Source organism: Elephas maximus, chromosome 19 (assembly GCF_024166365.1).
Source record: "Elephas maximus indicus isolate mEleMax1 chromosome 19, mEleMax1 primary haplotype, whole genome shotgun sequence".
In the NCBI taxonomy this organism is placed as follows: domain Eukaryota; kingdom Metazoa; phylum Chordata; class Mammalia; order Proboscidea; family Elephantidae; genus Elephas; species Elephas maximus.
The window spans coordinates 66,477,696-66,606,667 of NC_064837.1; the positions used below are offsets into that span (position 1 = coordinate 66,477,696).

General features: G+C 47.3%; 3 protein-coding genes across 4 annotated transcripts; 1 reads left to right on the forward strand and 2 right to left on the reverse strand.

Moving 5' to 3' along the window:
* Positions 1 to 936: 936 nt before the first annotated feature.
* UBALD2 (UBA like domain containing 2) lies at positions 937 to 7,293 on the forward strand. Its single transcript, XM_049860945.1, has 3 exons — positions 937 to 1,316; positions 1,852 to 1,914; positions 6,933 to 7,293. Exons 1-3 carry the CDS (start codon positions 1,197 to 1,199, stop codon positions 7,248 to 7,250), a joined length of 501 nt encoding a protein of 166 aa, XP_049716902.1. The 5' UTR covers positions 937 to 1,196; the 3' UTR covers positions 7,251 to 7,293.
* Positions 7,294 to 11,015: 3,722 nt separating this feature from the next.
* Positions 11,016 to 49,725, reverse strand: QRICH2 (glutamine rich 2). The gene is made up of 24 exons (XM_049861376.1): positions 48,536 to 49,725; positions 48,263 to 48,355; positions 47,312 to 47,474; positions 46,993 to 47,117; positions 46,132 to 46,242; positions 30,453 to 32,184; positions 30,018 to 30,221; positions 29,705 to 29,831; positions 28,401 to 29,224; positions 27,651 to 27,736; positions 26,730 to 26,827; positions 26,108 to 26,222; positions 22,136 to 22,390; positions 21,227 to 21,349; positions 21,044 to 21,118; positions 18,716 to 18,880; positions 18,453 to 18,574; positions 17,777 to 17,842; positions 17,355 to 17,456; positions 16,146 to 16,346; positions 15,172 to 15,319; positions 14,687 to 14,774; positions 13,459 to 13,587; positions 11,016 to 11,260 (listed from the first exon to the last, which is right to left on the reverse strand). Exons 1-24 carry the CDS (start codon positions 49,280 to 49,282, stop codon positions 11,061 to 11,063), a joined length of 6,099 nt encoding a protein of 2,032 aa, XP_049717333.1. The 5' UTR covers positions 49,283 to 49,725; the 3' UTR covers positions 11,016 to 11,060.
* Positions 49,726 to 52,022: 2,297 nt separating this feature from the next.
* PRPSAP1 (phosphoribosyl pyrophosphate synthetase associated protein 1) lies at positions 52,023 to 93,548 on the reverse strand. 2 transcript variants are annotated; one of them, XM_049859838.1, is made up of 10 exons: positions 93,466 to 93,548; positions 88,570 to 88,622; positions 82,397 to 82,463; positions 65,015 to 65,187; positions 63,554 to 63,669; positions 63,040 to 63,095; positions 62,091 to 62,236; positions 54,463 to 54,533; positions 53,531 to 53,677; positions 52,023 to 52,764 (listed from the first exon to the last, which is right to left on the reverse strand). In XM_049859838.1, exons 4-10 carry the CDS (start codon positions 65,166 to 65,168, stop codon positions 52,606 to 52,608), a joined length of 849 nt encoding a protein of 282 aa, XP_049715795.1. In that variant the 5' UTR covers positions 65,169 to 65,187; positions 82,397 to 82,463; positions 88,570 to 88,622; positions 93,466 to 93,548; the 3' UTR covers positions 52,023 to 52,605. The 2 variants fall into 2 exon arrangements, with proteins under 2 accessions (XP_049715795.1, XP_049715794.1); XM_049859837.1 differs by lacking the exon at positions 93,466 to 93,548 and adding an exon at positions 91,331 to 91,989.
* Between the last annotated feature and the right edge of the window lie 35,424 nt (positions 93,549 to 128,972).

Sequence of the window (128,972 nt, forward strand, 5' to 3'; positions counted from 1 at the left end):
AGCCAGAGGTGCAAGTTTAGTGTATATAAAACAAACTTCCTGTTCAACCGCCTGCTATGTAGAAACGCTCATTAGTTTTAAAGGATGGTAGAAATTAAAGCTTCATCAGTCTAAGAAAAAAATTCTTGGCTCGAGATATTCGTCACTGAGGAAGTCTCACTTTTCCCCCTTGCAGTTATAGTTGTTGCACATAACATTGGCTTACATCTTTAGAGAGCAAAGTTTCTGGTCTAAAAACACAGGAAAAGGTGGCTTGACCCTCAGGGTGGGTGGGTGGCCGAGAGGGGGCAGGAAGGATGTTTCTGGAGTGTGGCTCATGTTCTGTTTATTGATCCTGGTGCTGATTACACGGCAGTGTTCACTTTGTGAAGTCTGAGAGCTGTATCTGTGACACGTGCACTTTCCTTTATGTACGTTGTATTTCAATAAAAGGTTTTTTTAAAAAGTAGGGCCGCTTGAAAGTTTTTTTAAAAATTAAATACTTTTGAGATTGGCGCAGCTGCACAGGCTACGTCTGTTTTCTATTTTGATCGCTCTGTTTCTCGAGATGACCACATCTTTCAGCGGAAATGAGTCAAAGCCACTCTGTCTCGCTTTTCCAGCTGAGCATGTTCAGTTTCAATGAAGTAATGAATGAACTTGGCCGCACCACCCCCAAGCCTACAACAGCAAACAGAGGGCCGTCGGCCAATCAGCGGGCACTCAAGGTATTCAAGTTGAGTTCAAACAGGACCACGAGAGGCCAATCAGCGCTTGCGGTCCCGCCCCCAGAGCCCTGCTCTGGCCAACCACAAGCCCAGAAAAGCCAAAACACGGCGGCAGGCCAATGCCGGGCAGCCGCACGGCGCGGCCCTTCTCCAATGGGCTCGGCCCGGGGAAAAGAGAAACAGTGCCGCCCCGCAGGCCGCAGGATTCGAATCGAACGTCCCCCACAGCGGCGGGGGCGTGACCAAGCAGAGCACCGGCCTATCCGCGGCGGCGGCTTGCGGCCCCCGAACGTTGGGACAGCCCGGCCCCGCCCCGCGCTGTTGTTTGTGGTGTCCGCGGGGGAGGCGGCGGAACCACAACATTCGCCGGGCGGCGCGGCGGAGCGGCTGGGCGGCAGCAGGCCGGGGGCCGCGGGCGGCGAGGGCGAGCTCAGGGCGGCCGCGAGCCCCGATCGGCGCCCGGCCGAGCACCGGGCCTCGAGTCTCGCCATGTCGGTGAACATGGAGGAGCTGCGGCACCAGGTCATGATTAACCAGTTCGTGCTGGCCGCGGGCTGCGCGGCGGACCAGGCGAAGCAGCTGCTGCAGGCGGCCCACTGGCAGTTCGAGGTGAGCGCGGCCGCGCCCGCCGGGCCCCGCTGTAAGCCGCCCCTCCCCCACCGGCCGGCCCCGGCGGCGGCGGGGTGTCAGGGATCGGGGTCGCGGGTGGCCGGGCTCTGGAGGGTCCTCAGGGCCGGGATCGCAGGCCAGGGTCGGGGGAGATCCCCCGGGGACGCGGAGCCGCGAGCTGGGCAGGCGGGGGCGGGGAGGGGGACTCTATTTATATCGGCCGGGTAAGACGATCCGCGGCCGCCGGGGCTTGCGTGGGGCGCGGGGAAGGGGCCTGCAGGGGCTCAGGGCCCGGGGGACGCTCAGGGGGTCCTCGCACGTGGGCCCATCTCTAGCGTCGCCGGGCCAGGGAAGAGCCGTCGGTCCCGCCGTCGGTGGGGGGAGGGGGAGGCAGGCCGAGGGGCTAGGGGCTCGCGGTGTTCGGATGTCGGGGTCCCGGGCCTGAGCGCGGCGCCGCGGAGACGGCGAAGTCTGGCGGGGTTGGTGGTCCGGCGGGCCGGGTCCGTTAACCGCCGCTCTGCATGTGTGTCCACAGACCGCCCTGAGCACGTTTTTCCAAGAAACCAACATTCCCAACAGTCACCACCACCACCAGATGGTAAGTGCCGTCGGGGAGGGGGCGGATGGGACCCCAGACCCCCTTGCCCTGCTTAGCAGCCTCGGGCCCGGGAGGGCGAGCTGATGAGTAGGCGGGGGGCGGGGGGTGCGTGGGCCTGTCCCGGCCCGACGGGTGGGTGTCCTAGCCCCCAGCCCACCCCGGTCCGCCGAGGGGCGCGGGCAGGGCCGCTGTCAGCCGCAGGCGGTGACAGCCATGTTGCCGGGGAGCGCCGCGCCGCGAATGTAAACAAAGAGCCAAAATGTCTTCCAGGAAAGAGCAGCTCCCACGGCCGGCACCCGCTTGACCAACTTTGGGATCTGGCCTCCTGGGCTGCTGCATATTGACCTAAGGCCTCGAGCCCTCCGCTGTGCTCCGGGAGGGAAGGGGCTCCAGAGTTGGGGGGCAGGAGGAGGAGGGAAAGGTAGCCCGAGGAGAAGGCAGGAGCCAGGAGCCGGAAGCCACTAGTAGCTTGGTGGCAGGGAATGGGGAGGGAGACTGGGAAGGGAGACTGGGAGACGCCTAGACCTCTGGGGAACTCGGAAGCCCAAATGAAGAGCCCTGAGAAATGCATGGGAGTTGGGGGTGTTTGTGTTTATGGGGAACCCCCATTCCCACCTACACACACCCAGCTTTAAAAGGAACAGGAAAGGAATCACAGACCTGGGCTCAGGGAGCTGGAGTCTGTACCCACAGTATATGTTTACCTTCTAAAGACCAAAGGGCTAGGAAGGTCTTGCCTCATAGTGGAGAATGGACGCACCCTAGGCATGGCGTTCGCAGACTTTTGACCTAAGACAAGGCTGAGAATTTGCATTTAATCTCAGTATGTTACATACATAAAGTACTTGAAGTGGTAGTGCCTCAGGCCTCCTCCAACCTGGCCCCTAGCTCCAACCCTGGCCCCTGGCTGGAGCCTTTGCACTCCTGGCCCCCCTCCACCTTGCTTTCTACCCTTTCGCTTTAGAAGTCCGAATGCCTTCTCCATAGCTGCCTCCCTCCTCCCCCCACTAGTTACCCATTAGCCCTGGTGGAGGAGGGACGCCGGTCATCAGCGGTGGGGCTTGTAAAACATTATTCCAGAGATATCTGTTGTGTGTGGCTTCTGGAGAGATTTTCTGGCATTTTTAAACCTGTATGTCCTTGGCCATGGCTCCCTCCTCCAGCCTTGCCCAGGGGGTTACACATTCCTCGGCTGGGTCAGGGCTCCCTGTTTGTGTCCATCTTGACCGTTTTAACTAACTCTTCCCTTGGAATGGCTCATGCTGTATCTAAAACAAAAACAAAACTGCGGTTGGAGTGTGATGGGAGAATGTGCCAGCTGCAGGGTGATGGCAGCTGAGGCCTGGCATTTTGTTAACCCAAGGGGGGTTTGTCTCCCGGAGACCCTCCCCTGCACCTGAGCGTGGGATATCTCTGGCTCCCACCTCGTGCCTGAGCCTGCGGGCTCCCTGCCTCCAGCTCACTGGCTTTTCCTTCCGCTCAAAAGAGCCCTGAGGTTTGCTCCTGCCGCTGAGGCTCCCAGCCTGGCCAGTCCACGTGCGGTGCAGTAAATACGGAGCTCATGTTTAAGTCCTGTTACTCCTCTGCAAATCTCAGGATTGTCCTTTTTTGAAGCTTCCCTCAAGGGAGGCCCCAGGCCTTGTAACAGACATTACCGATTGAGGTATCCATCAGTGCACAAGTATTGAGTACTTCATGCTTCCTTGAGGAGTTTGCAGTTTATTTGGGGAAATAAATCAAAGGGAAAAGTTAAATAAAAGCACTAGAGACCAGTTGTGGCATCATAGTAATACCAAAAGTGGCCCAAATCATGAATAACTGGCAAGTGATTGGCCCTTAGCTTCCTGCAGGTTCTGGAGGAAACTCCCCAGATGGTTAAGGAGAGCTTCTGAGTTGGATTTGGAAGGGCTCAGAAGAGGAGAAGGGAGCCTTGGTGGCACCACAGTTAAGCTCTTGGCTGCTAACCAAAGATTGTCAGTTTAGACCCACTCAGCAGCTCTGCGGGAGAAAGACCTGGTGATCTGCTCCTGTAAAAATTACAGCCAAGAAAACCCTATGGGGCAGTTCTACTCTGTTACATGGTCGCTAAGAGTCGGAGCCGACTGGATGGCACACAACAAAGGAGGAGAAAGATCGCAGACCGGAAGCAGTGGGGCTGAGGAGATTAGAGGGGGCCACAGACACCAGGCTCCCCCAGTAGTTGCTAGAAACACATAGAGCATCTGCCCAAGCCTTTGATTTTAAAGAAAGAAGCTCCAGGGAGGTTTAATAACTTGCCCAAGGTCACCCAGGCAGGCAGACACAGGCCACAGAGGGGCCCTGTTACCCATCTGGGCCAGTCTGCTGACGAGGTGGCCGTTTGGCGACAGGAGACTGCCCTGGCTTGGGGAACTGGGGAAGTTGGTCACGATGCTGTGATGCAATTGGCCTCTGCCCCCACCCCCCATTCATTATTTCCTGCTGCCGAGAAGTCAGCCCTGGGGGGGTGGTGTGAAGGGAGGAGGGAAGCATTCTGGGTGGGGCCAGGCCTCTGCACGGAGTCCTTCACTGGTCCTGAGGACCACAAGGGTCCCCTGGGTGCTCTCTGAGTCCTCAGGTGCTGCTGGCCCTAGTTAGCAGGGTGGGGTGTCATCCCCCTCCCTCATGCCCCCTCTGCTGCTTAGTTTTGGCCTGGGTTTAGCTGTAGAGCTGTGAAAGCTCCCCTCCTTTCAAGGTGAAGAGCTGGAGAGAGTCTTGCTTTCCCCACCCTGGAGCCTAGGGAGGGGCTGCTGTTGCTAAAATTAGGAGAAATTCAAAGAAGGACTCCCTTGGCTTCATGGGAAAGGGAGAAGCCACAATGAGGCCAGACCGGATCTGGGTGGTCTTAGGTCTCCTGCCTGCCTCTTCCCCACGTCCCTAGTGAGACCCAGCACTGGATGAGCCCCACCCCTGCTACAGGATCTCTGAGCCACTAACCTTGAACAGCAGGGTTCTGGGAGAGCACGAAGCCCCTGGGGTTTGTATCAGGCGTGCCAGTGGGTCTGGACCCGGCCCATCTGGAGGCTGCCCCTGAGTTACAGGACACTGTGGACTCTAAGCCCCTGCCCTTCCTAGCTGGGGCTGCTGTGCTGCAGGAAGGAAGGGAGGGGGAGAGCAAGGAATTTGGGGAACCCCTCTCCCAGTGTAGGAGCAGAAGACTACAGATGTGGGAATGTTTGTAACTACCCCCAGGAAGAGGGCTGAACAGACATACTTGCAGACCCTGGCCAAGCCCAGGCAGGAAGCATGGGGAAGAGCCGGGGAACAGGAAACCCCTGTTTTCTGACCTTGGGGGTCCAGGCACAGCCTTGCACTTGACTCAGACAATGCAGACTATGGGGGGCAGGATGGGGGTTAAGCTTGGGCCTGTAAACCTGGGAGACTGGCATTGCACCTCCACAGCTTACTATGGGTGTTTGGGTCAAGTGACTTGAGCTGTGGGCCTCAGTTTGCCCATCTGTAACAGAGAATAATCATAACGCTCCCCTAGGCATCTTTGTGAGAAGTAAGATAGTAGATGCCCAGGCTCCAAGACCTGGCTGTCACTACTGTCAGTGTGAACTAAAAACACCAAGCAAGTGTAGCTTCTCTGTGGCTGGCACAGGAGGGAGACCCTCCACCTGGCCACTCTCCCTTGCCCGCTGAGCTGGGAACATCTGAGGGTGGATTATCCAGGGAGCCAGCTGGTCTCCTTACCCAGGGTGAGATGCTGAGCAGCGGTGTCCTGGGCTGCTCCCTTGTCCTCTCCCTTTTAATCTGACACCTGAGCTTCTGGTCTGAATTAACCATTTACTTCTGATACTCTTGGAGTCCCTGGGTGGTACAAACGGTGAATGCACTCTGCTGCTAACCCAATGGTTGGCAGTTCGAGTCCACCCAGAGGCACCTTGGAAGGATGGCCTGGCAATCCAATTCCCAAGTCACCATTGAAAACTCCATGGAGCACAGTTCTCTGACGCACATGGAATTGCCATGAGTTGGAATCAACTCTATGGTAACAGGTTTTTCTGATGATATCTCAGGACATCATTTCCAAAGCATCACTGAATAAATTCAATAAACCAAAACTCACTGCTGTCGAGTCAGTTCCGACTCACCGTGGCCCTACAGGACAGAATAGAACTGCCCCACAGAGTTTCCAAGGCTGTAGTCTTTACAGAAGCAGACTGCCACATCTTTCTCCCATGGAGCAGCTGGTGGGTTCGAACCACCAGCCTTTTAGTTAGCAGCCAAGTGCTCAACTATGGCACCACCAGGGCTCCTTCAAATAAGCTCAGTAAATGAAACCCGTTGCTGATGAGTCAATTCCAACTCATAGCGACCCTATAGGACAGAGAACAGCCCTATAGGGTTTGCAAGGCTGTAATGTTTACAGAAGCAGACTGCCACATCTTTCTTCTGCAGAACAGCTGGTGGGTCGGAGCCAATCTTTTGGTTAGCAGCCGAGCACTTTACCACTGTGCCACCAGGGCTCCTAAGTGCAATACCAAACCAAAACCCACTGCTGTTGAGTCGATTCCGACTCATAGTGACTCTACAGGACAGGGTAGAACTGCCCATAGAGTTTCCAAAGAGCGCCTGCTAGATTCAAACTGCCGACCTCTTGGTTAGCGGCCGTAGCGCTTAACCACTACGCCCAGCCAATACTGACAAAATAAACCCCTTACTGAGCTTAGTGGAAACCTGGTGGCGTGCTGGTTAAGCGCTACGGCTGCTAACCAAAAGGTCAGCAGTTCAAATCCACCAGGCGCTCCTTGGAAACTCTATGGGCAGTTCTACTCTGTCCTATAGGATCGCTATGAGTCGGACCCGACACGACGGCAACGGGTTTGTTTTTTTTGGTTTATTGGCTTGGCGGGGGTACAGGAGGGCATCTGTCCTGTTGAAGCTGCCTGTGGGCAAAGAAATGGAAGTGACGGCAGGACTGGCAGCTGAGCCCAACAGGTAGGCTCTAGGACCGAGGAGCGGGCAGCCCTCCCGACACTGTTCTCTCCCCACAGATGTGCACTCCCAGCAACACACCTGCCACGCCCCCCAACTTCCCTGATGCCCTGGCCATGTTCTCCAAGCTTCGCACCTCCGAGAGCCTGCAGAGCGGCAACAACCCCATGACGGCCGTGGCCTGCTCCCCCCCTGCAAACTTCAGCCCCTTCTGGGCCTCATCCCCTCCCAGCCACCAGGCGGCCTGGATCCCACCCTCCTCCCCGACGGCCCACAGCTTTCACCACCTCCACCACCCACAGCCCACGTGGCCCCCCGGAGCACAGCAGGGGGGTGCCCCGCAGAAAGCCATGGCGGCAATGGATGGCCAGAGATGAGACTGGATGCCGCCGGGCGGGCGCTGGGGGGTGCTCAGGGCTGGGGGGCACTGGGGGAAGCCGGGGAGGGGGGAGCCAGGGAGGGCGGGGGTTTCCTGAAGATCGCACTGGAAGATTTTATAAAAGGATTTTTGTGGGGGTGGGGGGCAGTAAACTTCCTGAGCCTCTTGGGTCCTTGAGGAGTGTCTCTTCAGGCAAGTTGTTTTTTTTTTTTCTCTTTTTAATACATATAATATATATAAATATATGACTATAATTAATGTACGTGAGTATGGGGCTGGCAGACCTGGGGTGTTGAGGTCAGAGAGAAAGAGCTGGGAGAATGCTTCCCTTGGGCCAGCACCCCTACCTGTACCCAGTCCCAGTGGCTGCTTCTAAGCCACATGACATGATCTTGCAGCCTTGGTGTCTTGGCTGCCTCTTTTAAAAAGTCACACCTGGAATTGGGAGAAGGGGGACCGCCACCCCTCCAGACCAGGGGCAGCCAAGTAGCAGTTGCAGGAGGGGCTCCCAGAAGTGCCTGGTGGCCGGAAGTGTGGAGGCCCCCTGTGCCACCCCGAGGCTCCCCGCACCTCCAGCCTGGGAGCCCCCAGACCCAGGAGCCCTAGGTGGCTCTGCGGCTCATCCCACCTCTCCTTGGGTATGGAGGCGGATACGGGACTGAGGAGCTGGCTTGAGACAAAAGCCCAGGCTCTGCTGTCCCATCCCACGGTTGTCCCATGGACATCCTACCTCTCCTGCCACGTGTCCAGGGTCTGAGGAGATGGGCCTGGCGGAGAGTGCGCCTTTGGGTTTCGTTCTCAAATCAGAATCTCATCTCACCATGGTGAAATTTTAATTTAAAAACTTAAAAACACTTTTCTAACTTCCCTGGTTTGCAGTGCTTTCATTTACCGTTCTGGGAGACGTGGCTTTCTTGGCGAGTGGAGGCATTCGGCTGCATCGCACTGGGGAGGGATCAATGTTTTCCGCCATTTTGCTGGCTTGGGCGTTTTCTCCTGAGGGGACGTCTGGTTCAGGGGGTTGATGGTATAGGCAGGACTGAGGTCCAGTGTAGGGAAGAGAGAAAGGCAAGTCCTGACTTGTTTAACCTCTTTCCTCCTTGGCCCATGGATGACATGAGGCCCTCCAGGGAAGACGGAGGACCTCCCCAGCAGAGCCTCAGTGCTCTCCTCAGAAGCCAGTTTCTTCACCTGAGGCCTGGCTCACCTGGTGGCCTCCTGAGGGCAGCCTCACCCCTTCTCCCTGGCCCCCCCCTTCCAGGCATCTCCCTACTGGGCCAGCTCTACTGTCCTGCCCTCAGCTTCCTTTGAGGTGGTGTGTCCCTGTGTACGTGTTGTATGGCCATGACCCAAAGGACAGCCAAGGTTGACGGGAGCCATCACGATAGGGCCATTCCCCAAAGAGATTTGCTTCCATTCCCTGCTCCCCACCTTCCCTGTGACCCCCCAGGTGTTAGAACGTAGGTGATGTTGACAACTGGCCCAGCAACCCCTCCCAGCTTCTCCAGGCAGGTGGTCAGGGGGATGGGGAAGAATCTGGTCTCCACCTGTGGTGGGAGTGGGTGACTGGCACGAGGGTGGGATTCTTCCTTGAGCCCTTCCGTAAAATACACACACACACACACACGTAACATACCTACACACACGTAATACACCTACACACCCACGTAACATACCTATACACATGCACACACACACACACCCTTTGGGGTCTCCACTGCTGGGGTTGGAGGCATGCTCTTTCCTATTCTGCCCTCCTGCCATCACCCTCTCCCTAGGCCTAAGAGAGACGCAGTTGGGGGTGGGGGCCCAGCAGGTTCTGGCCCAAAGTGAAGTGAAACTTGAGAAAGGCCCAGCCAAGCCAGTCTCCCAACTCTGCTTCTGGGTCTTCTCAGATCTTTTCAAGCTTGTTTCTGGGGCAACCCCTCCTCTAGCAGAGCAGAACGTTCGGCCCAGCTGCCCATGCCTGCCTTCTGCATGGGACCCATCTGTGTCTTCTGAAGCTGGGTTTGGCCTTTCAGTTTTGTTTCCTGAGGTGGGGCCCTGCTGGGAACCCTCAGAGTCCTCCCACCACAGCCATCACCCTGCCTACCTGTGGTTTCCCCTGTGAGGAGGGGGAGCCCCCAGCAACTCCCGGTGGGGAGGCCTGGAGGCCAGGCCCTTGGGTGGTCATGCTAGGCCCTGGGTGAGAATGCGGTGGTGTGCTTGGGCGCGGGAATTGGGGTTGGTCTGGGCTGCTGGGGATGTCAGTCCTTGGCCTTTTGTGGGTGTGAGGAGGGCTGGTTGGTCTCCTTGCCAAGCAAGTGAATTTGGACTTGAGAACAGGGAAACTGAGCTGGCTGACCTTCTGACATTTCATGGGCAGGGGTGGTGCCTGAGTGACAGAAATGGAGCTGGGGCAGGCGTGGAGGAGGGGTGGCCCTGTCTTGCAGGGAAAAGGGCACAGAAGTGGGGGTGTTCAAGCTGCACCACCCTTCCCACCCCACCAGAAGCCTAAAGATCACCTGGATCTGGTAGATCAGGGCAAAGGAGGGGCAGCCCCTCCTGTCAGACACATCCACTGTGCCCCCATAATACACCCAGCCAACCCACCCCCCTTGCCACTCTCTCCTTCCTGTGTGATTCCGCCGCCCCCTCTCCTCACACCCTAAAGCAAGCCTCAGGCCCCCAGCTTCATTTTCCCACGTCACAGGTGAGATGGGGGTGGGGGGAGCCCCGCCTTTGATTCCGACTACTACTTTCCCTCTGAGCCATGGGAACAGAGCTGAGGGCAAAAACCCTCATTGATGATGTTAGGATTTTATAGGCCTTGGGGTGAAGGGCACCCCTCATTTGTCGGGGGCACCCCAAAGTCTAGCTGAAGGGGGCTGGAGAACCCTCCACACCCAGGGCTCCTCTGTTGGGGTTAGGCAGTGCGGGGTGGAGGGGCTGTCCTTGCAGATGCTGCACCAGCCTAGCGCAGCCCCACCAGGGCCCCTCTGTCTCCTCCCACCTCCACGACCTTTAGCACAAAGGACGGATGAAGTGAGTCCTCTAGTCCACAGGTTTTGGGGGGCTGGTTCTGGGCGCAGCCAGTGTGGAGAGCACATTGAGCTGGACTGAGCCCACCCCTTCCCCCCACCCTTGCACACCTCGTCTCTGTCCTCCTTGGGGAGAGAAGGGGAAATGGCCGTGGCAGCTCCTGGGTGGCCTTCAGGCCGGGCTGTCTATGGGGCCGCCTGTTGCAGAGTAAGGGCAGCAAACACCCTTCCCAGGTAGCTGAAGGCGTCTACTTCTGGTTGGTGGCACTGCTCCCATAGGCCCCATGCCAGGCGCTGGGACCTGCCCTGAGCTAACAGTGGGAGGGCAGCAGGCAGCTGCCACCCTCACCTTCATGCCAAGGTACAGCTTGCGCACGGCACCGCAGGTCCCACCCTACCCGGCATGCCCCCGTGAGCAGGCCATCCTCAGGCCGGCACCCCGGACCAGAGTGCAGGGCTGGAGCCAGGGAAGGCAGCAGCACCCCAGACTAGCTGAGGTCACGAGGGAGCTGGTTGGTGGGAGGACAGGTCCCACTCAGGCCAAACCCGTCCCCAGTCCCAGAGTCCAGCACCCTCAGAGAATGGCTCCATCTGCCCGGGCGGGACTCTTGTTCTCAGGCTGTTCCAGACCCACCTTTCGAGAGGAGATCTGCCCCCTGGGCCTGGGGCAACACTGGAGGTGCTCCAGGGTCTCCTGGCCAGCAGTGGGCACCTCCCTCCCTCCCTCTGCATCGCCTTCAGAGCCTCCCGACCCCAGTGTCTTCCTAAACATTTATTGACAACTCTGCTCAGTGTGCAGCAGTGGACCGAGGTCCCCGGGTGGGCTCCTCAAGCCCCTCCTGAGGAGGCATGTCCGTGTGCATCTCTAGCCCCACGGGGCTGCCTGATCGAAGGTTTGCTAAGTCAGGGCTGGGTGGGTGCACCACGTTCGATTGGGAGAGGCGCCCCTCGGAGGAGACGGGTCTGTCTTTCCGTTGACGTGAAGGGGCTGAAAGAGAGGAAGCACTGAGGTGGTTTCTGCCTTACTCCCCACGCCCCCTGTAGGCCACATGCTGCCCACCCCAGCTTGACCAAGGCCCAGGGAAGCTGAGAGCAGCCTCACTAGCCAGGCGGAGCTGGGACCTGAGGATGGAGAGAGTTAACGGCCCCGGGACCTCAGTGTAAGCCCGGGGTTCTGGCCTCTGAGTAAACAGTGAAGGCTCCTTTATCATCTTTGTGAATTAAACAACGAAATAAGCAAGGCCCCTGCTGGGGCAGAAGTCTGCCTTGCTGGTGACGTTTCCTCCATTCTCCATCAATACAGAAACGATTAAGGCAACATTCAAACAGATAAAAACAAAAAGCCGTTGCCGTTGAGTCGACTCTAACTCGTGGAGACCCCATGTGTGTTAGAGCAGAACTGTGCTCCCCAGCAATTTCAATGGCTGATTTTTCAGAAGTAGATCCCCAGGCCTTTCTTCCGAGGTGCCTGTCAGTGGGCTTGAACTTCCAACCCCTTGGTTAGAAGCTGAGTTAACCGTTTGTACCACCCAGGGACTCCATTACACAGGCAGATGGCAGTTTTTGCTAAGACTACCCTCCCCTGCTCTCCTGTTTCCGTAACATTTTAAGTGTTGCACCTAAGAGCTCAGCTGCTAGCAAAAAGCTTGGCAGTTCGAATCCATTAGCTGTTCCTTGACCTGATGGCGATGGGTTGGGTTTTTTTTTTTTTTAGTAGACAGTGAAGTGCTGGGGAGAAGGGAGCTAAGTACCCCAAGAAGATAAGAGTCCTGGGAGCCAGGGGCACTGGGCCCACTGTCTGCCACCTGTCCCCTCCACCCAAACTGCCCGTGGGGCCCAGCCATGCCTCACTTACCAGTGCTGGCTCTAGGGCCGGATAGCCTGGCTTCCAATCCCACCTCTGCCACTTCCTCCCTGTGTGACCTTGGGCAAGTGCCTTGATCTCTCTGTGCCTTGGTTTTCTCAACTATAAATGAGGCTAACAATGATCCCTACCTCTTCACTGGTGTGAGGATTAAAAATTGGCTCATATGTGTAAAACTCCTAAACAGTGACTAGCTGGTGAGGAGCGCTCAATAAAGGCGAGGAGCTGGGACCACCACTAGCATTTATTTCTTTCCTGCATCCTCCACCCCTCAGCCCACCAAAAACCCACTGCCGTTGAGTCAGCCAGAGACACCAAATGCTGGAGCTGGGAGGCAGGTTAGACAGCATCTAGGGCTGGGGCTCTGAACCTGGGAGGGTTGTGTGTGGACTTCAGGGGACCCTTGAGCCCCCTGAAAGTATTTGCAAAGTGTTGTGGGTACATGAAGGAGCCTTGGTGTGCGGTGGTTAAATAGCTTGACTGCTAACGAAAAGGTCAGTGGTTTGAACCCACCGGTGGTCTGTGGGAGAAAGATATGGCAGTTTGCTCCTGTAAAGATTTACAGCCTTGGAAATTGACTCGACAGCAATGGGTTTGGTTTTGGTTTTGGTTGGTGGGTACATGAAGGTGGACGGCTTTCATTACATTCTCACTGGAGGCCTAACTCTAAGAAGCACTGATCTAGTGACCCCTTGTGGACAGATGAGAAAGCTAAGCCTGGAGAGGGGAGATGCTCAGAGTCACTCTCTTCTATAAGACAACCAGCCTGCTGGCTCAGGGCGTGGGCCCCTCTTGGCCCCCATGTCCTACAATGTCCCCAGGCCCTTAGGCTCCCAGGCTTCCAGGCATGATTTAGTTCCTGGTGAGAATAAGGACTCTGGGGTTCTTCCAGGCCTGGGGGCGGAGAGGATAGGGTCAGGCTAAAGAGTTCTTGGGGGCTGTGCCATGACCCCATGCACACCAGCTGCTACACAGAGCCCGTGAGCGCTAAACCTGAGAAAGTCAGTGCATCGGAGCAGGGGAAGGACTCTGGCCTGGAGCCAGAGCCTTGGGTTGCAACCTTGTCCCTATTTTCTCTTCTGTAAAATGGAGACAGCAACAATATCTACCCAACAGCCTGGCACACAACAGGCACTTGGTAACTATGAGTTTTCTCCCTTTTCTCCCCACCCCATCCCTCAGCTCCCCGGCCCCTCCTCTTTCCAGGAAATAAAGGTATAAACCAGCAGTAAGCAGGAAAGGGGGCTGGCAAAGCAAGGAGGAGAGGCCCAGGCATATTGCTAAGGCTGCCCAGAAGGACACTCCACCCACAGGGAAGCTACCTGAGTTGTTGCCAGCCAACATCTGAGCACTCTGAGGCCGTAAGGGCAGCTGGCCACTGTTGCCCATGGGCTGCTGCCGTTGAATGTGGAGCCGGGACTGCTGGGACTTGTGCTTTATAACCCCTGGAGCTGACGACGACAGTGGGAGGAAAGGGTCAGTGCTGTGAGGCACCAAAGGAGAGCTCTGTGGGTACCCATGGGGATGGCAAGAGGGCTGCAGGGCTACTGGTTACAGCCAGCCTCAGTTGGGTCCCTTCTTGATCTGAATTCATGGATACGACCCTTATGAGCACTTCATTTGTTCACTTGTCCATCCACCCATCCAGTCATCCATCCACTTGTCTGTCCATCCATCAACCGTCTGTGTACATCCATCCAGTCATCTATCCATTCATCCATCCATCTGTCCATTCATCCATCCACCCACCCACCCACCCACCCATCCATCCATCATTTCATCCCATCATTCATTCATCTGTCCACATATCCATCCAGTCATCCATCCATCATTTCATCCAAACATCAGTCTGTCCATCCGTCCACCCCCCCCACCCATCCATCCATCCATCCATCCATCCAACCAACCATCCACCTGCCCATCCATCATTTCATCCAATCATCCATCCATCTGCCCGTCCGTCCGTCCGCCCGCCCCCCCATCTGTCCGTCCATCCATCCATCCATCCAATTACTCAGATATTCTCTGAGGATATACACACATCAGCCCTGTGCCGGGTGCTGGGTGAATTTTCACCCCAGGTTTATAGCTCTAGAGGGGAGACAACTAGAAAGGTGCATCATAGCTATAATACAAGATGGGAAGTGAGAAGTAGCACTCTTCAGCTATGGATAACTAGCAGTGGGCCTTCAGGGAAATGCATAATCACTAAGGGATGGGGGCTCAGGAGAGGGCATCTTGCTGAGTTTTGAAGAAGGCGTAGGGCTTGGCTATGGTGATGCTGTGAACAAGGCTGAGACAGGGCAGCATGACAGTTGCAGCATGAAGATGAAAGATCAACAAGAAAAGATGGGGCCACAACATCCCAGCTAATTGGCCGAGGCTGGATAGCTGTCCTCCACCTGCAAGCATTTACCTGGTGGCTTTTGGAGACTTGAATGTTGGGAGTCAGGGAACTAGAGAAGGAAGGAGCCCAGAGTCCCCAGTGACCCAAAGAAGTGCCTGGTCTGCTAAGAGATGGATGGTCCCTGTGGGACCCCGGATACTCACCATCTTTGGTCAGGATGCCCGGCAGCCTTGTATCCATCCGTCCCTTGTAAATATGTCCATCCAGACCCAAGATGTCCACCTCGTCATGCTGTGGAGATGGACACACATTCATTACTGTTGCAGCTCCCAGAGCTTTCCTCTGCAGGGCCAGGGTTTCGAGCACTGTCCTCCCCTGACTCTTGGCAACAAACAGTACTCCCAACTTCCTGGGGATTCGGGGTGGTACCAGGGCAGAGCAGTAAGGTGAAAAGAAGTGGAGGCAGTCTCATTCTGAGGACCTGTGGTGGGAGGCAGTTGTGCTGTGTGGGCAGGGGCCTGTTTGGCCTCTTCTCTTGACAGAGGATAACACCCTGAGACTTTAGCTGGGTCAGCTTAAGAAACTGCCTCCAGGCAGACGGCTGTTGAGGTGAGTTCTGGTGGTTTTTCCCGAATGACTTGAGAATCTCTGGGGACAAGGGCCCTCCCTCCCCAAGGTAGCCCCCGACCTTCATGGCAATCTGGATCTCCTCGGTGGGGTATGCGCCCTGTGGCAGGTGCTGCAGGCGGCTGCGACGGTAGGGGTAAGTGAGGGTGTGGCTGCCTCCGCAGCGCCGCGGCACAGGTGCGTAGCTATAGTCGGCCATGTCCGGCACCCTGTGAGGAAGAGAGCCATGGAGTCACTTGGTGCAGGCCACCAGAGACACACCTATGGGGAGAATGGCCAGAGGTAAATGGGGCAGCTCTCTTCAGGGGTCTCTGGGAACCAGAGCAGGAGCAGGCAGGCAAGGGAGCAGAGAAACCTCAGGCCAGGTCATTCTGAGGAACACACACTCACACATACACACCCATACACACACTCACATGCACGCCCATAGTCTCTTGCACATATGCCCCCACCCTCACACACATACATGGACACACACACACACACACACTCTCACTCTCCTGCTCCTCAAATGCTCCTCTATACCCCCAGCATGGTTCCAGACCCCTCTACTAGACTCCCAGGCTAGACGCACATCCAACACACACAGAGAGTAAACTGAAGCCCCAAGGAAACAGGCCTCATTCCATCCGCCCCTTTTTGCCTTGCCAGGCTGTGGGAGGTAACCTAGACACACACACATACTCACACTGCCACACATTCACAAGCACTCACTCAACTCTCTCACACTCACACTCTCAGCTCTCTCACACTCACACACACTCTCAGCTCTCACACACACACTGACACTCTCTTACACTCACACTCTCACACTCACCCTCAGCTCTCTCACACTCTCACACTCATACTCAACTCTCTCACTGTCACACCCACTTGCCCTCACACACATTCTCACTCACTCATACACGTGTACTCACTTTCTCTCTCTCAGGGCTCTGCCCTGCAGTGGGGTGGGCATCATGCTGCCGGGTGTGGGCAGGAGCCCAGGACCACACCCAGGGCTCCCCACCCCACCATGGACTCTCGCCCTCTTACCGCTTGTAGCAGGGCGAGCTGAGGCACTGGGCCTGCAGCAGCTCACGGATCATCTGGCTGCTGGCCTTGACAGAGCCACCGAAGTGGATCTGCACCTTCTCGATGTCCATCAGCATCTTGGAGTGCATAGTACGTAGGCGCCCCACGCTCCGCTCCATCTGCCCCAGGTCACCCCGGGGGAAGGTGCCACCCAGCTTTAGGCTGTAAGTAAGGGCAGGGAAGAACAGTGGGAAAGGCCAGGCCTCAGGAGCCAGCTCCACCCAGACCTTAGCCAGGGCTGCACCTTCTGGAGCCCACTGTAGACATGGACCCTCCTGCCAGCTCCAGGCCCCCTAAGGTAGGACTCTGTGGGGCCACACCAGCCCCACATACTGAGGGACCCTTAGCCAGACTTGCTAGGGAGGCTTTTCCTCAGGTGGTAAAGTGTGGACCAGTCAAAGGGGAGAAAGCTCTAGCTGAAGCCAGGGTGGAAGAGTTGGAAGTCGGCCACTTGCTCCTCCCTGTCACCTTCACTGCACACCAAGCCCCCCATACCCAGAGCTCCTGGGGCACCAAAATGCACTCTGCAAACCACCATTGTGGCTGAATCCCATCCTGAAGAGGTGGAAAGGGAGTGGATAGTGGGGGGACAGGGGGTGCCCCACTGCCAGACCCTCCCTTCACTGAGCCCTGCCTCCAGCTGGGTGTAGCAGGACCCTCCACCTCCTCCAGTCCCAGGTTTGCTGAGGCAGCTGAAGGAGGTAGAAGGAAGCGCTCTCCAGGGCAGTCTGCCCTGCAACAGCTCTCATCACGACTCCCCAAAACTGTCGCTGTAGAGTCAATTCTGACTCACGGCAACCCTGTAAGACAGAGAACTGCTCCATAGGGTTTCCAAGGCTGCAGTTTTTACAGGACCAGACTGCCACATCTTTTCTTCCACAGAGTGGCTGGTGGGTTAGAACCGCTGACCTTTCAGTTAGCAGCTAAGTGCTTAACCACTGCACCCCCCAGCCTCCTCCCATAACTCCCAAAGAGGGGCAAAAAGGAAGGTTATTCTGAGCTCTTCCTTCTCCTTCCTGGTACTCAAGTCCTGGGAAGTGCTGGGGAGTCCTGGGTGACCTCACGGGAGGAGGAGGTCTCCACACTTCTCCCCAAAACTGCAGGCCCTCAGAGTGGCCTCTCCCTGCCTTCCCTGTCCAAAGCTGCTGGGACTCCCTCCGTGGCCCATACTTGCGGCTCTGCTGCCGGACCTGCTCCAGTTCAAAGATGGTATAGGGCCGGATGGACCGGTGCCAGGGCAGGCCTGGGCCTACAGGTGTCACGGGGATGATTCTGGGCAGGGACAGAGAGAGGTGGTGGGTCCCAGTGAGAAACCTGATGAGCGTCCAAACACACCGCCCATTCCCCACACCCCACCTGCCTAAGGACCTTTCCCGCTGCCTGGGATGGAGCCGCCCAGGAGGGGCCTGCTGGGGAAGGCAGAGCAATGGAAAGCAGGCTAGGCACACAGGAGCCGACCCACAGAGGAAGGGAAATGAGAGAAAAGTTTGGGCAAGCCGGAATGGAGGAGATGGAGCCTGCTGTCCTCCGCATCACAGCCACCAGCTGGGCCCCACAGAGGAGCCAGGACTCGGCCAGGTGTGGGCACTCACTGTCCTGTCACAGGTGTCTCCAAGGGACGGTCGCACGAGAGGCAGTGGAAATGTGCCAAGAGCTGCCTGTTGGGAATGGGGTGCACACCAGGTAAGCGCCTGTTGGGAGGGCCTGGGGTGGGGGTAGAAGACTTGGAGAACTGGGAAGGTGTGGCCCCGTGCAGCCAGACAGGCTGGGAGCTCGGCTCCTTGGTGCTGGGCCCCAGGCAACAGAGGCGGGTACGGGCCTGGTCTCAGAAGCTCACCTGCTTGTCCACCTCCACCTCCCCATACCCACTTCTAGGAACATCCTGCTGACCCAAAGCCAGCAGGTTCCCAGGGGATTCCCAAGGGTGCCTTGTGATTCTCCAGGGCCCTCTGGTGGCCAAGGCAGGAAGGCCTGGATGCAAGCCTGCCACAGGCCAGGGCTCCCCAGGGGCTAGCTCAGCTTGTGATGGTCTTGGGCCCCCTCCACCGGAAGGCCCAGCATAGCACAGGCCTGCCCAGAGAGCCTGATGCCTCCCAACCCGCCCCAGCAGGAATCTAGCCTCCTTTATCCTGTGATATGAAGTGGTCTGGGCTAGAAGACCTTTCCGAGCTCTGAAATTCTGTCCCTCCAACCCTGGAGCTGTTCATTTGGGGGACCCCACCCCAGCCCACTACCTGTCCTCAGCCTCCCTGCCATCTCTGGCCTCACCTCCTCATGGCAGCTGCCTCGTCGGCCTGGTAGAGCGGAGAACGTTCTTTGAGCTGCTGCCGCAGCGATTTCCAGCGATCCTCCAGCATTTGTTTCACTGGGTCCAGCTCCAGGCGGTCCAGCTGCAGGGGTGGGGGCGGGGAGGACCAGGTGAGTGCTGACTAAGAAAGCAGGTGGTGGGACCTGGCCCAGGAGAAGGTGGTACAGTCCCTGGGCAGGTGTACAGTGAGAGCCCTGCCCGCTTGGAGCCCCCTTGCCCTCGCCTTGTTATCCATTTCCAGTAGGAGCTTGTCCAGCATCTTCTGCCAGTCCTGCTCCTGCCCGCTCATCTTGGCCACAAGCTCCCGCATCATGTGGTTTAGCTGCTCTGTGGTGGCGTCAAACTGGATGCGGCTCACTTTGCCTGCCAGGGCGCTCTTGTCAGCTTTCTGCCCAGGAGAGAGGAGAAGGCCCTCATGGGAGCAGGGCCAGGAAGTGCCCAGCCCTGGAGGGGTCGACCCCTGACACTGACACTCAGCAGGTCTCCTCGAGCCCACATTCCCTGACGCCTGCCTTCCAAAGAATAACCAGTGACATTTCACACCTACTCTGGTGGCTGTTATTAGGAAAACAGAAAACAAGTGTTGGTAGGAAGCGGACAAATTAGAACCCTTGTGCATTGCTGGTGGGAATGTAAAATGGTGTAGCCACTGTTGAAAACAGTTTGGTGGTTCCTTAAAAAAATATATAAAATTACCAAGTTGTTGTTAGGAGCCATTGAGTCGATTTTTGATTCATAGTAACCCCATGTGACAGAGCAGAACTGCCCGATAGGGTTTCCAAGGCTGTAAATCTTTATGGAAGCAGATTGCCACATCTTTCTCAAGTGGCAAGGCTGGTGGATTCCAACTGCTGACCTTTCGGTTGGCAGATGAGCACTTAACACTGCACCACCAGGGCTCCTTATAGACAGATCTTAAAAGAGCACAATGCTCAAGGCAAACATTCTTTACTACCTAAGCTAAACTACTGTTTGATTTTAAGTAGGCTTCAGGGGATATTTTTGGTTTAAGGTTTCAAGATTATCTCAGGGAAACAGATTCAAGGATTCATCCAGCCTCCATGGCTCCAGAAAGTCTGAAGTCCATGAGAATTTGAAGTTCTGTTCTACATTTTCCCCCTTTTAGGCCATAATCTTTATGGAGCAGATTGTCAAGTCTTTCTCCTGCAGAGCTATCCCACCGACCTTTCAGTTAGCACTGTTTTGCCACCAAGGCTCCTTAAAAACTACCATATGACCCAGCAATTCCACTCCTAGGTATATACCCAATAGACCTGAAAGCACAGATTCAAACAAATACAGGTATTCCCTGGACTATGAATGAGTTCCTTTCCTAAGTCTGTCTTTAAATTGAATCTGTACATAAGCCAGAACAGTTAGGTATGGTTCATATCCAACACGAATCAAATGTTTGTCTTAGTATATAGTGTACCTTTCTATGCATAAAAAACACTAAACACTTCCAGATACACTAAAACACCTTTGACGTAATAATACAGTGATAATAATAATAATGTTTTTATGCACATTGCACAGTAGCACCCGTTTGTTATCGTGAACCATTGCATGTACCTCGAATTTTTAATATAACAGGCTTTATGGGGGTTGGTTCTTAACTATGCATTGTACATAGGTTGGATGTTCGTAACCTGGGGACTGCTGGTATCTGCACACCAATGTTCATTGTAATGTTCATCCTTCAGTGGCCAAAAGGTGGAAACAACCCAAAAGTCCACCAACAGATGAATGGATAAAGAAAATGTGGTATATCCATGCAATGGAATATTACACGGCCATAAAAAGGAATGAAGTTGTGTTATATGCTACCGGATGGATGAATCTTGAAAATGTTGTTTGTTGTTGTTAGGTGCTGTCGAGTTGGTTTCAACTCATAGCGACCCTATGTATAACAGAACGAAACACTGCCTGGTCCCACACCATCCTCACAATCGTTGTTATTGAAAACATTAGGCTTAGTGAAATAAGTCAAACTCAAAAGGACAAATACGGTATGGCCCCACTTGTATGAGCTACCTAGAATAGGAAGTACATACAGACACAAGTTCATCAGTGGTGACCAAGAGCTGAGGGGAGAGGGGAGTGAGGGGTTACTGCTTGAGGGGTACTGGGTTTCTGTTTGGGGTGATGAAATTTTTTTTGGAAATGGATAGTGGTGGTGGATGCTCAGCATGGTCAATGTCATTAATGTCGCCAAATTGTACACTTAAGACTGGTTGAAAGAGCAACTGTTTTTGTGATATGTAGTTTGCCACAATAATAATAATAATAAAAAAACCCAAACCAAAGCCGTTGCCATTGAGTCGATTCCGACTGATAGCAACCCTATAGGACAGAGTAGAACTGCCTCATCGTTTCCCAAGGAGCAGCTGGTGGATTCGAACTGCCAACCTTTTTGGCTAGCAGTTGCACGCTTAGCCGCTGTACCACTTGGGCTCTGCCACAACCCCATTTTAACCCCCACCACAAAAAAAAAAGAGCACCAAGTGAGATGGTCCTGGGACACAGGTGGCCCTCAGGGGCCTGAGCTTACCACATCAATCTCCATCTCCAGGTGCTCCCTGTTGGCCTTCTCCTTCTCCAGCTTCTCTATACCCTGGTACAACACCTGGGAGGCGGGGTGAGCAGAGAATAAAGAGGGAGGAAGATAGGGCAGGGGGCCAGAAGGGGTGGGTGGAACCTGGCCTTGCCCCACCCCCTCTCCGTTGGCCCTCACGTCAATGTCCTTCTGCTTCTGTCGGTGGTCCTCGATGAGGTTGCTGGTGGTGATGTTGAGCTTCTCACAGTCGCCCTGCACCTGCAGAATGGCGCTCTGCACATGGCCCAGAAGCTCCTCGTCCTGAGCAGGAGGGACAGAGGACACCTATCTGAGGTTATTGGGGCACCCCATCCCCGTCCCCCCTATATGATGACTCAGCCCTTACAACACCACCCACAGACGAGCTCACTTCCCACCCCCTTCTGGCTTTTGTCAGTGGCCTTAGCAATTTCCCGCTGATGGTGGAGAAAGCTGTGCTACTCCTTCCCTGTGTCCGCCCAGGACCCTGAACCCTGGTGTGGGGTGCTGCCTGGCTTAGTTCTACTTCCCTGCCCCTCAGATCCCGGGATCCTGAGTGATTAGTACAGGTGATTCAAGATGTCCTGCAACCAGCTCCCGAGACTTGGGGTGTGGGTTACAGCCTGCTCCCCTCACCTGGGCTGACTCTGAATTCTTGAGTTCAAGAGGCAGGACTCAAGAACTCGCGGCCCTCCCATCCCCACCACCCTCCTCCCTCTCACCAGCCTACCCTTTGAAGGAAGTTGGCAAGGTTCCAGAAGAGTGGTGTGTAAGGGTGCCAATGTCCCCTACCATGGACAAGTGTCCCAAGGGCATGCGAATGGTGTGTCTCCGTGCCTAGCCAGCCTGTTTCAGCTCTCCCCCACAGTCTCCTGTCCCCAGACCTAGCCCTGACTGCCCTCAATGTGACTCTGCGAATGGACCAGGGGCTCCAACATGGAAAACTGACCCTCAGGCTTAAACACGCCCTGGCTGGGGCACTTTATCAGCCACTTCTTCTGTGGGCCTTGGAACAGCTCTTCCCCGGGGGCCATGTCTGTTCCTCCAGGAGGGAAGGTGGAGTATCACCTGGCTCTGGAGCTTGGCTTTCTTGGAAGGTCGGGAGGCGGCCAGGTTGCTGACCATGTCCTGGAGCTGCTCGTAGCGCTGTACCAGCGTGCTGACCTGGTGACTCACGTCTAGGCTGCAGGCAGGGCAGGTGGCCTCAGGGTCAATCTGGCCAGGTGCCAAGGTCATCCGGGCCTTGGAAGGGGTCATGCTCATGGACAGCAGTGTGGAAGAGGAGGTCAGCATGCTCTCGATGATCGTCCTGAGCTTGTCCAGCTGGGTGCAGCAGGGAAGTCGGGGGCAGGGAAGTGAGGTGAGACATGGCCGTGTTCTGCCCAGGCCCCACCACTAGCATGGTGCGCTGCCTGCCCTGCTGTGATACAGGCAGTTGCCACTTCCTCAGGGGTCACCGAGTGGCACATAGTAGGTGCTCAGTGTGTGTCCACTGGGTAGTGAACAGAGTCCTCAGGGAGTGTAGCATTAATGCTGAATAAAGCTCTTGCAGGAGGGAGATTTCCGGAAGCTTCTCCAGCCAGCCCGCCCATTGGTCTGGCGTGAGAACGGATCTCCTTTAGCTGAATCCTAAAGTGGTGATGGTCTGTCAGTCAGTCTGTACCACGTAGAGCACCCTGACAACATGAGAGCACTGCTCCAGGCTCTGAGGACACTGGGTGGGAGGGGTGGGGTGGGGGTGAGTGGACTCACATACGTTCTGTCCCAGTCTAGCATGTAAATTATTAACAATAAACGAATGTGGAAAGTTCTCAGGCTATTACAGCGGTCTCTCACGGTCTCTGCGGGTATAAACCCTTCCACATACACTGCCTGCTCTCTTCTGTGTGCCCTGGTCCTAGTTTGTCACCACAAATGATGGGTCCACAGGTGGATACCAGATTCAAAGGCAACCAATCCCTGTGACTTGTTAAAAAAACTTAAAAAGAGGAGCTGAGGCAACCCGTGCCCCTCTCTCTTGGACGTAGAGAGAACCCTAAGCTGGTAGGGGGTAATGAAGCAGAAAAGATGTTGCAGGGGCTGGGGCAGCCATCTTGGACCATGTTTGAGGGGTAAGAAAGTTGATTGCAAGCAGAATGGAAGAGTGATGTAGTCAGAGTGAGAGAGATGAACAAGGACAGGGAGACAGAGGCACAGACAGATGCAAAAACAGACAGAAAGGGACAGCAGGGAGTGGCCCGTGCCCAGAGCTGCTCCTGTGGCCTGGAAGTTCCATTCTCCCAATGCTCTACACGTGTACACACTCACAACACCTCTCTCTTTCTTCTGAGTTCACTGGGGCTTTGTTCCTTGCAACCAGAAGAGCCTAAACAGTGGCCAGCATGTCACAGGGCCTCCAGATACAAAGGAGTGAATGAATTCTTTCTAGAAGAGAGGAAGAGACTTCCTAGAAAACTAGACATTTGAGTGGACTCTTAAAGAAGCAGCAGCAGCACAGGAATAAGGGTTGAAAGGACGTTCCAGGAAGAGGAACAGCATGATGAAGCAGGAGTGTGCTCAGAGAAATGTAGGACACTTCCTGGAGGCTGCTAAGAGCAGATAAGCACTTTGGAGCAACAGGTGGCTCTTGCACACACTATCTGCTGCCCTTCAAGTCCAGCACTGGGCAATCAGGGCCTGCGGTCATGACACGCTACATGTCGCTGCTCCAGCAAACTTGGGAGGGGACCCAGAATGTGGCTTTTAGCACAAAATGTTTCCTGACATGAACCCCAGTGGCTTTTCCTATCTGGTCCTTCTAAGACTGCTCAGAGGGCTGTTCCTGGTTCAGACACTCCTTCTGGGGTTACCAAGAATAGCATCATTCAAGATTCAATGGCAGATACCATCAAGAAAGTGAAAAGACAACATGCAGAATAGGAGAAAATATTTGCAAATCACGTATCAGATAAGGGTCTAGTGTTCAGCATATATAAAGAACTCGTACGACTCAACAATATAAAGACAAATACCCCAACTTAAAAATGAGCAAGGATTTGAGTAGACATTTCTCCAGAAATGGATAGGAATCAAATCCAGGTCTCCCACACAGAAGGCAAGAATTCTATCACTGAACCACCGATGCCCCATTCCCGTTGCCCCATTGCCATTGAGTTGATTCCGACTAGTAGTAACCATATAGGACAGAGCAGAACTGCTCCGTAGGGTTTCCAAGGAGTAGCTGCTGGATTCCTACTGCTGACCCTTTGGTTAGCAGCTGTCATGGATTGAATTGTGTCCCCCAAAAATATCTGTCAACTTGGCTAGGCCATGAGCTCCAGTATTGTATGATTATCCACCACTTTGTGGATTGTGTTTTAAGTCAATCTCTTTTGAGATATAAAAGAGAGACGCAAGCAGAGAGATGGGGGACCTCATACCACCAAGAAACAAGAGCCAGGAGAATAGCGAGCCCTTTGGCCCCCGGGTTCCCTGCACTGAGAAGCTCCTTGACTGGGAAGATCGATGACAAGGACCTTCCTTCACAGCTGACAGAGAAAGAAAGCCTTCCCCTGGAGCTGATGCCCTGAATTTGGACTTCCAGCCTCCTAAGACAGCAGCTAAGCTCTTAACCACCACGCCACCAGGGCTCCTAAGGCCCCATTCCAAAAACCAAAAACCCCAGTGCCGTCAAGTCGATTCCGACTCGTAGCAACCCTATAGGACAGAGTAGAACTGCCCCATAGAGTTTCCAAGGAGTGCCTGGAGGATTCGAACTGCTGACCCTTTGGTTAGCAGCCGTAGCACTTAACCACTACGCCACCAGGGTTTCCTAGGCTGCATTAGGGCAGCGCAAATAAAAACCACAATGAGATACCACTTCACTCCCAGTAAGCAGGTTATAATTATGAGGACAGATAATAACATGTGTTGGTGAGGATTGGAGAAATTGGAACCCTCAAACACTGCTGGTAGGAGTGCAAGATGATACAACCCTTTGGGAACACAGTCTGGCAGCTTGTCAAATGGTTAAACAGAGTTATTACCACATGACCCAGCAATTCCATTCGCAGGTATTTAAACGAGAGAAATGAAAACACAGGTTCATGTGTAACTTGTCCACAAATGTTCACAGCCCCGTTAATTCATAATCACCAGGAAGGGAAACAACCCAAATGTCCATCAACAGATGAATGGACACACAAAATGTGGTATGGCCACACAAGGGAATATCATGCAGCCACAAACCTGAAAGAAGTACTGGTATACGCCTACATGTGGATGACCCTCAAAAACCTGCTACGGAAGGGGACAGAGGCTGGCTGAACGGACATGGAAATAGAGGGTGGAGAGAAGGAGTGTGCTGTCTCATCAGCGGGACAACAACTAGGAGTATATAGCAAGGTGTATATAAATTTTTACAGGTGAGACTGACTTGATTTGTAAACTTTCACTTGAAGCACAATAAAAATTTAAAAAAACCCCAAAACCTGATGCATGAAGCCAAGTGCTAAAGACTATACTGCATATTGTATGATTCCATTTATAGGAAATGTCTAGAGTAGGCAAATCCATAGAGAGAAAGCAGATTAATGGCTGCCAGGGGCTGTGAGTGGGGGATGAGGAGTGACTTCTAACGGGTACAGGGTTGCTTTTTGGGGTGATGAAAGTGTTCTGGAATTAGATAGTGGTGATGGCTGCATAACTTTATGAATCTACTAAAAGCCACCTTGTTCGTTTTAAAGGGCTGAATTTAGTTAGTGAATTATATCTCAATTAAAATATATATATATATATAAGATTTAATGACAGGTGAGTGGCAGGTCTTGAAGGAGTCCTGTCCCTTGCCAGAGGGGACACACTTGCCCATGTACTTGTGGTCTTGGAGCTGACTTTGGATCAGGAGTGGACCGGATTCTAGACATGGTCACTCCCTCCCCCCAGATGGAAGTGAGGGGTCTGGTCACTGATGAGTGGTGGGAGGCAGGGTTGTCCCCACTGTCCACTGCCAGCCCTGAGAATGGCCCTGGTCCCTGAGGCTGAAGAATGGGCAGTCCTCACCTGATCCTGCAGGTAAAGAGAGGCCTCAGAGACCGAGTGCTCCATGCTGACCTTGCCCCGCTCTTGGCTCTCCCTCAACTCGGCCAGCTCCTTCTCAATGTCAGCCACAGTGACTCTGTGGAACACAAGAGAGTGCCTGGCCTCGCCACCGGCCCAGGGACACAAGCCACCAGTGCTGGCTCTGCCCATCAGGGATGGAGGAGGATGCAGATGACGGCTCTCCCATCACCCTTGGCAATCTGCATCTAGGGAGTCCAAGGCTCTGGCTCTGCCCTGTAGTTAGGTGCCCAGCAAGGTAGCCTGGGAAGGCTCTAGGGGGTGGGACTGGGTTCTGAAGGGCTCTAGAAAGTGTTCTCCTCCAACTGAGACAGAGGCTAAGGAGCTTCTCCTCTTCCTAGGAAGCCCTGGTGCTAGGCTAGGAAGCCCTGATGTTAGGTTTTAGGAACCTGGGAAACCTCCATAAGCTTCTTGGGCTAGATATGGGCAACCTGAAGAGCAGACACCATTCAGGTCAAAGGAAGTGGTCAGTTCAGGGACTTGAGTGAACCAAAGGCCACTATCACTTCCACGGCTGAGAAAATGTGATGGCAAGATTCAACTGCACTTGGCAGGGGCATGTTACCTGAGAACGCCCAGCTGCAAGCTCAGTTGGCCAGCTTTCACTTCCTTCCCTGGTTCTTGCATCCCTTCACCCTCCAGGATCCTTTGCAGCCTGTCCAGCTACAAACCCAATGGAAAGGAGGATCAGACAAGCCTGAGTTCTCCACTTTCTGAATGTGCCCCTGCAGCCCAAGTAAGTCCCTCACCTATTCCCTAACTGTAATCCAATTTTCTGTGACAAAAGCCAAGTTCTCTTCCTGACATCTATCCACCCACCCCCACCTATTATTCATCTACCCATTTATCCACCCCTCCACCTGTCTTTTCATCCATCCACCCATTCACTCTTCCTTCCTCCTCCTTTCCTCCCTCTCTCCATCCCTCCCTCCCTCCCTTTCTCCTTCCTTCCCTCCCTTCCATTCATCCACACTTCTATCCATCCATCCACCTCATAAGTACCCATGGATGTAGACAGTTGGCATTAAAACAATGGCTGAAGATCTAGCAGCCTCTAGCCATGACGTCTGACCCCAGAAAAACAAGGTCCCACAAGCTCGGTTCCAAGGCTGCTCCAAAGATAGTGAGTTTTTATTGGAAATGGCCCCACGTAATAAAAGGAGCCAAAACCCAAAAAACCTGGTGGATTCGAACTGCTGACCTCTTGGTTACAGACAAGCTCTTAATCACCGAGCCACCAGGGCCCTGAAAGGAGCCAAGTCCTCATTATCTGGCTCAACTGACTCATAACAGCGGTGAGCATCAGATTTTAGATCTAGGAAATGCGCGTGATAATTCCCAAGGTGCGTTTTCTACCTGACGGGACTGTAAAGATCCAGTGAGATAATGATGTGTGGGAAAGGGCTGTGTAGTCCTTCAAAACACAAATGAAACATGGTACTAGTAAGCACGAAAGGGCAAAGCAGGCTGATCCTCCCTTACTTACTTTTGCTTTTTCCTGCCGAACTTCTTTGGCCACAGACTTTAAGCCCTTCATCTGTTCCTGCAGGTCAGGGGGTATGCTCTTTTTGACTATGGAAAATGGAAGCCTTATAGTCAGTGTGGTTCAATTGCCAGTGGCCTCCCAGTCCCCATTTCCAGCCCAATAACAATGAAGGTAACCCAGAGAGCAACAGGACATGTAACTTATTCTGCTTGTCCTGGTGACTAGGGGGGAGGGGACAAGAAGAAGGGAGAAAAGACTGTCTTTAAAAAAAAAAAAAAAGCTCATAAAAATTTCACCTAACACTTTGTCCTAAAGGGCTTTGGGATCTCTGGCCTACCATTTCCACATACTTCTAAAATCTTTATTATTTTCTGGGCCAAGAATTGTGAATAGGCCACGGTTAGGATTCATCCTTCAATATTCTCTTTCCCCCTGCCCCAGTGCTATTGTTTTCCCTTTCCCAGCACTTTCCCCAGCTACTCCCTGAGGGTCCAACAAGGACAGAAGAACCTGCTTCATTCCTTTCCTGAGGCTGCTTCGATCCCACTTGTTTCACTGCCTTTTTTGCCCATCTATGCATTTGGACCCTGAAAACCATAGGACCCCCTAGAATGACTAAGAATGGACACGCTGTCTTCAGGGACTCAGGAAGAAGGCCAGCAGCCAGGAGTGGAGGCCAGAGGGAGGAAAGGATGCAATCAGCTTAGGACTAAGGCGGTGGTCTCCCCTCCATGGGCAAGCAGTACCCACCCATCTGTGCAATCAGGTACTGTATCTTCTCCAGATCTGTTTGGCCAGTTTGCTCCTCTTCCAGGTCATTTATATGTTCCTTTAGTGCCACGTAGAGGCCAATGAGCTCTCCCATCAGACGAAGTGTCTCCACTGCCATGGGGAAGCTTGGAGCCAATTTATCCAGCGAATCGCGTCGCTCACTAGAGTCTTCAACATTTTCTGATGAGCTTTTGTAGAGAACGCCAGAAGACTCTGTCCTTCCGACGGAGGTGGTATCCTGGCCTGGGCCAGTCTGGTCAGGAATCCCAGGTTGGTATGAGGCACCTATTCGATTTGGAAGCAAACCCATCTGCCCATGCTGATCTACACGCAGGTACCCTGGACCAGGATAGTCAGGATACATCGGGCCAGGGTACTCATGACCACTCTGATCTGGGCCAGGTAATACCAAATGCTGTTGATCTGGGTGTAGTACCAAACCTTCTTGGTCTATCACTGGTGGTGTCAAACCTGGATGGGCTACGAGTGGCGATACCTGGCCATATTGATCTCTTCCAGGAAGTACAATGCCTTGCTGATAGGGGCGTGATGATACCAAAAGTGGAGAATCTACTTGTAATGGTGGAAAGTCACTAAGCTCTGTGCCTGGTGGTAGTAAGCCTTGCTGATAAAGTCCATGGGGTGCCAAACCACGATGAAATGCTCCAGGCTCCAACAAACCATGTGGATATGTACCAGGTTGCACCAATCCACGTGGATAGGCACCAGCTTGGACCAAACCAGGTGGATAGGCACTAGGTTGCACCAGTCCACGTGGATAGGCACCAGGTTGCACCAAGCCAGGTAGATAGGCACCAGGTTGCACCGAACCAGGCAGATAGGCACCAGGTTGAACAGAGCCAGGCGGATAGGCACTAGCTTGCACTGGACTAAACGGATAGGCACCAGGCTGTACCAAATCATGTGGATATACACCAGGCTGGACAAAACCACGCTGCTCTGCACCAGGCTGGACCAAGCCAGGCTGTTCTCCACCAGGCTGCACCGAGCCAGGCTGGTCTCCACCAGGCTGCACCGAGCCGGGCTGGTCTCCACCAGGCTGCACCGAGCCGGGCTGGTCTCCACCAGGCTGCACCGAGCCGGGCTGGTCTCCACCAGGCTGCACCGAGCCGGGCTGGTCTGCACCAGGCTGCACCGAGCCGGGCTGGTCTGCACCAGGCTGCACCGAGCCGGGCTGGTCTGCACCAGGCTGCACTGAGCCGGGCTGGTCTGCACCAGGCTGCCCCGAGCCACGCTGCTCTTCAGCAGGCTGCACCAAGCCATGCTGGTCTGCACCAGGCTGGGCCAAGCCATGCTGATACATTCCAGGTTGCACCAAACCAAGCTGACCTACACCAGGTTGTGCCAAACCACGCTGATCTGCACCAGGCTGGACCAAACCATGCTGATCTGTACCAGGTGGTACCAAGTTAGGTAGATATGCACCATGCTGTGCAAAACTAGGTGGATATGCACCAGGTTGCCCCAAAATAGGTAGATATGCACCAGGTTGCCTCAAAGTAGGTGGATAGGCACCAGGACGCACCAAACCATGATGATCTGCACCAGGTTGCCCCAAACTAGGTGGATACGCACCAGGTTGAACCACACCATGCTGATCTACACCAGGCTGCACCAAACCACGCTGGTCTGCACCAGGCTGCAGCAAACCATGTTGATCTGCACCAGGTTGCCCCAGACTAGGTGGATATGCACCAGGTTGAACCAAACCATGCTGATCTACACCAGGCTGCACCAAACCACGCTGGTCTGCACCAGGCTGCAGCAAACCATGCTGATCTGCACCAGGTTGCCCCAAACTAGGTGGATACGCACCAGGTTGTACCAAACCATGCTGCTCTGCATCACCTTGTACCAAGCCATGCTGCTCTGCACCAGGTTGCACCAAACCAGGCTGATCTACATCAAGTGGGACCAAACCATGTGGATATGCACCAGGCTGCACTAAACCAGGCAGATAGGCACCAGGGTGCACCAAACCAGGTGGATATGTACCAGGTTGCAGCCAACCATGTGGATATGCACCAGGCTGCACCAAACCATGCTGGTCTGCGCCAGGCTGCACCAAACCTGGTTGGACTGAGCCACGCTGATCTGTGCCAGGCTGCAGCAAGCCACTTTTGTCTGCCCCAGGTTGAACCAAGCCATGCTGGTCTGCACCAGGCTGAACCAAGCCATGCTGGTCTGCCCCAGGTTGGGTCAAGCCATGCTGGACTGCCCCAGGCTGGACCAAGCCACGCTGGTCTGCCCCAGGTTGGATCAATCCACGCTGGACTGCCCCAGGCTGGACAAAGCCACGCTGGTCTGCCCCAGGTTGGACCATGCCACGCTGGACTGCCCCAGGTTGGACCATGCTACGCTGTACTGCCCCAGGCTGCATCAAGCCACGCTGGTTTGCCCCAGGTTGGACCAAGCCACGCTGGACTGCCCCAGGTTGGACCATGCCACGCTGGTCTGCCCCAGGTTGGACCAAGCCACGCTGGACTGCCCCAGGTTGGACCATGCCACGCTGGACTGCCCCAGGCTGCATCAAGCCACGCTGGTCTGCCCCAGGTTGGACCAAGCCACGCTGCTCTGCCCCAGGTTGGACCATGCCATGCTGGACTGCCCCAGGCTGGACCATGCCACACTGGACTGCCCCAGGCTGCATCAAGCCACGCTGGTCTGCCCCAGGTTGGACCAAGCCACGCTGCTCTGCCCCAGGCTGCACCAAACCACGCTGGTCTGCCCCAGGCTGCACCAAACCATGCTGATCTGCCCCAGGCTGTATCAAACTACGTTGGTCTGTGCCAGGTTGGACCAAGCTACGCTGGTCTGAGCCAGGCTGGACCAAATCATGCTGTTCTGTGCCAGGTTGTATGAAACCAGGTGCTTCCAAATGGGGCTGCACAAAAGCTCGCTGATCTGTACCAGCTTGTGTCAAACCAGGTGGAACCAAACCACTCTGATCTATAAAAGGTATAACCGACTCATACTGATCCATGCCAAGTGGTACAAATCCATGCGCATCCATGCCAATCTGCTCCACACCATGGTGGTCTATGCCAGGAGGTACCATACCACGCTGGTCTGTGCTAGGTGGCAATCCTTGCTGATCTCTGCCAGGTACCAATGGTGGTATGAAACCCTGCTGATCCATGCCGGCTGGTGCCACACCCTGCTGACCCGTGCTGGGTGGTACCACACCATGTGGATAAATGCTAGGATATACCAATCTAGGTTGGTCCATGCCAGGTGGCCCTAAGCCATACTGAGATTGCCCTAGATAGACTTGATCTGGGCTTAAGTAGATCCTGCTTAGTTGATCTGGGTACCCCAAACCAAGCTGATCTCTAGACAAGGTTGAATCCTGTTGGACTAGGCCAGGGTGTGCGTCTGGCTCATCCCTTCCTGGGTGTAACGAACTGTGCTGCTCTCGACTCCTGTGACGGTCTGTATCTATTCTGAACTGAGATACAGAGGGGTGATGGGATCTTGGCATGCCGGCTTGATCACGGGTCCTTGAGTGCTGTTCTCTCATAGGAAACCCAATCATGGAGGGAATTCTGCTACGATCCCTGCTAGAAGTCCTGTCAGAAGGGTGTCCTGTGCCACTGGATCCTGATAAGGTCTTAGACAGGACAAAACCACCAGTAGAATCGGTGCTCGGGTGCTTGGTGGAGACTCCACTTTGACTCGTATCAGCTGAAGTCAAGGGACCCTGCCCTTTGTGCTTAGGAGCAACTGTCGATGTCTCCGAGGTCTAGTTGAAGAGGAAGAAAGAAAGAACAGCACACAGTAACTAGAAAAGTGGAGGGAAGGAAGTTTGGGGTATCTGACTAGGGTGATTTAGGGCTTTTGGCAGAAAAAAACCTCTGGTCCCCAAAGCTAAGCAGGACATAAAGAGACCTCGAAATTCTTGAGGGGTAGGCCACCAGATGGTTGAGAATCTGCACATTTACAAACGGCAGCAGAACACGTCACTGCCTTCTTAAAAGACGTGTGCCTGTGGGACGGGGGGACTGCAAAATACAAGTGAGCCCCTCTAACTCTGAGCCTATGAATACAGGACATAAATCATTTACGAAGTTTCCAATATAAAGTCGCCCCCATCGTAGGCCTATTGCTGATGATAAACCTGTACACTGAAGGGCAGGTAACCCATATGTTAAAAATGTAAATGCATAAACCCTGGGACCCAGAGATCCCACAGCTAGGAATTTTCTCCGTGGAGTCTCACCAAAGGATGCTGAGATACAGGTACAAAAATGGACTGTGCTGCATTGTTTTACAAAAATAGATTCTCAATAGGGGATGGATTGGTTTATGGTAGATCCCTAAGGTAGAATGTTATGCAGCCAGAAGAAATGATAGACTGCAGCCACTGTGCTAACAGTCTAGAGGTTCCTCAAAAAGTTGAACATAGAACTACCGTATGACCCAGCAATCCCAGTCCTAGGTATATACCCAGAAGAAGTGAGACGAGGAACGCAAACAAAAGCCTGCACACCAATGTTCACTGCAGCACTATTCACAATGGCCCAAAGTAGACACAACTGAAATGTCCATCAACAGACAAATGGATAAACAAAACATGGCATATAAATACAATGTGGTATTATTCAGCCATACGAAGGAATGAAGTCCTGACGCCCACCACTGCACGGATGAACCTTGGAAACATCATGCTAAGTGAAATAAGTCAGTCGCAAAAGTACAAACGCTGCCTGATCTCACTTATATGAAATAAGCAAATATACAGAAACCAAAAATTATTGGTTACCAGGCGTGGGAAGGAAGGGGAAAGGGGAGATTTGCTTAGGGGGTATCGAGTTTATGTTAATGGTGGTAGAGTAATTTGGAAAAAGAGAACGAGAATAGCTGCACAACTTGAAGTACAGAATCTATGTTGCTGAATTATACATGTAGAAAATGTTGAGTGGGTGTATGCTTTGGGTATACTTTCAACACACAAAATAAAATAAAAGATGAAATTGCACAACTGCATTATGGTGAAGTTGCATCATCCATCTGGCTCATAATTTAAGGCTTAGCAGCTGTGACTAATTGAGGTGTCAGTCTGATGGCCAAAGGCAGAAAGTCTGATTACAAATTGGCATTTGCTGGGAGGCCTGGTGGTGCACTGGTAAATGCTACGGCTGCTAACCAAAAGGTCGGCAGTTCAAATCTACCAGCCACTTCTTGGAAACTCTGTGGGGCAGTTCCACTCTGTCCTATAGGGTCACTATGGGTTGGAATCGACTCGACGACAATGGGTTTGGTTTTTGGTTTTGGTCTGGGCCCAAAAGGGTCAAGAAAGGAAAAGATACGGCTACCCACAGTTCCTTTCCTCTCAGTCCTTCCTTCCTCGTTACTAAGTTGAAGGTAGACAGTGTTGGTAGAATGTGTGTGTATCAAGAAATGAAATAAAAACAGCTGAGTTGGGGGGCACTGAGCATCTGCTAAGGGTGATGGAAAAATCTGGAAACAGATAAGGGTGATGACTGTAACGAGATGAATGTAACTAATGTCACTGATTGTACATGCACATGAATTTTGAAATGACAAAGGTTATACATATATTTACCACAATTTGAAAAAAACAGTTGATTTAAATTTGAAAAAAACAGTTGATTTAAAAATAAAAAAAGATGAACTGTTTCTACTTCCAGGCAAAATGGAATAACAGGGGCTGGATTAACCCTCCTGTCTGTACCAACCAACCAACATGGAACAATGGTTTTCTAGACACCGGACATCAGGCATTGAAGGACAACGGTCCCTGAGAGATGGGGAGTCCAACAACGGGGGCCTTCTTATGCTCAGCTGCCTGCCTGGAGAGTTTCCAGGTTGCAAGGCAGAGGGGACCTCAGGTGGAGCCCAGGGAACTCCTGCGTTCCGGAGACAGGGCTGAGCATTTGGGGAAATTAAGGCAGCTAGAGATCACAGCACAGTACCGTAAAGAAGAGGCCGCTCCAGAGATCTGCCTAGCATTAGCCCAGAGATGACCAGCACATGCTTGCAAGGAAACCACTCAAGGTTGAAGGAACAGCCATCACAGTTAAGTTTACTCAGGGTCCAATTTTAAAAGTCACCCGCCATTTGGTCCACATCCACCTCGCAGCACCTGTAGTCCTGCAAATGTCCTGGCTCTTTTTAAGGAGATTTTCTGGCCAGGGTGAAGGCGGCACCCCTAGTTGTAGTGCACACTCTCTGGACACTGGGAGACCTTAATACCCTAGCAAAGGGGGTTCCCAAATATTCAGAACGAACCTACAAATGTCCAGGGAGAACTAGAGATTTACAACACATTATTACCTTACTTAATGGACTGACGCAGTGGGCTCAAACATGAGGATGGAGCAGGACAGGCAGAGTTTCATTCTGTTGTACGCAGGTTCACTATGAGTCAGAACCGACTCGACAGCACCTAACGAAAATAACCTTCCACAGTCAGAACCTTACTGACTTGGGGGTGAGAAACTGCCTTGTAATCCTAGCCCTAGCACTCTCTTTGGTGATGCCCAAAACAACGTCACAAGAGCAACAGCACAGTGTCCTGTATTTGCTTTCTCCTGTTCCATAACAAATTGCCACACACACAGCAGCTTTTTCGTACTCATTTAGTACTGCTGTAACAGAAATACCACAAGTGGGTGTCTTAGTTACCTAGTGCTGCTATAACAGAAATACCACAAGTGGGTGTCTTAGTTCCCTAGTGCTGCTATAACAGGAATACTACCGTGGATGGCTTTGACAAGCTGAAATTTATTCTCTCACAGTCTAGGAGGCTAGAAGTCCAAATTTAGCACCCCAGCTTTAGGGGAAGGCTTTCTCTTCCTGTCAGTTCTGGGGGAAGGTCCTTGTCATCAATCTTCCACAGTCTAGGGGCTTCTCAGCATAGGACCCTGGGTCCAAAAGACACATGCCACTCCTGGCTTTTCCTTCTTGGTGATGTGCGATCCCCCTCCTGTTTGCTTGCTTCTCTCTCTTATACCTCAAAAGAGGTTGATTCAAGATACAATTTAATCCTGTAGATTGAGTCCTGCCTCATTAGCATAATTGCCTTTAATCCTGCCTCATTAACATCACAGAGGTTAGGATTTACAACACATAGGACAATCATATCCGTTCACAAAAGGTGGTAAACCACACAGTACTGGGAATCATGGCCTAGCCAAGGTGATACACGTTTTGGGGGGGACACAATTCAATCCATAACAAGCTTAAAGCACCACAAGTGTATGATTGCACACTTCCCAGCAGCCATGAGTCCAGGTGGGGGCAGCTGGGTTCTCTGCTCAAGGTCTTACCAGGCTGCAACCCAGGTGCCGACCAGTGCAGCACTCTCATCTGGAGCCCGGGGTCGTCTTCCCAGCTCAGTCAGGCTGTTGGCGGAATTCAGTTCCTCGTTGTGTAGGATGAGGTCTTCATTTTCTTGCTGACTGTTGGCTGGGGATCACTCTCAGCTCCTAGAGGTGCCCTCAGATCCTAGCCATGTGGCCCCCTCCCTGGGTACTTTGCTCCTTCAAGGCCAGGAGAAGGGTGTCTTTCTGATGTTTCAACTTCTGTGAAAGGACTTGCCTGGTTAGGTCAGACTCACTCAGCAGAAGCTCCCTTCCAACTAACTCAGAGTCAGCTGATTAGTAACTGAATCATGGGAGTGATGTCTCATCATATTCACAAGTTCTGCCCATACCCAAGGGGAGGAGATTATACAATTCCTGTATACAAGGGGGCAGGCATTTCGGGGGCCGACTTAGAGTTCTGTCTACCACCTGTGGCCTAGAAAGTCTTACCGGACTTAATATCTTTCACTGCAAACAAAACAAAGAAGAAAAGGAAACTGACCACATGGAAAGACTTTTATTTTTTTTAAAGCAAATCTTTAAAAGATCCTCAAAGTGAGTGGTGCCTAGGGTCTTAAACGCTAGCAAGCAGCCACCTAAGATGCATCAATTGGTCTCAACCCACCTGGAGCAAAGGAGAATGAAGACCACCAAAGACACAAGGTAATTATGAGCCCAACAGACAGAAAAGGCCACATAAACCAGAGCCTACATCAGCCTGAGACCAGAAGAACTAGATGGTGCCCAGCTACAACCAACAACTGCCCTGACAGAGAACACAACAGAGAACCCCTGAGGGAGCAGGAGACCAGTGGGACACAGACCTCAAATTCTCGTAAAAAGACCAGACTTAATGGTCTGACTGAGACTAGAAGGACCCCAGAGGTCATGGTCCCCAGACCTTCTGTTAGCCCAAGACAGGAACCATTTCCAAAGCCAACTCTTCAGACAGGGATTGGACTGGACTATAGGACAGAAAATGATACTGATGAGGAGTGTGCTTCTTGGATCTAGTAGACACATGAGACTATGTGGTCAGCTCCTGTCTGGAGGGGAGATGAGAGGGCCGAGGGGGTCAGAAGCTGGCTGAATGGACACAAAAATAGAGGGTGGAGGGAAGGAGTGTGCTGTCTCATTAGGGGGAGAGCAACTAGGAGTATGTAGCAAGGTGTCTATAAATTTTTGTATAAGAGACCGACTTGATTTGTTAAACTTTCACTTAAAACACAATAAAAATTAACCCCCCCCCCAAAAAAAAGATCCTCAAAGCATTACCAAAGTCAGAACATCATTCCAGGGGCGATTATTTCAGGCAGCTTGCCCCAATTGTTGCCCACTGTTCAGAAACAAAAATATCAGAAAATGGCAGGAAAAATCCTGCTAAGCTTTACAAGCCTAGGCAATCATTCATGAACCAAAAGGAAAAGGGGGAGTGTATTAATTTCCTACAGCTGCTGTAAAAAAATTACCACAAGCTCAGTGGCTTAAAACAACACAAATTTGTTATCACGCAGTTCTGGGGGTCAGAAGTCCGAAATCAGTCTGACTTTTGGAAGCTCTGAGAGGAGAATCCCTTTCCTTGTCTTTTCCTGATTCTGGTGGTTGCTGGCATTCCTTGGCTTGTGGTCGCATCACTCCAATGTCTGCCTTTGTGATCAACTGCCTCCTCCTCTTCTGCAGCAGCGCGTGCTTCTGCCTTCCTTTTTTTTTTTTTAAATAATATTTTTTGTGTTTTTGGTGAAGGTTACACAGCAGTTTAAGTTCCCATTCAACAATTTTTACACAAGTCTTTCAGTGACATAGGTTACATTCTTCACAATGCAGGCGCATTTTCACTATTTCCCTTCTGGTTGTTCCATTTCCATTAATCTATTTTCCCTGCTCCCTTACATTCTCACCTTTGTTTTAAAGTAATTATTGACCTTTTGGTCTCATGTAGGTGGTTTCTTTTTAAGAGGAGCACAGTACTTATGGGTGGCATTCATTATTTTTTAAGCCAATTTGTTAGCTAGAAGGTGACCTCAGGGGTTAGTTTCAGTGCAAGGTTTGAAGAGTATCTCAGGGCAATAGTCTTGGGGAGTCCTCCAGTCTCAACTAGTTCACTAGGTCTGTTTTTTGTTGTTGTTTGCTTTTAGGATTTTGAGGTTCTATTCCACATTTTTCTCCCATCCGATCAGAGTCCATTTATTGTGGCCTTAAACAATCGGTAGTGGTAGCTGGGCACCATCTAGTTCTTCTAGTCTCAGGGTAGATGAGGCCGTGGTTCATATAGACTATGTGTCCTATAGACTAGTTTCTTCTCTGAGTCTTTGAGGCCTTTTTTCTCTTTTGCTCCAAACGAATAGAGATCAATAGTTGCCCTGCCTCCCTCTTATAAGGCCTGTTGTGATTACCTTCAGGGCCCACCTGAATAATCCAGGATCATCTCCCCGATTTGAAGATCCTTAACTTAATCACATCTGCAAAGTCCCTTTTCCCAGGTAATATTCACAGGTTCCAGGGATTAGGACGTGGATAATTTGGGGGACAATTATTCAGCTTACCACAATGATTAAAATCAAACTCATGGCTTTACAGAACAAACACTGCAATTTTAAGAAAACAAATACAACAGGTAAGGGGAAAAGTGGGGCCCTAGAAAAGCTGGTACAGTTTTCATAAATTGTGTTGGTTGGCTGAGGCCTGTGTCCTTACTGAGGATGACAGGAATTGAAAATAAAAGTACCCACATTGACCTCCTAACAGAGTCCATGTGTTAGATTCATCTTCTAAACATCTAAATAATCACCTTCCTGGGAGGAAAGCTTGGAGACCAGAAACACCCCTCCATTGCTTTGGCCCTTACATTCTGCATCTGAAGTCAAGTGTCTTGGGGTCATAGATGTCAGTCACTCTACGTTAAGACAATTTCTCAACATCTGTCATGGATTTAATTGTGTCTCCCCTCAAAATACGTGTCAACTTGGTTAGGCCATGATTCCCAGTATTGTGTGGTTGTCCTCCATTTTGTGATTGTAATTTTATGTTGAGAAGATTTTCTGGGATTGTAACACCACCCTTACTCAGGTCACCTTCCTGATCCAAGGTAAAGCGAGTTTCCCTGGGGTGTGACCTGGACCACCTTTTATCTCTCAAGAGATAAAAGGAAAGGGAAGCAAGCAGAGAGTTGGGGACTTCATACCACCAAGAAAACAGCACTAGGAGCAAAGCACATCCTGTGGGCTCTGGGGTCGGTCCCTGCGCCTAAGAAGCTCCTTGACTGTGGTTAGATTGAGGACAAGGACCTTCCTCCAGAGCCGACAGAGAGAGAAAGACTTCCCCTGGAGCCAACACCCTGAATTTGGACTTGTAACCTACTAGTCTGTGAGAAAATTAATTTCTCCTTGTTAAAGCCATCCACTTGTGGTATTTCTGTTACGGCAGCACTAGATGACCAAGACAACACCCCATACCTTCTAAGATCATTGCACTCATAGAACTTTCTACGTCTGTCACATGCAATCTCTCACCATATTTCAGCAAGTCTAAGAGGGTTTAAGAGGGTATTGTCTTAAGATGCACCATTATTTTATGAACCAGTAGGAAAGAAAAAAACAGCACTAATTAATTATAAAACACCATCAACTCTAAGACACATGCTGATTTTGAAGATGTTAAAATGTAGGGGGGAAAAAGTTCCTCTTAGAATCAATGAATAAGATATTTTGAGGCAAGAGATATTTATTTTATCTTATTTTTTGTTGTTGTTGTGGAGAATCTATACAACAGCACATACACCAATTCAACAATTTCTGCATGTACAACTCAGTGACACTGATTACATTCTTCGAGTTGTGCAATCATTCTCCTCCTCCTTTTCCAAGCTGTTCCTCCTCTTTCATCATAAACTCACTACCCCCTAAGGTTCCTATCTAATCTTCTGACTTGCTCTTGTCAATCTGATCAAGATGCATTTCTTTCAAGCTCCTCCTTGCCTGTTAACCTGTCAGTATGTGATCTCCTGGATTGATCCAGCAGTTCTTCCCAAACTGTGCGTTCTCTCCTTGCTGCCTTAACTGAAAGCCCTGACCTTCTATTTCCATAGCCTCAGTACAAGGCAAAATTCTTATTTCTGTTTCCCTGGGGACATGCCATGACGTCAGGCTTAATCTGCCCAGCTAGTTAAAGCCAGGTGAAATCTTGTCAAGCCCCTTCCGAAACTGCACCACTACCCTTTGCGTCAGGAAGCAGAAGATCTCCAACTAGTTATCACCTTTTCTCTGCTACAGGAAATCCTAATTCCAACCAGAGCTATTTGTTGTTGTTGTTGTTGTTGTTAGGTGCCATCAAGTTGGTTCTGACTCACAGCAACCCTATGTACAACAGAAACACTGCCCTGGTCCAGCACCATGCTCACAATCGTTGCTATGCTTGAGTCTACTGTTGAAGCCACTGTGTCAGTCCATCTTGTCAAGGGTTTTCTTCCTTTTCACTGACCCTCTACCTTACCAAGCATGATGCCCTTCTCCAGGGACTGGCCCCTCCTGATAACATGTCCAAAGTCCATAAGATGAAGTCTCGCCATCCCCACTTCTAAGGAGCATTCTGGCTGTACTTCTTCCAAGACAGATTTGTTCGTTCTTCTAACAGTCCATGGTACAATCAATATTCTTCGCCGACACCGTAATTCAAAGAGCTATTTGAGCCCTGGTGGTGCAGTGGTTAAGCACTCAGCTGTTAACCAAAAGGTCGGCAGTTCGAACCCATCAACCTCTCCACGGGAGAAAGATGTGATAGTCTGCTTCTGTAAAGATTTACAGCGTTGGAAACACTATGGGACAGTTCTACTCTGTCCTATAGGGTCACTATGAGTCACAATTAACTCGACGGCAACAGGTTTGATTTGGTTTTTGGTTAATGTCCCCAATATTCTGAAAATACATAATATATAGTCTTGTTCAAAATTTGGATTCAGTTAATACAGGAATAGGAATATATGATTCCGTAGCCCCGAATCTGGTGACTTCACTGGCATGCACTTGCTCCAGCTGCCGCAGAGTATTCCCACGGGTGGATTCACACTCAGCTTCTTTTCCTTCCTTATTTGCCTTGCTCTCCAGCTTTTTTTTTTTTTTTTTTTCACTTTTCTTTTCTTTTTTGGTGAAAATATACACAGCAAAACCCATGCGTACTTAACAGTTTCTAGATATAATGATCCGTGAGATTGGTTACACTCTTCATATTGTGTCAACATTCTCTTTATTTCTGTTCTAGTTGTTTCACTGCCATTAACCTAAACTCCCTACCCTCCAACCTTCTCCCTATGCTTTAGAATAGCTGTTGCCCATTTGGTCTATGGAGCCCTGGTGGAACGGTGGTTAAAGTGCTCAGCTGCTAATGGAAAGGTTGGGGGTTTGAACCCACCAGGCACACTCCCTGGGAGAAAAGACCTGGTGATCTCCTCCCATAAAGATTACAGCCCAGGAAACCCTATGGAGCAGTTCTACTCTGCCATCTAGAGTCACTGAGTCAGAATTGATTTGACAACAATAGGTAGCCACCTGGTCTTAATATAGAGTTTTTTTTTTAAAGAACACAATACTCAAGGGTAACAGTGCTTACTTTTTTTTTAAATTGTACTTTAGATGAAGGTTTACAGAACAAACTAGCTTCTCATTAAACATTTAGTACACATATTGTTTTATGACATTGGTTAACAGCCCCACGACATGTCAACACTCTCCTTTCTTGACCTTGGGTTCCCTATTACCAGCTTTCCTGTCCCCTCCTGCCTTCTATTCCTTGCCCCTGGGCTGGTATGACCCTTTAATCTCGTTTTGTTTTATGGGCCTGTCTAATCTTTGGCTAAAGGGTAAACTTCAGGAGTGACTTCATTACTGAGCTAAAAGGGTGTCTGAGGGCCATATTCTCAGGGTTTCTCCAGTCTCTGTCAGGCCAGTAAGTCTGGTCTTTTTGTGAGTTAGAATTTTGTTCCACATTTTTCTCCAGCTCTGTCCGGGAACCTCGATTGTGATCCCCGTCAGAGCAGTCAGTAATGGTAGCCGGATGCCATCTAGTTGTACTGGACTCAGTCTGGTGGAGGCTGTGGTAGTTGTGGTCCATTGGTCTTGTGTGACAATGCTTACTTTTTGAACTAAACTGTTACTTAGTTTAAAGATGACTTCAGGGGATAGTTTCAACTGAAAGTTCGAAGAGTACCTCAGGGCCATAGTCTCAGGGACTTCTCCAACCTCAATAGATCCAGTAGGTCTGGATTCTTTAAGAATTTGAAGTTCTGTTCCACATTTTTTCCCCATTCTATCAGGATTCATTTATCGTGTCCCTGATCAGAACAGTGGTAGCTGGGCACGATCTAGTTTTTCTGGTTTCAAGGCAGAGGAGGCAGCGGTTCATGAAGACAGTCCTATATTCTGGTTCCTTCTCTGATTCTTGTGCTTCCTTATTTCTCTTTTATTCCAAATGAATAGAAACCAATAGTTGTATCTCTGGCCACTGGTAAGCTTTTAAGACCCCAGGCACTACTCACCATACTGGGAGATAGAACATAAACTTTAAAAACCATATTAAGCCAATTGACTGGATTGTCCCACAACCTGCTCTCCAGTTTTATTTGCCTTCTAGATCCCCAGCATGTTTGGACCTGGACTCCTCAAGGTTATAATAGAGGGTAATATCGTGTCCTAGCCATTTTAAACTTGTCCAATATACAAATGACTTTTTTCTGCCTCTCCATCAATGGGGGTCTAAAAATAAGAGTTTTAAATTTTGCTTTCTGTATTAGACCGTCAGGCCACAAAGATCCAAAGAGGAAGTGTCTTTCACCTTGGACATGCTATTTCTGCAAGAGATCATCTGTCCTCAAAGTCCCTGGACCAGTAGAAAGGGCACTGGGAGATTCTTCCATTGTTAAACATCTGTCATGATTGCACTAGCTGGCACCAGGGTTCATTATTTTGGTCACAGGTAACTGGGGAAGCTTTTTCCACCCTAAGTAAATTTTGCTAGAGCACTGGGTTTGGATCCCCCTGGTTATGGTAAATATTTACCCTTTATCATTAAGAAGAGGGGGAGAAGAAGAAGAAATATCTTCTGGTTTGTGAACCAAGTTGTGAAGGACTGCCCAGTTACTGATTGGGGTAAACCCTTGGAAACAGCTGCTTTGTGTCCTTCCCTCCAGTACTGCCAGTGGAACGAACAAATCAGTTTTAAAAGAAATACATCCAGAATGCTCCTTAGAAGCGAGGATGGCAAGACCTTGGCCCCTTACTTTGGACACATCATCAGGAAAGACCAATCACTAGCAAAGGACGTCATGTTTGGTAAAGCAGAAGGTCAGCTAAAACGAGGGAAGACAGACTGACACGGTAGCTACAATGGACTCAACCATTTCAATGATCGTGAAGACTGTGCAGGACCAGGCAACGCTTTGTTCTGTTATACAGAAGGTCACCATGAGTTGGAGCTGATTCAAATCCAACTAACAACTTTAATACTGAACCCCTTTCACTGTGGCTGTTACGTGTGCAGGCTTTTTGCTCAAGATCAAAATCCAACTCCTTTCTATTGTCTGGTCAACCAAATATGAAATTTTACTCCTCTGTGCTGGTCATGAGGAGTCTTGGTGGTGCAGTGGTTAAGTGCTTGGCTGCTAACCAAAAGGTTGGTAGGTCAAACCTACCAGCCATTCCGGGGGAGAAAGATGTGGCAGTTTGCTTCTACAAAGGTTAACCTGTTGCCATCGAGTCAATTTCAACTCAGCGAACCCTATAGCAGAGCAGAACTGCCCCACAGGGTTTCCAAGGCTACCATCTTTACAGCAGCAGATTGCCACATCTTTCTCCCACGGAGCTGCTGGTGGGTTCGAACCACCAATCTTTCAGTTAGCAGACGAGAGTTTAACCACTGCTCCACAAGGGCTCCTTAAAAACATCCAGCCTCAAGATCCTGACCTCATAGTCATGTTAAAGAGTCCCACCAACGATGCATTCAAGAGGAACTGGCTCAGGTGTGTTGTGTGTGCTCCCCTTTGTTTTCAACACAGTCTGTCCAGCTGCGGAACTCATTGTCTGACCAGAGCTTGTTCCCTTGCACCTGACGATCTACTTCCGAAAGGCCAGCCGCTGAAAACCTTACGGAGCACCGTTCTACTCTGACACACATGGGGTCACCATGAATCAGACGACACGACTGCAACTTTTTTTTTTATGTCCTTGCTTCTCAAAAATCTTTTCATATGGATAGCTATTCACATTTGCTGTGGGGATTGTTCATGGCTTTGAGCAACTGTCAAAACACAGATGCTCCCTTATCTCTGGAGAAGTAAGACCATCTAAAGGGACCCATGTTGACGTTTACTTATAGATCTTACAGGTGTCCTCTGCTGCCACCGAGAGAAAATGTGAGGCTCACTAAACATAATGTAACAGTGTGTGCAAGAGAGCTTTGGCCACACACACACACACAAAAAAAACAGCAAAAGCAGTGGCAACATTTTTCTAGGCCATTCCTTTTGTTTCCAGGTTGTTCTTGCAACTCTTTCTGACACTATTATACTCTGAGGATGGGCCCCAAATTCAGAAAACAGCCTTGGAGAGTAGCAGACGGTCTTTTGTACCCAGATAATGTTTGCCAAAGGAGCCCTGGTGGTGCAAATTGTTAAGTGCTCGGCTGTTAACCGAAAGGTCAGTGGTTTGAATCCACCTAGCAGCTCTACGGGAGAAAGACCTGGTGATCTGCTTCTGTAAAGATTACAGCCAAGAAAACCCTCTGGACCAAAGACTCAGAGAAGAAAGTAGTCTACAGGACTAACGGACTACAAACCATGGCCTCGTCTACCCTGAGACTAGAAGAAATATGTGCTGCCACTGCAACCGTTCTGAGCGGGGCCACAACAGATGGATCCCGATAGAGAGAGACAAGGATGTGGGACAGCACACAAACTCTTACAAACCCCAGACTTTCTGGACCAGTTGAGACTAGAGGACTTCCTGACACTATGGGTCGCCTTTCAGATAAATAACAGATTGGCTCATGGAATAAAGACTATCGCCTGTGAGTAATGAGCTTCTTTTAAAAATCATGTATTCTCTAAGGCAAAGACAATAAGGTAAGCGGGCAGGGAAACTAAAGCACTGGAAATGGTAGAACCAGAATGGAATGGAGGAGAATGGTGACACGTAGGGAAAAATGTAACCTACACCACTGAATAATTTGTGTAAAAATTGTTAAATGGGAACTTAATTTTCTGTATAAACCTTTACCTTAAACACAATAAAATATTATTTAAAAGAACAAGAAAGAAGGAAAATCCTATGGAGTAGCTCTATTCTGTCACATGGGGTCGCTAAACGACTAGATGGCACTCAACAATGTTTGCCGCTCCCCAGATGGCCACATGGTGGTGCCCAAAGTTCCCTTCATCCCCTGTGTATGTCTGTATTTGTGGGATCCTGAAGGGAAGTACAGCTCTTCCTCCCCTTCGAGGGCCATTTGGAAACATTCAGGTTGATTTTATTCGGATGAAGAAAGGCTGAGGATTGGAATAAATTTGGCCTTCCTGTGTACTGCCTCTTGACAGACAGACAGATGCATGTCCATGTGCAAAAGTCACCATCAGCAAAGGGCCCTAAAGAGGCCTTATCTCCAGGCTTTTCACCTTGTGCACTAAAAGTGTAAGGACTCGTGTATTTCAGGACAGACTGGAAAGGAAGTTTGAAAAGCTACACGAGGGAACTAAAACTACACTCAGTACCATTGTCCACCCAACAGGCTGGCAAAGCTCAAAACATTGGGTGCCGACACAGAGAGCTGGTGGGGACGTCCTAGAAACAGGTTCTCTCCTACGTTGCTGGTGGGAGTCTAGATTGGAGCGACATCCATGGCAGGCGACTGGGCAAGAGCTAGCAAAATCACAAATGTCCATTTTATTTCTAGTAATTTATTTTGTGAGCATATTCACATGTGCGAATGTTATGTTGGAGCATTGTGCTATAAGATTGGAGAAAAACATTTAAAATATCTATAACAGGGACCTTGTGAACTCGTGAAATGAATTAGGAACACCCATATATGGGAATATGTTGCCATTGTGAAGCAGCCCTGGTGGCACAGTGGTTAAGCACTTGGCTGCTAACCGAAAGGTTGGTGATTCAAACCCACCGGCCACTCCACAGGACAAAGATGTGGCATCTGCTTCTGTAAAGATTACAGCCTTGGAAACCCTATGGGGCAGTTATACTCAGTCACATGGGGTCACTATGAGTCGGAATCAACTCAACAGCAACGGGTATGCCTTTCTGAGAAGGGAGGAGGTTCTGTGGGCTGCACCTGAGACCCCTGCCCAGGCCTCCTGGTTTGCTCACCGCTTGAGAAGCCTTCCAGCCGTCAGTGATGGCCTGCTCCAGCTCTTCCCAAGTGACCATGGTGACTTCGTCTCCAACAGGAATCAGACTCAGCTTCCGGACCACTTGGTCCTGACAATAACAGACATACACACCAAACATACACCAAGAAAAACCAAATCCGTTGCCACTGAATCAACTCCAACCCATAGCGATCCTATAGAACAGAGCAGAACTGCCCCACAGGGTTTCTAAGGAGCAGCTGGTAGATTCGAACTGCCAACCTTTCAGTTAGCAGCCGAGCTCTTAACCACTGCGCCACCAGGACCCCCAAACACACACCTGTAAACCTAAACCTATTGCTATTGAGTCAATTCCGACTCATAGCAACCCTATAGGACAGGGTAGAACTGCCCCAGAGGGTTTCCAAGGAGCGCCTGGTGGATTAGAACTGCTGACCTTTTGGTTAGCAGCTGTAGCTCTTAACCACTGCACCACCAGGGTTTCCATTTTTAAAAAAACACACACACTCCTAGTTTAATCCTGGGAAGCTTCAGTGAGACGTGGGGCTCTCAGGATCGGATGGGGTCTTCCACAGCCTTCACCCCAGGAAGAACTCACTGTCCAAGTGGCCAGCAAGTCTTGGGTGATCTGTTCTCAGTCTCATATGGGCCCTGGGTGGAGCACTGGGCATGGCTGGAAGAGATTTCCCTCAACCCAGGGGCGGCGCCCCAAGAGGCAGAGGGCATGCACCACCCTGCTTGAAGAGACGCAGACATCCAGAGTAGGAGTCTGGAGGCTCTCCTGAGAGAGACCAGGCTGGGGCACCCATCCTTTCCCCGCCCTCTTGAGGACCCTTTGCACAGAAGGGGCAGATATTACCAGGATGTGGTCCCGTTCTTTGGCCTGCTTCTCCAATTCCTCAACCCGCTTTTCAAGGGCAATCTGGAAGAAGAGTTTGGAGGTGGAGGACCACAGCAGCTTCTCCTGTGTGGCCCCTACACACACTCACACACACACACATACACGCACATACATCCACACACTCACACCCACATGTGCATATATACATTCACGCTCACACACTTTCCCACATGCACAGGTACTCGCACACACATTCACACACAGGCTCATACACACTCACATCCACCGTCTTGCTCACACACCCACACTCACCCACCATACACACACACACACGCACACATCCCCATGCGTGCGTGCTGGCCCAGTGCAGGGGAGAAGGGGGAAGGAGGTCCGAGGCTGCTAGGGCAGTGCAGGGTAGAAAGGCGACCGACAAAACCAAGCTCCTCGTCCTGTTGCCCAGCCAGCACCGATGAGGGGGCCCGGGGTGGGCTGAGGTGGTCCTGGGGGTCAGCGTGTCAAGACTGCGCACTAATGCATTGTGGGAACCTTGGTTCTGGGCTTCATCTCATCCTCCCCACTAGTGAGATCCTCAGGCACCGTAGAATGAGGCCACGTTCAGCTCTCAAGGAACAAAAGTTCAACTGCTTCAGAAGGTCCGCAGTACGGAGACTCCCCTATTGCCTTCTTCCCAGTTCCTCCTGCTTCTCCTTCCATCTCCTAGTCCTCTATCCAGGCCCAGTGGTCTGAAAGGGGAGCATTGTTACAGCCACTTCTGAGAGCATGGAAACCCTGGTGGCGCAGTGGTTAAGAGCTACGGCTGCTAACCAGAAGGTCAGGAGTTTGAATCCACCAGGTGCTCCTTGGGAACCCTATGGGGCAGTTCTACTCTGTCCTCTAGGGTCACTATGAGTCAGAATTGACTCCACGGCAACAGGTTGCTAAGAGCACACTTTGTTTCCAATTGTTCATTTGAAAATGCTTCTGTGAAACGATTTGTCCTTCTCTCTCAGGGAAGACAAAAAGCCCAGTGGAAGTCTCTGTGGGCTGCGGCTGCCCATGACCTCAGGGAGCTGGTGGCAGAGACTCTGCCCACTGACACTCCTTCTCTTGGGCTGCGCTTTATCTCTCCATACCCACCACCTTATTTCTTTATTCTTTGAAGAAGGGAATTCGCTCTGAGAACATTCTGACTCTGGGTCAGTTCGAGGAGACCCCTAGGTGTCTGATAATGGCTGGTAAACCACATGTAAACAGGGATGGAGGGAGGTCACAAGGAGGGGTCCCTCACCTGGGCCTTCATCTCGGGAAGCTCCTGCACCTTTTGGTGGGCTTCCTGCAGGATTTGCACCTCTTGTATGGTGTCCTGGAGCAGCCCCATGGCCTGCAAGGGAGACTGTGGGCAGATGGAAGCAGGCTGCACTGAGGCTTGAGCCCTGCTGTCCCTGTGCCCCTCTGAGACTGGAGACCAGTAGCCGGGGTGGAGGGACCAACCTCCAGCAGGGGCTGGAGAGCTGGCTCAAATCTGCGGAAGGACTGCATAGCTGCACCCCTGCTCGCTCACCTGGGTGATGCTCACTTCGGCTTCCTCATCGTCCTTCACGATTCTCAAGGACCCCCTTTGTGGCTCCTTGGGCATCATTGTGGTCGTCAGCTTCTCAGGCATCGGTGTGGTCATCGACTTCTTCTCTGGCATCCCTGAGGTAGTCAACTTCTCGGGCTTCCCCAAAGTCATCAACTTCTCGGGCATCCCCGTGGTTGTTGATTTCTTCCCAGGCATTGCGGTGGTCGTTGATTCCTCAGGTATCAGTGTGGTCATCATCACCTTCTTCTCAGGCATCAGGGTGGCCATTGCCTTTTCGGGCATCATCGTGGTCACCAACTTCTCCTCCAGCCACTCGCGGGTGTCTGGGTTGATCCCGATGGCCTGGGAGGTAAAGTGCTGCACATGGGTGACGATGCCCTGAACCTGGGTCTCCATGGTCTTGAGCTGCTTGCTGAGGTCCTGGACCTGCACACCCAGGTCCTTCACCTGGCTCTCCAGCACCTGGGGTAACACTTTGCTCATGCTCCTCCTCCTCTCCTTGGGCAGGGACAGCTGGGGAGCGCTGACGGAGGGCCGGGGGGTCCCGTGGTACCGGACCTGCTCTAGGGCCTGGGACTTGAAGTCGATCTGGGCCTCATGGAGGTTGAGATTGTTGAGGATGGCCACGATCAGCGTATGGAGCGCAGTGAAGTTGACGGCGCCCACCTCGGGCGTGCCGATGGCCAAGTCGGCCAGCTCCCGGAGGGAGACCTTGGTGGCCGTCATGGCCGGCAGCGGTGTACGCCCTCCGGGGGGCGGTTCGCACCCTCGAGGGGAGTGGCGGCCGGCCTCTCACTCGCCAGGCCAATGGGGTCTTTGGGGGACCGTGCGAGGCCCCGGGGCGCCCCTGCCTCTGTGCTCAGAGCGCCGGGAACAGTCACCGCACAGAGCTGACCTGGGAGCCGTCGGATCCGCGCCCGCGGGGCGGGGTCTGGGGACTGCGACCCTCCGCGATCGCGCCCCGGCCTCCCGCTGCTCGCTACCGCGGACGTTTGGAACGAGGGCGCCCCGTTCGTTTCCGGTTGTGGTCGCCCCCGCGCGCAGGATTCGGCGTGAAAACGCGCCCCTCAGAAAGCCGGGCGCAGCGCGGAGGGTTGGGGCCCAGCCCCGCCGGGGCAAAGGCCACCTTTAAACTCAAAAGGGGAAGCTGTCGCCACAGAATCTGGGGGAGCTATGCCCAGATCCCAAGGCACCACTGATTTTATTTCATAAAACGCTTCCAAAGAAGGCACCGAGGAGCCAAGGCATTTGTTGGGGGTCCGCATCAATTTTGGTGGGAAGCCTCCCAAAGTTCAAACTAAATTCTGTGCATCCCCTTGAGCTAGAAAAGGCTCTAGACTCACCCTCCGGCGGCTACTAGGAATGGTAAGGTTTAAGGGTAATCGTGGCAACCAAGAACTCCTAGTCGTTTCTGTTCCTGAGGACAGTGGTGGATATCCAAGGGATGCAGTCCTGAAATCCCAGCCCTTTGGGGACAGTTCCCGTGTCATTTTGCTCAAGCAAATGGGAGGACAACTTGGAAGACCTTTCATCACCCAGGTGGCTCCAATTAGCCACGGATGACAGAACTTTTCTGTGGGCACTGGCCTCATTTGTCTGGAAACAGACTCCTCCTGGCAGGTACCAGCACTTCTGCTCATTAGAGCAGAACTACACGAGAACCTGGTACCCTCTCCGCAACTCTGGCCTAGCTCCTCCCCATCGCAGAAAACCTGTAAATAAAACCTCACAAACAGTATTTGAATGTATTAACGCTACTTAAATAAAACCTGAGCCTGCCTGTACCATGTGCTCCTATTAACTTTCAAAAATCAGATTTTTAGTTTGGTCAGCGTTGGTATTTTAACCCCCCCCACCCCCCGCCCCCCAAAAAAGTGTAAGCTCATTAGAACCGAGCTGTCTGTTGGGAGCAGAGTTCAGTTACTCTGAGCTCCATAAGGGTGGCACTGCTCCCGTAGCAGGCCCTCTAATGGTCTTTGAACAAATGGATCAATCACCAAAAAAACTTCTTGGTCTCTCAGGCACAGATGCATTCACTCCAGCTTAGGGCCACGGCCACAAAGTTAAACCCTTGGGAGCTGAGCATCAGTTGTAGCGGGGCCAACAGCCAGCTGGCTGGACCCAGGGGTCCGCTTTCTCAATTCTAGGTTCAGCAGTTTTCCAGAAAAATGTTAGCAGCCCACATTACTGCACTAGCTCTGACTAGTTGTCAGCTCCTGGAGTCCTGTTTCCACTTTTCTATTACCGAGGTCTTAGCACCAGGCAGGTACTAGGACTCACCAAATGCCCAGGGAAAGGGGAGTAGATTCTAGTCCTAGGAAGTACTGTATATCCTACTGAATGCTTTTGCTAAGTACATCCAAAACCCTCCACTGTGAGAGATCGGGAAAGAAACAGAACATTAAGTGGAGGTACCCGGAGAGTTGAAAAGGACCTGTTTTCAGTCCCAAACCTCCTTTAGTACAACTGAGGCCCTCCAGAGGCCCACAACAGGCTCGCTGGCCTGGCACCTCAGGGTAAGCCGCAGGTCTTCCTCGCCCACCATGCTTGGACTGCTACCAGGAGACTCGTTTGTGTGTTTGAAAAAGCTAATGTGCTCTGAGGCTTGATTACGGGCTGGGAAGTTTTCTTGTCATTGGGAAAGGGAATGTAAAGGAAGCTTCCCTGCAAAGAAATAAAAAGAAATACAACTGTACAAATAAATTATCCCTTCTCTCTCAGGACCAATAAGCAATCCCAGTTCACTTCCCAGCAGAGGCTCCTCCTTTCTATTACATCAAGTCTTGGCTTGGCTCAGACCAAAAGGAGAGCCTGCGTGTGCAGCAAGGAGCCTGGTGGTGCAATGATTAACACACTTGGTTGCTAACCGAAAGGTGGGTGGTTCAAACCTACCAGCCCCTCTGAGGGAGAAAGTTGTAGCAGTTGGCTTTTGTGACAATTACATCCTTGGAAACCCTACGGGCAGTTCTACTCTGTCCTACAGAGCGGTTACGAGCTGGAATCGACAGCAACAGGTTTTTGGTATGTGTGCAGCAAGGCCTGATCTGACAAAGGTGGCATAAACCAGAATTATGACTATGCCATTTAAAACATGGGGTAAAACATCTGGATGCAGTACTGATAAGTGCAATCGAACTGTTGAGTTGGTGTATGTTCTGCTGTGTTATTCCCAACAGCAACAAAAATAATGAAATAAAAAAGAAGTGTGATTGACCTAAGCGTCTGTCATCCACCACACAGGAAAAAGTGCAATTAGTTTTTTTTTTTTTTAACATATGACTCAAATAGGATTTAATGTCAATGCTCTGAAGGGGATGGAACCTGCCGCAGCAGACTTCTGCCAAGGGTCTTCAACCGTCAGGCCGCTGGCCTCTCTTTCTTAACACCCACTGTCTTCTGTACAGTCTGGACAGACGTCGGCCCCCATCACGCCAGAGGAGCAGTACTTGGCCGCGTACTACAGAGACCAGCGAGACAAGTTCTTTTATTTGCAACCTAAGAGCAACACAGATATCCAGACACAGGACAGTATTCTCTAACCAGGCATCCTTGTTTCGAGTAACAACACTTCATCGTTCACTGGCTGTAGGCACAGCCGTTTCTGGAAGAAAAATATGATTCTCCACAAAAGCCTGACATGGAGTTAACTGGAACGAGGACACCTGAAACACAAACAGTGCCAGGGGCACCCAGCTTCCCTGAACAGCAGCCACAGTGACTCCTGCATCTCCAGGAGTTTAAACCATTGAGTGAATGGTACAGAATTGAGACTACCTGCCTTTAACTTCCTGTCAAAACCAACCAGATTTTCAGATTCTTTCCAGGAAAGAGCCTGTAAGTTTTGTTTAAGGAACAGGGATGACGATGGCAGACACTTATCTGTCACGTTGACTATATCTTAATGCCTCCTACCAAGGTTGGCAAGAGACACTGTCTGACTCTGGGCTATTTCCAGTCCTTCCTTAAAAGGAAACACTGTGTACATAACTGACGGCACTGCTTTCTACATGTCTCCTGAAGGAGTTCCAGGATCGAGGCCACTGCGAAAGCTAGTCATCCACAGTGATGTTTCGGAAAAGGTACGACATGGACTCTCCATTGTGGATTCTCCGAATTGCTTCAGAGAGAATCAAGCTGATGTCCACAGTCTTTATCTTGGGGCACTGCAGCTTCTGCACCTCATGAGGAACGGTGTTGGTGACCACCACCTGGGTATACAGTAAGAGAAAATAAACTGTGTGACTTATGTGTGTCCAACCCTGTTACCCGGAGCTGTCTGTATCACGTTCGGTACCAGGCTATGGCCCAAGTTCCCACCCTGAAACCTCACGGCACTGAGTGTAGTTTTTACAAACTCAGCTTAACCAGGGAAAGGTCACATGGCTCAAACCATGAAACTCGAGTCCTAGAAGGTCATGGGCCTGCATGCCACAATGGCAGGTGGGCCCCAACACCGTGAAAAAATTGCATGTTATTGGGGAACATTCGAGTCCTGAGAGAAATGCTGCTCTAGGGTCCAGTTATATTAAGTACTAACTAGGGTCCAGTTATATTAAGTATTAAGCAAATCTTTATGCAGATAGACATATATTTCTAAATAGACATCTGCCCCGGCAAATCGCTAGCCAGCAGCAGTGCTATTTCATAGATTAAGAAGCCCTGGAGGTTTAATGGTTAAGTGCTTGGCTGCTAGCTGAGAGGTCGGTGGTTCAAACTCACCAGCCACTCCTCGAGAGGAAGATGTGGCAGCCTGCTTCTGTAAAGATTACAGCTTTGGAAATCCTATGGGACAGTTCTACCCTGTTCTATAGGGTCGGTAGGAGTCGGAATCAACTCGACGGCAATGAGTTTGGTTTTTCTGGTATTTCATTAACTAAGCAATTTACACTGACTGAGTCATTTTACTATTCACAGAAAATCCAGCAGCAGGGCTGGCTAAGGCTGAATGTCCCAGCCCCTCAGAGGCAGGCCGACCTCATCAATAGAAGACTCCTCTATCAGGCGGGGGGCATCTGCAGACAGGATGCCATGCGTGGCCATGACGTAGATCTTGTAAGCACCTCTTTCTTTCAGGATCTCTGCAGCAGCAACAAAGCTTTCCACGTCATCGATGATGTCATCCTGAGAGAAGAGCAGACTGAGAGTCAGGGAACCCCCCGCCCGCCTTAGCCCAAATCAGACACACACCTCTTTGCACTTCATTTCAGAGCTCAGGTGCTGAGGGCAACCAGTCAAAAATCAGAGCTGCTGGTCTGGGCCCAAGTCTGAGTATACGGAAGTGGCAACCAAGGGTACTGCCCGTCGCGCCTCGTGTGGCTGTCAGAGCACAGAGCAGCAGAGCCTTCTGGCAGGCGCAGGTGACATTTACAGCTGGTATTTAGGATTGTCAAGACACAGTTCTGTATTTCCCACCAATCTGGCAAAGCCATTTTTTCCCAAAAGAAAGTTAAATGGGAGGAAAATAGAAACAAAGTGAGCTGCTGTAAAGGGCTGACCCTCTGGCCCAGCAAAGCCACTGCGAGCCGGGAGCAAACACAGCATGTCTAGTACAAAAGGAGTCTGCACTGCGACACGCACGCTCACTTGCAAAAACAGAACTGCTCATCTCCTGTGCTTAGGGCTGCTGAGGTCAGTGGGTTTTGTTGGCACCTAGAACCCGTAAGACAGAGGTTATGGGGAGGAATCTTCTGACGGGAGTTACTGTGCTCTTTTTACGTAGGTCGGTTACACTTCCATCCCTGTTTGTCTGTATAAAAATTCCTGCTACTTGTCCTAAGGGAGTTTGGTGAGAAAGTACAGCCGGGCCTGTTTATCACTGATACTGACAGTGGAATCCAATGGGAACAGCCTGACAGAGCCAGCAGCACCACCTCCGCACAGCGACAAAGACCGAGATGTAGTCATACCACAATGATGGCGATGCGTCCGCCGACGTCTCCAACCACAGTTATGGGCGGCTTCTCTTTAGCCATCATCACTAGAAAAACAAATCACAAGACCCCAGTCAGTGATGTGTCACTAGATAACTGTAGTGGCAACCTAGTGCCCTTGAAGTGGTGAGGAAGCCATTGTATAAACAAAAAAGTGCAGACCCACCAATGAACCCGGGGTCTCTCAGAACTGTCTAGAGCAGCACTGCCTGACAGAAAGAGAACGTGAGCTACATAGGCTATTTCAAATTTTCTAGTAGTCATGTTAAACAGAAAAAAGAAACAGGTGATATTAATATACTTTTTTCTACCCAGTATTTCCAAAATATTATAATTTCAACATGTAACTGATATAAAATTTTATTAACGAGATCTTCTACATTGTTTTTTTCATACTAATCTTTGAAATCTGGTATGCACTATACCCATACGGCCCGTCTCAGTACAGGCTAACCGCAGTTTGAGAGCTTCATAGCCACTCGTGACCAGGTCTGTGATGACTGAAGGACAGAGCATGGAAGAGCTCACCAACAGAGACATAGCTCTGCAACGCCACCGAAATAGAAAGATCTCGCTCTCACTGAGAAGGATACAGAAACGCAGAATCAATGCCGCTCTGCAGAAAACCACACAGGTAAAGGTTGCCTGACCAAGAGCCAGCTTTACCCATGGAGGCTGGGCGAACCCCTGAAACTACTGCCCTGAGTTAATCTTTACACCTTAAACTGAAAGTATCCCCTGAAGTCTTCCAAAAACTAAACAAGTTTAGCTTAACTAGTCAAGAACGTCTGCCTTGAGCACTGTGCTCTTTCAAGATCCATCTAGACAGGATCAAATTGACAACAGCAACTTGAAAGACCAGAGAGGAGCCTTACGGGGCAGCGAGTTTATGGTAATGGGGAGGAACAACTCGGAAAAGGAGGCTGAGGATGGCTGCACCACCTGAATGTAGCCAACGTCAGTGAGCTGTACATGCAGAAATGATCTGGTGTATCCTCAGAAAGAACAAAAATGAGATAAAAAGAGAGAGATGGCTTTACTTCCCTTGAATACAATGTAACCTTATTCTGATAGTACAACCTGTTAGCAGATAACTGCACCGCTGACATAATCAGTTTCCTGAAAATTAGGAACTTGAAGCCAATAACCACAAGTCTATCATCTTCTCCCACTTTAACTGGCCCTTCACGTAGAGGCTTCTTATCTCAGTACGGAATCGGTACCTGGAAAAGGCCCATCGGTGCACTTACCAAATTACAGCAAAGAGAAAGGAAACGCTGAGTTCACTCTCAAAACAGGTCAGTAAATTGAGAAAAAAAAAAAAGAATATTTCAGAAGAACGGGCTAAGTATTCTAACATCTTTTGGAAGTGTGTTATTATTCTTAAGTATTTATTAAACTAGCGGTGGGGGAGAAGGAACGAGAATAAAGCCAGGGCAATTATATATAAAAAGACTACAAGCCAACGTCCCTCCATCGTCAAAGAGCCAGAGGTGTTCAGCGAGACTCGGACACAGGACACACCGCAGCATTAGCGAGTACCTTTTCTGCAAGCCTGTTTGCCAAACACTTCTATGAACCTGAAATAAGAAACGTAGCTACTGCAAGGGGCAAGACCCCAAAGGCTATCCTGTCAGGGTGAGGAGCGGGGTAATGCTAATAGTTGACCCAGGAAGCAAACACTAAGAGTTCCGGGGTTGTTTTGTTTTGTTTTGTTTTTTTAAGTAAAAGTAATGTATACACTCAAGGTCAAGGACAAAGGGTATTAAAACTACCCTACCTTTAAGATTCTGCTCTCTCCAACAAAACCGAATTTAAGAATAAAATAAATTGTGCGACATGACTTGTGGCCAAAAATCACTGTGAAAACGAAATCAACTTACTGCAGTAAAATGTCTTCATCAAATGACTTCCAATGTCATTAGGAAGGCAGTAGGAAATTGTTTTTTGCTTTTTAAAGTTAGCCTTTTCCAAGTAAAACAATGCTGAATTTACAACCATCAGATTTTTTTTTTTTTTTAGATTACGAAAGGAACACGCACTTACTGCTCTTCCCCTGGAGTCAATCAGCCAAACCTTCTCCCACTAAAAAGAGGAAGAAAGGACTAGGGGACTGATTTATTCCTTATCTGTGCTGATGCTGGTCCATTTCTAGTTCAACAGAAGAATATCAAACTTTACCAACAGGCTGATGTTAAAAAGAGCTATAGGAAATAAAATAAAGTCTACACCAAGAACTAGAACTGAAATTGATTTCAAGCTCACAACCCTATCTACAAGCAAACAAGCCAAAATGTATATTTAACGGACACTCAAGAGGAGCTAATGTCTGTTTTCACTTTTAAAATTAATAAAAGCCAGAAAAGATAACTTCCTTTCATTTTTGCAACCCAAACTCTTAACTGTCACCACTGTGGCACATACAGAGCAGTCTACCCGAACCACCCACATGCTTCCTTTCAAGTTTTTCACGGCCCTTGCTGTGAACAAGGGATCAAGTCTACCTCACTGACAGGGAGGAACTTTCAGGTGTAGTTCCTTCACTTACATGACTTCACTTTCTATAACCTGCTCTCAAACAGGGCTTCTCAGCCTCAGCACTATGGACATTTTAAACTGGATAATTCTCTGCTGCATCTTAGGAGCCTGGTGGCACAGTGGTTAAGAGCTCAGCTGCTAACCAAGGGTTGGCAGTTCAAATCCACCAGCCGCTCCTCAAAAACCCTATGGGGCAATTCTACTGCGTCCTATAAGGTTGCTACAAGTCGGAACTGACTCGACGGCAACAGGTTTGGTTTTTCTCTTAGGGTGTTGAGCAGCTTCTCTGCCCTCTATCCACCCCACAAGGTGCCAGTAGCACCCTCCCTCACCTCCCTAACACCTGCTGACAACCAAAAATGTCTCCAGACATTGCCAAATGTTCTCCCTGGCTGTCAAAATTGACCTTGGTTGAGAACTACTAGGCTAAAAGAATGGGTTAAAGGAAGATAAAATATAAAAATACATTATAGTTCATCTCTTTAAAAAAGGCAAAGGCTCCAATGGTGAATTAATCTCTTTCGGCCTTGCCATACATTCTAATACCTTAATCTTCACTACTAACGAATAAACTATGGAGACGTATTGTTTAACTAGCATATGAATATAAGGCACATTTCATTTGAAAGATACGATGACATATTCAAGAAGTAAGGTTTTTCAGAATTCTCTTAGCTAGGTCCATAAAGTGGGAGAAAGATGGGGCAGTCTGCTTCCGTAAAGATTACGGCCTCAGGAAACCTATGGGGCAGTTCTATTCTGTCCCATAGGGTTGCTATGAGTCAGAATTGACTCATTAGCAGTGGGAACTAAAGCTATTTCTGGCAGTCACCCTTCAGCCAAATAACAGATTGGCTTAGGACCCCTGGCAGCACAGTGATTAAGAGCTACTAACCAAAAGGTCGGCAGTTTGAGTCTACCAGCCGCTCCTTGGAAACCCTATGGGGCAGTTCTACTCTACCCTATAGGGTCGCTATGAGCGGGATCGGCTTGACGGCAATGAGTGTAACACCCAGGAGTAATGTGCTCCCTTAAACAATCGCCTATATGAGACCAAACTGTCAGCAGTGAACCAAAAGCAAAGACAAGAAGGCAAGGAAGGGAAGGGAAATTAGATCAATGGAAAAGAGCAAACAGAAGGGAAATAATGAGAATGCTGATACATTGTGATGATTGTAACCAGTGTCATGGAACAATCTGTATAAAAACTGTTCAACAGGAACCTAATTTGCTGTGTAAACTTTCACCTAAAACACAGTATTTTTTTAAATAAAATAATGGAGAAAAATAAAAAATAGATAATACTAGTAATGGATTATAACCCTCTGAAAGAAGATTCTATGAATCCATACTGATATGAATGAATGAATGAATGAATGAAAGGGGTGAAGGGGAAACTTTCTTATACTAGAACATCAACCAATAAATAAAGAAGGAATGATGGAATCTGAAACATCCCCATTTCACAACAATCTAATAATCATTTCAGGCAAGAACTATCAAAAAGTACTAAGTTTGATGAGGAACAGGGCATTTACAGTCTCAACATTCTCCCCCATAAAAAAACCCCAATTCCTACCCATAGTGGCCCTATAATGTACTATTAATGAAAAAGGAAAGAAGAGTAACCTGACGGTGAAGAAACCTACCAGACACCACCTTTAACAAGGAATCCCAATCAACATCGCGTGCTTCCTGTGATATTCCTGCCAAAAATGCAGAGGCCGACTCTAATCACGAGGAACCAAACAAACACCAATTAAGGGCTGGTCTACAAAAGCACTGGCCTGTCTGTCCTCCTCAAAAGTAACAAGGTCGGAACAAAGACCTGAGGAGCCATCACTGACTACAGGAAACTAAAGAGAAATAACAACTAGATGTAAGGCTTACTTAATCTTGGATTGGATCTGCTCCATGTTGGATTGGATCCAGGACAAAGGATGAATCTGAGGAAGACTGGCAGATTAGATAATAATATGATAACAGTGTTTCCCAAGTCTGATAATTACACTGTGGTTAAGTAAGAGAGTGTCTTTGTTTCCAGGAAATTCATGCTGGAGTGTTTAGGGATAAAGGGACATCAAGTCTGCAGCTCACTCTCAAATGGTGTAGAAAAAAACAACACGTATATAGATGAGAACCATCAAGGAAATGTGGGACAAGTGTTCAACCAGGAACTCTCAGTGAAGGGTATGATGGAATTCTGTATTATTCTTTCAATCTTTCTCTAAGTCTGAAATTATTTCAAAATACTAAACTAAGTAAAGAAGTGTAGACTCTGTAGCCCAGCAGCCTCGTCCCAAACCCAGCTTTACGCTCCTGGCTGTGCATCTGTTCCCTTGGGGCAGAAGGAGGCTAATAAAAGTACCTCCACGTAGGGTCGTGTGTGGACCAGATGTGATGACACACATGGAGTGCTCAGAACAGTTCCTGGCCCATGAGAAGGGCTCGACAGATGTTCATGACTATTAGAGCTTGCTTTTCACGGCCAAAGAGAAAAACACCTACATGTTCAACACGGGACTGGTTACATAAGTTACTGTGCCTCCATAAAGCTGTAAAAAAGACTGAGAAATCTTCACATACTGAAAGGAAGGAGCTACTGAATAAAAAGAGCACGGGGCAGGACAATGTGTATAATATGCTACCATCTGGGGGACAACGAGAGAAAAATCAATGTACTGGTGCTTATCTACACGTCGGCTGTGGATACACACAGGAAACCCACCACATAGAAGACCCACGCAGCTAGGGGAAGAGAAGAGTTGGGGGAGAGGCTTCCCACCGTGGAAACTTTTGTATTTTATGAGTTTTGAAATATGTGAATGTATTAGCTATTCAAAAACTTTAATTACAAAATCCTCAAAAAATAAATAAAATAATGATACCAAAACTTTACATAAAAAAAAAAAAAGAGTATATTGCTTATTTCTCTTGTATAAAAATCTCCAAGATTGAAGACAAAGTAAAAAAACAAAAAACTAGAATGGTGACACCTTGGACAGGAGCCTGTCTGAAAGGACCTGAGGTGTCACTGTTCTAATGGTTCTTCACCCTATCAATCTCTGTACGTTTTTCTTATTTCATTCTTTTATTTTTTATAATTTTTTTTGTGCTTTAAGTGCAAGTTCACAAATCAAGTCAGTCTCTCACATAAAAACTTATATACACCTTGCTACACACTCCCAATTACTCTCCCCCTAATGAGACAGCCTGCTCTCTCCCTCCTCTCTCTTTTCGTGTTCCTTTCACCAGCTTCTAACCCCCTCCACCCTCTCATCTCCCCTCCAGGCAGGAGATGCCAACATAGTCTCAAGTGTCCACCTGATCCAAGAATCTCACTCCTCACCGGCATCCCTCTCCAACCCAATGTCCAGTCCAATCCATGTCTGAAGAGTTGGCTTTGGGAATTGTTCCTGTCCTGGGCCAACAGAAGGTCTGGGGGCCATGACCACCGGGGTCCTTCTAGTCTCAGTCAGACCATTAAGTCTGGTCTTTTTATGAGAATTTGGAGTCTGCATCCCACTGCTCTCCTGCTCCCTCAGGGGTTCTCTGTTGTGTTCCCTGGCAGGGCAGTCATCGGTTGTAGCTGGGCACCATCTAGTTCTTCTGGTCTCAGGATGACGTAGTCTCTGGTTCATGTGGCCCTTTCTGTCTCTTGGGGCTGTAATTAGCTTGTGTCCTTGGTGTTCTTCATCCTTCTTTGATCCAGGTGGGTTGAGACCAATTGATGCATCTTAAATGGCTGCTTGCTAGCGTTTAAGACCCCAGACGCCACTCTTCAAAGTGGGATGCAGAATGTTTACTTAATAGATTTTGTTATGCCAATTGACTTAAATGTCCCCTGAAATCATGGTCCTCAAACCCCTGCCCCTGCTACACTGGCCTTCGAAGCATTCAGTTTATTCAGGAAACTTCTTTGCTTTTGGTTTAGTCCAGTTGTGCTGACCTCCCCTGTATTGTGTGTTGTCATTCCCTTCACCTAAAGTAGTTCTTATCTACCAACTAATTAGTGAATGCCCCTCTCCCACCCTCCCTCCTCTCGTAACCACAAAAGAGAAGTTTTCATCTCAGTTCATCTCTGTATGTTTTTGAGGAATGGCAAATAGATACAGATTTTGAAAATAAATAACCTCCTTCCTCTAAAAAGCATAAAATATCTCCCAGTCCAGGGTGGCAGTTAACGCTGCTCAACAGTCCGTGAAGTAAAGAGCCTCCATGCTGCTGGATCAGTAACGGCAAGTGAGCTGGGTACAGCAAAACTCGCCAAAGCCACAACCTGTGTAAGGCGGAAACCTGTCAGAGAAGGAAACCCCAAGTATTTTCCAATAAAATGATCAATAGAAAAGTGGTAAGACTGCACCCTGTCAAAGGTGGGAAACTTGTGAGACCTGGAAAAACAAGGCAGTCCCAGCGAGTTCCAGCTCTCACTGGTATCAGGAAAAAGGGACAGATTACTAAAATAAGTGCAAGAGTGACCTGATTGCCAAAACCTGACATCTGATCAATGGCTGCTGTCACCCATCTCAGCAAAGTGTAAAAGCTTAAGATTTCACATCATCACACATAAAACATTTTTTACTAATATGAAAATTATTTAATGCCCTCTGGGTGCTAAATGCCACCCAGATTAGCTCAACTGTCCTTACAAGGTCTCTGGGTGGTGCAAATGGTTTGCACTTAACTACTGGCATACAGGCTGGTGGTTCAAACCCTCCCAGTGGTGCTGCGGAAGAAAGGCCTGGCGACCTGCTTCCATAAAGATTACAGCCAAGAAAACCATATGCAGCAGTTCTACTCTGTAACGTACAAGGTTTCCATGAGTCGAAACTGACTCCATAGAAATGGGTTAGATTTTTTTTTTTTTGGTTTGATCTTTTATGTGGTCTCCAAATGTGTGTATTGCATGCAGTCTCCTCTCACAAAAGACGACATCAATGCAATACCACCCAATTATTTAAAATGGCCAGACAGCATACGTCCACATGGGCGCTGACTCCTAGCCACTCACACTGTTTAACGCTTTCTACTGTTTACAAATAAAACAAGGTCAGAGCTCATCTCACGCGGCAGCTCCAGGCCCGGGTGCACCGTGGCGTTCCTGACCATCGGCGGAGAGTGCCGTCCGTCGTCCATGTCCAGCTCTGTGCACTGGGCTTCTCCGTGGATGACAGCCAACCCCAGACGCAGTCTCTCAGCGTATGACTGGGCCCTAGGAGAAAGACCAGGGGAAACGGTGACATTTGTGGAGGAAAGGCCATTTCATCGCTTCAATATCATAAAACGAAAACATCGTTCGACCTTTCAGGGGCACACAATGTGAGGCCAGGTCGGGATGGAAGCGCTCCAAGAGGAACAGGAGTTGGGGTCTGGGCTAGTGTCTAATTTTATTTCTATCCTTTGTCCACTATTCTCTCAGTCACCATCCGAAGAAAGAATTTTGCTTCCAGTGGGGTCTTGAAATAATTGCCTGGTGCTGTATGATCCACTTGTATGAACTACCCAGAACAGGCAAACGTGTGGAGAGCAGAGTTCCTTAGCAGTGCCCAGGGCGGTGGGGAGGAGAAAGAGGGGGCTGGACTGCGGAGGGCCACTGAGCTTCTGTGAAGGGTGACAATAAAACCTAGAGACAGACAGCAGTGACGGTGCCCAACATGGGAACGTGATTAATGTCACTGAGCTGCACACGGAAAAAGGTTGAGATGGCAAAGGTTTTGTTATACATATTTTTTACCACAATAAAAAAATAAAAAACAATCTCCTGGAAGATGCTCAGCGCCCTACTATCTTCCTTTTCCTGAGGGCTTTTGGGGAAGAACTTCCCTTTCTCCTGGAGGAAAATGGTGAGTGGTAGGGGAAGCAATCCCTGTTCAGAGACCAGAGGACTGTGTGGAGAGGGCGGCAGCACGGGGGAGGCTGGGCCACGGAGCGTCCACAGGCTCTCCACTCCCATACAGCCCGCTGTGACTCCAGAAGCTCCCAAGGGGGGCTTTTATAAATGTCCAGCTTACTTACCTTTTTGCGGCATCGGGAGACTTAGCTACAATGACTGCATTTCTGTAATTTGGAATCTAGATTTGGAGGGAAAATAAGAAAATACCGAAAACATTATCAAAATAACATCTGGATGCTGGGACTACCTTCTTTCCTCTTCTAACGATTCAAACTAGCAATCAAATATGCAAGAATTTCATTCACACGGTTTTACATTTTCCACATTTATCCATAAACATCATCGCAAAATGTACTGCTACACCAAGAAGATTAAAAAAATAATTCTTAAAACCTTCATTTTAGAAAACATAAGCAAACTGCTAACTGTATTTAAAAGGATATCAACTTTTCATGTCTTTCAAAAAAAAAATAAAATCCTCCCTGACTCCCTGCTGGCCCTCTCTGGCTGCCTCAGGTATTAAGACTACAGGGAAAGAGCATTGGGTGTGCCTTTTGATATGGAAATCTGATACCAGAGGAAAACTAAATAGGCTCTCTTTTGAGGACAATGGGGTGTTTGCTGGTGGCTCCTCACTTCTTCCTGGATATATTGAAGCAGGAAAGGGGAGGCTCGGAGGTTGTCCACTGGAAAGCTGAAAAAGCCTTGTATTTCCTTTTGATGAAGGTCCATAGTGATAATGTGAGTTAAACCTGAAATTTTAAGACAAAAAATCACAAAGTTCACCCCTACAAGTCAAAGGCTACAGTGGACACAACGAGACGCCTAACTCTTGTTTCCTAACAGAAAGATGAAGGCAGGGGGTATTGTGATAAGCACAACTATTGATTTTATTTTTAACCTGAACAGAACTTACTGGACTAAAGAACATGAGAAGCCTAATGGCAAGGCGCCTGTAACCTTCTGTGTGGACGAAGAAAGAAAGCTGGGGACAGTGCTCCCTCTATTATTAATATTTAGTTTGGGCCTGGAAAGTGAGACAAGAATAAGTAGGTAAAAATAAAACTCTAAATATGGAATTAATAAATACCAAAGCAATAACTCATGTGAACAACAGCAGGGCCTCGATTAAAGAATCAAAGAAGAAACGTTAAAGGTCTGTGGGTAAGAGAGGAAAAAAAAAAAAAAAACAAGAGAGCAAAGAATAAAAAGGTAATATGCGTATTGGAAAGAAAGAAATTCACAAGGTATTTGAAGAGCTTGGAACAATTTCTGCATGTGATAAAAGAATGAATAAAAAACTGTTCTTACAGAGAAATACTGAAGACGACTCTTAAAATCAACAGTGCCAAAAAAAAAGTACATATATAAAGGCATTGCAATTGGCCAAAGTGTCACTGCAAGACTTCCAGAACAAAGAGCCCGGATTACTTCATCTTTCCAAAAACATTATACTTTGTAGAGTGAATAGAATTCAAATACGTTTCTTTCTAAGGACTCAAATATATATTCATCTTTAAGAAACATCAGACAAAAACGTAATACCTGTAAAATGTTACTACATTTGATTTAAAGGCCAAGAAGTATACCACCGCTAGACAGGCCTGAGATAGAATAAAAGCAATGAAAACGAGCTGCTATACAGAAAGGTCATCCAAAGAAATGTCTAAGTTGACACAGAAGAAAAATCCAGTTTTAATACTGTGGAATCAAATAATCTAACTAAGACAAATACATACATCTGTACATCTAGATACAAACCTCAAAAATCCCATAAGAAAAGCAAGACCACTAGCAAAAATTCTGATACAAAGATGAAATGGAAAAGTGACAGAACGATGAAAATGTCGGCATTAAAGAGTGGAGAACACTGAAGCAGACCATGTCTCCTAAACAGTACGACAAAGAAAAAAATAAGACCTTATACCCAAGCTCTCATCTCTAAGAAAAAGTATATGCAAAAGAAACAAATAAAGAAAAAGTGAACAAGAGTTTAAAAAAAAAAAAAAACAGTCCCAAACTAAATACTAGAGGTATGAAGTCATCAAACCGGGGGTTGGGGGGGGGGTGCCAAGGTTGCTCTCTGTTCACACTCACCCGCCTTCGCCAGCATAGACGCGAGGAGCTTGCACACGATGGACCCCCTCTTCCTCATCTTGCTCTGCTTGCTGTAGGGGAAATAAGGGATAACCCCAATAATATTCCTGGCACAGGCCGTCTTCAGCGCGTAAGCCATGATCAGTAACTCCATCACTGCGGTGTTCACATCTCTGAAACAGTTGAAATCTGTATCTTAGGATCCGTTTCATTCATTAACCCCTAGAAAGTAGCTCAACCTGAGCAATTTTAACAGGGGCTGCCAAGATGGGTGTTACAGGTATTTATTTGATCATCAGGCTGTCCCTATGAGAGCACCTCGTGAGCGCAGGGAAAAGCTTACTAACTCTTTTTAGCCATGTGAACTCCAGTTTTCTTCTGTGGCTGAGCAAATGCAACACTCAGAGCACAGCTAACCCACCACCACCTTTCCCAGCATCCCGTGCCTGGGTCTTCTATATCACTGATATGGTGGCTGCGGTAGGACATGAAGCATGTGTTGCCAGCGGGGGACCAGAGTTAGAGGAGAGAGGTAACTGACACCTGCAGACACCAAGCAGGGATTTTAGGGTCAGGTCTGGCGTGCACAGGCACCTTTCCTGTGAATGCCAAGGAAAACCCACCCAACCTCATACTTAGCTGCATCACCAGGAAGGATTTTTAGGGGAATGGGGAACACGAGGAGCCCTGGTGGCGCAGTGGTTAAGCGCATGGCTGCTAACTGAAAGGTCAGCAGTTTGAACCCGCCAGCTGTTCCGCAAGAGAAGATGCGGCAGTCTGCTTCCGGAAAGATCACAGCCTTGGAAACCCTATAGGACAGTTCTACTCTGTTCTACAGGGTCGTTATGAGTCTAAATTGACTTGAAGGCAATGGGTCTGGTTTAGTTTTTAATGATAAAAACACTTCGGGCTCAACTTCAAGATAACTAAGCCATTCCTTTTTGACTGCTGATAGGAATGAAAGGATAAACAAGGCAGACCCATCTTAGAGGCCAGAGCCCACCTTTGATCACTGTCATGGTAATTATTTGTCCCAAGAAAGAACACATTCGACTCATGTAAGAAGGCTTTTATGCCACAGAAGGAAGAGCATACCTGCCCGCACCGGATCATCTAAATAGATGCTGGTGGCCTCTGAAGGTTAAACTGGGAGCCTGCATAGTACTTAGAGGGCGTACGTAAATAACTCAGGAGTTCCCGTCATACTACAGCAAAAGTCCTCTGCCATTTATAGAGTGCTTGTTAGCTTTAGCCCTGGTAGTGCAATGGTTAAGAGCTTGGCTGCTAACCAGTCAGCACTTCAAATCCACCAGCCCTCCTTGGAAACCCTATGGGGCAGCTCTACTTTGCCCTGTAGTGTCACTATGAGTCAGAAGCAACTTGATGGCAACGGGTTTGGTTTGGTTTGGTTTTTGGGCTTGTCAACTTTAGAAATAAAATGCAGGCATTTCTTTACCTTCCTTGTATGATGTTATAAAATAAAAGCTCTACTGGACTGGCTTCTTAAACCAGACCCCAATGCCAACAACATGTCTAGAGCTGAGGGTAATCTAATAGAGCCTAGAAGAGTAGCTGTGCCTGTGGGAAGTGGGTGTTTAGCTGGCTCTGTGATGGCATTTCTAATATACAACAACAGTATGTTACCATGAGGTTTAGGGTATACAAGGGAGACCCAGCTAGTAAGATATTAATGTAACAATCTAATCTGTCAAAAACCGCTCTAAAGCAAAGATATGAAGGTAAGGGGGCAGGGAAACTCGAGTACTGGAAACAGCATAACCAGAACAAATGAATGACAATAATGACACATGGTGAAAAACGTCACCGGTATCAAGAGGCAGTCCTTCGAACAGAACGAGGGGATACTGCATGGTTTAAAGTCAGGAAAGGTGTGCTTCAGGGTTGTATCTTTTCACCACACTTATTCAATCTGCAGGCTGAGCAAATAATCCGAGAAGCTGGACTATATGAAGAAGAACGGGGCACAGGATTGGAGGAACAACCCGCGTTATGCAGATGACACGACCTTGCTTGGTGTAAGTGAAGAGGACTTGAAGCACTTACTAATGATAATCAAAGGCTACACCCTTAAGTATGGATTATACCTCAACAAAAAGAAAACAAAAATCCTCCCAACTGGATCAATAAGCAACATCATGATAATGAAGAAAAGATTGGAGTTGTTAAGGATTTCATTTTACTTGGATCCGGAATCAACACCCATGGACAGCAGTCAAAAAAACCAAATGACATACTGCACTGGGCGAATCTGCTGCAAAAGACCTCTTTAAAGTGTTCAAAAAGCAAAGGTGTCACTTTGAGGACTGAGGCGTGCCTGACCCAAGCCAGGGCATTTTCAACCGCCTCATTCGCAAGCAAAAGCAAGACAATGAATAAGAAAGACCGCAGAAGAAATAACACCTTTGAATTATGGTGCTGGTGAAAAATACTGAATATACCATGGACTGCCAGAAGAACGAACAAATCTGTCTTGGAAGAAGTACACCCAGAATGCTCCTTAGAAGCGAGGATGATGAGACTTCTTCTCACATCTTTGGGACATGCTGTCAGGAGGGACCGGTCCCTGGAGAAGGACATCATGCTTGGTAGAGGGTCAGCGAACAAGAGGAAAATGAGATGCAATGACACAGTGGCTGCAACAATGGGCTCAAACATAACAACGATCATGAGGATGGCACAGGACCAGGCAGTGTTTCGTTGTGTTGTGCACAGGGCTGCTATGAGTCACAGAGGACTTGATGGCTACTGACGATACTGAATAATTTGTGTAGAAATTGTTAAGTGGGAACCTAATTTGCTGTGTAAACTCTCACCTTAAGAACGGAATATTAAAGAAAAAAAAATTAATGTAATGAGATGAACAATTTCAGGGGAGCCTTGATTTAAGGATAACTTTCTTTTCGTTAATTACTAATTTCCCCCATGAGGTTTTATTTTCCACTTTTCCTCTTCCCGATAACCTAGGCCAAGGGGTTCAACATCCTCCAGCCCAAGGCTAAAGAAGGCGTCCCGTCCCCCACCCAACTGGGTCAGGAGAGGACAAAAGGGCCTTTGTCACACTGGCTTACCCATTCACTGACAGAGAGAGGACAAATTGGACACCAGGCAGTTACTTTGTGGTCTAGCAGAGTGAAAAGAAGCTGGCTGGCAGTCTCTGCTTTGTTTATCTGTTCCCTAAGAATGTTCCAACTGTATCCTGGCTGGTTCTCATGGTCTTTGTATCTAAACAGGACAATCTTAATGGTTTTCCCAACCGGCTGTTTTTCTTTTCCTTGAGATAATCATACCCTTACTTATTAAACTCAGCCCTTACTGCTTTATCATTTTGGATAGGTAAAAACGGGAGTCCCTGGATGGTGCAAACAGTTAATGAGCTCAGTTGCTAGTCAAAGGTTGGAGGTTCAAGTCTACCCAGAGGCACCTTGAAAGAAAGGCCTGGAAATCTACTTTTGAAAAATCAGCCACTGAAAACCCCATGGAGCACAGTTCTACTCTGACACACAGGGGGTCTCCATGAGTTAGAACTGACTCGACGACATCTGGTGTGGTGTGTTTTTATTTACACTGCCCAGGACTGCAAAGACAGACCAACACCATAGCCAGAAGTAACGGGAACATGGTAATACGGTAGATTTACCATCTCCAACTCCGACAATCTGTAGCAAGTAAGTTATAAACTCTAACGAGTCTTAGTTTATATCAACATACTAGAGCTCATATATAAACATCAAATTGTCCTTCGGAAACTATTCTTAATCTCCACATTTATCTTACAGAGTTCCACTGCGCAGTATATTTGGAACCTCCTGAGAGCCACACATTTTACGAACCCAATAATTGCTTCACTCAGAGTGGCTTTTTGCCACTTCCACAACAAAACAATCCTCAAGGACCAAAACTTGACTGTTATTGGAGCGGTGAAAAGAAACGTGACGTAAGTTCTGAAGGCTGTTTCACAAGAGGAATTCCAAGGCAATTCTGAGCCACGCCAGCCCCATCCAAGTAGACGTGGTCCCTTGGGGAGACTGCTCCGAGGTGACACAGACTGTTCCAGCTCCGGGCTATTGGTTTAGAATCAGCTTTTTCACATCAGGTAACACTCCTCCCCCAAAGAATAAATCTGTGAGATACACTCCTTCATCGAGGTAACTATTTAGCAGATACTACTAAAAAAAATTAATTCTCTGGGATCTTCAGTTAGTAGTATTTGGTGCTCAGGTGCTAACAGTATTAACAGGTCACTGTGGCAAACCCCACTTTTTTTTTATATATATAATTTATTTTATTTTTGTTGTTGTTATTGAGAATATACACAGCAAAACATACACCAATTCAACAATTTCTATATGTACAATTCAGTGACATTGAACACGTTCTTCAAGTGGTACAACCATTCTCACCCTTCCTTTCCAAATTGTTCCTCCATTAACATAAATGTACTGCCCCCCTAAGGTTCTTATCTAATCTTTCCAGCTGCTGTTGTCAGTTTGATCCCATATAGATAGATCTTAAAAGAGCACAATGCTCAAGGCAGACATTCTCTACTAGTTAAGCTAAACTATTGTTTGGTTCTAAGAAGACTTTAGGGGATATTTTTGGTTTAAGGTTTAAAGGTTATCTCAGAGCTACATAGTTTTAGGAGTTCATCCAGCTTCCATGACTCCCGAAAGTGTAGATTCCATGAGAATTTGAAATTCTGTTCTGCTTTTTCATTCTTTTGGTCAGAACTCTTCTATAGAATCTTGGATCAAAATGTTCAGTAATAGTAGTCAGGCACCATCTGGTTCTTTTGGTCTTGTGGTAAAGGAGGAAATTGTTAATGGAGGCAACTGGCCACACATTGTTTCTTCCTGTTAATCCTGACTCTCCTTCTTCCTTTGTTGCTCCTGCCACATAGAGACCAATTATGCCTTGGGTGTCCACTTAGAAGATTTTAAGACCCCAGGCACTACACAAGGAACTAGGAGGTAGAACAGAAGCACTGAACGTATTATTAAGCCGATAAACTGGATTGTTCCATGAAACCAGGACAGGATTTGGAATTTTAAGAAGTTGATAAATCCTTTTCTGCAAATAATTTCTACACATTTTTGAGGTAGGCGCTGTTGGTTGCCAGCCCAACAGTCATTTCCTCTGTCCTTCCCTGAAGGAAAAACTCTGGTATCATTAAAGACATTAAAGATCAGACAGTTGTGTGCCTGGGGAAGACAGGGAGCTTCAGTATTCTTTCCAGTGAATTGGTCAGGAATGGGCAAGGGGCATAATTCTGGGCGATGAGGTATCAGGGGACATCTGCTTGGTGGCTTCTGGGAAAGTTTTCCTCGTTCTTAGGAAAAGGACATGCCTTACACTTCTGATGGGAACACAAAACAGCACAAGCCCCTATGGAGGGGAATTTGGCAGTAACCAACAAAATTACCAGTACTTTTAACTTTTTTCTTTTTTTAGTAAAGCTTATTGAGATGTCATTTACATACAGTAAATTTCAACCTTTTTAGTGTACAATTCTATGAATCTTGACAAACATAGAGTTGTGTAACTACCACTATAATCAAGATATTGAACAGTTCCATCACCCGAGATATTTCCTCTTGCTGCCCCTTTGTAGTCAACCATCTCACCTCAGTCCCTGGAAAACACTGACCTGTACTCTGTCCCTATAGCTTTGATTTTTTTTTTTAATAGTTTTTACTGTGCTTTAAGTGAAAGTTTACAAATCAAGTCAGTCTCTCACACAAAAACCCATATACACCTTGCTACACACTCCCAATTACTCTCCCCCTAATGAGACAGCCTGCTCTCTCCCTCCACTCTCTCTTTCCGTGTCCTTTTCACCCGCTTCTAACCCCCTCCACCCTCTCATCTCCCCTCCAGGCAGGAGATGCAAACATAGTCTCAAGTGTTCACCTGATCCAAGAAGCTCACTCCTCACCAGCATCCCTCTCCAACCCATTGTCCAGTCCAATCCATGTCTGAAGAGTTGGTTTCGGGAATGGTTCCTGTCCTGGGCCAACAGAAGGTCTGGGGGACATGACCACTGGGGTCCTTCCAGTCTCAGTCACACCATTAAGTCTAGTCTTACGAGAATTTGGGGTCTGCATCCCGCTGCTCTGCTCCCTCAGGGGTTCTCTGTTGTGTTCCCTGTCAGGGCAGTCATCAGTTGTAGCCGGGCACCATCTAGTTCTTCTGGTCTCAGGACTCAGGATGATGTAGTCTCTGGTTCATGTGGCCCTTTCTGTCTCTTGGGCTCGTAATTACCTTGTGTCCTTGGTGTTTTTCATTCTCATTTGATCCAGGTGGGTTGAGACCAATTGATGTATCTTAGATGGCCGCTTGGTAGTGTTTAAGACTCCAGACGCCACTCTTCAAAGTGGGATGCAGAATGTTTTGTTAATAGATTTTATTATGCCAATTGACTTACATGTCCCCTGAAACCATGGTCCCCAAACCCCTGCCCCTGCTACACTGGCCTTCGAAGCATTCAGTTTATTCAGGAAACTTCTTTGTTTTTGGTTTAGTCCAATTGTGCTAACCTCTCCTGTACTGTGTGCTGTCTTTCCCTTCACCTAAAGTAATTCTTATCTACTATCTAATTAGTGAATACTCCTCTCCCACCCTCCCCCGTCTCGTAACCACAAAAGAATGTTTTCTTCTCAGTTTAAACTATTTCTCAAGTTCTTATAATAGCGGTCTTATACAATATTTGTCCTTTTGCCACTGACTAATTTCACTCAACATAAGGCCTTCCAGGTTCCTCCATGTTATGAAATGTTTCACAGATTCCTCACTGTTCTTTATCGATGCATAGTATTCCACTGTGTGAATATACCATAATTTATTTATCCATTCATTCGTTGATGGGCACCTTGGTTGCTTCCATGTTTTTGCTATTGTAAACAGTGCTGCAATAAACATGGATGTGCATATATCTGTTCATGTAAAGGCTCTTATTTCTCTAGGATATATTCCAAGGAGTGGGATTGCTGGATCGTATGGTAGTTCTATTTCTAGCTTTTTAAGGAAGCACCAAATCGATTTCCAAAGTGGTTGTACCATTTGACATTCCCACCAGCAGTGTAGAAGTGTTCCAATCTCTCCACAGCCTCTCCAACATTTATTGTGTTTTTTGGATTAATGCCAGCCTTGCTGGAGTGAGATGAAATCTCATCGTAGTTTTGATCTGCATTTCTCTAATGGCTAATGACCGTGAACGTTTCCTCATATATCTGTTAGCTATCTGAATGTCTTCTTTAGTGAAGTGTCTATTCATATCTTTTGCCCATTTTTTAATTGAAACCCCACTTTTTTAAGGCATGTGCATTATCACATATATGTACATGTATATGTACATGTATACATATACACATATTTGATACACATCCTCCTTTTCTTTTCTCCAAATGCTTCTTCTCCTTCCATCCCCAATATCCCAAGAGATATGGGAATTGCCAGGGGAAGGTATTTTTGCTTTGATACCGCACCAAACTAAACCACGGGAAGAGAACCGTGGCTACCCCGTGGTCTCACCCTACTACAGACAAGGGAACTTCACCACCTTCAGGATGGGGCTCTGGTTTCCCAAAGCCCCACCTACACCTATGCTCCTTCTTCAAAGGTAAGTTATGCGTGTAAAGTTACTGTTATGGATTTACTGTCCGTCTTACCTCAGTGGACAGCTCTTCCTTCAATTCTCTAACACCCTAAGTATGGGGAAAAATCGGCAAATGTTTCCCAATTCGCCATTGTTGTTGTTAGGTGCCGTTGCGTTGGTTCCGACTCATAGCGACCCTACACACAACAGAACGAAACACTGTCTGGTCCTGTGCCATCCTTAACAGTCATTATGCTTGAGCTCACTGTCACAGCCACTGTATCAATCCACCTCGTTGAGGGTCTTCCTCTTTTCTGCTGACCCTGTACTCTGCCAAGCATTATGTCCTTCTCCAGGGACTGATCCCTCCTGACAACATGTCCAAAGTACGTAAGACGGAGTCTCGTCATCCTTACCTATAAGGAGCATTCTGTCCGCACTTCTTCCAAGACAGATTTGTTCATTCTTTTGGCAGTCCATGGTATAGTCAATATTTTTCGCCAATACCACAATTCAAAGGCGTCAACTGCTCTTCGGTCTTCCTCATTCATTGTCCAGCTTTCACATGCATATGATGTGATTGAAAATACCATGGCTTGGGTCAGGCACACCTTAGTCTTGAGGGTGACATCTTTGGTTTTCAACCCTTTGAAGAGGTCCTTTGCAGCAGATTTGCCCAATGCAATGCATCTTTTGATTTCTTGACTGCTGCTTCCATGGCTGTTGATTGTGGATCCAAGTCAAATGAAATCCTTGACAACTTCAATCTTTTCTCCGTTTATCATGATGTTGCTCATTGGTCCAGTTGTGATGGTTTTTGTTTTATGTTGATCTTTATTAGTAAGTGCTTCAAGTCCTCTTCACTTTCAGCAAGCAAGGTTGTGTCATCGGCATAACGCAGGTTGTTAACGAGTCTTCCTCCAATCCTGATGCCCTGTTCTTCTTCATATAGTCCAGCTTCTCATATTATTTGTTCAGCACACAGATTAAACAGGTATTGTGAAAGGATACAACCCTGATGCACACCTTTCCTGACTTTAAACCAATCAGTATCCCCTTGTTCTGTCCGAACAACTGCCTCTTGATCTATGTAAAGGTTCCTCATGAGCACGATTAAGTGTTCTGGAATTCCCATTCTTCGCAATGTTACCCATAGTTTGTTATGATCCACACAGTCGAATGCCTTTGCATAGTCAATAAAACACAGGTAAACATCCTTCTGGTATTCTCTGCTTTCAGCCAGAATCCATCTGACAGCAGGAACGACATCCCTGGTTCCACATCCTCTTCTGAAACTGGCCTGAATTTCTGGCAGTTCCCTGTCGATATACTGCTGCAGCCGTTTTTGAATGATCTTCAGCAAAACTTTGCCTGTGTAGTTTTTTATGATATTGTTCGGTAATTTCCACATTCAGTTGGATCACCTTTCTTGGGAATAGGCATAAATATGGATCTCTTCCAGTCAGTTGGCCAGGAAGCTGTCTTCCACATTTCTTGGCATAGACGAGTGAGCACCTCCTGTGCTGCATCTGTTTCTTGAAACATCTCGATATTCCATCAATTCCTGGAGGCTTATTTTTCGCCAATGCCTTCAGAGCAGCTTGGACTTCTTCCTTCAGTACCATCGGTTCCTGATCATATGCCACCTCTTGAAATGGTTGAATATCGACTAATTCTTCTTGGTATAATGACTCTGTGTATTTCTTCCATCTTCTTTTGATGCTTCCTGCGTCGTTTAGTATTTTCCCCATGGAATCCTTCACTATTGCAACTCAAGGCTTGAATTTTTTCTTCAGTTCTTTCAGTTTGAGAAATGCCAAGCGCGTTCTTCCCTTTTGGTTTTCCATCTCCAGCTCACTGCTCGTCATTACAATACTTCACTTTGTCTTCTCGAGAGGCCCCTTGAAATCTTCTGTTCAGTTCTTTTACTTCATCAATTCTTCCTTTTGCTTTAGCTGCTTGACGCTCAAGAGCCAAGTGTCAGAGTCTCCTCTGACATCCATCTTGGTCTTTTCTTTCTTTCCAGTGAACTCTTGCTTTCTGCATGGATGATGTCATTCCACAACTCGTCTGGTCTTTGGTCACCAGTGTTCAATGCGTCAAATCTATTCTTCAGATGGTCTCTAAATTCAGATGGGATACATTCAAGGTCATATTTTGGCTCTCGTGGACTTGCTCTGATTTTCTTCAGTTTCAGCTTGAACTTCCATATGAGCAATAGATGGTCTGTTCCACAGTCGGCCCCTAGCCTTTGTTCTGACTGATGATATTGAGCTTTTCCATCGTCTCTTTCCACAGATGTAGTCAATTTGATTTCTGTGTGTTCTACCTGGCAAGGTCCATGTGTATAGTTGCCGTTTATGTTGGTGAAAGAAGGTATTTGCAATGAAGAAGTTGTTGGTCTTGCAAAATTCTATCATTCCATCTCCAGCATTGTTTCTATCACCAAGGCCATAGCTTCCAACTACTGATCTTTCTTCTTTGTTTCCAACTTTCGCATTCCAATTGCCAGTAATTATCAATGCATCTTGATTGTACATTCGATCAATTTCAGACTGCAGCAGCTGATAAAAATCTTCTATTTCTTCACCTTTGGCCCTAGTGTTTGGTGCGTAAATTTGAATAATAGTCGTATTAACTGGTCTTCCTTGTAGGTGTATGGATATTATCCTATTACTGACAGCGTTGTACTTCAGGATAGATCTTGAAACATTCTTTTTGACAATGAGTGCAACACCATTCCTCTTCGAGCTGTCATTCCCAGGATAGCAGACTATATAATTTTCTGATTCAAAATGGCCAATACCCGTCCATTTCAGCTCACTAATGTCTAGGATATTGATGTTTATGCGTTCCATTTCATTTTTGACAATTTCCAATTTTCGTACATTCCAGGTTCTGATTATTAATGGATGTTTGCAGCTGTTTCTTCTCATTTTGAGTCATGCCACATCAGCGAATGAAGGTCCAGAAAGCTTTACTCCATCCACGTCATTAAGGTCGACTCTACTTTGAGGAGGCAGCTCTTCCCTAGTCATCTTTTGAGTGCCTTCCAACCTGGGGTCTCACCTTCCAGCATTATATCAGACAGTGTTCTGCTGCTATTCATAACGTTTTTACGTGTATGTCAATTCGCCATTAACCAGCACATTTTCCTCTGCTAGTTTGGTTCCTTCATTTGTAAATTCCGGCTTCTCTGTAGATTGCGACTGTGTGCATTACTCACACTGAGTATTCTTGGGTAGAGCCCTGGTGACGCAGTGGCGAAACACTTGGCTGCTAACAGAAGTCAGCAGTTTAAACTCACCAGCTACGTCACGGGAGGAAGATGTGGCAGTTTGCTTCCACAAAGATTACATACAGCCTAGGAAACCCTATGGGGTAGTTCTACTCTGTTCTACAGGGCCACCATGAGTTGGAATTGACTTGACAGCAATGGGTTTGGTTTGGCTTTTGGTTTATTCCTGTTACCAAGAGACATAAAAACCAAGAATCATACATACAGTACAAAGTCTTACCTACCACAAAGGAGACTGACAATACATCATTTCTTTGCTTGACTTGTTTGTCACGACCGCGGACCTGGAAAGGATCCTAAGAGGGCGAAGTGTTAACAATACCCATTATTTTGCCAGGCCAGCAGGTTGTGAATGTTGACTGTTTTATGACATGTTAAGGCAAGTCTGAACTAAAAACAGGAATCTCTAAATAGAAGCCTCAAAGGTCTTTTCAATTTCAGGTGAGGTCCGGGAGGGAAGGAGGTAACACCATCATCAAGTAGAGATGCACTGAGCTCAAAGGGCAGCAGAGGGGAATCACAATTATTTTGTGAAGATGAAGAAATGATAGAAATGTATCATAGTTGTATTTGTTGTGTTGCTATTGTCAGGTGCTGTCAATTCCAACTCAGTGACAGTGTGTGACAGAACAGAACTGCCCCATCGGGTTTTCTAGGGTGTAATCTTCATGGGAGCAGATGGCCAGATCCAAGTACTCGTTAACAAAAATTCATCAAGCGCCAACTACAGGCCAGACACTATTCTGGGCGCTGGAGGCCTAGCAGTGAACAAAGAAAGTCCCTACCCTCTTAGAACTTATACTCTAACGGGGGCATGGAAGAGAAATTACGGGTATGGCTGTCCTTCTACCCTAGAGTCACAAACACACACGTACACGTGCACATTCAAAATGTAGACATCAAGGATTTTATGATTAAAGAACAAAGATGGGAACCAGAAGGTAAGAATTTTTCAAAAGACTATCACTGAGTGGTAAAGAGCTGGGGAAAAGGTTGCCCTTTCCCTCAGTCACATGAAAAACGAACACTGAATGCCTGGAGCAGTAGGAAAACTAAAAAACAACCCGTCGTCGTCCAGTCGATTCTGACTCATAGCACCCATATAGGACAGAATAGAACTGCTCCCATAGAATTTCCAAGGAGTACCTGGTAGATTCAAACTGCTGACCTTTTGGTTAGCAGTGGTAGCACTTCACCACTATGCCACCAGGATATAGCTTAGTAGTGAAAGCAGGGGCCTGGGAGTCGGGAACAACTGGGTTTGAGTCCAGCTACTCCTCCCAGCAGCTGTGTGACCCTGGGCAAGTTACTGCACACCTGAGTTCCTGATTCAGTCTGTCAGGCTGTGGTGAGGTAATCCATCTGAAGCATGAGAACAGTACCTGGCACATATCAGCCACTCTAACGTCAGCTATTTCTATTGGTATGTCTCTTCCCTACTTCCTAAAACCAAAATAAAAGCAAAGGAAAAAAATACTTGATAGCCTCAGGAAAATGTGCTGTTAAAAACATTTGGTCTTATACAACTGGTCTCTATTCACCTGAACGGCAGAGGAAGGAAGAGACCCAAGAGTCAGAGAAGGATGTGGACTGCAGGGTTAACTGCCTCCATGAACTACTGCTACCTCCTATGCCATGAAACAAGAAGAAATGGACAGCGCCCGGCTATCACTATTGAACATTTTGATCAAGGACTCAACAGATGGACCCTGACCAAACGGAAAAAAATTGGGGAACAGAACTTTAAATTGATATGGAAAAAAGACTTACTGGATCCAATGAGTCTCAGGAAACCTCCAAATCTACTGCCCAGAAATAATCTTTAAACCTTGAACCAAAACTATCCTATGAAGCCATTGTTAAACTAAACAGTTTAGCTCAAATAATAAAGAAAGTCTGCCCTGAACAACATGCTCTACGAAGAATGATCCGTGTGAGTTCACTCTGACAACAGTTAACCTACAGCACAGATGAGAACCTGAAGGGGCAGAGTTTAAAAGTGATGTAACAAAACAGGGAGAGACAGTGAGAAAGGTGACATGATGAAGTATGTAATCAATGTCACTGAGCTGTACATGTAGAATCGATCTATGCTGGGTTGTGTATATTGGCACAAAAAACAAATACAAGGAAACAAAACACTTTTGGTCTTGTGAGAATGGCCGCACAACCTGAAGAATATAATCCATGTCGCTGAATCGTACATGCAGAAACTGCTGAGAAGACGTATGTTTTGTCAAGCATTTTTCACCACTATTAAAAATTCTTTGGTCTTACTAGGTGTAATGGATTGAACTGTATCCCCCAAAATATGTGTCAACTCAAGTTAGGCCATGTGTGGTTGTCCTCCATTTTGTGATTTTCCTGTGCATTATAAATCATAATCTCTGCCTGGGGTTAAAAGGATTAGGGTGGGACTATAACACCACCCTTACTCAGGTCACCTCCCTGATCCAATGTAAAGGGAGTTTCCCTGGGGTGTGGCCTGCACCACCTTTTATCTCTCAAGAGATAAAAGGAAAGGGAAGCAAGCAGAGAGTTGGGGACCTCATACCACCAAGAAAGCAGCACACCTGGCACAGAGTGCATCCTCTGGACCTGGGGTTCCTGTGACCGAGAAGCTCCTTGACCAAGGGAAGATTGAGGACAAGGACCTTCCTCCAGAACCGACAGGGAGAGAAAGCCTTCCCCTGGAGCTGAGGCCCTGAATTTGGACTTTTAGCCTACTCTACCATGAGGAAACACATTTCTCTTTGTTAAAGCAGCACTAGATGACTAAGACACTAGGGTCGATCCTGTGATTAATAAACAGGAAACTGATCTAAAAAGATTACACTTTCATGAGGCATTAAAGGCATAGCTATCCCAATTCACCACATGTTAGTGGTCTACAGAAGGCAGACTGCGGAGCAGCCACCCTCCTGCTGGTGGCTCAGAGCCTCCTCTGTGACCACTATCATCTATGCTGTGCTGCCTACCTCACCCAAGGGGGTCAGAATCTCTTAGTTCCTCCCCTGACTCGCAGTAGTCTCTAAATACATGTCACAGAACAAAGGGCCCAGGACCACAGAGGCTCATAGGCTGGCACAAGACCCACCCACAGCTGATCATGCACTGACCAAGTTAATTCTTTTCCTGGAGAAGAGCCTGCCACCAAAGCTCAAAGTCCAGGTTAAGGTGGGGAGCAATGAAGCCGTGTTGACAGGATTCCTTAAAGATCAGCACTTCTTCACAAGACACACATTCTTTTGTTTTCTCAGAGGTGAGCCAAACCAAACCCACTGCCTAGAGTGGATTCCAACTCATAGTGACCTATAGTACAGAGTAGAACTGCTCCATAGGGTTTCCAAGGAGTGGCTAATGGATTCAAACTGCCAACCTTTTGGTTAGCAGCCAAACTCTTAATCACTGTGACACCAGGAACTTTTATTAGCCACTACTGCCTTCTGGACTTAGGCCTCCCGTGTGGCTGCCAAGGCTGAGATTCACTCTTCTCTACTCCTCGATAAACTCCTAGAGGGCTCTTAGTCTAAGGTGGCCCCACCAAGGCCCTAAGCCCACATGCAGCTCTTTCCTGTGTTCCTACATTCACAACACCTGTGTCAGCACAAGACTAGGAATTGCCTGACGGGGAACAGCTGAATACATTTTGACACATCCATACAGGCTACTATAAAGCAGCAAAAGGTTAAGATGAGAACTCAGCTTTGCTCTTGTGATATTCCCGTCAAAAATGTCTAACCTGAATCTCATCATGATGAAATATCTGACAAACCCAACGTGAGGGACACTAGACAAAACACCGTTGTCAAAGTTAAGGAGGCTGAGGAAGACTGAAGAGACCTGAAACTAAAGGCAACCTGTGATTCTGAACTGGGTCCTTCTGCTACGAGAACATTACTGGGGCAACCAGCAAAACTTGAGTGGGGCCTCAGGGCCAGATGCAGTCGTGAACCGTTAAAGTCCTCACTCTGACTGCTCTGTTAGGGTTATGTGAGGGAAGCTCTTTGCTTGGAGGAACTGCACACTTATTTCGGGGCGGGGGGGGCCACCAGGTTTGCAACTTACTCTGAATAACCTCTCTTTAAGTTTGTGATTGTTTCAAAATAAGTATTTCTTTTTTAAAAAATGAGGTAGGTCTTTATGTACTGATATAGTATTTTTATTCTTTAAAAGTTCACCAGTGTGAACTGTAAACTCCTTTTGTCGCTATGACTCGATTAACTCAACAGCAACGGGTTTGGTTTTTTTTTTTTTTAAATGTAAAACTGAAGGAAAATATGTAATCACTTGCTTAAATATGCATGAAGTCTCTGGAAGAATCCCTGAGACTGGTACCACTGGCTGCCTTGGGTAGGGAAGTTGGGTACCTGGGAACAGAGATCAGAGGGAGGCTTCCTTACATGCCCTCTGGAAATGTGAACATGTGGATGTTTATTGTATAAACAAAATTTAAAAAATTAAAAAGATCTGTGCTTTGGGTTTTTTCTTAATATTTTATTATGATTCTGGAGAAAATTTACATAGCAAATTAGGTTCTCATTTAACGATTTCTATACATTATTCAAGGACTCCTGGTGGCGCAGTGGTTAAGAGCTACGTCTGCTAACCAAAAGGCTGGCAGTTCAAATCCACCAGGCGCTCCCTGGAAACCCTATAGAGCAGTTCTACTCTGTCCTATAGGGTCACTATGAGTTGGAATTAACTCGATGGCAACAGGTTTTTTTTTTTTTGTTTAAACATATATTACTCAGTTACTTCGGTTACACTTTTCACAATGTGTCAGCTTTCTCATTTTCACTCTGACTGCTCTGTTTCCATTAATCTAGCTTCCCTGTCCTCCCTTGGAAACCCTGGTGGCGTAATGGTTAAGAGCTATGGCTGCTAACCAAAAAGTCAGCAGTTCAAATCCACCAGGCGCTCCTTGGAAACTCTGTGGGGCAGTTCTACTCTGTCCTATACAGTTGCTATGAGTTGGAATCAACTTGACGGCAGTGGGTTTTGGTTTTGTTTTTTTGTTGTGTCCCCCCCACCCCCATACCTTTTTGTCTTTGGTCTAGGGTAAATGTTGACCATCTGGTCTCATTCAGATAATTGTTTAGAGGAGCAAAGTACTCACAGGTGATATTATTTATTGTATGAGTCACTCTGTCTTTGGCTGACAGATGACCACTGGAATGGTTTGAGTTCCAAGTTTAAAGTGTATCTCAGGGCAATAATTTTGGTGGTTCCTCTAGCTTCTACCAGTCTAGTAACTGTGCTTTGGTTTTGAGGATCCCTTGAACTATGGCGCCTACACTTGTACACACATATAAAAATATGGAGGAATAAATAGCTATTTAAACTGGTTCTCTCAGAAGAATGGGAGCTGAGGAGAAGTTTTCATTTTCTGACACACAATTCTATTATGCCTGAATTTTTAGTGATGAATGTAATTTTTAGAATCAGAAAAAAGTATTAAAAATAAAATACTTATTATTTGCCCATAGTGCAGTGGAGAAGGATTTTGTTAAGTTACTCACTCTGTGACCCTGTGGTCCTCAGTCTCTCCCAGACTCAGTTTTCTCTATCTCCTTGATGGGGCCTAAGAACAGCTGCCAGGGAGGATTTACTTGAAGGGTTAAAAATGATACGCATTATAGCTGAAGGGGGACTGAATTTCCGTTTGGGGTGATGACAACTTTTGGAAATAGTGACGACAGTGTAGCACACCTCGGTCAATGTAACTAATGCCACTGAATTGCACACTTTAAAATGACTACAATGGCAAGCTTTCTGCTATTTTATTCCACCACAATAAAATTTTTAACAATTGATCAGGACTTGAAGGTCTGGATTTTTCCAAAGACAGAGGGTCTAAACACCCCATGCCCTGTGAAGTGATGAGAAATAGAGAATCCTACATGGAGGCTAATACTCAAATAGGCAAGCCCTCCTGCTCTAAGAGAGGAGATTCAGTGATACCTGGGATGGAGACAGGCTAGAAATAAGCCACTGTGTAAAACAAAACATGGGACAAAAACTGTCTGACCTGGTAGCAGTTATGCAGTGCATTTAACACCAACAACCAAAAGCTTTTCAGCAGAGTCTGCTAAGCACATACTTGCTGAGCTGACAGAAGCTGACCTAGGTTCTCTGCGTATGAAAGGAAGATACTTGTTCTGGAGTTTAAAACAGAGGACATGGTCAAGTACAGGGTTAAGTAAAGGGTTAGCCATACAGTATGACAAACGGGGGGGGGGGGGCAGGGGACAAATGTTTCCAGAAATCCATAACTATACTTTGGAAAGCAACTAGTTTCATGTGCAAACGAATTTATACTTAAAAAGGAAAAAAAAAAAAAATTGCTATTCATATAAAGATAATGAATTACTAAAGTTTTGGGAAGAAAAGGGTAAATAAAGTAGTACTAACTTACCTACGAGTCGGAATCAACTCACTGGCAACAGGTTTGGTTTGGTTTGACTCTTACCTGGGTATTGTCTGTATAATGAAAATATCCTGGCCACGCACAGATTCTTTTATTTCAACTCTTGTCTCTGAAAAATAAAAATGTTCTCAAGTTTCAGGAAAAGCACCTTATGATGCAATAACGTAGGTAGTAATCTGGAGTAAAAAATCTTTTTAAACCAACACCTCACTTGGTACACCAAAATAAACAATTAAAAAAAACCTGTTGCTGTCGAGTCGATTCCAACTCTACCAACCCTGGAGGACAGAGCAGGACTGACCCATAGGTTTCCAAGGCTGTAAATCCTTATGAAAGCAGGAGGCTGTCACATCTTTCTCCCACGGAGTGGCTGGTGGGTTTCAACCGCTGACCATTCCGTTAGCAGCCAAGCGCTTAACGACCGTACCACCATAGATTTCAGAATTACATTACACATATAAGAAATAGCAAAGCTAGGAGGAAAATTAGCCAAAAATAGAAGGTAAAAGTCACCAACAAGTCTACATAAAATCTTAAAGTTGAATAAAGAAAGCCCATCACCAAAATAAAAACACAAACAAGACACCCAGGGAAAAGTCTACAGCAAATAAAGAGGGAAAGGCTGATAACCTTAGTATTCTCTCAGCAAGTGCTGAGGACCTGCTCTGTGCCAGGCCCTGTGCTAGGCTTCCAAAGGGGAGGCCCTGGGCTACGGGGATGAAGAATGGCTGAGCGGAGACAGTATCACACCAGAGATGCCAGCTAACTCTCCAGATCCTACCTGCCAAGGACAGAGCAGCCATGAGGAAGGAGAAAGAGTAACAGGGCTGAGATGGAGGGCCTCGCTGCCGGCTTGACTGTGCAGGGTGGAGGGGAGGAAGGGAACATGTGAAGCTGTGGGGCCCAGTGTGCCGGGCAGAGGAGCAGGCAGTGCACTGGAAGTCGCTGAAAAGCAGAGTGAGCAAGGGCAAAGAGGGACAGAGGGGTCAGGGAGCCAACAGGGGCCAGAGACACAAGAGTCTGGACTTTATTGCTAGAGTGACAGGGAAGCCACTGGAGGAACTGAGGATGGGAAGACATGATCTACTTGTTTTAAAAGACCAGAATGCCCTGAGAAGAAAATGAGGCGGGGCAAGACAGGCTCCAGGAGACCACGCTGCTTGTTTCCTAGGGAGTCCAGGAGAGCAGTAATGGCAGCTGGACTAGGGTGGCAGCAGTGGAGGTCGTGAGAAGTGCTGAGATTTCAGCTGTACTCTAAGGTCAGAGAGCACAGACACACTGAAGGAGGGGACGGAAGACGAGGCCAGTGAGGAAGCAGGACCTGGATCTGGAAGGCCCAAGTGACTGCTGAGGAGTTGGGGCTCTATTGCATATGGTTTTAAGCTGCAGTAAGCCAGAATTATTTGCATTTTAGCAAGATCCTAGTTGAGGTGTACAGTGGGCTAGAGAGGGCAGAAATGGAGGTAGAGGACCTTTTGGGAAACTACGCCAACAGCCAAAGCGAGATGTTACGAGGGCTGTAGCAGCGATGCCAGGCTGGGGCCGCAGCTGGGGACGAAGCAGTCTTCACTAAACTGCCTTTTCCTGCAGGACAGCTTCATTTTATGAGACCCCCCCCCCGCCCCCGATATCGCCACTATGAATTTTTTAAGTTTGTGAATTGCTAAATAGAATGCCTCACCTATATGTGTTCATCTTCAGGTTTTTAAATATCTATACCTCACTCCTGACTCGCCCTGGCAGCTGATAATGTCTCTAACGTCACCAAGTAAGTCTCCATTAAACCTGCTTTCCCCTGCTCAGCCCCTTTGCTTTTTTAAATCCCCAAATGTCATTACATCTCAGTAATTTAGCTCCTCAAAACTACTTATACCAAAGAAAGAGAAGGGGAAGCAGAGCATCACGGACTCAGGCTTTCAACTTTGCAAAAATAATTCCAAATTATTTTATACCAATTTGCCTTTGTAAAAAATGTGGGCTTACTAAACCTGCTGCCGTCATGTCAATTCTGACTCATAGCGACCCTACAGGGCAGAGTAGAACTGCCCCATAGAGTTTCCAAGGAGTGCCTGGTGGATTCGAACTGCTGACCTTTTGGTTAGCAGCTGTAGCAGGTAACCACTACACCACCAGGGTTTCTGTGGGCTTACTAGAGAAATGCAAATCAAAACTACAGTGAGATACCATCTCACCCCAACATTATTGGCACAAATCCAAAAAACAGAAAATAAATGCTGGAGACGCTACGGGGAGATTGAACTCTTACACACTGCTGGTGGGAATGTAAAATGGTACGACCACTTTGGAAAATGATATGGTGCCTCCTTAAAAAGCAAGAAATACGAATACCATTCGATCCAGCAATCCCACTCCTAGGAATATATCCTAGAGCAATAAGAGCCACCACACAAATAGGCATATGCACACCCATGTTCACTGCAGCGCTATTCACAAAAGCAAAAAAATAGAAACAATCAAAATGCCCACCAACAGATGGATAAAAAAGTTACAGTACATACACATAACGAAATACTAAGCAACGATAAACAATGATGAATCTGCGAAACAACTCACAACATGGATGAATCTGGAGGGCATTATGCTGAGTGAAGTCAGTCACAAAAAGACAAATATTGTATGAGACCACTATTATAAGAACTCAAGAAAAGGTTTACACACAGAAAAAAACATTCTTTGATGGTTACAAGAAGAAGGAGGGGAAATCACTAACTAGACAGTAGACAAGTGTCAACTTTGGTGAAGGGAAATACAACACACAATACAGGGGAAATCAGCACAACTTGACTAAAGCAAAGGTATACAAGTTTCCTAGATACATCCAAATACTCTGAGGGACCAAGTTAACGGGGCTGTGGGCCAGGGACCACAGTGTCAGGGGACATCTAGGTCAACTGAAGTAACATAGTTCACAAAGAAAATGGTCTACACCCCACCTTGGTGAGTAGCGTCTGGGGTCTTAAAAGCTTGCAAGCGGTCATCTAAGATACATCTACCAGTCCCATCCTGGCTAGAGCAAAGCTAAATGAAGAAAACCAAAAATACAAGGAAAATATTAGCCCAAAGGACTGAAGGGCCATATAAACCACAGCCTCTACCAGCCTGAGCCCAGAAGAACTAGATGGTGCCCAGCTACCACCACCGATCACCCTGACAGGGATCACAACAGAGTCCCAGACAGAACAGGAGAAAAATGTAGAACAGAATTCAAATCCACAAAGAAAAACACCAGGCTTATCGATTTGACAGAGAACCCCCAAGACTACTGCCCCTGGACACCTACTAACTTAGAACTGAAACCACTCCCAAAGCCCACTTTTCAGACAAAGATTAGACAGGCCTATAAAACAAACAATAACACACGTGAGGAACATACTTCTTAGTTCAATCAAATATACAAGACCAAATGGGCAACTCCTGTCCAAAAGCAAGACAAGAAGGCGGGAAGGGACAGGCAATAGATCAACAGACACAGGGAACCTGGGGTGGAAATGGGGAGAGTGGACTCTTAGATAAGACCACAAGCATGAGCAACTAAAGAAAAAATAAACTGGACTTCATCGAAGTTAAAAACTTTTGTAGCAAAGTCATTATCAAGAAAGTGCAAAGATGACCTACAGAATGGGGTCGTTATGAGCAGGAATGGACTAGGTGGCACCCAACAAAATATACCTGTGGACACAATCCCACTGGGAATCAGGTTTTTGTTATGTTAATGAGGCCTTATCACTGTAGGGTGTGGCTTAAGGAAATCACTTGGAGATATAAAGTACAGGTCAGGCACAGAAGAAAGCAAACACGACGTGAAGACCTACACTATTTGAAGGTTTTGGAGGCAGACCAGTCTACAAGCCCAGGAATTCCAGCTGCTTGGAGAAGCTGAGACAAGGATCTTACCCAAAAGCTGAAGACCTGATTTCAGACTTCTAGCCTCCTAAACCATGAGAAAATAAATTTCTGTTCATTTAAAGCCACCCACTTGTGGTACTTCTGTTGTTGTCATTAGGAGCTGTCGAGTCAGTTCCGACTCACAGCGACCCTATGCACAACAGAACAAAATGCTGCCTGGTCCTGAGCCATTCTTACAATCATTGTTATGCTTCAGCTCATTGCTGCAGCCACTGTGTCAATCCACCTTGTTGTGGGTCTTCCTCTTTTCCGCTGACCTTGTACTCTACCAAGCATGATGTCCTTCTCCAGGGACTTATCCCTCCTGACAACATGTCCAAAGTATGTAAGATGCAGTCTCGCCATCCTTGCTTCTAAGCAGCATTCTGGTTGTACTTCTTCTAAGACAGACTTGTTTATTCTTTTGGCAGTCCACAGTACATTCAATGTTCTTTGCCAACACCACAATTCAAAGGCGTCAATTCTTCTCCAGTCTTCCTTATTCTTTGTCCAGCTTTCACATGCATATGACGCGATTGAAAATACCATGGCTTGGGTCAGGTGCACCTTAGTCTTTAAGGTGACATCTTTGCTCTTCAACACTTTAAAGAGGTCCTTTGCAGCAGATTTACCCAATGCAATGTGTCTTTTGATTTCTTGACTGCTGCTTCCATGGCTGTTGATTGTGGATCCAAGTAAAATGAAATCCTTGACAACTTCGATCTTTTCTCCGTTTATCATGATGTTGCTCATTGGTCCAGTTGTGAGGATTTTTGTTTTATGTTGAGGTGCAATCCATACTGAAGGCTGTGGTCTTTGATCTTCATTAGTAAGTGCTTCAAGTCCTCTTCACTTTCAGCAAGCAAGGTTGTGTCATCTGCATAATGCAGGTTGTCAATGAATCCTCCTCCAATCCTGATGCCCCGTTCTTCTTCATACAGTCCAGCTTCTCGTATTATTTGCTCAGCATACAGACTGAATAGGTATGGTGAAAGGATACAACCCTGATGCACACCTTTCCTGACTTTAAACCAATCAGTATCCCCTTGTTCTGTCCGAACAACTGCCTCTTGATCTATGTAAAGGTTCCTCATGAGCACAATTAAGTGTTCTGGAATTTCCATTCTTCACAGTGTTATCCACAGTTTGTTATGATCCACACAGTCGAATGCCTTTGCATAGTCAATAAAATACAGGTGAACATCCTTCTGGTATTCTCTGCTTTCAGCCAGGACCCATCTGACAGCAGCAATGACATCCCTGGTTCCACATCCTCTTCTGAAACCTGCCTGAATTTCTGGCAGTTCCCTGTCGATACACCGCTGCAGCCGTTTTTGTATGATCTTCAGCAAAATTTTTTGTGTGTGTGATATTAATGATATTGTTCTATAATTTGTTATAGTAGCACAAAGAAACTTAGACATCATGTATCTGCTAAGGGCTTAATACCCAGAATATACAAAGAATTCCTATAAAAAGACAACACAATTAAAAAAATGGGCAAATGACTTGAATAGACCTACAAAGAAGATACACAAATGGCCAATAAACACATGAAAAGATCCTCAACATCATTAATCACTAGGAAAATACAAATACCACTTCATACCCACCAAGAGGGCTACTATAAAATATCAAACATCAGTAAATAACAAGTGTTGGCATGGAGGTGGAGAAACTGGAACCCTTGTGCACTGCTGGTGGGAATGTAAAACAGTGCAGCTGTTTTGGAAAACAGCTGGCGGTCCCTCAAAAAGTTAAACACAGAACTACTACATGACCCAGCAATTCCACTCCTAAATATACACCCAAAAGAACTGAAAGTAAGAACTCAAACAAACTCTTGTACACCAGTGTTCACTGCAACTTTATTTATACAATAGCCAAAGGGTGGAAACAACCCAAGTGTCCATCCAGATGAATGGATAAACAAAATGTACTATACCCATACAATGGAATACTACTCCACCATAAAAAGGAACAATGTTCGGATGCATGCTACGAAGACAAGGAGGAACCTTGAATAGGCCAATTCATAGAGAAAAGAAGTAGATTAGAGGTTATCAGAGGCGAGGAGAGGAAAGAAGGGGGAGGCTATTGCTTAATAGGTACAGAGTTTCTGTTTGGGATGATGAAAAAGTTTTGGAAGTAGAGGGTGGTGACAATTGCTCAACATTGTGAATGTGATTAATTAATGCCAATGAACTGTACACTTAAAAATTTTGTTATACATATTTAACAATAAAAAAAAAAGCTGATTAAACATAGCTCAAAAAATAAAGCGTGTTTAAGGTAGAATTTTAACTTACCTCCGTTGGTCTCCTGGTACACAACAGATTTTCCCAATTCAGCACCAAGACGCCTACCGGCAGAAAAAAATAGCAATTAATAATTCTCTTTAAAAAAAAAATCACATGCATACCTTCAACAGAAAGACTAAACTATACCAGACTGGCATTCACTGCCAATAAGCAATTTAGGAAGCTTAAAGTCAGGAGGAACTAAATGTCTGCCCACTGTCACTCCACCACAGCAGCCTCCAGGGCTCAACATTTTGTAATAATTCACTTCGTTACTGCAAAGAGCCCACAACCAAAGGGTAATGTCTGGGTCATTGTTTTCTGAATATAACGCCTATCTGTGAAAATTGCCCCCAAACAAATGCTTGGTCACTAGCAGCAATGATTGCAAACACACAAGCCAGAGGTAAATGTCTCAACTGTCAGAAGCAGATAGACTAAAGGAGACTGCCGTGACATCAACCACACGCAGGATCCTGATTCCAACAAGCCAACTGGAAAACGCCATGTTTCAGACAATCAGAAAAATAAGAACAAGGACTAGATACTAGATGATATTAAGGAATTAATGTTAATTTTTTTGCAATAGGGTAGTTTAAAAAATTCTCAGTTCCCATTATCATCTTTAGGAGTGAAATGGCATGTTAGGGAATAATCGGTTTTAAAATAATCAAGCCCCGCCTCCCTAGAAAAAGAGTGAGGGGTGAACGGATGAAACAAAATTAGCAAAAAGCCACTAAATGTAGGAATTGAGAGGAGGGTCCCTTCCTGTTAATTATAACACACACACACACACACACACACACACACGACTTGTAAATACATATACACATCCTGGGAAAGTATACACCTGTTTTTTATTGATTACAGTGCATCATTCACAAAGTCTTAAGATCCACTGCTTAGGGAATCCTGGAATGTCATAGCCTCGGGGGTCATCTACTCTTCAAACTTTGTTCAGCAGTAAAACATTTTTCAAATTAAATCTTACAGAGAAACTCAATACAAAGAGCAGATAAGGGAACTATTTAAAAATACTTGTTATCTGCAATAATGTAAAACTTTCCTGGAACACAGCAGGGAAGAACCTAACATAAAAAGCAAAGATAAAAATAAAAACACTTTTCAAATCCACCCTCCTCCCCTGTTTTCAGTCTCTCTCCCCAAGGTCAGTGTGGAGTAAATCTGACCTCATGTAAACAAACACAAGCTTGATATTTAAAGTTCTTTTAGTTGGCCTCAGAAAGAAAAGACAAATAATCAGGGGTTTGAAATAGAAACTAGATAGTAGATTGCAGAACTTCTGAAAAAGGTTTTTTTCTTTTAAGTCTTCTAATCTCAAAACTCTAACTGAAGAGAAAATAAGAATATAAGAAAACAGGACTAAAGTTTCCTCCTTCTTTGATGTCATCACCTAGGATTTAAAAATACAATTCATGTAATTAGTTGCCAATTATGGAAAATTCAGAGAAGCATTAAGATACATTAAGTGCTTAAAATATGACAATGCCTTTAAATGTTAAAAGACAAGCTACTGTTTATGTCATATCCTAGCAGATTTATCAAGAGAGGACCCATAAGGCTCTTCCTTTACCATTAGCACTCTGGGATTCTCCAAAAGACTGAAAAGCCAACTAGAAGAAACAGGCCATTAGTAAACAGGTGTTGCTCAGAGGTCCACTATGAGCCTCTGCTCAGCTAGATGCTTGATCTACATTATCTCTTCCATAGTCACAATATCCTCGCTGGATAGACTCAATCCCATTTTACAAATGAAGTCCAGAACAGTCTCTTGCCTAGTGTCACAGAGAGCTAGTAAGTGTCAAGGCTGGGAAGGCATCTCAGAGCTGTCAGACTCCAAAAGCTGCTTGAGACCAACAGGTTCCTTGGGTTTAAACAAAACAAAGAGGCAAAGATTCTACTTCAAATGACTTATTGTTGTGGTTACTTGCCATGGAATCGATTCCAACTCATGAAGACCCCCTGTGTGTCAGAGTAGAACTGTGTTCCACGGGGTTTTCAATGGCTGCCCTTTTGGAAGAAGACTGCCAGGCCTTTCTTCTGCAGGACCATGTTTTGTCCAGTAGTCCCCCACATAACCATTTGTGCCACCCAGGGCCTCCTTCAAATGACTTATCCAGGGCCAAAGTCGACTTACAAAATATGGTTAGGCCTACCATTTCTAACACTAACTCCAACAAATCGGCTTCCTTAGAGGCTGCCCTGTTCTCCTTTGCTTCTGTTGCTGCAATGTGCACCTCAGGGCCTTCCACCTGGATGGCCCTCCTGCCACCCCCATCCATTGCACCCTCCCAACACGTCCTCCCGGTTATAATGACATCCTGCTCCCGTCTCCATAAACGGGACTTGGGAATCGAAAGATAAACAGAGTCAGAAAGGGGTAAAGGGAGCCAAACCCACAGAGCCCCTCTCTCCCAGGCACTCACTCCGGGGGTCTCAGAATGAGTTCCCCAACCCATCCTCACCGCCGCCTGTGGTGTGGGAGTGGGGGAGACGAAGAAAAAGCGAGCAAAGCCAAGAAATCGGGTGGTGAGAGGGGTCCCTAAGTCAGCCTGACGCTTCTCAGCTGCAAAATTTGGGGGGTGGCTCCTGTCATCTCCAAGGGCTTGTCCAGCTCTGAAACATCTTGATTCTGCGACCCCCTCTCCCAGATCCAGGGCCTCGAGGCCAAATGACCCCTGGGCCTAGGAGTGGGGTGCGGGAGCGGAGGACCCGGCCGCCCGCCCCGGCCGCCCCCAGCCCTGCTCACTCGGTGATGCGCTTGGCCAGCTCCGTGCAGGCGGCCGTGGAGTTGGCCGAGAAGACTCGGTAGCCGGTGCGAGCGGCGTTCATGGCAGGGCGGGCGGCGGGGCGGGGTCGCGGGACGCGGAAGGCCGAGGACGCGGAGAGCGGGGGCAGCAGCAGCAGCTTCTTGGGCATCGCCGGCCCGAGGCGCGGTTACAGCCGGCCCGCGCCGGGCTCGACCGGGGGCGGTTCTGACTGACCGGCCGCGAGGCCCGGGGTCCGGTAGGGGAAGGCGCTGAAAGACCCGGCACTGGAGGCGGAGACCTAAGACCCCCAAGCTCCTCGCCCCAAAGGCCACAAAGAGCTCCAGCAGAGCCCACACGCGCTGTGACCAGCCCGTAGCCACCTCTGAACGAGAGGTGAGGCCGTCGCCGCCACCGCCCCCTCCAGGAATCTGAGGGGCGCTGGTTAGAGCGTCCGCAGAGTCGCCATCACAGATGAGGGCAGGGAGGTGGGCAACTCCTTAAAAGCCCGTTCTTCCGAGGGCCGGATCATAGATTCGCTCAGCCCCCTGATTTTGCCGCTTCGGCCGGAGTTCTTTTATCCTCACGTTCTTGGCCGGTGCAGCCTGACTTAGTAGAGGTCCCAAACTTTTCCAACTTTTTTGCCAGGACCCAAAATGTCTGCCGCCGGGGACGACTAGACGATCTAGCTCTGCACCTCTATGATAACACAGCGCTTGCGACCTCCGAGGCGCATGCGTTCAACTATGATTTTATTTGAAAAGTGAAGGGCGGGGTTATTTTCAGCTAGTAGCCTTTAATACCAAAATGACTCCTGAGCGTGATCTAAAAGGCTTTCCCCCAAACACTCTCCAACCTTGTACTTGCTTATAAGACAAGGTTCCCTGAACGTGTCAGAAGCACCGCTGCCAACCTTTGCTCTTGTGGTTCCTCTTCCCTTCCATATGCCCGCATCCTTCAAGACCCCTAGCATTGCATCTGCTTCAGGAAATTTTCACCCACAAATAATCCGCCTCCGCCCGCTGTACTGTTCCGTGTGTAGTTGCTTGTATTTTTATCTACCTTTGTGAACACCTGTCTTCCCAACTAGGATGGACGCCCTCCTAAAGCAAGGCTCATGTATTGCCTGTTGGTGCCTGTTTAGTTGGCTCCAGCACATGGCGATCTTAGGCGGAACAATCGTTGCTGTCATGCACCATCTTTATGATCATTGGTATGTCTGGGCTCATCTTTAAACACAATAAGTTGTGTTGGAAATCACACTTCTCAAACAACCAGTGAAAACCCTATAGTCAGGAGGAAACATTGTCAGATACACAACCGGTCATGAGGATGGCACAGGACCTGGCAGCATTTTATTCTTGCATAGGCTCCCCACAAGTAGGGGTCAGCATTCTATGGCGGCCAACTTGATGGCAGCTAACAACAGCAGCAGTGTTCTGTGTGCCAGAGGCCCGAAATTAATACCAGTTGAATTAGGTCCAAGAAGAGCAGCGAAGCATTTGAGTCACTAGTTATCAGCTGTTCCAGGACAAGGAGATCTGCAAGGATGGCACCTCCCACATAGGCTCTACCATCTTCTGAAAATATCCCCTAGGGACTCTGTTGTGACATTGGGCCAGTGAGGGAACAATGAGATGGCAACTCATCATATTCACATGAAGCCTCACAGCCCGAAGTGAACTGAACTGGGGCCAGCAGCAGCCTGACCTACTAAGACAGGGAACAGAGGGCCCCCAAATCTGCAAAGAAAGTAACAAGAAATGAGCCAGGGTGCAGAAACAAAGCCCTTCCCCAGAACAATGGGGCAGGGTTTCAGAAAATAGCCCACAAACTTCTTTAAAGTTGTCTTTCAGAAGCAGCTGGAGAAAATCAGCCGCAGGGACACGCACAGAACATCCACCTGTGACCGCTGTGTGACCTTCCACCAGGGGCAATGAGGGGCTGCAGTAGCAGCTGAGAGACTGCACAGATGCGACACCCCATAATAAGCCCGCTACGAATCCCAGAGGCCTCTGGGACAGGAGCCATCTTGGAAAGCTGCTGCAAGGGCACGGTAGTTAACATATCCCTGCCTGCGCCTATGAATAAACATGAATCTTTTCCCCCCAAAGAACTTTTAAAAACCCAGGCCCACCTTTTGTTCTGTGAGACTGGGTATGCATAGCTTAGGCCCTCTTCGTCTCTGCTTGCAAGCCTCTTCAATAAAGCTTTGCTCGTGTGGAAAAGTCTACGTGTTTTACCTGCTCACTCTTGACCAGTGAGAGGCAAGAACCTTATTCCGGTAACACTACTTCTATTGTCTCACAGCTCTGTGGGCTGGAAGTTGGATCCAGGGGATAAGCCAGGCCCTGTTCTCTGCAAAGGCACTAGAGGGAGATCCTTTCTTGTCTCTCTTAGCTTATGGTAGTGCCAGGTGTTCCTTGGTTTGCAGATGTATCTTTTGATGGCAGTCATTTCTCTCTGTGAGTCTGTCTCTTTTATAAGGACATCAGTTGTATAAAAAAAAAGAACAAATCCGTTGCCATGAAGTCGATTCCAACTCATAGTGACCCTATGCCAGTCATATAGAACAAAAAACAAAAAAACTCTTGCTTTCCTGTCTGACCCATAGAATCCCCATGTGTTACAGAGAAGAATTGCGCTCCATAGGATTCTCTTGGCTGTAATCTTTATGGAAGCAGATTGCCTGGACTTTCTTCTAGGGTGCCTTTGGGTAGGTTTGAACCACCAACCTTTCGGTTAGTTGATGTTGCTGTTGTTAAAAAAAAAATCAAATTGATTTCAACTCATAGCAACCCCATGTGACAGAGTAGAACTGCCCCATGGGGTTTTCTAGGCTATAATCTTTATGGAAACAGAGCCCCTGGGTGGTTCAAACCACCAAACTTTCAGTTAGCAGTAAGTGCTTAACCACTGCACCACCAGATCCCCTTTTTGGTTATTAGTTGAGCATAAACCGTTTGTGCCACCCAGGGACCACCCTATAGGACCAAAAAAAAAAAAAAAAACAAAGAAAAAGAAAAAAGGACTAGGACCCACCTTACTCCAGCATGACCTCAGGTTAACCGGTAACATCTTCAAAGATCCTATTTCCTAACAAGTCCATATTCACAGGTACAGGGGTTAAGTCTTCAACAACGTTGCTGGGGACACAATTCAATCCATAACACCCTAGGTCCCTGATTAAAACCCGCCAGGACTCTCCACTGTCTGCAAGCCCCAGCTCCGAAGTGTAGCCTGGCCTAAGTCTCCAGCCCCGTCTCCTGCTTCTCCACTTAGACCACACTCTGGGTGGGAGGCTTCTGAACAGTTGACCATTTGCTGAAAATGGCATGGTTTTTCATAACTGAGTGTCTTAGTAATCTAGTGCTGCTATAACAAATACCGCAAGTGGTTGGCTTTTGAAAAAGAAATTTATTCCCTCATGGTAAAGAAGGCTATAAGTCCAAATTCAGGGCGTCAGCTCCAGGGGAAGTTGTTCTCTCTCTGTTGGCCTTTTCATCAACATTCCCCCAGACTAGGAGCTTCTCTGCACAGGGACCCTGGGTCCAAAGGACTCGCTATGCTCCCAGCACTCCTTTCTTGGTGGTATGAGGTCCCCCGTCTTTGCTTGCTTCCCTTTCCTTTTATTCTTGAGAGATAAAAGGTAGTGTAGGCCACACCCCAGGGAAACTCCCTTTATATTGGATCAGGGATGTGACCCAGTAAGGGTGTTACAATCCCACCCTAATCCTCTTTAAAATAAAATTACAATCACAAAATGGAGGACAACCACACAATACTGGGAATCATGGCCTAACCAAATTGATACACACATTTTTGGAGGACTTAATTCAATCCATGACACTGAGCATGTTTGCAATTTCCTTCACAATTTCTTCTTTGTTCGCGAGGTATTTAGAAGTGTGTTGCTTAATTTCTAAGCTATTGAAAAATTTCTAGTGATCTATTATTGATTTCTTCTTTAATTCCATGTGGTGAGAGAACAGAGTGGGTGAATTCAATTCTCTGAAATGGTTGAGATTCACTTGGTGGCCCAGCATGCGGTCTATTTTGGTAGATGCCCTATAAACCCCACTGCCGTTGAGTAGATCCCGACTCCTGGTGACCCTATAGCACAGAGTAGAACTGCACTATGGAGTTTCCAAGGAGCGCTTGGCGGATTCGAACTGCCGACCCCTTGGTTAGCAGCCATAGCACTTAACCACTACGCCACCAGGGTTTCCAGATGCCCTATGAGCACCTGGAAAGAATGTTTTCTGCAGCTCTTGGGTACATGTTCTATATATATCCATTAGATCAGATTTGTTCATTGTCTATAACCTTAATGATGTTTTTGTCTGCTTGTTCTGTCAGTTGTTGAGAGCAGCATGTTCCAACTATGATTGTTTATTTCTCATTTTAGTTCTTTAACTTTTACTTTATATGTTTCGAAGCTGTGTTATTAGGCTGTCTTAGTTCTCTAGTGCTGCTACAACAGAGATACCACAAGTGGGTGACTTTAAAGGAGCCCTGGTGGCACAGTGCTTAAGCTCTTGGCTGCTAACAGAAAGGTTGGTTATTAGCTCTGTGGGAGAAAGATGTCGCAGCTTGCTTCCGTAAAGTTTACAGCCTTGGAAGCCCTATGGGACAATTCTACTCTGTCCTATAGGGTCGCTATGAGTAGGAATTAACTCATTGGCAATGGGTTTGGTTTTTTGGTTTTGGGTGGCTTTAACAAATAGAAATTTATTTTCTTACGGGAGGCTAAAGTCCAAATTCAGGGTGTTGGCTCTAGGGAAAGGCTTTCTCTCTCTGTTGGCTCTGCAGGAAGGTCCTCGTTCCTTGGCTCCTTGGTAATCTTCACGTGGCTTGGCATGTATCTTCTCCATTTTGGCTTGCCTCCTTGCTTGTTTGATTTCTTTTATATCTCAAAAGAAACTGAATTAAGACACATACTAACACTGTCTCATTAACATAACAAAGAAAACTCATTCCCAAATGGAATTATAACCACAGGTATACAAAAAAAAAAAAAAAAAACGTTGCCATTGACCAGATTCCGACTCATAGAGACCCTATAGGACACAGTAGAACTGACCCATAGGGTTTCCAAGGAGCAGGTGGTGGATTTGAACTGCCGAGATATAGGGGTTAGGATTTACAACACATGTTTATTTGCACAATTCAACCCATAACATGGGAGTATGCAGAGTTAGTCTGTTATACCTTTCTCTTGAATTTAAACCTTTTGTTATCGGCACAACCCTTAAGCACTCTACTACTAGCTAAAAAGTTTTAGGTGTGAACCCACCCAGAGGCACCTCAGGAGATAGGCCTGGCGACCTGCTTCTAAAAGGTCACAGCCTTGAAAACCTATGGAGCACAATTCTACTCTCCATGAGTCAGAATTGACTCGATGACAACTAACAACAGCAACATACCTGTCTGTTGAATTTAAGCCTTTTCTCATTAGGAAATGTCCCTTTTTATCTCTAGAAGTTAAGAGTTCGGCTACTAGCCAAAAGGTCGGCAGTTCAAATCCACTAGGTGCTCCTTGGAAACCGTGTGGGGCAGTTCTACTCTGTCCTATAGAATCACTATGAGTCAGAATCGATGCAATGGCAAAGGGTTTGGTTTTGGTATTAATATTACTTAAGTCTTCTGATTCTAATATACGAGTTATCTTTTAATTAATATTCCATGTTTTATCTTTTTCTATACTTTTACTTCCTACTTTTTGTGTTCTTATATTTAAAGTGTGGGATTTTTTTGTAAAAACATATAGTTGGTTTCTTTTTTTTTTTCCCCTCTCTTTTTTATGGTGAAAACACACCAAAACATCCTCCAACACAGCAACTTCCACGCTTACAACTAGCAGAGGCGTAACTAGGATATAGCAGGTTTTGCACTGACCTTGCGCACGTGGCACCACTGAAAAAAACCCAAATCAAACTCATTGCCATCAAGCTGATTGCGACACAAAGTGACGCTATGCGACAGAGTAGAACTGCTCCATAGAGTTTCCAAGAAGCGCCCGATGGATTTGAACTGCCAAACTTTTGGTTAGCAGCCATAGCTCTTAATCACTGCGCCACCAGGGGCACCACTGAGCAGTTTCTATTAAACCGGTATGGCCGGTAGCATATCTACAGAAAATGGCGCCTGTGACAGGCACTGGAGTTGCCCTGCTGTGCAACTATTTGACAGCCCTCTTTTCAGTAACTTTACCATAATATCAGCTCAAAAATACAAGTCAGGCTCGTTAATCTTTTAATTAACACATTATCCTGCTTGAGGAGGGACGTTGGGAGGTCTGGATTAATAGAAACTTCCCAGTGGCACCCAGGGCCAGTGTCTTACCCTAGATACGTCACTGATATTGATTACATTTTCCATGATGTGCCCCTATTATCTGTATCTCCATAGTTGGTTTCTTTTTAAAATCTAGTCTGACAATCTTTTAAATTTCCATTTAATGTAATTACCGACATAGCTGAATTTAAAGCTACCTTTTGCTATTTATTTTTTTATCTGACCCCTCTGTTCCTTGTTCCTTTCTGCCTCTTGTCTTTTTATGATTGATCAAATATTTTTATTTTTTCTCCTTTATTAAATTTTTAGTTATGCATTTTTATTATGCTTTTAGTGATGATACTAGAGATTAAAATATGTATCCCTGAGGATGGTTGTACAACTTGAATGTAATCAGTGTCACTGAATTGGTGTCGTGTGCCATTTAGTTGATTCTGACTCATAGCAACCCCACAGGACAGAGCAGAACTGCCCCATAGAGTTTCCCAGGCTGTAATCTTTACAGCAGCAGGTCACCAGGTCTTTTCTCCTGCAGAGAAGCTGGTAGGTTCAAACTGTTGACCTTTCCGTTAGCAGCCAAGCACTTAATCACTGTGCCAGCTGGGCTCCTTCCCTGAATTTTACCTGCAGAAATTGTTGAGATGGCGTATGTTTTCTTACGTATATTTTTACCACAATATAATAAAATTTAAAAAACGTATCCTTGACTTTTACAATTTACCTTAATATACTGCTTTTTTAAAAATGATTGTGCTTTAGGTGAAAGCTTACAGAGCAAATTCGTTTCTCATGAAATAATTCATACACAAATTGTTTTATGACATTAGTTGTCAACATTCTCTCCTTCTCCACCCCAGGTTCGCGTTTCCATTCATCCAGTTTTCCTGTCCCTTCCTGCTTTCTCGTCTTTACTTTTGGGCAGGTGTGCCATTTAGTCTTGGATACATGATCGAACTATGAAGTACATTCCTCACGTGTGTTATTGTTTTCTCTGTAGGCCTGTCTCATCTTTGACTGTAGGGCAACCTTTGGGAGTGACTTCAGTTCTGAGTTAAAAGGGCGTCCAGGGGAATATAGTGCTTTTTCTCACCCACCCAGAGGTGCCTCGGAATAAAGGAGAGAACTTTCCCCTAGAGCTGGTGCCCTGAATTGGAACTTCTAGCCTCCTCAACTGTGAAAGAATAAATTTCTGTTCTTTAAAGCCACCCACTTGTGGTATATCTGTTAAGGCACCACTAAGCATTTCGGATCTATTTCTGAAACGTCAGCCACTATGGAGCAGAGTTGTACTCCAACACACATGGGGTCACCATTAGTTGGAAGCAACTTGAAGGCAACTGGTTGGGGTTTTTGGGGTTTTGTCATTTCCCAAATGACCTAAGAACTTCACAACAGTCTAATCTATTTGTCCCCTCCCACCTTTCATGCTATTGTTGTCAAATATTTTACTTTATAAGTCACTATCTCTTGTTCCTTTTATCAGTCAATACCATAAAACCTGTCAAAGCTGGAAGCTCTGTAAGGTGGAAACCTGTCAAAGGAGGAAAAAAACATTTTTCAATAAAAGGACTCATGGAAAAGTGATAAGACTGCACCCTGTCAAAGGTGGAAAACATGCCAGATTCAGAAAAACAAGACCGTGCCTTTGAGTTCCAGCCCTCAGAGGTTTCACTGCATTTGTTTGTATTTACCACTTCTGTTGCTCTACATTCTTTTTGCAGTTCTAGGCTTCTTCTGGGAATCATTTCCTTTGCCTGAAGAACTCATTTGGTATTCTAGTGCAGGATGACTGGACACAAATTCTCTCAGCTTTTATTTATCTGAGAATGTATTTACCCTTTATTTCCTAAGGGTGTTTAATTTCTAAGTTTACATTATTTTTCTCTCATCACATTAAAGATGTCATTCCTTTAAAGCCTTCCAGATTCCATCATGTCTGTTGAGAAGTCAGCTCTCGGTCCTAGTCATCCTCCCCACCCACGCCCCGGTCGCTGTGATACATTTTCTTTTTTAAATTTGGTTTTTAGCAGTTTGACTATGATAGGCTGAAGTATTGCTTTCTCTGTGTTTATCCTGTTGAAGCTCACCGAGCTTCTGGAATCCATGGGTTTGATGTCTTTCATCAGATTTGGAAATTCTTGGCCAGTATTTCTTCAAATATTGCTTCTGCTCATCCTTTTCTTCTCTTTCTGGGGCACTTACACCTCTGTTAGACCTTCTCACCATGTCCCATGTGTCTCTTTTGCTAGTTTCTGCCGGGTTTCTTAGAGGCTTGCCATGAACACACACAGCTTAGAAGTCAGCAAGCAACTTGAAAATAATTTGTTCACAGATTTTTGCAGTTCTGTCCTCTCCAGGAATATCTCCCTCAAGTCCCAGCCACACTGGTGGCCCAGACTCTGACATCTATCTCCTTAGCCTGTTGAAACTTCTGCTTTCTGCTTGGACTTTATCCTCACAGCACGAATGTGAAAATGAACTCACAGGAAAAGCTGAGGTGACTGTAGAACTTGCCTCAGTTGTCTCGCTTCTCTCAGGGGTCACAGCACTCAAGCCCTGTCTTAGTTGCTTAGTGCTGCTGTAACAGAAATACCACAAGTGGGTAGATTTAATGAACAGAAATATATTCTCTCACAGTTTAGAGGGCTAGAAGTCCCAATTCAGGGCACCAGCTCTAGGGGAACTGTCTCTGTCAGCTCTGGGGGAAGGTCGGTCCTTGTCTCTTTTCAGCTTCTGTTCCTCAGTTCCTTCACAATCTTAATGTGGTGTGGCATCTATCTGTACTTTCTTGCTTCTGTGCCTAATCTGCTCTTTTCATATCTTGAAAGTGGTTAGGTTTAGGACACACCCTGCACTGATAATAGTGTCTTAAAGATTTATTATCTCATAGCTCTTGAAAGACTAGAAGTCTGAATCAGGGCATTGACTCTAGGGGAGGGTCCCTCCTTGTCAGTAGCCCTGGAAGTTCCTTGTCATTCCTTGGCTTATAGACAGTTCCTCAATTGCTCTCTTCACTCTGTGTCTTTGTGACTATTCTGCTCTTTTTATAAGACATCGCTCAGAAGGGGTTAGGCTTAGGATTCACCCTGCACTGGTATGACCTCATTAACACAGCAAAAGAAAACCACTACATCCCACTTCTCACTTACGGATATGGTTGGCTTCCAAAGACCAGGTTATTATGTGAAAATCAGTGTTATACAAACACAGAGGATGATGACATCAGATCAGAACATGGAGGATGACTACATCATTACATAACTGTGAAAATACATCGTTACACAACTGCCAAACCACCGAGAATTATGGCACAGACAAGTTGACACATAACCTTAACCCTCACAGCCAGTGTAACTCTCACCTCATACCTTGGCATTTGTCGTTGCCAGACGTACATCATTAATGTACAAAATAGTCCAAATAGTGGATTTTTTACTATTGTTATAAAAGTGAAATGTTGGATAATGAGACCTTTGATAAATTGAGGAGTAGGTGTATTTCCAGACAGGGGTTAGGACTTTCACGTATCTTTTGGGGGGACACATTCAACCCATAACACTGCTCCTCACGCTTTTTTTAACCTCATTTTATTGAAATAATTTGCATGCCTCTGTCTTTATTAGTTTAGGTAAAAGATAAGCTGCAGTAACAGAGAGACCCCAAAATACAGGGAGGAGCTTAAAGGACACATCCACTGATTTTCTCTCATGCACCAGTGCAGGGCAATAGGCAGGCTCTGCTCCATGAAATCATCCAGTGATCCGGGTGAGTGGGTAGCTCTGCCACTCTTAGCACACGGCTTCTGCCAAAAAAAAAAAAAAAAAACCCACTGCCACTGAGTGGATCCTGACTCATAGCGACCCTGTAGGACAGAGTAGAACTGCCCCATAGGGTTTCCAAGGCTGTGATCTTTATGGAAGCAGGCTGCCAACACCTTTGTCCCACTGAGTGGCTGGTGAGTTCAAACCGCCAATCTTCTGGTTAGCAGCCGTGTGCTTTAGCCACTGCACCACCAGGGCTCCTTCTCCAGTCATCCCCTTTACCCAGCCTTTGGGAGGAGAGGGAAGTCCAGGACAAGGGATTTCCTTTAAATTAAAAAAAAAATTATAGCTGCCAGGAAGTTATACATAACGAGTCTTGTTCACATCCTGTTAGCCAAACACAGCCCCGGGGTCAGCCTGGCTGTGGAGGAAGCTGGAGATTGTCGTCTTGAGCTGCACGTGCCCAGGGAAAAGCAGAGAGCCCATCTAGGGCTACAACCAGTTAGTTCCCACCACAGAACTTTGAACTGCTTCTTAGGCCACCAGAACCCTCTTGGCCTCCTTGTAGGGCAGGCCAGAAGGTCCGGGGGAGTTAACACACAGCTCCTCACTGCCCACTAGGGACAACTCTGAGGTGTACTCTTCACTGTCTCCCCAAGCTCCCCAGTAGAACTGAGCCCCAGTTTCCTATGGGGCTGTTTCTCTTCTCCGAGTCTAAATTTCTAAGGGGCTGAAGCAAGGAGAAAGAGGCTTCTGCCAGCAAGACCAGGTGGTGCCTGGCTGCCACCACCCACTGCCCTGACAGGGATCACAATAGAGGGTTCTGGACAGAGCTGGAGAAAAATGTAGAACAAAATTCTAACTCACAAAAAAAGACCAGACTTACTGGTCTAACAGAGACTGGAGAAACGCTGCGGGTATGGCGCTGTGACACCCTTTTAACTCAGTAATGAAGTCACTCCCAAAGTTTACCCTTCAGCCAAAGATTAGACAGACTCATAAAACAAAACGAGACTAAAGGGCCACACCAGCCCAGGGACAAGGATGAGAAGGCAGGAGGGAACAGGAAAGCTTGGTAATAGGGAACCCAAGGTCGAGAAGGGGAGAGTGTCGACACATCGTGGGGCTGACAACCAATGTCACAAAATGATATGTGTGTTATTTAATGAGAAACCAATCTGCTCTGTAAAATGTCATCTAAAGCACAATAAAAAGAAAGAAAGAGGCCCCTGCTTGTTTCGTAGTGTCATTTTTTTCTTCTTTAAAATTTGTTTCTATTAGGAAAATGTTCAAAAAGAATACTGAAGAACACTCCCAGACCATCACCTCACTTCATCAGTTATGAGAGTTTGTCGCACTTGTTCCATCAATCCCTTTAAATGTACTGTATTTTTCAGAGCAGTTTTAGGTTTACAGAAAAATTGTATAGTTAGTACAGAGAGTTGCCATATAACCTTCTCCCTGCCCCCACTGTTTGTCCTCGTGGTGGAATGAGTTACTTAACATGGCCCTTCTAGCCATGGTCTTTGTGACTCGTATGCAGCGATTGAGTGGGACATGCAAATAAGGTGTGTGGAACCCGCGATGGTTGGGGTTATATGGCAACAGGGTTAGGCTGTGATTCCCAGCGTTGTATTGTTGTCCTCCATTTTGTTGTGAATCCTACCCTCTATGCCGGTGGTTGTGTTAATGAGGCAGGATTAGGGTGTATTTTGAGTCACCACATGACTAGAGGGTGTAACTCAAGTCACCACCTTTACTCCAGTCACTACTCTTACCAAAGGGCAGTGACTGGGGTTTCACTCCTTCTCAAGTGAGGGGAGTTTCCTTGAAGGTGTGGTCTGCATCAAATGTGTATGAATGCTCTTAGGAAGTTCTCTCTCACACTGGGTTCTGCATCCGGTTTGTCATCATCTTGACCTCAGACTCTTAGAGCTTGAACCTGCAGCCTACCGTCTGACCTGCCAATTCTGGGGTTCACCTGCTTCCTCAGCTTCATGGGCCAACAGCCTATTGTCTGACCTCATTGACCAGCTTCTGCAGGCTCGTGAGCCATCAGCCAATGGGCTACTCAGCCTCTGTGGCCACGTGAGTCAGCAGAAGCCTTCGCCTGATCCACCGATTTGGGACATGCGCAACCATGTGAGCCATTTCTTTGATACGGTTGGCAAGTTCTGTGATTGACATGTTGCAAAGAAGCAGAATCCAAAGACAGGAGGGAGAGTGCTGAGGGGAGGAGGAGTAGTTGATATTAGAGATGGTAGAGTAGGACAGCAGTTTGGGAAAGTTGGACGTTTGGGACACCTTTAACTTCTGCCTCATAGGAACCAGCTTTGTACTGATCCTTATAAAATAAATTATTCAAGACATTATGCATTCACCCCTATTATTAACATCTTGCATTGTTGTTAGGTCCTGTTGAGTCAGTTCTGACTCATAGCGACCCTGTGTACAACAGAATGAAACACTGCCAGATCCTGTACCAGCCTCACAATGGTTGCTGTGCTTGAGCCCATTATTGCAGTCACTGTGTCAATTCATCTTGTTGAGGGTTTTCCTTATTCTCGCTGACCCTCTACTTTACCAAGCATGATGTCCTTCTCCAGGGACTGGTACCTCCTGATAGCATGTCCATGGTATGTGAGACCAAGTCTTGCCATCCTTACTTCTAAGGAGCATTCCGGCTGTACTTCTTCCAAGACAGATTTATTTGTTCATTCTTCTGGCAGTCCGTGGTATATTGAATATTCTTCACCAACACCTTAATTCAAAGGCGTCAATTCTTCTTTGGTCTTCCTTATTCATTGTCCAGCTTTCGCATGCATATCAGGTGATTGAAAACACTATGGCTTGGGTCGGGTGAACCTTATTCCTCAAAGTGGCATCTTTGCTTCTGAACACTTTAAAGAAGTCTTTTGCAACAGATTTGCCCAAATCGTTTGATTTCTCTACTGCTGCTTCCATGGGTGTTGGTTGTGGATCCAAGTAAGATGACAACTTCAGCCTTTTCTCCATTATCATGGTGTTGCTTACTGGTCCAGTTGTGAGGATTTCTGTTTTCTTTATGCTACGGAGTAATTCATACTGAAGGCCGTAGTCTTTGGCCTCCATCAGTAAGTGTTTCAAACCCTCTTCACTTTCAGCAAGCAAGGTTGTGTCATTTGCATAACGCAGATTGTTAATGAGTCTTCCTCCAATCCTGACGCCATGTTCTTCTTTATATATAGTCCAGCTTCTTGGATTATTTGCTTAGCATACAGATTGAATAAGTTTGGTGAAAGGTTACAACCCTGATGCACGCCTTTCCTGATTTTTAAGTCACGAAGTATCCCCTTGTTCTGTCTGAACAACTGCCTCTTGATCTATGTACACATTCCTCGCGGGCACAATTAAGTGTTCCGGAATTCCCATTCTTCGTAAGGTTATCCATAGTTTGTTGTGTTCCTATTATTAATAGATGTTTGCAGCTGTTTTTTCTCATTTTGAGTCGTGCCATATCAATAAACGAAGGTCCCGAAATCTTGACTCTATCCACGTCAATAAGGTCTACTCTACTTTGAGAAGGCAGCTCTTCCCCAGTTGTGTTTTGAGTGCCTTCCACCCTGAGGGGTTCATCTTCTGGTGCTGTATCAGACAACATTCTGGTGTTATTCATGAGGTTTTCACTGGCTAATTTTTTCAGAAGTAGGCCACCGGAACTTGCATGAATGTGGTACATTTGTTACAGTGGATGAACAAAGAATGGTAAATTTTTATTAACTAAAGTTCATCCTGGACATTAACCAGTTTCCGTGCAGTTGATTCGGACTCATGGTGACCCTATGTGTGTCAGAGTAGAACTGTGCTCCACAGGGTTTTCAGTGGCTGATTTTTCAGAAGTAAACAGGACCCATACTTCACACCATATACAAAAACTAACTCAAAATGGATCAAACACCTAAATATAAAATCTAAAACGATAAAGATCATGGAAGAAAATTTAGGGACAATGCTACAGACCCTAATACATGGCATAAATTCAATACAAACCATAACTAACAATGCATAAACACCAGAAGATCGACTAGGTAACTGGGAGCTCCTAAAAATTGAACACTTACGCTCATCAAAAGACTTTACCAAAAGAGTAAAAAGAGAACCTACAGACTGAGAAAAAACTTTTGGCTACAACATATTCAACGAGGGTCTAATTTCTAAAATCTATAGAATACTTCAACACCTCAGTAACAAAAAGACAAATAATCCGATTAACAAATGGGCAAAGGATATGAACAGACACTTCACCAAAGAAGACATTCAAATGGCTAACAGATTCCTGAGGGAATGCTCGCGACCATTAGCCATTAGAGAAATGCAAACCAAAACTACAATGAGATACCATCTCACCGTGACATTACTGGCACAAATAAAAAACACAGAATATAACAAATGTTGGGGAGGTTGTGGGGAGATTGGAACTCTTATTTACTGCTGGTGGGAACGTAAAATGATGCAACCACTTTGGAAAACGATATGGCGTACTTCCTTAAAAAGCTAGAAATAGAAATAGCATATGATCCAGCAATCCTACTCCTAGGTGTAAATCCTAGAGAAATAAGAGCATCACATGAATAGACATATGCACACCCACGTTCACTGAAGCATTATTCACAACAGCAAAAAGATGGAAACAACCTAAATGCCCATCAACGGATGAAAGGATAAATAAATTATGGTACATACACACAATGGAATACTACACAACGATAAGGAACAACGATGAATCTCTGAAACGTCTCATAACGTGGATAAATCTGGAGGGTATTATGCTGAGTGAAATAAATCAATCATAAAAGAACAAATATTGTATGAGATCATTATTACAAAAACTCAAGAAAAGGTTTACACATAGAAAAAATCTTTGATGGTTACAAGGGAGGGGAAGGCGGGGGGCAGGGAAATCACTAACTAGATAGTAGACAAATGTTAACTTTGGTGAAAGGAAAGACAACACACAGTACAGGGAAAGTCAGCAGAACTTGACCTAGACAAAGCCATAGAAGCTTCTTAGACACATCCAGACACCTTGAGGGACTGAGTTACTGGGGCTGAGACCTGATGACCATGGTCTTGGGGGACATCTAGGTCAATTAGCATAACACAGTTCATAAAGAAAATGCTCTACATCCTACTTGGGTGAGGAGTATCTGGGGTCTTAAAAGCTTGCAAGCAGCCATCTAAAATACATCTGTTGGTCCCATCACGTTCAGAGAAAAGGGGAATGAAGAAAACCAAAGATGAAAGTATCAGTCCGGAGGACTAATAGACCAACGAACCACAGCCTCCACCAGCCTGGACCAGGAGAAACAGATAGTGCCCGGCTACCACCATCTACCACTCTGACAGGGATCGCAGTAGAGGGTTCTGGACAGAGTGGTAGAAAAATGTAGAACAAAATTCAAATTCACACAAAAAAGACCAGACTTACTGGTCTGACAGGGACTGGAGGGACACCCGAGACTATGGCCCCTGGATGCCCTGCTAACTCAGAACTAAAGCAACTCCTGAGGTCCACCTTCCAGCCAAAGAGTAAACAGGCCTATCTAATAAACAATAACACACATGAGGAGCGTAGTTCTTAGTTCAGTCAATTACAGGAGACCTAATGGGCAATACCTGCCCAAAAGCAAAGCTGGGAAGGCAGGAAGGGACAGGAAACCTAGACGAATGGAAAGCAGGGAACTCGGGGTAAAAGAGAAAGGGGGAGAGGGCTGACACATTGAGGGGATTGAAACCAATGTCATAAAACAACTTGTGTATAAATTTTTGAATGAGAAATTAATTTACGCTGCAAATGTTTACCTAAAACACACACAGAAGTAGGTTGCCAGGCCTTTCTTCCAAGGCACCTCTGAGTGGACTCAAATCAAACTTTCAGTTAGCAGCTGAGCACCTTAACCATTTGCACCCCCCAGGGATTCCTGGTTCAGTTTTGTACAAGAATGTCTTCTTTTGAAGTTTGAAGTCTGAAGTGAGACTTGGCTTGACCAGCTCTAGCTGTTTTCGTGTTCCTCTTTCTAAGCCCAGGCATATCCTTGTGGCTCCAGACCTGCTGGACAACTCTTAAAAGAAGAAGAACAGCTTTACCGGCCACAAGGTGACATTTTCCATCTACAACCCAATTTCAGTTTTCAAGTGTTTTAAAAAAAATGATCTGGTTGTTAATGGGGCTGCAGGTTCAGCATGAATTCCAGAAACATAGTGTCCTCTGTTCTAAAAACTAGAGGACAGAGAACAGCACAGGTTCACCATCAACGTGAAGACCTGCCCAAGGCTGGAAAGAACAAGACAAAGAGGGGGCGTGTGATGGATTGAATTGTGTCCCCCAACAATATCCTAACCTCTATGGCTGTAGTTATAATCCCATCTGGGAATAAGTTGTCCTTGTTACATTAATGAGATGGGATTAGTGTAGGGTAATTTTTTATGTCTTAGAGTGAATCCCTTTGGAGATATAAAAGAGAAAACAAGCAACGGAAAGAAGCAGAGATGGGAAATGGAGAAGAGGGATGCCAAGCCATACGAAGATCACCCAGGACCAGAAACTCAAAAGAGACAAGGACCTTCATCCAGAGCAGAGAGAAAAAGCTTTCCCCTAGAGCTGGAGCTCCGATTTCAAACTTCTAGCTTCCTAAACTGTGAGACAATAAATTCTGCTTGTCAAAGCCTTCCACTTGTGGTATTTCTGTTATAGCAGCACTAGAGAACTAAGACAGGGTGTAAGGACTGCTCAGCCCTAGCCCTGTTGGGAGACAAGCTCAGCTTTTGCAACAAAAGAAAACATTTCAGGCAACGATTCCGGAGTTCTGCACCTGCTTTGGGCTCCTTCAGCTTGAACTTTGGGAAAATATGAGGACTTTCTCTGTTTTCGTTGTGTGAACAGGTCTCAGCAAGCTGAGTCTGAATGATCTTTATTTCTAAAAATAATACCAACTTGGATCTCTAAGCTGATTCTCTCTATGGGATACCAGAAACCATGCTGGGGGCAAGAGCAAAATACAGGGCAGACAGAGCCAAGCACATTGGGAGTGACCTTCCCCACATCAGCAAGGACGGTGGTAGGAGCAGCTCCAGTGATGGCCGCTGAACATCCAAAACGAGGGACTCCTCAGTGGGGCAGGGCTCTCACCCACTCGGGCGGTTTTCTGTCACTCTTGGCAGAGGCTCTGGAGGCATCTAAGAGTCACAAACACCCTTACATTGTGCAAGACTTCGGTTCAAGTAGAAATCATTTGGTGCCTTCTAGTGCTTTCTCTCTGTGCACTGCAGATGCTCCTGCCAAGCAGTGAGGCATTTCCTTGCTCATATTGCCAGATTTATAGCAGCACCAGCAAGATGGAAATCAAAGGGGAGGAAATGAAGGAAGGAAAAAGGCCAGGAGTCAGGGGAGATAGGGGCTGGGAAGGTAATAAGGAGATAGGTTATGACAGCTCATGAACCAAATAATTCAGGAAGTCACAAGGCTCTTGACTCAAATTTGTCAGGTTCAAGGGGAACCAGTCTCCATAATAGCTAAAACCCTCAAGCAATAAAAATGTCCCCAACAGCTGTGGTCCATAAACTGGAATGAGCTGTCTTTGGAGCCCGACTCCAGGAGCCAACTCTTGTTAGCTCTGTGATCTTGGACAATAGTTTATGCCTTCCTTTGCCTGGGTTTGCTCCCCTGCACAGCAGGGATGATAATAATTCCTTCCTTATAGGATTTTGTGGGCTGTCTTTGGGTGTTGCAAATGGTTAAGCACTCAGCTACTAATGGAAAGGTTGGTGGTCTGAATCCATCTAGAGGCACCTTGGAAGAAAGTTCTGGCGATCTGCTTCTGAAAGATAAGAACCACTGAAAACCCTGTGGAGCACAGTTCTACTCTGACACACATGGGATCTCCATGAGTTGGAATTGAGTCAATGGCAACTGGTTAGGATTCTGTGAGGGTTAAATGAGTTAATACATGTCAAGCAGTTAGAACAAGGCTTGGCATGAATGAGCTATTAGGTGAAAGGAAGTGTCTGGACACAATTATGAATAAGTCAGGGGCCAATCAGAACAGCAGAAACCAGACTTGTTATTTTAACAAAGTATTTAATACAGAAAGCCCCTGACTTACAATGGGGTTCAGCTTTGATGACTCCATCATAAATTGATTCTGACATAAGTTGAACACCTCACTGTTTTTTAGTTTTCATTATAATTGCCATTTGTTACCAGTAACTTTATAAATCCAATCTTAATTTGTCTTTGGGGGTTGGAAATATTACATATAAACTTGCAGATACATTTTAATACATGTTGTTGTTCTTAGGTGCCGTCAAGTTGGTTCCCAGTCATAGCAACCCATCTGCAACAGAACGAAATATTGCCTGGTCCTGTACCATCTTCACAACCATTACTATGTTTGAGGTCATCGTTGCAGCCAGCGTGTCAATCCATCTCGTTGAAGGTCTTCCTCTTTTTCACTGACTGTCTACTTTATCAAGTATGATGTCTTTCTTCAGGAATTTGTCCTTCCTGATAACATGTTCAAAGTATGTGAGATGAAGTCTTGCCATCTTCGCTTCTAAGGAGCATTTTGGCTGTACTTCTTCCAAGACAGATTTGTTTTGTTTTGTTTGGCAGTCCATGGTATATTCAATATTCTTTGCCAACACCATAATTTAAAGGCATCAATTCTTCTTCAGTCTTCCTTATTCGCTGTCCAGCTTTTGCATGCATACGAGACGTTTGAAAATACCATGGCTTGGGTTAGAGGGACCTTAGTCCTCAAGGTGACATCTTTGCTTTTAACACTTTAAACAGGTCTTTTGCAGCAGGTTTTCCCAATGCAGTACATCGTTTGATTCCTTGACTGCTGCTTCCGTGGGCGTTAATGGTGGTTCCAAGTAAAAGGAAATCATTGACAACTTCAATCTTTTCTCTATTTATCATGATGCTGTTTATTGGTCCAGTTGTGAGGATTTTTGTTTTCTTTATGTTGAGGTGCAATCCATACTGAAGGCTGTAGCCTCTGATCTTCATCAGTAAGTGCTTCAAGTCCTCTTCACTTTCAGCAAGCAAGGTGTGTCATCTGCATAACGCAGGTTGTTAATGAGTCTTCCTCCAATCCTGATGCTGTGTTCTTCATATAGTTCAGCTTCTCAGATTATTTGCTCAGCACGCAGACTGAATAAGTATGGTGAAAGGATACAACCCTGACCCACACATTTCCTAATTTTAAACCATGCAGTATCCCCTTGTTCTGTTCTAATGACTGCCTCTTAGTCTATGCACAGGTTCCACCTGAACACAATTAACTGTTCCATTCTTTGCAATGTTATCCATAGTTTGTTATGATCCACACAGTCGAATGCCTTCGCATAGTCAATAAAACACAGGTAAACATCTTTCTGATATTCTCTGCTTTCAGCCAAGATCCATCTGACATCAGCAATAATATCCCTCATTCCATGTCCTCTTCTGAATCCAGCTTGAAATTCTGGCAGTTCCCTGTTGATGTACTGCTGTAACCATTTTAGAATGATCTTCAGCAAAATTTTACTTGCATGTGATATTGATATCATTTGATAATTTCTGCATTCTGTTGGGCCACTCTTCTTTGGAATGGGCACAAATATGGATCTCTTGGCCATATAACTGTCTGTTGGCCAGGTACCTGTCTTCCAAATTTCTTGGCATAGACAGGTGAGCACTTCCAGCGCTGTATCCATTTGTTGAAACGTCTCAATTGGTATTTCGTCAATTCCTGGGGCCTTGTTTTTTGCCAATGTCTTCAGTACAACTTGGACTTCTTCCTTCGGTACCATCGGTTCTTGATTATATGCTACCTCCTGAAATGGCTGAACGTTGACCAGTTCTTCTTGGTACAATACTCTGTGTATTCTTCCCATCTTCTTTTGATGCTTCCTGTGTTGTGCAATATTTTGCTCATAGAATCCTTCAGTATCGCAACTCAAGGGTGGAATATTTTTCTTCAGTTCTTTCAGCTTGAGAATTGCTGAGCATGTTCTTCCCTTTTAGTTTTTTAACTTCAGGTCTTTACATACCTCATTATAATACTTTTTCTTCTTGAGCTGACCTTTGAAATCTGTTCAGCTTTTTTGTGTGATCATTTCTTCTGTTCACTGCAGCTGCTCTGTGTTCAAAAGTAAGTTTCAGAGTCTCTTCTAACATCCATTTTGGTCTTTTCTTTCTTTCCTGCCTTTTCAATGACCTTTTGCTTTCTTCACGTATGATGTCCTCGATGTCATTCCACAATTCATCTGGTCTTTGGTCATTAGTATTCAATGCATCAAATCTATTCTTGAGATAGTCTCTGAATTCAGGTGGGTTATACTCAAGGCCATACTTTGGCTCTCATGGACATGTTTTCATTTTTTGCAGCTTCAGCTTGAACTTGCATGTGAGCGGTTGATGGTTTGTTCCATAGTCAGCCCCTGGCCTTGTTCTGACTGAGGATATTGAACTTCCCCATTATATCTTTCCACAGATATAGCCAATTTGATTCCTGTGTATTCCATCTGGTGAGGTTCATGTGTGTAGTTGCCGTTTATGTTATTAAGACATTTCCAGTGAACAAGGCATTGATCTTGCAAAATTCCATCGTGTGATCTCTGGCATTGTTTCTATCACCAAGGCCATATTTTCCAACTACCAATCCATCTTTGTTTCCAACTTTTGCATTCCAATCACTAGTAATTACCAATCCATTTGATTGCATGTTTTAATAGATACACACATACATAAAAAATTACACAAATCATAAAAATTTAGTCTGAAAATGAAGAAAAGTTAGATGACATTGGGATCTTGTCAGTTGCAGTAATAACTCCACACTTATGGAAGGTTCTGGATTATCTGGTTTATCCCTGGGAATGGAGATGGCATTTCTAGTCAGAAAATTAGTGAAAGTTGTATGTTGGGCATATAAGCAGTGCAAGTATTTGTTTTGTTTTTAGGTGCCCTCGAGTCGGTTCCAACTCATAGCGACCCCATGTACAACAGAATGAAACACTGTCCGGTCCTGTGCCATCCTCATGATCGTTGTTATGTTTGAGCCCATTGTTGCACCCACTGTGTCAGTCCATCTCACTGACAGTCTTCCTCTTTTGCTGACCCTCTACTTCACTAAGCATGATGTCCTTCTCCGGGAATTTGTCCCTCCTGATAACATGTCCAAAGTATGTGAGACCAAGTCTCGCCATCTTTGCTTCTAAGGAGCATTCTGGCTGTACTGCTTCCAAGACAGATTTGTTCGTTTTTTTGGCAGTCCATGGTATACTCAACATTCTTCGCCAACACCGTAACTCAAAGGCATCAATTCTTCTTCGGTCTTCCCTGTTTATTGCCCAGCTTTCACGATCACATGAGGCAATTGAAAACACAATGGCTTGGGTCAGTGCAGGTAATACAGTTAGAGAATCTTGAGTAACTAGGCTTCAAATAAACAACTGATGCTTCTTATGGTATGAAACACTGAATAAGATCACGAAATAGGCCTGGTCTACAGGGAAGTTGGCATCAGTGTCGTAACAATGAAGAGAAAGTTGAAACAGATGTTGAGTGCACGCTGTCAGGCGCATGAGAAGTTCAATTGTTTTATGTCGTTAGAGTCAAACGTTGCCTAACTTTCAATCAGTTAGGACTCCTGACACCAACTTCATTGCAGACCAGGCCATAGCCTGCTATACAGCAGTGTTTTGAACAGTAAATCATAAAAAATTGAACATCTGCAAATGATAACATCAGCAAATCACGTGCTGCAACATCGTATGTAGTACTTATTACTAACAATAAGACGCACACACACAAAAAAGGGAGGGTCTAAAGTTCAGTTCGTAGTAAATCCCATATGTCGTAAGTCAAGGAATTGGTTAGGTTGGTATTAAAGAACAGAAATGGCAGAAAGCAGACGCTGGGGGCACAGATAGAGTAAGGGCAGGAAGTGGCTACCCCAACCCTAGGGCTGAAGGAACCGAGGGGAGTTAGTCAGATCCTAGAAGCCTGGAGGAGGAGTCCCCTGGAGCAGGGACTCAGGCCCCTGAGGAGGGGCACTGCCCAGCCCCTGCTGGTCTCTGAGGGGCACAAAGAGGCTACACAGGGAAACTGAGAGCTGGAATCAAAGGTCACCATTGCCAGGGAGTTGCCGTAGAACGTGAGATGGGCAGGAAGCAGTGGGCCCTGTTTCCCCCAGCCTGCAGGTCCCTCCAGTGCCCCCTGTTGGTGAGCCAGGAAGGGGGGAGCCGACAAAGGAGAAGTGTGACCTACGGGGTCCCAGCTGCAGTACAACCAAGCAGGGAGTTGTCTGGACTCTACACTGTGTCAGCTGGTCTCCCTCTGGCAGCCTTGAGGTTGGTGGTCTGGAAAAGGTCAGAGGGATGAGACCATTAGGGATCAGCTTCCAGCCCAGGCCAGGATCACAGTGGTGGCCATAGAAGTGAGAACACAGGACAGACGGCATAATGGAGCCCAACATTCTAGAAGGGGCAGGCTGCAGCCACAAGAGTGGTGCCTGAAGTCCCCCACTGAGGAGGTAGATTGTTCTAGGTGGGAGAGAGACTGTGGCAGGACCCACCTCCCAGAAGCCAAGGTCCTGCAATGTCTCAGCAAGATTTGGAGCGAAGAAGGTTGCGAGCCAGAGACCGGGGAGCCCAATAGACTAAGGCCCCACAACACAGCATTATCCCATCCGAAACATCAGCAGTGCTGAGGCTGAGAAAGAAAGCCTGCTCTGGAGATTGAGCTAGATCACCATTATAGACCACCCACAGCAACGTCACCACCACCAACATCGCCACAGGACGACACATTTGTTTTCCATCTCTCCTCCCCGCCTCAGCCCCACTGAAGTAGGCAGGGAGGAAAGCCAGGGGTGTGGGAGAGACATACCACCCCCTGCCCCCCAGAGCTGGAGCCTCAGGCCTGGCCTGCCCAGGGCAGGAGGGGCATACTTTGAGGCTTTTTAAATGGATACGTTTTAAAAACCAAAGCGAGGCTGTCTTAAACAAAATCTGTGGGAAAAGCGTGGCATCAGACTGAGATCCCTCCTTGGGAGAGTAGGGAATTTTGACAGAGTACAGCTGGCAGTAGTTAACTGGAAAAAGTAAAACCACTTCAAAAAGACAAGTCTGCTTAATCAAACTGGCTACATGTGCGCATTGCTCAGTGCATCAAAGAGCTTGATAAATGTCACCCACTTGTGATAAAACAGAAGTGGAAAACTGGAGCAGTGGTTAAAAGCTTGGCTGCTAACCAAAAGGTCACAGTTTGAATCCACCAGCTGCTCCTTGGAAACCCTATGGGGCAGTTCTACTATGTCTTATAGAGTTGCTATGAGTCGGAATCGACTCAACAGTCACAGATTTTTAATGCAGAGAGAGAGCATAAGAATAATATCTTAGTTACCTGGTGTTGTTATAGCAGAAATACAAGTGAATGGCTTTAACAAACACGAGTTTATCCTCTCACAGTTTAGGAGGCTAGAAGCTCCAGGGGAAAGCTTTCTCTCTTTCTGGGCTCTTGGGGAAGGTCTTCGTCATCAATCTTCCCCTGGTGTAGGAGCTTCTCAGCTCAGGGACTCTGGGTCCAAAGGATGTGCTCTGCTCCCAGCTCTTCTTTCTTGGTGACATGAGGTCCCTCTCTTCTCTGCTCACTTCTCTCCTTTATATCTCAAAAGAGATTGACTCAAGATATAGCCTAATCCTATAGATGGAGTTTTGCCTCATTAACAGAACTGCCTCTAATTCCTGCCTAATTAACATCATCTAGGTTAGGATTCACAACACATAGGATTATCCCATCAGATCACAAAATGGAGAACAGCCACATAATACTGGGAATCATGGCCTAGTCAAGTTGACACACATTTTGGGGGGAACACAATTCAATCCATAACGGGTGAGTATTGTCATTCAGGGATACGTGGGTATCAGTTAAAGCAAGAACAAGAAAACTGGATCATTTATCAATGGGCACAGGGGTTTCTGAAAACGCATTTGAAGGCCTCTATTCTTGAGCTGGAGCCTTGGTGGCACTGTGGTTAAGAGCTCAGCTGGTAACCAAAAGGCCGTAGTTCAAATCCACCAGCCACCCCTTGGAAACTCTATGGGGCAGTTCTACTCTGTCCTACAGTTACTAGCATCAGAATTGACACAACAGCAACATGGTTTTTTGGTATTCTTAAGCTAAGGAGCCCTGGTAGGGCAGTGGTTAAGCACTGGGCTGCTAACTAGAAGGTCAGCAGTTTGAACCCATCAGCCATTCTGTGGGAGAAAGGTGTGATAATCTGCATCTGTAAAGATTACAGCCTTGGAAACCCTGTGGGGCAGTTCTATACTCCCCTTGCCTTGATGCCAAAGGGGTTTTTTATGGGTAATCTTAAGCTACAAACCTTAAGGCTGAAGCAGTTCCTTAAAGTTGTCCCAATTCTTACTTCCTGAAGTCTAGAGTCTTTATAGTAGTGGGTAGAACTGTGTCCCTACCCACCCCCAACCAAAAGATATACATATTCAAGCCCTAAAGAGGTACCTGTGAGTGGGACCTTCTTTGGAAATAGGGTCTTTGAAGATGTAATCAAGTCAAGATGAGATCATACTGGATTAGGGTGGCCCCTAAATCCAACTCCTGGTATCCTTTAAGAAGAGGAAATTTGGAAACAAACACAGAGAGATGCACAGGAAGAACACTATGTAATAAGGGGGGGCAGAGACTGGAGTGGTGTGTCTACAAGCCAAGGATTGCTGGCAGCTACCAGGAGTTAGGAAGAGGCAAGGAAGGCTCCACCTCTAGAGCCTTCAGAAAGAGCATGGCCCAGCCTCCAGAACTGCGTAAGAATACATTTCTGTTGTTTTAAGCCTCCCACTATGTGGTATTTTGTTACAGCAGCCCCAAGAAACTAATGTAGTCTTCAAAGATGGCCACCATCAGTCCCCCCCGCCCCCCCAATACACATGCCGCTCCTTGCTTCAAGAGGTGGAAACTAGCTATAGACTTCTGTTTCCGTCTTTTCATGCTGATAGTGCTCCTGCAAATGCGGTGAGTCTTCCTAAAACCTGATAAACTTTCTGTAAGGAGTGTGGCAAGCACCAACCCACAAAGTAACACCGTACAAGAAGGGCAGGGATTCTCCGTAGGCCCAGGGAAAGCGGTGTTGTGACAGGAAGCAGAGTGAATATGGTGAGCAGACCAAGCCAGTTCTCCAGAAGAAGGTGAAAACTACCAAGAAGATTGTGTCGGGCTTGAATGTGTTGAGCCCAACTGCAGATCTAAGAGAATGCTGGGTATTAAGAGATGCAAGCATTTTGGACTGGGAGGGGTTAAGAGAAAGGGCTTATAATAATGTTTGATTCATATATTTCCAGCAGTCCTTTTATTTTACTATCAAGACAACAAAACATTTTTTTAAATAATGTTTTATTGTGTTTAAGGTGAAAGTTTACACAGCAAATTAGGTTCCCATTTAACAATTTCTGCACAAATTACCCAGTGGTATTGGTTACATTTTTCACAATGGGTCATCATTCTCATTCATTCCGTTCTGGTCATACCATTTCCAGTACTCTAGTTTCTGTGCCCTCTTAACTCCTCATTTTTGTTTTACAGTAATTTTTGACCATTCGGTCTCATAGAGATGATTTTTTAAAGGAACTCGTTGCTCACTGGTGATATTCTTTATGTATAAGCCAATCCGTTACTCAGCTAAAAGGTAGCCTCAAGGGATAATTTCAGCTTCAGGTTTAAAGAGTATCTCAGGGTGATTGTCTCAGGGAGTCCTCCAGTCTCAACCAGTCCAGTAAGGCTGGACTTCTTAAGAATTTGAGTCCTGTTTGACATTTTTCTCCTGTTCTGTCAGGATCCATCTATTGTGGCCCTGATCAGAATGGTTGGTAGTGGTAGCTGGGTACTATCTAGCTCTTCTGGTCTCGGGGTAGATGAGGCTGTGATTGGTGTAGACTAAAGATAATAAAATCTCAAGGTTGTGTTAAAAAAAAAAAAAAAAAGAGGTGCAGTCTAATTCCCTCCCTTTGAATCTGGGTTGGACTTAGTGACTTGCTTGATCAATAGAATGTAGCAGAAGGGAAGTTCTGGGACTTCTGAGGCTTGAGCTTTAGAGACCTTGCAGCTTTTGCCTGGCTCTTGGAATCTTTGCTCACAGAACATTTCCTCTTGGAACCCAGCCACCATGCCACATGGAGAGGCCACACATAGGCACTACAGCTGACAGCCCAGCTCAACTTTTAGCTAAGAGCCAGCATCAACTGTCCCCGCTTGAGGGAGCCATCTCAGATGTTCAGTTCCATTGGTACTGCAACCACATGACAGACTCCAAGTGAGGACCACCCTGCTGAGCGCAGATAACCCACAACCCACTGTGAGAGATAATAAATTGTTGCTTTAAGCCACTAAGTTTTAGGGTGGTTTATTTCTCAGCGACAGGTAATTGGAACACTTCCCTAGGGAATCAACGGTTTTCAGAAACATATGTTCCTTTCTTAGATGAAAAATTAGTTGTCTTTCTAGTGATTGTCCAGGAAGCATTTGCACAATGGGATAGCAAGCCTGCTGGAAATACGTGAATTAAACACCATTATAAGCCCCAAAATGCAGAGTCCAAACTCATAAGCCAGGTAACCTTTAACACAGGAGCATTCCAGTGCCTCCCTCCCCTTCTCCACCATCCTCTTTCTTCCTCCTTTCCATTCTCCAATTCCTATCACACCTTTCCCATTCGTTCACAGATTTCAAACAGCTACTCCAGAGCAGCCACCATAGAAACACAGTCAGGTTCTTAGAAATCTGACCCGTATCTGAAAATACAGTGTAGCCAAGTGGAGAGAGCGGGAAAATTCAGGGCTGACATCCTAGCCAAGATAGAAGCCCTGGTGATGCAAAGGTTAAGCAGCTAACTGAAAGGCCAGTGGTTCAAACCCACCCAGTGGCTCCACAGGAGAAAGCCTTGTGATCTGCCCCTATAAAGATGACAGCCTAGAAACCCTGTGGGGCAGCTCTACTCTTTCACATGGGGTCACAATGAGTCAAAATCGGCTCAGGGCAGGGGATGGTAACAATAATCACAGCTAGGCACCAGGGTGAGGTCCCACGTCCTCACAGTGGAGAGGTAAGTTGATCTTTATCTCACACACAAAGGGTAATAGAATCCCCTGGTAATTAGGAGAGAGTATTTCTGAAATTGTATTACTGTTCAACAAGGAAATAGGATTAAATGTAGCTTTTTCAGCCCACATACAGTGCCTGCTTTAGCGCCATCTAGTGGAGGTGACTGTCATGACTGCAGAACCAGCTCTGGCCCCTCTGGGAGCCTGGGTGGCAGCCAGCGTTGTCACTATTTCCACATTCCCCTGTCCATCCCCGGGAGGATGTGGGGACAGGCTGTCTGTAACAATGTGTGTGATTTATGCAGTATGCCTGATCCATTTCCAGACATGAAATAGTCACCAGGACCATTTACAGTTCATGACGCCATCAAGAAGAAATTTCTGTGGCATTTCCAGAAATCTCTGTGAGTCTTTTTAGTTTGCTCACCAGCCTGAAAATAGGCTTTGGATCCTCCTTTTATGCTGAGTCAGTGGTTCCCAAACTTGTCGGCACATCAGAATCGCTGGCGATCTTTGGAAAATTCCAAAGCCCAGGCCATACATACTCCAGACCACATAAACGGGAATCTCTGGGGGTGGAACCTGCCAGCAGTGATTTTTGATATTTCACTTTTTTATGACTCCAGTGTGCGGCCTAGTTTGGAAACCATAGGGCCAAGGGTTTGGCCACCAGCAGATCCCTAGGCACTTGCACCCACGCTTATCTGAGACTTGCCTCCTTTCTCGAGAGCTGCTCTTTTGAAGGAATCCAAAGATCAAACTCACTACTGAGTCCCCTTCAAACTTTTGACCTGTGCGCCATTTGGTAAAGCCTTCAACAATAAAGAAGGATGGGTGTTTTAAAATGTCCATCTCTAACATATGTTTAAGGAGCCTGGTGGCACTGTGGTTAAGCGCTTGGCTGCTAACCGATAGGTTGGTGGTTTGAACCCACCAGCCGCTCTGCGGGAGAAAGATGTGACCCTCTGCTTCTGCAAAGATCATAGCCTAGGAAACCTTGTAGGGCAGTTCTACTGTGTCCTATAGGGTGGCTATGAGTTGGAAATAACTCGATGGCAATAGATTTGGCGTTTTTGTGTTTTTTTTTTGTGGCACAACCATTAAGCGCTCAGCGCTAGCCAAAAGATTGGTGGTTCGAATTTACCCAGTGGCTCCTTGGGAGAAAGATCTGTTGATCTGCTCCCATAAAGATTACAGCCAGTAAAACCCTATGGGGCAGTTCTACTCTGTCACATGGAGTTGCTATGAGTCAATACTGACTCGACAGCACCGACCAACAACAATGTATGTTTGAGGCATTGGAGGCTCAGTGGTATAATCCCTCGCCTTCCATGCTGGAGACCCAGGTTCGGTTCCTGGCCAATGCACCTCAGGCACAGTCACCGTCCATTTGTTGGTGGAAAATTTCACGTTGCTATGATGCTTCCAGACAAACATGGATTAGGGAGAAAGTCCTGGCAATCAGCTCCCAAAAATCAGCCAGTGGGTCACAACAGTCTGATCTGTAACCAATCACAGGGTTCGCACAGGACGAGGCAGTGTCTCTGCTGGGCGTGGGGGTGCCACGAGTCAGGGGCGGACTCAACAGCAGCTAACAACAACAAGGGCAGGCTTACTTTTATTAATCTTTACATGTCATTTCCAAATATAAGAATACATTGCAGGAGCGGTTATGCTTGGTGGGGGCGAGTGGCTGGAAGAGGGGACAAGGCGTTTCTGGGATGTGCTATCGTCCTGTTTCCTGTGTGTAGATTTTTAAAAATTCGCAGAGCTTGTGACTCGTGTGCTTTCTGTATGTATTTATACTTCAATGAAGAGTTAACACATATACACAAATCACACGCCTATTAGGAAAAGATAGAAAAGTAAAAAGAAGAAAATAACGGCAACGACCAGGATCAGCACCAGGCACGCTACTATTTTTTTTTTATTGTGCTTTAAGTGAAAGTTTACAAATCAAGTCAGTCTCTCATACAAAAACTTATGCGTACCTTGCTATGTAACCCCAGCTGCTCTCCCCCTAATGAGACAGCACACTCCTCCTCTCCAGCCTGTATTCCCCGAGTCCATTCAGCCAGCTCCTGTCCCCCTCTGCCTTCTCATCTCCCCGCCAGGCAGCAGCTGCCCACATAGTCTCAAGTGTCTACTTAAGCCAAGAAGCTCACTCCTCACCAGTATCATTTTCTGTTTTATAGTCCAGTCCAATCCCTGTCTGAAGAGTTGGCTTCAGGAATGGTTCCTGTCTTGGGCTAACAGAGGGTCTGGGGACCATGACCTCCGGGGTCGCTCTAGTCTCGGTCAGGCCATTATGTCTGGGCTTTTTATGAGAATTTGAAGTCTGCATCCCATTGCTCTCCTGCTGCATCAGGGATTCTCTGTTGTGTTCCCTGTCAAGGCAGTCATCAGTGGTAGCGGGACACTACTTTCTTTTTTTCTTTTTCCCTTTTTAAAAAAAAAATTTATTGTGCTTTAAGTGAAAGTTTACAAATCAGGTCAATCTCTCATACAAAAATTTATATACACCTTGCTATACACTCCTAATTGCTCTCCCCCTGATGAGACAGCCCACTCCTTCCCACCATTCTCTCTTTTTGTGTCCATTCCACCAGCTTCTGACTCCCTCTGCCCTCTCATCTCCCTCTCCTCCAGACGGGAGATGCCTACATAGTCTCACGTGTCTACTAGATCCAAGAAGCTAGGACACTACTTTTGAGACAAGGTAAAATCCTTCCAAATAGCGCCACCAGGGTGTTGAGTGCAACCCCTCCCCCTTGTAAGGGGAGGGGACGTGGCTCTGAGTAGTTCCATGGGACTAAAATTATTGTTGTAAGGTTGGCACCTAGAGTCTTTTAGGCTGTAATCTTTACAGACGCAGATTGCCCGGTCTTTCTCCCACGGAGCCATTGGGTAGGTTTGCACCTTCCAGCTAGCGCTTAACCGTTGCACCACCAGGGATCCCTGAGACTAAAATACGGGACTCCAAATAGTTTAGTGTTAAGGAGAAACTAGATCTCTAGGTGGCACAAACAGTTTGTGCTCCACTGGTAAGCAATTTGAACCCAACCAACAGCTCTGTGGAAGAAAGTCCTGGCAATCTGCTTCTGGAAAGATTACAGCCAAAAAACCCTACCAAGCAGTGCTATCCTGTAACACATGGGGCTGCCATGTGTCAAAATCCACTCGATGGCAAAGGGTTTGGGATTTTTGGGTTTAAGGAGAAACTGGTCGTAGGAGAAGGTGGGGACTCCACACTTTCCAGCCCAAATCAGAATTCCGCCGTAGTCTTAGAAATGGGCATTTTGTGCCTTGCAGTTGAATGATCCTGAAAGACTCATGGCTGTTCCCTGAGTTTCTCATTTTTAAAGATACTTATCTCCAGGCTGGAGGTATCCCAGCTTTGTTTTCCGCATCTCCTAAGACCTTTTTTTATGGCTGCTGGTTATTGACACGCTAACCTTCCTTGGGCACTAACAACACTCAGGGTCTTGGTTTAGAACTAGAATTGGGCTCCTGCTGTTCCATTTACAATAGTCACTACATTAAAAATGTCTCTGAGATCGCAGAGACAGGGCGCTCCCCTGAAGGCCGGACGTGCCCTTTGTGGTGCCATGTGGTTTGCTGTCACCATGGCTGTTAACACTGAGCTACAGCTCCCCTGGCCAGGGCAGCTTCTGTTCAGCCAAAGGCAGCAAGGCAGATCAGGGTAAGAACAGATCCACCGGTAGTGTTCCACGCACCTAGTCCCTGGGGGTAACACCTGTGCCTGCCAAGAGCAGAAGAGAGGCAGATCCGATCCCCTGCTAATCAGATTTTGCAGTGGAGCCTTTTCCCTTTTAAGTGCTCAGAATTCTCAGCCTGAGAACCAAGTAGCTGCAGATCCGTGTCACACGGCAACCGGACTCCAGCCTAAAAACGGAAGGCTCTTTGTGCTGGGTCGCAAATGCCAGCCTGATGCTATGGATTTTTCTAGGCCATGCCAAGTCAGGAAGACCGATGTGCCTGTTAAACTCTGTGTTAGGAGCCATCTATCCTGCCCGGGGGGAGGGGGTTTGGGCGGAGCCCTCCCTAGGCTCTCTGTACCTCCGCAGCAGCGCCCATATGCAGCTCCGTCCTGGGGCGCTCTGCTTTGTCTGCCAGAGGGACGCGGATGGGAGGGCAGCCCACATGCCTTTCTGGAGGGCTTGTGTGTGCACGACCGCGCTGACTGCTGTTCTGGGGAGGAAGCAGAAGAGAAACAGAAAGGTGTGTCCTCCAGTGGCTTAGAAGCTGCTCGGGAGCACTATCCAGCCTGTGCAATTTTGTTTTCATTTGTTAAATAATTTCACTAACATTCACTAGTCTGCAAGCCTTGCAATATCTAAGCAAAATCTGCAGCACCTGGACAGGTAATCACGGGGGTGCCTGTTCCGATTTGAATCGGTGCCTTGCCCAGGATGCTGCTAGGATCATCATCTGACCGTGCCTCGAGGACAAACAGCATCTTGGCTCATTCTCCAGATGCTGATCCCGTCGCTGCGGTCAGGAATTCGGGGCAAACGGACAGGGCGCTCTGCGTTCGGAGCTGGCTCCCCTGTCGGATCGGCTCACGAAGGCTTCGGGGAGCGTGTGGCATGAGGTCACGGTGCCCTAAGGGCCCCGGTCTGCGCCCCTCCCCGCACCCCACTACTGTCTGTGTCCTGCATGAACGAAGGCTTTGACCTTCAGAAAAGCTTCCCGGGAAGAGGAATTTCTATTTTGGGATGTGGCTCTGACCCCGAGGCCCCCACTAATGGGCTTCTATCAAGGAAGCCTGAGTGGCCATCCTGCTAAGATAAACAGCAAAGGATGCTGCCCCCAGGCAGTCACCAGGGGCCAGCAGGGTGCCTCACGCAAGCATCCCCAAAGGCAGCTGGAGCTTTTCAGGGACCAGGATAAGGAAGGACTTCGCTGTCCTTCAAGGTGGAAGTGGGCCCCCCTCAGATGAGTGGAAACAGCCACAAACCATCAAGGCAGCGTGCTGCCCCACTTGGGGCCAGGTCCAGATTCAGGTCTGTTTACTTTGGGAACCATCCAAGGACACATTTTAGCTTTGGAAAGGAGTGAAAGTGGAAAACTCCAAGACAAAAAAACCCATAAAACGGTGTCCACACCCATTCCCACAGCTTCGAAGCTGTGCTGTTACAGGATAATAGCGGCCGCTCACCGCTCCCAACCAGAGACACCAGCTCCCCTTCCTGGTTCCCACAAGTTGTCCTTTTGGGAATCACTTGAGGCATTTCGACATGGGCTTCTCTGCCCTTGGAGGGGGACGTTTACCAGTTGCTGGAAGCCTCCGAACTGGGATGAACAAGCAAGAAGCACAGTGTACCTTTGGGAGGGATGGGGTGGGGTGGGGTAAGGAGCTGGGAAGGGGAACTGTCTTTTCCCTCAGAATATCCAGGATGTGGGATTGTATATCGGAGACTATGCCAGAGCCCACTTGTACCAAACCAGAGCTGATGTCAGCGAGAGCCTATGGAATGTTCTAATTGGCAACTCTTCCCACTGGCTGAGGTTCTCAGTGTGGCTGGTCTGGTCCTGCTTCCTCCCAGAGAAGTAAAAAACGGAGGGACCGTTAGGTCACTTGACAGGAGCTGGGAACGCCACACATTTCCGTCTGGTATCCAGGGGGCCCCTGAGCCCTGCCGCAGCCTCTCCCTGCAACATTCTGTGGGGAACACAGCTAGAATGAAAGATGGAAGGTTGGTCTGCTTCCCACCCCATCCTCAGGTGAAAAGTTGGGGTTTTGGAATCTAGTAATTATTGTGTTTAGCAAAAATGTCAATTTCTGCTTGGGTGATTTTTTTAAAAATGGAAACCAATTTTCTTTGGCAGGGGGGCCTCTGTAGATGAACAAAAGTTCATGATGTCTATAGAATCGCATATGGATTCCAGTGAACGTATGTTTTCAGCCCTTCACAACAAATACTTATTTGGAAGAAAACAAGTTCCAGGTGTTTGCTCACTTGGGTAGAGTGGAGAGAGTGGAGAGAGTGGAGAGAGGGGGTGCAAGAAAAGAAGACCCAGGAGCTGAGGAAGGGCACGATCCCCAGACTCTTTCCAGACCCATATGTAGCCTGCAGAATGGTGGCCCTCAAAGAGGTCCATGTTGTATCCCTGAAGTCTGTGAATATATCACTTCACACTAGAAGGTGGTTATGAGTTGGAACAGACTCCACGGCAATGGGTTTGGTTTTGGGTTTTTACCTGGTCCTGAGAAAGTCTACCTGAGAAGTCCCCAGCCAGGAGGCCAGGGATGCAATTTTGCAGCTGTGATTAATTTAAGGAAAGGCGTTAGAGACAGGGAGCTTAGCTTGGATTATCCAGGTAAATCCAGTGTAATTATAAGGGTCCTCATAAGAGGGAGGTAGGAGGGTCAGTGTAAAAACAGCACAGTGGTTTCAGACCCCCTCTACTTTCAGGAGGAGAGAGGAGAATCGAGATCAACAGCCCAAGGCTAATTCTTATGAGGTGGCGTTCAGACACATTTCCGCTCTCCAAACTTTTTACCAATTCTGACACCAGCTGTCCCTCCCACGGCACTCCTCAGCTGCATTTGATAATTTCTTGCAGCAGCCACACAGAACTCACAGCCCACACTCACAGTTATGGGGTTTGTTAGGAAAGTTACAGGTTACAATCCAGGATCAGAAAGGACTCAGGATACAGTTGTTCAATCAGGACAGCCTACTCTCAGCTGTGCCTACAGGCAGGCCTCTCTCTGGCCCTCGACCTCGGCCCTTCAGCCTGGCCTCCGCCCTGCTCAGGCAAATGTTGACAAAGTTCTTTAGCTCAGCCGGTAAGTGCCCGAGGCCACCCCACTCCACCAGGAAGCCTCAGCCTGCCTGAAGGCACGCAGCTCTCTTGCTCTGCGGGTCGGCATACCCACTGTAACTGCCTTGCTCCATATGCTGGGAAGCCCACTCCAATGTCTTGTGCCAATCTCCTGGTTCTGCTGCTGCTGTTTCTCTGCTACCACTTCTCCACTGTCTTGCTTCGTTTCCAGTGTTACAGCTTTCCCTCTGTCTCCTGGGTCTAGGAGGTTCTCAGCACAGGGCCCTGGGTCCAAAGGATGCGCTCCGCTCCTGTCTCTTCTTCTTGGTGGTAGTGAGGTCCCCCGTTGCCATCTCTGAGATGGCTCATTTTAAGCCTAGCAGGATGGCAAAACTGACCAATCCCCTCCTTAGGGTTCTATATACCTTATTTGCATGGCCCCACCCCTACAAGGGTGCCATGCACCTTATTTGTATTACTAGCAAGTTGTCCAATCCCCTTGGTGGATCACAAGTACCTTATTTGCATGGTCTCACCCAATTTTTCAGTGGGAGTTACAAGATCATGGCCAAAAAGTTCATATAAAAGCAGTCCATTGCACTGCAGTCAGAGTCAGAAAAAAAGATTTGACCATGGATGCAGAGCCCAGAGACAGACAGACAGAAAGGGATTTCATGTTTCTGGAGGAGTCCCTGGTGTAAACAGTTAACACATTTGGCTACTAACTGAAAGGTTGGAGCTTTGAACTCACCCAGAGGCACCTCAGAAGAAAGGCCTGGTAGTCTACTTCCAAAAATTCCGCCATTGAAAACCCTAGGGGAGCACAGTTCTACTCTGACACAGATGGGGTTGCCAGGAGTTGGCATTGACTTGACAGAGAGTGGTTATGCTGCCAGCTTTGAAGATGGAGGAAGGGGTCCCGGGCCAAGGAAAGTAGAGGATCCCCAGAAGCTGGAAAAGGCAAAGGGAAACAGCCCAGCTAATCCATTTTAGACTTCTGACTTCTAGGACTGTTTTAAGCCACGAAACTTGTGGTAATTTGTTACAGCAGCAATAGGAACCTGATACACCATCCAACACACCATTTAGCTTTGTTCTTCCAAGGACTGGGGCACAAATCCATCTACTCAGGAATCCAAGGATGCCGTAAGCCAGGGTGTAGGGTAAGAACTGAAAGTCAAGGGAGCTGGAGCAGCGTGGGCTGCTGGGCTGATGAAGTCTAGCTGCCAGTGCAGACATAAACTCCTCCCAAGAGATCACAAACTGACAAGGGTGTAAAGAGGTAAGGCTTCCTTCCAGAAACCCCTTTCCTCCTCTGCCCACATGAACATGCATTATTCCTTTTTTTTTTTTTCATTAAAAGTGATATATTAATTCATACTAAGGTCCTAATGGAGTCCCTGGGTGGTGTATACTAGCCAAAAGCTTGGTGGTTCAAACCCACCAACAGGCCTGGAGATCTGTTTCTGGAAACTCACCTCCTTGGAAACCCTGTGGAGCAGTTCTACTCCACACACATGGGGTCACCATGAGTCAGAATTGACTCAAATGATGGCAACTAGCAACAACAATAAGATCCTATTATGAACTGAATTGTTTCCTCCCAAAATGTGTGTCTACTTGGCTAGACTATGATTCCCAGTAATGTGTAGTCCACGATTTTGTGATCTGATGTAATTATCTTATGTGTTGTAAATCCTAATCTCTATGATGTTAATGAGGCAGGACTCAATCTACAGGATTAGGTTGTATCTTGAGTCAATCTCTTTTGAGACATAAAAGAGAGAATAGGCAGAGAAGAAACGGACCTCCTACCACTAAGAAAGAAGAGCCAGGAGTGAGCAAGTCCTTTGGGCCTACGGTCCCTGCTCCGAGAAGCTCCTAGAGCAGGGGAAGGTTGATGACAAGGACCTTCCCCCAGAGCAAACAGAGAGAGAAAGCTTTCCCTTGGAGCTGACGCCCTGAATTTGGAATTCTAGTCTCCTAGACTTTTTTAGACCATGAGAGAATAAATCTGTTTGGCTAAAGCCATCCACTTGTGGTATTTCTGTTATAGCAGCTCTAGCTAACTAAGCCAGGTCCTAATGACTCATTTTTTTTTTTCCCCTCCTAGAGTTGTTTGCACTTGAAAAAGAGCATGTCCACAGAAAGTAATGCAGACCTAAAGAACAAATCTCTCCAGATGAAATATAAGACTGCAGGCCCTAAATTGGGAGGACGTCTCAAACCGTACCAGGCAGGTCACTGGCAACGGAGACCCTGGTCCTGAGAAAGTCTGGCTGAGAAGTCTCCAGCCAGGAGGCTGGGGATGCAATGGGCTGCAGGAAGGTGAAACCCACATCTTTCCAAGGGGTCTAGAGAAGAGGCATTCACTAGGGATTGCAAACTCCCAGGCCTTCACATGCTGGCAGGCAGCTGGAGTGATTGGAGTGTGTCTAAAATGGACTGGCTCTCACACTGAGAAAGTTCTGGAAGCTAATTACGCTGAGCTGCAGCCCGAAGGTGAAGGTGTGGGCAGCACGGCCCAGAAGCCCTGAGAAACCTGGGTCCCCAGCCTCAGCAAGGATACCTATGAGGCCAGCTGGAGGCCACCCAAGTAGGGTCACCCCAACCACATGCCCAGAGCAGCTGAACCATTGCAAAAACTGGAAACATGGGTAAAGCACACACTCCCATATGCTGTCAGTGAGCAGCCAAGAATCCTGTGCTACCAGTCTGTGCCCTGGCTCCCCACAGGTGGCACACATACTGGGAACCAGGTCACTGTTGAGGTGGCACACACCCCAATGCCTGGTGTGGTCAGCCTTGAAACTACGTGGAAGAAACTCAGAATGGAAAGTCATATCTGGGTTGTCCTAGAACACACCCTTACAAAGGGTTTGCAGAGCTGAGCACCTCCCTCCACCTGCTCTTGTGCCTCCCAGGCAGCAAAGGACCATAACAAGTGAAAAACCTTGAGGTCAGGGGAGGCCTGCAGGCCCTGCAATTCAGGAGCTGAAGTCTCTCAGGGAAGGCAGTGTCAGGGGAGGGTGAGATGGCAGAAATCTCCTAACAAAAGCAAGTGATTTGCCATCTGGCGGCCTTAGCTCCAAGTTTCCAGGGAGCTGGGGCCAGGCCCAGTGAATGCCTGCTTTCTTTCCCTGAGAATAAAAGGGTTCTCAGGTGTGTCTCCTGGGAGAGACTGCCCATGAGGAGGAGGCAGGGGCTAGGAGAGAGAAACAGTACCTTTCACCTGTGAGACAGGTATTACCTGCCAGCTGAGCTCTAGGCTGGCCCAAGTCTACTGCCAGGCCTGTGGTATGCCTCAGGCACAGTGGTGGGTTACTTAATTAGGGCCTGGGGAATGAGGCCTGGCAAGGAGGGCTTCAGGCACCTCCCTGTTTCTAATTGAAACTCAGCAGCTGGGTTCCCGGGCCAGCTCTGTGCCAAGCAACCCACCAGGCCAACAGATACCAAGTTCAGTGAGACACCTGGGACTTGTGGAGGCCCAGCAGGGAGCCTGGCAGGGCTCAACAGGATAAGGGGGCTTCCCAGGCTGGGGTCAGGACTCCAGGATCTGTTGGAAACTGGTTCAGAGGCTTGAGCAAGACCTTTCATCTCTTGGGGTTTCAGTTCCCCCAGCTGTCACAAGGGGAGAAGCATCTTGCCCAAT

Excerpts from the sequence above, each read along its gene's own strand:
- UBALD2 (XM_049860945.1), top strand. The coding sequence starts at position 1,197 with ATGTCGGTGAACATGGAGGAGCTGCGGCACCAGGTCATGATTAACCAG. Across the intron at positions 1,317-1,851 it reads CGGCCCACTGGCAGTTCGAG|ACCGCCCTGAGCACGTTTTT; the intron begins GTGAGCGCGGCC and ends GTGTGTCCACAG. Across the intron at positions 1,915-6,932 it reads GTCACCACCACCACCAGATG|ATGTGCACTCCCAGCAACAC; the intron begins GTAAGTGCCGTC and ends CTCTCCCCACAG.
- QRICH2 (XM_049861376.1), bottom strand. The coding sequence starts at position 49,282 with ATGACGGCCACCAAGGTCTCCCTCCGGGAGCTGGCCGACTTGGCCATC. Across the intron at positions 46,243-46,992 it reads AAGAACGGGACCACATCCTG|GACCAAGTGGTCCGGAAGCT; the intron begins GTAATATCTGCC and ends TGTTATTGTCAG. Across the intron at positions 22,391-26,107 it reads CTCTTTACCTGCAGGATCAG|CTGGACAAGCTCAGGACGAT; the intron begins GTGAGGACTGCC and ends TGCTGCACCCAG.
- PRPSAP1 (XM_049859837.1), bottom strand. The coding sequence starts at position 91,500 with ATGCCCAAGAAGCTGCTGCTGCTGCCCCCGCTCTCCGCGTCCTCGGCC. Across the intron at positions 88,623-91,330 it reads CTGGCCAAGCGCATCACCGA|GCGTCTTGGTGCTGAATTGG; the intron begins GTGAGCAGGGCT and ends TTCTGCCGGTAG. Across the intron at positions 63,096-63,553 it reads TTCAATATATCCAGGAAGAA|ATTCCAAATTACAGAAATGC; the intron begins GTGAGGAGCCAC and ends CTCCAAATCTAG.